General features: G+C 47.3%; 3 protein-coding genes across 11 annotated transcripts in view; 1 reads left to right on the top strand and 2 right to left on the bottom strand.

The window, feature by feature from the left end:
* The window catches only part of MYO18A (myosin XVIIIA), a 212,522-nt gene extending 191,759 nt beyond the window's left edge, over positions 1-20,763 (bottom strand). For 5 of the 8 annotated variants that reach the window (XM_087890399.1, XM_087890454.1, XM_087890464.1 and 2 more), the window contains exons 1-2: positions 20,627-20,744; positions 1,330-2,416 (exon numbers count right to left, since the gene is read on the bottom strand). In XM_087890399.1, coding sequence (XP_087746525.1) covers positions 1,330-2,334 — 1,005 coding nt within the window. In that variant the 5' untranslated portion in view covers positions 2,335-2,416; positions 20,627-20,744. Of the gene's footprint in view, positions 1-1,329; positions 2,417-13,885; positions 14,052-20,626 lie in introns of those variants that run through there. The other 3 variants (XM_087890417.1, XM_087890475.1, XM_087890426.1) reach the window with 2 other exon arrangements.
* Positions 20,764-34,468: 13,705 nt separating this feature from the next.
* NUFIP2 (nuclear FMR1 interacting protein 2) lies at positions 34,469-52,995 on the bottom strand. 2 transcript variants are annotated; one of them, XM_034404316.3, is made up of 4 exons: positions 52,799-52,995; positions 42,723-44,456; positions 40,759-40,791; positions 34,469-39,822 (listed from the first exon to the last, which is right to left on the bottom strand). In XM_034404316.3, exons 1-4 carry the CDS (start codon positions 52,908-52,910, stop codon positions 39,770-39,772), a joined length of 1,932 nt encoding a protein of 643 aa, XP_034260207.3. In that variant the 5' UTR covers positions 52,911-52,995; the 3' UTR covers positions 34,469-39,769. The 2 variants fall into 2 exon arrangements, with proteins under 2 accessions (XP_034260207.3, XP_034260209.3); XM_034404318.3 differs by lacking the exon at positions 52,799-52,995 and adding an exon at positions 49,500-51,088.
* Positions 52,996-60,696: 7,701 nt separating this feature from the next.
* Positions 60,697-139,319, top strand: TAOK1 (TAO kinase 1). Its single transcript, XM_060692323.2, has 20 exons — positions 60,697-61,033; positions 102,804-103,042; positions 108,765-108,836; positions 111,486-111,587; positions 112,438-112,483; positions 113,538-113,634; positions 114,893-115,006; positions 116,291-116,382; positions 117,964-118,057; positions 119,414-119,495; positions 121,170-121,337; positions 122,651-122,854; positions 125,281-125,415; positions 126,620-126,856; positions 128,257-128,385; positions 129,033-129,236; positions 130,308-130,547; positions 131,440-131,652; positions 132,898-133,080; positions 136,532-139,319. The coding sequence occupies exons 2-20, from the start codon at positions 102,911-102,913 to the stop codon at positions 136,991-136,993; spliced, it is 3,006 nt and encodes a 1,001-aa protein (XP_060548306.2). The 5' UTR covers positions 60,697-61,033; positions 102,804-102,910; the 3' UTR covers positions 136,994-139,319.
* Positions 139,320-142,688: the final 3,369 nt, after the last annotated feature.

Here is a 142,688-nt window from a genome sequence, read left to right as displayed (position 1 = left end):
AGGTAAGCCATGAAAAACTGGATGGATTTGGAAAATTGTGGTTTCTCAGAAGGACTTGCCTATCAAATTTAAATTCCCGTCCAAGCACACAGCATGGAGAAATGTTCCTTATTTCTTAGCCCTGCAGATCTCTCAGTTAACCAGAAAAACTAGCCAAAATTCCACTTTTTGTTCTCGGCTACTCTTGGTCTATACCAGGGGTGTGTCCAACCTTGGCAACTTTCAGACCCGTGGACTTCAATTCCCAGAATTCCCCAGCCATCCGTGCGACTCTCAGACCCGTGGACTTCAATTCCCAGAATTCCCCAGCCATCCATGCAACTCTCAGACCTGTGGACTTCCATTCCCAGAATTCCCCAGCCATCCGTGCGACTCTCAGACCCGTGGACTTCAACTCCCAGAATTCCCCAGCCATCCATGCGACTCTCAGACCTGTGGACTTCCATTCCCAGAATTCCCCAGCCATCCGTGCGACTCTCAGACCCGTGGACTTCAACTCCCAGAATTCCCCAGCCATCCATGCGACTCTCAGACCTGTGGACTTCCATTCCCAGAATTCCCCAGCCATCCGTGCGACTTTCAGACCCGTGGACTTCAACTCCCAGAATTCCCCAGCCATCCGTGCGACTTTCAGACCCGTGGACTTCAACTCCCAGAATTCCCTAGCCATCCATGCGACTCTCAGACCCGTGGACTTAAATTCCCAGAATTCCCCAGCCAGCCATGCGACTCTCAGGCCCGTGGACTTCCCCAGAATTCCCCAGCCATCCATGCGACTCTCAGACCCGTGGACTTCAATTCCCAGAATTCCCCAGCCATCCATGCGACTCTCAGACCCGTGGACTTCCATTCCCAGAATTCCCCAGTCAATATAGCCGAAGCCCACAAGTCTTAAAGTTACCAAGGTTGGACACCCCTGGTTTATACAGAGGAATCTTTGGGGGGAAATGCGCCCCTCAGAATCCCCAATTTGAAAACTCATTCCACCAAAAAAATAAAATAAAAACCCCTGGCATCATGAACCCCGCTGAAATGCAGAATTAAATTTTCCCGAGCTTTCTTGCAAACATTTGGACAACAACCAGACTTTTTTAAGTGTCCCGCATCATTTGCAAAAGAAGAAAAAAAACGGTTCTGTGCGGCAAATTTCTCGTAACACAACCGTAGGCGCAGAGGGCCGATTGCGATGGCCACACAACGCCAGAGAATGGGCATTATGAAGTCCCACCAAGGCAGCCCAGGAGCCAAGACTCAGCCAAAATTCACCACTCGGACACAAGGGAGACCCCCATCAGCCCCCAACCTGCCCCGCGCGAGCCAGCTACTCACATCAAAGGCTGCTCCTTGGGCTCTCTCGCCGTTCTTCAACCAGCAGCGGCTCAGCTCGCTCAGTTCCAAAATCGGCTGCACCTTCAGCCGCACCGTCTCGCCCGACTGCCGGATCATCTCCACGATCTCGTCCCGGGATATATTTTCCACGTTGCGCCCATTGATCTCTACCAGCCGGTCACCCGGCACCAAGCCCAAAGCCAGATCCTTGGTTCCGGCACCCGGCTCGGCAAAATGCACCACTCGCCGATACACCTGCCCGTCGGCCGCCTTGTCCAACATGGTGGTACGACGCAACGAGAAGCCGAAGTCTCCCGTGTTGCGCCGTTGCAGCTCCAGCTGCCGGGGCACAGGGGGCTGCGGAGGGACCACCACGGGGAGCTTCAGCTCCGCGGGGAACCTCTTGCTCACCAATTCGGGCAGCCGGGTGCGCGAGGCGGACGCCAACGGGGCGCCGGGAGGAGTCCCAGCGCCGTGTTTCGACAGCTGCATCTCCAGGGTTCGCGTCTCCACCTGAGGGGAAGGCGCTGCCGAATGCTCGGAGGGCGTGGAGGTCTCCGAGGCGCTGTCGTCGCGGCTCTTCTGGGAGAAGGAGAACCTCTTGACGATCATCTGCGAGTTCTGCTTGGCCAACGAGCCGAACTTGGCAGCTCGCTGGAGGACCGAGCCTTTGAAGGTGCCGTCGTCCACTTTGAGGTCATCGCTGGAGCTGGCCGTGCTGAGGTGCCCCGAGTCCAAGATCACGCTCCCCCGGTTGCTGTCTGAGTCGATGTCGGTGAGGTGGAGGTCCGAGCCGCTGGCCACTTTGATGGGGATGGGGTTGGAGATCTCCAGGCGGTTCTTGGAGTCCTTCTTGGAAGCCCGGTTGAGGTTGAAGAACCCTCGGCGCAGGCTCATCTCCTCCAGGCTCTTCAGCTCGGCGGCCGACATGCGTTCCTTCTTCTCCTTCTCCTTCTTCTTCTCCCTCCTGGACCCGTCTCGGTCCTTCTTGATTAAGTGGAACATGGTGGAAAGCCGAAAGGTCCAGGATCAAAGTAGCTGGATGTTCTCAGTGAAGGACTCCGAAGTCTTCATCCAGCCGGTGCGCCTGCGATGGAGAAAAACACCCTCATTAGTAAGTGTTCCTAAGCCATCTACCTCTGTCCTGAAGGAGGGAAGGGAAATGGGAAGAGGGAGGGAGGGAGGGAAGGAAAGAGGGAAGGGAGGGAGAGGTGGAAAGCAGGAGGGAAAGAGGGAGGGAAGAAGGAAGGATGGGAAGAATGAAGAGGGGGGAGGAAAGAGAAGGGAAGAGCGAGGGAAGGAGGAAGGAGAGATGGTATGGGAAAGAAGAGTGAGGAAGGGACGGGGAGGAAGGAGATGGGAGGGAAGGAGGGGATGGAAAGAAAGAGGGGAGGGAGGAAAGGAAGGAAAGGGATGGGAAGAGGGAGGGAGGGAGGGAAGGAAAGAGGGGAGGGAGGGAGGGAAGGAAGGAAAGGGATGGGAAGAGGAAGGGAAGGAGGAAGGAGAGATGCTATGGGAAAGAAGAGTGAGGAAGGGACGGGGAGGAAGGAGATGGGAGGGAGGGAGGGGATGGAAAGAAAAAGGAGAGAGGAAGGGAAGGAAAGGGATGGGAAGAGGGAGGGAGGGAGAGGTGGAAAGCAGGAGGGAAAGAGGGAGGGAAGAAGGGAGGATGGGAAGAATGCAGAGGGGGGAGGAAAGAGAAGGGAAGAGTGAGGGAAGGAGGGAAGGAGGAAGGGAGGGGATGGAAAAGAGGGAGGAAGGAAGGATGGGAAGGAGGGAGGGAGAGGAAAGAGATTGGAAAAGGGAAGGAAGAGATGGGAAGAGGGAGGGAAGGAGGAAGGAGAGATGGTATGGGAAAGAGGAGCGAGGAAGGGACGGGGAGGAAGGAGATGGGAGGAAGGGAGGGGATGGAAAGAAAGAGGGGAGGGAGGAAGGGAAGGAAAGGGATGGGAAGAGGGAGGGAGGGAGGGAAGGAAAGAGGGAAGGGAGGGAGAGGTGGAAAGCAGGAGGGAAAGAGGGAGGGAAGAAGGAAGGATGGGAAGAATGCAGAGGGGGAGGAAAGAGAAGGGAAGAGCGAGGGAAGGAGGAAGGAGAGATGGTATGGGAAAGAGGAGCGAGGAAGGGACGGGGAGGAAGGAGATGGGAGGGAGGGGATGGAAAGAAAGAGGGGAGGGAGGAAGGGAAGGAAAGGGATGGGAAGAGGGAGGGAGGAAGGAAGGATGGATAGTGGATGGATGGTTGTCTGGCAGTAGGTACCATATACGAGACTGCTTGCTTTACCCTTAGTCCTTGGCTTACGACCAATCAACGCCATCGGACACCCCAAAAGTTACTTACAATTACGATTTTGAAGTTCTGATGCTACAAACCCCCCCCAACCAACACACACACACACACACCCGGGTCCTGTGGCTGCATTTTGGGCACTCTGTCTGTGGCACAGTCGACGCGGCCAATTTCCCACGTGACACTCGATTCGGTTGTTTTGCTTAAAGCATTTTTCCCCTGCCCTCCCCATCAGAAAGGCTCCCTAGGGAAGCATCCAGAAATCAATAATAATAATAATAATAATAATAATTAGACCATCCCTGCCCTCAGGCTTGCAGGAAGGGACTGGGAGAAAAGGGGTGGGGGGGGAGGAATAGGTTTTGGGTGGAAGCAGTTCCCCGGTCACCTGCTCTTCCGTCACGCTTGCACATGTGAAGATTAACTGGCCAGCACACATGTGCGTGCCGGAATTCGGAAGAGCAACAGGCGATGGCTGGCGTGCCCAGAGAGATGGCTCTGTGTGCCATTTCCGGCACGCGTGCCATAGGTTCCCCATCACCGTGATAGCGGGTATTCGAGTATCTGAGGGGCTGCCCCAAATTAGAGGGAGTCCCCCTCTTCTCCAGAGCACCTGAAGGCTGGAGGAGAAGCGACGGATGGAAACTAATCAAGGGGAGAAGCAACCTGGAATTAAGGAGGAATTTCCTTGACTGTGAGGACGATTAACCAGTGGAACTGCTGGCCACCAGAAGTTGTGGGTGCTTCACCATTGGAGGTCTATGGAGATTCCCTGCCATCCAGGTCATGGTTGTCCCAAAGGAGATTTTTTTCAAGAGGAAAAAAAACCTTCCTTCCTTCCTTTCCTTCCTTTTTTCCCTCCATCCTCCTTCCTTCCTTCCTCCTTGCTTCCTTTCTTTCTCTTTCTTTTTCTTTCTTTCTTTCCTTCCTTCCTTCTTTCCCTCCATCCCCCTTCCTTCCTTCCTCCTTGCTTCCTTTCTTTCTCTTTCTTTTTCTTTCTTTCTTTCCTTCCTTCCTTCTTTCCCTCCATCCCCCTTCCTTCCTTCCCCCTTTCTTTCTTTCTTTCTTTCTCTTTCTTTCCTTCCTTCCTTCCTTCTTTCCCTACATCCCCCTTCCTTCCTTCTCCCTTTCTTTCTTTCTTTCTTTCTTTTTTCTTTCCTTCCTTCCTTCCTTCTTTCCCTCCATCCCCCTTCCTTCCTTTCCCCTTTCTTTCTTTCTTTCTTTCGTTCTTTCGTTCTTTCTTTCTTTCTTTCCTGAAGGCACCTGAAGGCTGGAGGAGAAGCGACGGATGGAAACTAATCAAGGAGAGAAGCAACCTGGAATTAAGGAGAAACTTCCTGACAGTGAGGACAATTAACCAGTGGAACTGCTGGCCACCAGAAGTTGTGGGAGCTCCATCACCGGAGGATTTTAAGAAGAGACTGGGCAGCCACTTGTCTGAAATGGTATAGGGCAGGGGTAAAATCCAGCAGGATTTCTGGAGAACCAGTAGTGGAAATTTTGAGTAGTTCAGAGAACTGGCGTGAAACCCCCCCCCCTTTTTTTTTATAGTTTTTTAGCTTTTTAGCTTTTAATCTGTCAATGGGTTTTAATTCGAATTGTTTTAAATTTGGGCCAAAGTATGTAATTTTTTTAATAATTTTAAATTTTGTATTGGTATGTGTTTTAGTTCTGGCTCTGCACCGCCCTGAGTCCACTAGGAGAAGGGCGGTATACAAATTGAATAAAATAAAATAAAATAAATAAACTGGCAAATACCACCTCTGGCTGGCCCCCGAGTGGGGAGAAAGTGGAGATTTTGCACTATCCTTCTCCTGGAGTGGGGTGGGAATGGAGATTTTGCAGGATCCTTCCCCTGCCACACCCACCAAAGCCACACCATGCCCACCAAGCCAGGCCCACAGAACCGGTAGTAAAAAAAATTTGGATTTCACCACTGGTATAGGGCTATGATGGCACGTGGAGCCATATCGGTGGGCACACGAGCTCAGCTCCGGCACGCATATGTGCGCTGGCCAGCTGGTTTTCGGGCCTTCTGGGCCCACCAGAAGTCAGGAAACAGGTTGTTTCTGGCCTCCGGAGGGCCTCCGGAGGGGGGGAGGCCCATTTTTCATTCTCCCCAGGCTCCAGAGGCTTTTTAGGAGCCTGGGGAGGGCGAAAACAGCCTTCCCCACTCCCACGGAGGCCCTCTGGAGGCCGGAAATGGCCCGTTTGCCGACTTCCAGTCTGGGGCCACCGTCCCATCGCGTGTCAAAAGGCAGGGGAGGGGGGGGTCGCGCGCACATGCACTGGGGGTCAGGACGCATAGAATGATGGTTGTGGGCACATGCGTGCGCAAACACACACACCCAACGCCCCCCAACGCTTTTGGCACGTGATGGCAAAAAGGTTAGACATCACTGGTATAGGGTCTCCATGCTTGAGAAAGGGGCTGGACTAGAAGACCTCTAAGGGGTCCCTTGCAGCTCTGTTTCTGATTCCGACTGTGGTTCGACAGGAGCAGCGTTTTTGCCTGCCTCCATTCCCTCCGACGTATCTCACAGACATCATCAAAATACACCAGGAGGACAAAGATAATAATGAGACGTTCGTTGCTCAGAAAATAAAGGAAAAACAAAAGCTTTGTGCAAAAGAGCCAGGCTGTCAGTGAATAAAAAGCCTAGGGAAATGTCCTTGACTTACAGCAGTTCGCTTAGTGACCAAAGTTACAACAGCCCTGAAAAAAAGTGAGTTAGGACCATTTTTCACACTTAACGACCGTTGCAGAGTCCAATTTTTTTATTATTATTATTATTTTTAATTTGATTTATATGCCGCCCTTCTCCGGAGACTCAGGGCGGCTTACAGTGCGTTAAGCAATAGCCTTCATACTTTTGTATATTTATACAAAGTCAGCTTATTGCCCCCACAATCTGGGTCCTCAATTTACCTACCTTAGAAAGGATGGAAGGCTGAGTCGACCTTGAGCCTTGGCGAGATTCGAACCTGCAGTAATTGCAGGCAGCTGGATGTTAAATGCTGCCTTAATAGGAGGCATTAGCCTCCTACACCACTCATGCTCCTAGGGTCATGCAATCTCCTTTTTCTGACCTACTGACAAGCAAAGTCAATGGAGCACAAAGACCAATTCACTTAACAACCATGCTATTAACTTAACAGCTGCAATGATTCACTTGTGACAAAGGAAGTCATAAAATGGGGCAAAACTCTCTTAACAAGTGTCTCACTTAGCATTTGGGGCTCAGTTGTCGTCATAAGTCGAGGACTACCTGCACGGTATTCAACAGGCACTAACAAACGATTTCAAAATAATGACAGGTAATTCTTGACTTAAGGCCACAACTGAGCCCAAAACCTCTGTGGCTAAGCCAGACGGTCGTTAAGTGAATTTCGTGCCATTTTACGACCTTTCTTGCCACAGCTGTTAAGTGAATCACTACAGCTGTTAAGCTTGTAAGACGGCTGTTAAGTGAGTCGGGATTCCCCATTGACTCTCCTTGTGGGAAAGCTGCAAAAGGAGATCACGCTGCGGCCGTCATAAATACGAGCCAGTTGCCAGGCGTTTGAATTTTGATCACATGATGCGGCACAGGTCGTTAAGTGTGAAAACCGATCATAAGTCAGTTTTTTTTCACTAAGTCACGGACTGCCTTTGTACCAAATGATGGAGAGATATTTTTAAGAGATTTTGAAAGTTGGAAAAACTTTTCTGTTGTCAGAGAGAGACTGGCCGAGACAGGGGCAAGAGTCAAGCAGGGAATTAGTCTGGAATCCTTCCGTAGGCAAAAAGGGCAAAGTCTGAAGAAAAAAAAAACCACTTGAATGCCTTTGAACCTTATCTAGTCTGGCCCAGGTGCAAACCGCCAGAAGATGGGAAGATTACCAGGAATAATAAAATAGCTAATTGAACTCTTCCTGTGTCATTTGCAACTGTTAAAATGAATGCATTACCTATATTACACGAATACAGAGTCATAAAAAATGTAAATTTCAAAGGGTAACATTTTCATTCCAAGAAAAGAAAAAAAAATCATCACGGTTAATAAAATTCTTTTGGAAAAGAGGGGGGAAAAAACAAAACCCGTTTTTTAGAACTAGGCTGGCTGGGGAATTGTGGGAATTGAAGTTAACACTTCAAGAGCCTGAGTGGCGTAGGAGGCTAATGCCTCCTACTAAGGCAGCATTTAACATCCAGCTGCCTGCAATTACTGCGAGTTCAAATCTCACCAGGCTCAAGGTCGACTCAGCCTTTCCATCCTTTCTAAGGTAGGTAAAATGAGGACCCGGTTTGTGGGGGCAATAAGCTGACTTTGTATAAATATACAAAAGAATGAAGGCTATTGCTTAACGCATTGTAAGCCGCCCTTAGTCTCCGGAGAAGGGCGGCATATAAATCAAATTAAAAAAAAAAAAAAAAACACGAGTTCAGGTTGTTTTATCCTACACACTGAGCACAAAATATGCCCCCCCTGAATTCTAACCCCCAAAACTCACACACACACCACACACAAACACACAATCCCCCAATCAGGAGTGAGTCCTAAAAATTTTTACTACCTGTTCTGTGGGCGTGGCTTATTTTGTGGGCGTGGCTTGGTGGGGAGGTAATGTGACTGGGTGGGCGTGGCCAACTTTTTTTTCTTTGTTTTTACTTTAAAAGCGTTTTGTCTACAACCTTAAGAGGTTGCAGAAAAAAATGCTTTTAAAAGCCTCTGACGATCCCAGCTGAGCCGCAGGATCATCAGAGGCTATTTTTTTTACTTTTAAAAGCATTTTTTTTGGCCGAAGAGGTTGTAGAAAAAATGCTTTTTAAAATTTTTAAAAAAAAGCCTCTGATAAGGTGGGCGGGGTAAGCGAGCGACGACCGGGCTGGGGACCGGTTTGGGGGCGTGGCCAGCCAATGTTATTACCGGTTCTCCGAACTACTACAAATTTTTACTACCGGTTCTCGCGAACCGGTGCGAACCGGGAGCAACTCACCACTGCCCCCAATGTACAGCATCGCTGTACCAAACCCACAACGACCCTTGTATAAACTGGTCCACAAATCACTCCCAGGACTTTGTGAAAAGTTGAAAAAACTTTTTCCACGGTTGCCCTGGAAGCAAAAATTTTATTTACCTGAGCCCATTAATGATGAGTGACTGCAAAGAAAAACAAACCTCCCTCCAGGTGAGCTCCGGATGACTTCACCCAGATTGTCCAGGTAATTTTCTTGGCAGCTGGACCAAAGTCCTGAACTTTTGGCAGCCGCCCCAGAGGCCTCCCGCCCAGGGGTACCCCGAAGCTGGCTCTGCTTCGCTTTTGATCCCCAGATAAGGGCAGCAGACGGCAGACAGAAAAGTCTGGCACACCTGATTTATGACCGAAAGAGCCCAAGGCTGTGATCCAATTAAATTAAAGACTCTGGAAAGGGTGCAGAAAAGAGCAACAAAGAGGATTTTGGGGGCTGGAGGCTAAAACATATGAAGAACGGTTGCGGGAACTGGGTCTGTCTTAGTTTCAATTCAATCCAAATCTTTATTGTCAATGCACAACATTGTGTACAACGAAATTGGCTGAGCTCCTTCAGTGCACGCACGCACACACCAACACAATACAACTCACAGTGAAGACAAAAAAAATCCCTAACCCGATAAATCACATTAACAAAACGCTCAGCCCTATTGCACTAGTGTGAACATGTTACACGTTGCACCGGCCCTGGAGTCCCATCATACTACGTAGTTATGATGTTATTTCTCATTCAGGAGTCCTGAGAGCCCACGGATAAAAACTGTTCTTCAGACTATTTGTGTGGCTGGCTATGCTTCTATGTCTCCTTCCCGATGGTAGGAGGGTAAAGAAGTGGCAACCAGGGTGAGAGTCGTCCCTTAAGTTTAATGAAAAGAAGGATGAGGGGAGACATGGTAGCATCTTCCAATATCTCAGGGGCTGCCCCAAAGAAGATTTGGGGGTCAAGCTATTCTCCAAAGCACCTGAAGGCAGGACAAGAAGCAACGGGTGGAAACTAATCAAGGAGAGAAGCAACCTGGAACTAAGGAGAAACTTTCTGACAGTGAGGACAATTAACCAGTGGAACAGCTTGCCACTAGAAGTTGTGAATGCTCCAACACTGGAAGTTTTTAACAAGAGACTGGACAGTCACTTGTCTGAAATGGTATGGGGTCTCCGGCTTGAGCAGGGGGTTGAATCAGAATACTCCAAGGTCCCTTCAAACTGTTATTCTGTAAAGGCTAAAACATATGAAGAACTCTTGGAGGAACTGGGTATGTCTAGTTTAATGCAAAGAAGGACTAGGTTAACCCTAGCACAAGTCTGGAAAACAGATCAATTGCCAACGGAGCAGCAAATAATTCAAAAAATTTACACATGTGCAGAAATGGATAGACTAACGTTGAAATTGAAAGATAAGGAAGACTCACAGTATTTTAAGATATGGGACAGTTGGTATGAGTGGATAAACCAATGGAAAAGAAGGTAAAGTCAAAATTTAGTAAGAAATTAAAAGTAATAATTATATACCGTCATTAAGGAAAAAAAGGGAAAGTAAGTTTTTGTATTTATGTGTACTTATATACATTATATCTACTTTGTTGATATTGTTGATTGTATTTTAAGGTTGTGAATGTTTTATACAATTTTATTTTTTTTTAAATCTAATAAAGTTTGTTTTTAAAATGGAAAAAAAAAGAAGAAGAACGGTTGCAGGAACTGGGTATGTCTAGTTTAATGAAAAGAAGGATGAGGGGAGACATGATAGCAGTCTTCCACTATCTCAGGGGCTGCCCCAAAGAAGAGGGAGTCAAGCTATTCTCCAAAGCACCCGAAGGCAGGACAAGAAGCAACGGATGGAAACCCATCAAGGAGAGAAGCAACCAAGAACTTAAGGAGAAATTTCCTGACAATGAGGACAATGAACCAGTGGAACTGCTTGCCACCAGAAGTTGTGGGTGCTTCATCACCGGAGGTTTTCAAGAAGAGATTGGACAGTCATTTCTCCAGAAGCATATCTCTTGCTCAAGCAGGAGGGGTTGGACTAGAAGACCTCTAAGGACCCTTCCAGCTCTGTTATTCTGTTAACTAAGATGATTAGGGGACTGGGATGGAGGCTAAAACATACGAAGAATGGTTGCAGGAAGTGGGGAATGTCTAACAAAGAGAAGGACTAGGGGTGACGGGACAGCAAGATTCCAATATTTGAGGGGCTGCCAAAGAAAGAGGGGGGCTCATAAACCCCTTACTTACTTACTTACTTGCAACTCTGTACGGTCAGGCCGTAACCCGAGGACTCTCCGTATTATTTAAAAACAACCTCACTGAATGACCCTGATGTCATTTCAGCCGATTACCATTGGCGAGTTGATCGATTTTTGCCTCAATAGGAATCCTTTGGGAGACATTTAAATCTTTTTTAGGACGCGGGGCAACCTTCACATCCATTTAAATGTCCTTGCTGTGATGGGAAATGGGGGTGTGTGTTGTTACCCACAGAAAAACCTTTCTTTTTTTCTTTTTTTGCCCCCCAATTTGGGAAATTGGAATTTACAAGGGTTTGGGAAGCCTCTGTCTGGGATAACTCAGAAGAACAACTCAGGAAATTTCTCCTTTGTTCCAGATTGGATCTTTTTCTGATGTTTCTAGCCATTGACCCTCCCTTCCTCCCTCCCTCTCTTCCTTCCTTCCTTCCTTCCTTCCTTATCACTGGAGGTTTTTAAGAAGAGACCGGACAACCGTTCGTCTGAAATTATATAGGGCAGAGGTCTTCAAACTTGGCAGCTTTAAGACTTGTGGACTTCAACTCCCAGAATTCTGGGAATAGACGTCCACAAGTCTTAAAGCTGCCAAGTTTGGGGACCCCTGGTATAGGGTCTCCTCCCTGAGCAAGGGGCTGGACTAGAAGACCTCCAAGGTCCCTTCCAACTCTGTTTATTCTGTTATGTTGTTTTCCTCCCTCCCTCCCTCCCTTCCTTCCTTCCTTCCTCCCTCCTGGGTTTCTTCTTTCCTTCCTTCCTTCCTCTCCCTCTCTCCCTTCCATTCTCCCTTCCTTCTTCCTTCCTTCCTCCCTCCCTCCCTCTCCCTCCCTCCTTTTCCTTCTCTCTTCCTTTTTTCCTTCCTTCCTTCCTCTTTTTCCTTCTCTCTTCCTCTTTTTCTTTCCTTCCTTCCTTCCCTCCTTCTCCATCACTGGAGGTTTTAGAGAAGAGATTGGACAACCGCCTGTTCGAAATAGTACATAGGGCTGCCTGCCTGAGCAAGGGGCTGGACTAGAAGACCTCCAAGGTCCCTTCCAATTCTCTTATGTTGTTTTCCTTCCTTCCTTCCTTCCTTCCTTCCTTCCTTCCTTCCTTCCTTCCTTCCTTCCTTCCTTCCTTCCTTCCTCACTCACAGAATAACAGAGTCCAAACAAATGGCCATCCAGTCCTCTTCTTAAAAACCTCCTCCAGAGTTTACGCCTGTGTTAAACAGCCCTTAAGTCAGTGTTTCTCAACCTTGGAAGCTTGAAGATGGGTGGACTTCAACTCCCAGAAACCCCCAGCCAGCAGCGCTGGCTGGGGGATTCTGGGAGTTGAAGTCCACCCATCTTCAAGCTTCCAAGGTTGAGAAACACTGACTTAAGTGGAGAGGGCTTGTGTCCCTCTTGTAAGGAAGCCATTCTTGGGAGTGAACCAGCCTCTCAGCTCTTCACAAAGGCCCTCGTTGTGCAAACGGAGGCTTTTCTGAGGATGAGGGAACCCCCATAAATGAAACTCCTGGCTCTCTCGAGATAGCTGGAGTAAAGACGCCTCTTGTTTTTGCCCCCACGGAGTTCGGGAGCCCTCATCTAATTTCCACCTTGCAATAAAAGAATTGGGATCCTGCACTCCGCAGGACAGGTCCTCCCCATTTACACCGAGGAGGGTCTTAAAGCAAGGGAGGCTGGCAAGGAGGAGGAGAAGGAGAGAGAACCGTGTTGGTGCAAACTACATTTGGCGATATTTTCTTCCCTTTTGCTTTATTCGTTCTGTTAGTAACTTTGCACCAGCTGCTGATGTCCAAAAGAAGTCGGGATAGGATGATTCAATATAGGTAAATCTCGATTTACAACCATTCGTTTAGCAATTGTTAAAGTCCACCCCTCTTAAATCCTGCTGGCTGGGGAATTCTGGGAGTTAAAATCCACCCCTCTTAAAGCATGGTGGCTGGGGGATTCTGGGAGTTGGAGTCCACCTCTCTTAAAGCATGGTGGCTGGGGGATTCTGGGAGTTGAAGCCCACCCCTCTTAAAGCATGCAGGCTGGGGGATTCTGGGAGTTGGAGTCCACCTCTCTTAAAGCATGGCTGGCTGGGGGATTCTGGGAGTTGAAGCCCACCCCTCTTAAAGCATGGTGGCTGGGGGATTCTGGGAGTGGAAGTCCACCCCTCTTAAAGCATGGTGGCTGGGGGATTCTGGGAGTGGAAGTCCTCCCCTCTTAAAGTTACCAGGGTCAAGGAACACTGATCAATTCTGCAGTTTTACAGTACTTAATTGCTCTTCCTTCCTCACTCCCTCAACAACCTTTTGTTCACAAACTTAACAATTCAAGGCTTTCCCTCCTGGGATCTTCACGCAGGACACCAAGCTGCCCTCCTACACATATTTTGAACAGGCTGCTCATTCTCAGTCCAGATCGAAGATAAAAGTATAAAGCTTGGGGAAGATAAACACAATATCCCATGCAACCGAAGAGAGATTTGCCAAGCCTTCTTGGAGTTTGGTCCCCCACCAGACGAACTGCCCCCACAAGGCCCCCCCAACAATCAGGCCCTTTCACAAAAGGACAACAACCCCATTCGGGATTACAGGTAATCCTCGACTTACCCCATTTGAGTCCAAAACTTCTGTTCCTAAGAGAGACATCTGATCAGTGAGTTTTGCCCCATCTTACGACCTTTATCGCCACGTTGTTGTTAAGTGAATCACTGCCATTGTTAACTTAGTAGCACGGTTGTTAAGTGAATCCGGCTTCCCCATTGACTCTACTCGTAACACCCCGGGATGCTGCGACCGTCATAAATACAAGCCAGGCTTCCGAATTTTGATCCCATGACCATGGGGGATGTTGCAATGGTCGTAAGTGTGAATAATGGCCATAAACCATTTTTTTTTGAGCAGCGTAACTTTGAATGGCCAGTAAACACACGGTTGTACCTATACCAGGTACAAGCTGTCTCAGGAATTCTGGGAGTTGAAGTCCACAGGTTGTAAAAAAGCCACAACTGCCCACCCCTGACCTACACCAAAAGCAATTCACCTGAATTCTCCTCCATGCCGGCCAGGAACAGCTGCCCTAAAGGCAGGAGAGCAATTCCAGAGAATTTGCACAATATGTTTGCATAACCGGGCTTCACCTTTGCCAAGAAGGGCCGGACCGGAGCATACTTCCTACCGCTGGCCTCGATTTGCAAAGCCCACCTTGGCTGTAAAGAAAGACAGGTGAAAAACAAATGGCCACCGCCAGGTGGGAAGCCAGCAAAGGCACTTTTCCCCATCCCACATCCCCGGAACCTGCTTTCCCTGATCTGGGAATTCAGACACACCCATCGCCCGAGCGATGAACAAGCACGCCAGGTATGCTGTGACGTGAAGCCGAAAAAGGTAAGTTTATTCAGACAGGCGGAACAAGAGGCGGTTCCTCCACCATCATCCACCCTGAACTGGAATCACCTGGTTTAAAGGTCGAAGCTCGGAGACCGGAAACGACAAACTCAGGATGATTGGCAGACAGTCCAAAAGCCCCCGAGCGCACCTCACCCTTCACCTCCCACCCAAGTGCGCATTGCAGAGATGCAAGCCCTCTGCGATGGGATGATAAGGACTTGGCTTGCTCACCTGACGGTCTTCAGACAGAATTTCAACCTGAGCTAAGGCCCTGGAAAGGGTGCAGAGAAGAGCAACCAAGAGGATTAGGGGGCTAAAACATAGGAAGAACGGTTGCAGGAGCTGGGTATGTCTAATTTAATGAAAAGAAGGACTAGGGGAGACACAATAGCATGTCTCGGTGGTGCAGCGGACTAAAGTGCTGTTAAGTGCTAGCACTTAGCTGCCAGCTGCCTGCAATTACTGCGAGTTCGAATCTCACCAGGCTTAAGGTTAACTCAGCCTTCCATCCTTTTGAGGTAGGTAAATTGAGGACCCGGATTGTGGGGGCAATAAGACGACTTTGTATAAAAAAGAACATCGCTTAGGGGCGGGGGCAAAAGCCCTAATAAGCAGGTATATACAAAAAAGGATGCAGGCTATTGCTATAATGCATTGTAAGCCGCCCTGAGTCGACGGAGAAGGGCGGCATATAAATTGGACAAATAAATAAATAAATAAATAAATAAATAGCAGTGTTCTGATATCTCAGGGGCTGCCACAAGGAAGAGGGAGTCAAGCTATTCTCCAAAGCACCTGAAGGCAGGAAAAGAAGCAACGGATGGAAACTAATCAAGCAGAGAAGCAACTTAGAACTAAGGAGAGATTTCCTGACAGTTAAAACAATTAATCAGTGGAACAACTTGCCACCAGAAGTTGCGAATGCTCCAACACTGGGAGTTTTTAAGAAGATGCTGGATAACCCTTTGTCTGAAGTGGTGTAGGGTTTCCTGCCTAAGCAGGGGGTTGGACTAGAAGACCTCCCAGGTCCCTTCCAACTCTGTTATTTTCTGAAACTCTAGACTAGAAGGATGTGGAATTGGGATCGTAGAAACACCCAGGAGCATATTAGAGTTCAGAGGCAGATGCATAAATAAATGTCTTAAATGTATTTATTCGTATGATAAATCATATTAACTATGTACAACAGAGATCAAGTCTCATGAGGAACAAACATGAAAAGAGAGAGATGGAGAGAGAGCAAGGTGGAAAAGGTTGGAGGGGGTTTTATACTCAGGGCAAGCCCCTCCTTTCCACATAGCGTCTATATGGCACATGGCATCTATATGGCACATGTGCCAATGGCTTGCAAATACTTGACAAAGGATTTCAGAGAAAAGCAACAAAGATGATTTAACTGGAGGCTAAAACATACGAATGCAGGAATTGGGTATATCTAGTCTAGTGAAAAAAGGGACCAGGGGAGACATGATAGCAGTCTTCCAGTATTTGAGGGGCTGCCACAAAGAAGAAGGGAGTCAACCTCTTCTCCAAAGCGCCTGAAGGCAGGACAAGAAGCAACGGATGGAAACTTATCAAGGAGAGAAGAAACCTGGAACTAAGGAGGAATTTCCTGACAGTGACGACAATTAACCAGTGGAACAGCTGGTTCCGACTCGGTTAAATATCCGATCGTGGACAACAAAAGAGGCTTTAACAGAATAACAGACTTGGAAGGGGCCTCGGGAGGTCTTCTAGTCCAACCCCCTGCTCAAGCAGGAAAACCTATATGGGTAGTTCCGGACTTACGACCGTAGCTGAGCCCAAAATTTCTCTTGTTGAGTGAGATACTTGTTAAGTGAGTTTTGCCCGGTTTTACGACTTTTCTTGCCAGAGTTGTTAAGTGAATCACTGCAGTTGATAAGTTAGTAACCTGGTTGTTAAGCGAATCTGGTCAGGTGGTTGCAAAAGGGGATCAGGTGACCCCCGGGACACTGCAACGGTCATAAATAATGCCAAGCATGTGACCACGGGGGATGCTGCAACGGTCGTAAGTGTGAAAAACGGTCATAAGTCCCTTTTTTCAGTGCCATTGTAACTTTGAATGGTCACTAAATGAACCGTTGTAAGTCAAGGACTGCCTGTAACACTCCAGACCAATGGCTGTCAATTTTTTTCTTAAAAACCCTCCAGTGATGAAAAGCACTCACAACTTCTGGTGGCAAGCTGTTCCACTGGTCCTCACTGTCAGGAAGTTTCTCCTTAATTCCAGGTTGCTTCTCTCCTGGGTTAGTTTCCATCCATTGCTCCATCGTCTTGTTTTCTGGGTGCTTTGGAGAATAGTTTGGCCCCCCAACCCTTCTTTGGGGCAGCCCCCCCAAATATTGGAACGCTGCTGTCATGTCACCCCTGGTCCTCCTTTTCATTTAATAAACATTTTTTTAAAAAAAAAAAATTGGTTTATATGCCGCCCTTCTCCGGAGACTCAGGGCGGCTTACAATGCGTTAAGCAATAGCCTTCATCCTTTTGTATATTTATACAAAGTCAGCTTATTGCCCCCACAATCTGGGTCCTCATTTCACCTACCTTAGAAAGGATGGAAGGCTGAGTCAACCTTGAGCCTTGGAGAGATTCGAACCAGCAGTAATTGCAGGCAGCTGTGTTAATAACAGGGTGCGTAGACCACTGTACTATCAAGGCTCTATTAAATGAAAATATTAAATAAATATATTTATATATTAAATAAATATTTATTCACTTAATAAACATATTAAATAAATAGTTAAATAATTAACTATCTTTTTTTATTCCTGCAGAAAGCCTCCTTGGAACTTGCCTACGAACAGTTCATAAACAGGACGGGATTTTACGCCTGGCATTGGGGGGGGTTCTTCTTTTTCTGCACAACACAGAAAGCATTGTTACTTGGCCTGGTAAAAGGCAGAACTCAGCATTGCTAGAAAACCCTCATTGTTTAAAAAAAGGGTTGTGCACTGCCCTGAAGCTCACGCACGCATGCAGAAGGTGGGACGGAGCTCTGGCAAGTCCCGGAGAGAGCTGCCTTTTGTGACATCACAGCTGCTGGTTGTTTAAACCGGGGTTGTCTTCCCTGATTGATAATAGCCTTCATAGGCCTTTTGGGAAGAAAGGATCCCAGGCATTTAGTCTAATTAACCTGATAATTCCCTTTTAATGGAAGGCACAAGAGAACCCTCTTCCGTCTGCAATGATTGGGCCTTTTAAATGCTCCTTCTGCATCTTCCCGCTGCAAACCTTAAATGCAAGGTGAATGGATGCAACACGCTTATTTATATTTCCCACTGCCTCCCTCGGCTTTACAAAATTGTGTTTGTAAACACGCGCGTCTCGCCAATTTCATCCAATCCGGCTGACAAAAAGCCCATGAAAAAAGCATGTTGGTTTTAAGCCAGGTAAACAAGCATAGGTGGCTGAGCTACGAGGGTCCCTTCCAATTTGATAGGAGGGTATAAAAGACCGAGGGACACCCCCCACCTACACATATGCACTGGGCCTGTGCAAAAAAATCATGTTTGTCTTCTGATGAAAGGAAGTAAGGTGCTCTTAAGAACTGCAGCAGTAAATGAAAATTCACAGAGGAGAGGTATCGCGGGTGCTTGCAAAATCCCACCTCTGCCCTGTTTACATGTTGATTCATTTTTTTTACTTTTAAAGTGCTGGTTTTTAATACTTTGCATTTTTATTCTCCAAAGCACCCGAAGGCAGGAGAAGAAGCAACAACGGATGGAAACTAATCAAGGAGAGAAGCAACCTGTAAATTAAGGAGAATTTTTTTTGAGAACAATTTCACCAGTGGAACGATGAAATTGTGAATGCTCCAACGCTGGAAGTTTTTAAGAAGAGATTGGGCAATCGTTTTTATGAAATAATAGAGGGTTTCCTGCCTAAGCAGGGGGTTGGACTAGAAGACCTCCAAGGTCCCTTCCAACTATGCTATTCTATATTCTGTATGGTTGTGTTATAGTGACGTGAGCCACCTGACAGTGAGATATCATATAGATTTAAGTAACCGAACACGAGAACTGGGCTCCAGATGTGGAAAAAATGTGAAAAGAATTCAAAATTTGAAAAGAAGCCAGGAAAAATGTCCATCTCAATGGTGAAAGGACCCAGGGCAAAAATATGTGCGGCCAAAAAGGCTCCACACCCATTTGCGCTACTCAGGTGACCCTGAGGACACAGGTAAACCTCCAAGCGGCCTCAACGACTCTCGAAGAGGAGGAAAAAAATGACCAGATGTTTGCAAGGACAGCTTCCATTTCAAATCCTTCCATTCTCCAGGTCAGAGCGGAAGAAGCTTCTTGGATGAGAAGCGAAACGTCTTCAAAGGAAGAAAAAAAAAATAGAAAGTCCAGTTGCCTCTCGAAAAAGGAACTTTGGGATAACGGTGACCTGGAGGATGGAGAATCCTCATAGACCAGAGGTCTTCAAACTTGGCAGCTTTAAGACTTGGGGACTTCAACTCCCAGAATTCTCCAGCCAGCTATGGGACTTCAACTATGGGAGTTGAAGTCCCCAAGTCTTAAAGCTGCCAAGATTGGAGACCCCTGGATTAAATGACCTACAACATCCCTTCCAACTCTGTTAATCCCATTCTAACAACCACTTTTACTTATGGATGTTTTTTTTGTTTTTTTTTGGAGAGGTGATGAGCAAAGAGGAAGCAGAAAGGCCCAAAGAAACCCAGAAAAATGTAGGTGCGCCTATAGGGAGAACACGACCAGCCCCTGCGCTTCAATGTACAAAATGTACAAAATTTTTAATTTTCTTTAAAATTAACCCCCCTAGCCTAGGAGGAGGACAGGAACCTATTTATTTATATCTCACCTTTATTATTATTTTTTTTACGAAGAACTCAAGGTAGCCAATACAGCCAACATTCACTTACCTCCTCTCCTATTTTCCTCACAAAAACAAGAGATGGTGAGATGGGCCTAAGGTGGGACTAGAACTCACTGACTTCTGGGGTGATTGGCTAAAGTCGCTCAGCTGGCTTTCATGGCTAAGAGGGAACTAGAACTCACCGTCTCCTGGTGATTTAACTCAGGTTCACCCAGCAGCTTTCACGCCTAAAGTGAGACTAGAACTCACGGTCTCCCATTTTCTAGCCTGGCTTAGACCAAACATGGCTTATTCCTTGGATAAGAAGGGCACCCAGACTGTTTCCTTTCCAGCCCCCCTGTACACATACACACACACACTCACACTCACACCTCTCGATAAATTCAACTACACCCCACTCAGAGGTTGTGTGCAACAGACACAAAACCCCCTCAAAAGCTGTGCCAGACCCCACTTCCCCAATCAGCTGGCTGGCAATCACCAGATTCCCCCAACCCAGCTGGTGAGGAACGGGGCGTGCCAGCTTGCCACACATACATGGACACACTTTTTGCCCGTGTCCAAAGGACAGAACCCAGAGCAAGTGAACACCAGGTACGCAAACACACACCCAGCAAGGTGTCAAGGAAGAGGAACTCCCCGCTGCTGAATCAGGCCGGCCATTGCAAACACACCAGGGCTGTGCACACACACACCTCTCCAGAGATGTGTGCAAAACACACACACGCCCCTCATTTGCAGCCCAACATTTGGGTGACCTGGAGGTGCTCCCTTCCACCCACCCCAAGCAATGCTGCATCCGAGGGGCCAGGTAGGTTTAAGGATTGCACAGCCACACCCGCTCCTCCTCTCTGGGCAGCCTTTCTTTCCCCTCTCCCTCCTTCCAAGGAGGATGCATGTTGCGGCAACACACACAGACACACACACACACACCGCGGTGCCCAGCCCCCCCCCCACCCTTTCACCCAGGGGGCACCCCAGGCACCGCACACCTGGCCAGGTGCAGAGGAAAGGTGCATCTTTTGCAAAGGGGAGGGGGAAGGAAAGGGGGAGGCCAGAACATGCCCCTGAAACCCCCCTCCCCGCGCCTGTTTTTCCAAGCCCCCCACCCAGACCAGCCCCCCCACCCACGTCCCCCCACCCCCCCCGGTTGGAATTACCCCAAATTGCGTTGAACCGCAGAATCGCAGGCAAAACGGACGGGCTAATATAATCCGCGAAGCTTTTCCCGAACTACAACTCCCGGCATGCCTCGCCGCCGCCAGTCATCGCGGGGCCGCTGGGAGTTGTAGTTCGGATTCGGCCCCCGGCTCGTTCGTTCGTTCGTTGGCTCGCTTTGCGGGCTCTCTCTCTCTCTCTCTCTCTCCCCGCAGCCCGGCTTGGGGAGGCTCTTTCCAGGCACGCCGGCCCCAGGCAGACACGCGTGTACAAAGACACGCGTGCATTCAGACGTGCTTTCTCTCCTCTCTCTTCCCCCCCCACTCGCAGACTGGGCAAAAGGCCCGGGTTCGAGCCCAGCCGGCGCAGGCTCACCTCGGGCTGCTGCAGGTCCGTTCGAGCCTCGCCTCGCCTCGCCGCTCCGGCCGATGTGCCTCGCTCGGCCGCTCCCGGGCCGGCATCGGGCGACGATGGGGCGGGGCGAGGGGCGGGGCGGCTCCGCCCTACTGGGCGGGGCGTCGGCGGAGGGTGTAGGGAAGGAGGGTGGGCGCGAGGGGCGGGGCTTGTGCCGGTCGCCCAGGCAACGGCGGAGGGCGCCGCCTCCCTCTTGAGGCGGGAGTGGCTCGCTGAGGGGAAAAAAAGAGAGAAAGAGAGCCGCGCGGCGGCTGAGGGGAGAGGAGGGTTTTTGCTGGGCTCCCCGCTGAGGGAGGGGTCGTTTCTGTCAGAATTGGGGGTCCCCCGTGTGGGGCTCCCCTCAGAGAAAGCCGTCTTGGTCATATTAAGATCCTTTTTTTTTTTCAGGAGGCAACTGGACTTTCTTGTTTGTTTGTTTTTTCTTTGAAGACGTGTCGCTTCTCATCCAAGAAGCTTCTTCCGCTCTGACAGGATGGTGAGGAACGGAAGAAGCTCCTTGGATGAGAAGCGAAACGTCTTCACAGGAAAAAAACAAAAAAGTACAGTTGCCTCCTGAAAAAAAGCACCTTTGGGACAACCCGGATGACTGGAGAATCTCCACAGATCTTTAGGTTTTTTTTTTTATCCTAAGTTTGGAGTTGGGCAGCTGCTCTGAGGGAAAATGCCGCCTCAGGTTTTCATGCCGGCCCTTCAGAGTAGGCCAGCCTAAGAAACTAAAGAATGCTAATAATACTCTGTTCACTTTTATTGAAATAAAATCTTGCCAGCCTCAGTGTGCTTCTTCCCTCCAGAGAAGTAGGGAGGGTCACATCTGAGGCACTTTCCCAGACTGCATTTCTGCCTCAGGCGTCAAGGATCTCTTGGTGGTGGCTTTTCCTCCAGTCTCTCAAATAGCTTTTATAGCCCATTAGGCTCACAGGCAGGAAGCCTTTGACTTAAGACCACAACTAGGTCTTCTGTCGCTAAGCAATGTGGTCATTAACTGAATTGTGCCTGATTTTACAACCTTTTTGGAGTTGTGGTTGTTAAGTGAATCCCACGGTCATTAGGAGAATCTCATTAAGTTGTTCAGCGAGTCACATCCAATTTTACAATCTCTTTGCCACAGTTGTTCAGCGAATCATGCTGTTGTTAAATGAATCATGTGGTTGTTAAGTGAATCCAGCTTCCCCCATTGACTTTGCTTATCAGAAGGTCACAAATGGCGATCACATGACCCGCCCGGATGCTACAACTGTCATAAATACATGCCAGTTGCCAAGTGGCCAAATTTTGATCATGTGATCCTGGTTGTAAGTGTGAGGATCAGTCGAAAGTCCCTTTTTTCAGGACCATTATGTTCATTCTTTTATGATTCGATTTGATTTCTATAGCCGACCAGCTCAAGCAAATGACTGGGCGGCTTATAATATATTTTTTATATATAATTTCAAAACAGTTGCTAAATGAATGGCTATAAATCAAGGACTCCCTGTGGTCTTAATCCTAGTCCTAATCTTAGTTCTAGATTTAGCCTTAATGTTAATCTTATCCAAGCAGTTCAGGAAAAAACAAAAGGGAAAGAATAAGAGAAAAGAATAAGAGGAATTTAGTAACCCCTTTTTCAACCCACACATTTTATTCTGAGATTATTTTTAAAAATTAGTTTTTAAAGACTTGAGATCGGAATTTCTGGATTGCTTCACCTGCTAGTGGGGTGGGGGGTGGGATGGCTATTTAAGAAAATGAATATCTCATAAGAATAAGAAAATTTATTTATTTATTTATAAATTTATTTTCCCAATAATATCCCATTATGTCTAATTGCCTCCAAAACTGGAAATAAAATATTTCCCAGAATTTCAGAGTTGCCAGCATAATAACTCTAACTGTGCCCAAAATGGTACATAATCTCTATCATTTTAATACCAATAAAAACAGGAGCTAATAAATACGCTTAATGATATAATACGATAATAATTTGGAAGATTAAAGCCCCCGTGGGAACCACAATGCAGAAAGAGATCATCTCGGAGTCTTTACCATTCTTTACAAATTTAATCATTGCATTATCAAAAATATCTAAGGGGAATTAACGTAGGTTAAACTATATAACCATTGTGAAGTTATACATATTCATTGTTAGCACATTCAATTCTTCTCCATCGTCTCAGAGGGATTGTTAACCATCTATTGATATCACTATTAATTTGTGCAATAGCATTTGAGATATTCAGGTCTATCAACGAAGAGATTTCGCTTGAATAATTATCCCCAAATATTAAGAGAAAATCCATTTTTCTAGCAAACAGACAACTGAGCAGTTTCTCTGAGGCAATTGAGTCGTAGGTTCATACTCTTCAGACATCCTTCATTAATTCCCAAACCGAATAAGAAATAGTCAAATAACATCGAATACTATAATTTATCTATGAAAACTAAGATGCATCATGATGTGTCCCTTGGAAACAGGTTCCCTGGCCTTGCTGGACAATTATTGTATACAGGTAGTTCTCAACTTACGAACGGTTCGTTTAGTGACCATTCAAAGTTACAACAGCACTGAAAAAAGTGAGTTACGACCTTCCCCACGGTCACATGATCAAAATTCAGATGCTTGGCAACTGACTCATATTTATGACGGTTGCAGTCTCCCAGGGTCATGTGATCTCTTTTTGCGACTCTCTTGACAAGTAAAGTCAATGGGGAAGCCAGATTCACTTAACAACCAACTCCCTAATTTAACGACTGTAGTGATTCACTTAACAATTGTGGCAAGAAAGGTCGTAAAGTGAGGTAAAACTCATTTAACAAAATGTTTTGCTTAGCAACAAAATTCGGGGTTTTATTATGGTCGTAAGGCAAGGACTACCTGTACATTTCAACTTTGCCCATCATAAAAGATAGCCCTTGACTTACAATATTCATTTAGTGACTGAAATTACAAGGGCAGGAGAAAAGAGTCGGCTACCCTCCTGCTAGCCCCACTCCTGGGGGGCTGTTGGGGAGACTGGCCAAGTGCAGCCACTTCCCAGTCTTTGACCGGTGCAAAATGCCGGCGTAAAATCTGGACAAGAGGAGAGGAGACGGCTTCAGTGGTAATTCTACGTAAGGTTAAACATACTAAGCCACAAAGAATGTCGGTTTTTTCCTGAACTCCCACCCCCCTCCAAAAGAAAATCCCCTTCCTGATAGTTAATTTAAACACTGGTGCTACAGTACAGGTAGTCCTCGACTTACGGTCACAATTGTGCCCAAAATTTCTGTTTCTTAAGTGAGTTTTGCCCCATTTTACGACCTTTCTTGCCAACGTTCTTAAGTGAATCATTGCAGCTGACAAGTTAGCAACCTGGTTGTTAAGTGAATCCGGCTTCCCCATGGATTTTGCTTGTCAGAAGAAGGTCGCAAAAGGGGATCACATGACCCCGGGACACGGCAACGGTCATAAATACGAAGCAGTTGCCAAACGTCTGAATTTTAATCACATGATCAAGGGGATGCCACCAATGTCGTAAGTGTGAAAAATGGTGGCAAGTTATTTTTTTCGGCACCGCTGTAATTTTGAACGGTCACTAAATGAACCGATGTAAGTCCAGGACTATCCTATATTTACCTTTCTGGGCTTCTAATGCCCAAGGACGAAACTTGATTCCGTTTATTTTCCCAAACAAAATTTGCCCCGTAGTTTAAAATCCTAAAGGTGGAAGAAGCTGCTTAAGCCACCCGATTCCTTTCTCAGTGCAAGAATCCAAACCTTAGACTGTGAACCTATGGCACGTGTACCATAGGTGGCACATGGATAAGGTGACCAGATTTTAACATTGGTAAAGAGGGACACCATTGTGGGCGTGGCTTATTTTGTGGGTGTGGCTTGGAGGTCATATGACTGGGTGGGTGTGGCTAGCTGGTCATGTGACCGGGTGGCCGTGGCTATGTGTATAGGGACTATTCAGAGGGCTGAAAAAAGTCATTTCTGACTGGGCCTCGCACTTTTGACCGGTCCTCACACTTATGACCATCCTCACATTTATGCCCGTGCAGCTTTCTTAACAACCATGTCACTCATTTCACAACTGCTTCTCTTCACCATGGTGACAAGATAGGGCAAAAAACGTAAAATGTGAGGAGAGTCGTAAGTTTGAGGACTGGTCAAAAGTGCGAGGACCAGTCAGAAATAACTTTTTCAGCCCTCTGAGTAGTCCATATCCACAAAAGGACTACCCAGAGGGCTGAAAAAAGTCATTTCTGACTGGGTCTCGCACTTTTGACCGGTCCTCACACTTATGACCATCCTCACATTTATGCCCATTCAGCTTTCTTAACAACCATGTCCACTCATTTCACAACTGCTTCTCTTCACCATGGTGACAAGATAGGGCAAAAACGTAAAATGTGAGGACAGTCATAAGTTTGAGGACTGGTCAAAAGTGCGAGGACCAGTCAAAAATAACTTTTTCAGCCCTCTGAGTAGTCCATATGCATAAAAGGATACAGCAATAGAGAGGGATGAAGGAAGGGAAGGGAAATTAGAGTAGGAGTGACGGTTAAGAGAGGGAGGAAGAGAGGAGGAGAAGGAGAAAGGAAGAGGAAGTAGGGAGGAGAAAAAGAGGGTGGGGGGAAGAGAAAGTAAGAAGGAAGAAAAGAGAGAGGTGGTAGGTTTGAGGAGAAAGATTGCTGTACAATAAAAAAGATGAGAGGGAAGAAAGCCAACCCCAAGCAAATATAAAGATATTAAGATAAAGAATGAATTGTTAAACTTTAAAGAATAAAAGAGAACAAATATAAATAAATAGCAATAATTAGAAACACACATACAAACATACAATGTATTTTCTTTGAACAGAATATTTGGCTGGTTCACAAATTTAAACAGTGTTTAGTCATTTCAATTAAATTTACAATTTCTATATTTCCTTTTTGCCATATTTATTCCTCATCTATTTTTGGAAAAAACCAATATTACCCTTCATCCTCATCTCTAATCTTAATCAAATTCAATTTTTCCCTTCTCTTCTATATTATACCCCTTCCCATTGTCATCTATTTTTATATCCATCCTCACATTGGTTAATTATGTAATTATGTAATACAGTTGTTTAATACAAATTCAACATTTTAATATAAATCAATTAGTTATATAACTATCTTTTTTGTATATTAATCAATATGAACATGAATATTCCAATTATTTCCATGCAATCCAATTTCTTACAAATCCATTAATTATATTTACCAATAATAATAAACCAAATAATTTCCCCCATATATTCCTCCAAACCACAACTTAACCATTTCTGCTTTCAACACAATATACAATTATTAATAGTATCTCAATTATTACAATTCCCTAGTTAAATAGAGCTTTTTTTCTTTTGTGTTTTAAAATCTTGAACTCTCCTCTTTTGCCCTAAATTTCCCATTGTTTGCACTTTTGCACCTACCTTTTTTGGTGAGGAAAAAGAAAAAGAAATCTCTCTCTGCCTCATTTTGTCACGTTGCAGCTTTACTTTCGCTTTCGCTTTTTCAGCAAAGCTAGGGGAAAAAAATCTGCTCCAGGAACTCTTTGCAGCCAATTAACCTATGCGGAAGCTGTAAGTGGCTGTTTTTTTCTATTTTTGCAGGCATGGGTCTACTCATTTGTTTTCTTTTAACACTGATCAGCTGTAGGTCGGCCCTTTGAAGCCCCGCGGCAAGAGTTTAAACAGGTTTTTTCCCTCTAGCCAGCAGCGGGGATTCAGGAGGCAGAATGAAAAATCGGGACTTTTTTAAAACGCCGCGGGACGCGGGACAAATTGCTCAAAAGCGGGACTGTCCCACCAAAAGCGGGAGGTCTGGTCACCTTACAGTACGCTCCCATAGAGAGGGGCTCCTTAGGGTGCCGTCGGTGAAACAGTGTCAACTGGGGGCCCCCAGGGGGAGAGTCTTCTCTGTGGGGGCACCTGCCCTCTGGAATGAATTGCCCCCGGAGATACGGATGATCCCTGACCTACGCACCTTTCGCCATGCCCTCAAAACTTTTTTATTCCAACAGGCTGGGCTGGCCTAACTCTTTTTAATTGTTCAATTTTAATCTGCTTTTAAAAAAGGGGTGTTTTAATTAGTATGGGCCAAATTTGTTTAATATGTTTTAATTGTTTTTTAAATTTTATATTGTATGTGTTTTATCTTTGGCTGTTCACCGTCCTGAGTCCTTCGGGAGAAGGGTGGTATATAAATCCAAAATAAACTAAAAAAAAAAAGAAAACTAAACTAAACTAAAATGGATGTGGGCACGCGCGTGCGCGACCCCTCCATGCTCCCCCCACTTTTGGCACGCAACAGCAAAAAGGTTAAGCCATCACTGCCCTATTCGGTCATTTCAGATTGCCTTGGTCTTTTCGAATTCTTTTCCCTCTTCTCCAAATCATTCCCCACTTTCCCCGACTCTGCCGTCGTCTCTCTTTAGCTTCCTCATTTAAGCCTTCAATAATAGCAGTCGGGGGTAGCATCTGCCAATTCTTGAGGGGCTGCCACAGGGAAGAGGTGGGGGTGTCAATGGGTGGGCCCACTGACCCGCTCGGGCACAATCCCGTCCTATATTGCCGTGTTTTTTGACGCCGCACACATATGCGGATGGCGCACGCACGCATGCGGCGTCACAAAACACGGCAATTCGCTCCCGCGTGCAGTCCACACATACATGCAGTGTCAAAACACACGGCAATTCGCTCACGCGTGCATCCTGCACATATATGCGGCGTCAAAAACACAGCAATATAGGACGGGATTGCGCCCAGGCGGGTCAGCGGGCCCACCTGCAGGTTGCAACGATCGATTCGTCCGAACCGGTCCTAACCGACAGCAGCCCAACACCAATCGACACCTCCCCCTCTTCCCTTGACGGCGTATATATGTGGAGAAAGTGCGCGTGAACGAATTGCCGTGTGTTTTGACATCGCACGCATGTGCGGACGGCGCGAGAAAAGTGCCGTGTTTTGTGAGGCCACACACATGCACATTCACATTTCCGGTGCTGGGCGAACGAGTTGTTATAGTATGTGACGCCCCCCTCTGAGGTCGTCCTATTCTCCAAAGCTCCTGAGAGCAGGAGGACCAGAAGCAATGGGTGGAAGCTCATTAAAGAGAGACCCAACCTAGAATTAAGGAGAAATATTCTGACAATAACAACAATTAATCAGTGGAACAGAAGTTGGGGGGCTCCATCACTGGAGGTCTTCAAGAAGGGGTTGGACCAGGATGGTTATTCGGTCTCCTGCTTGAGCAAGGGGTTGGACTAGAAGGCCTCAAGGCCAGTCCATCACAATGAGCTAGTAGGGACCTTGGAGGTCTTTTAACCCAACCCCCTGGGATGTGGAATATGGAACATTGGTTCACTGTGACCCTTCAGACCAACAGATGCAAGTGACTCAATCAATGCAAAATATAAGCCGTATGTTCCAAAATGTGCAACCTTAACGCATCCACTATGTTTTAATTATTTAGGGACATATCAGTATACCAAAACAATTTTTTAAAAAAACCCCTATCAGTTGTACTACAGCAACCTAGAACTAAGGAAGAATTTCCTGACAGTGAGAACAATTAACCAATGGAACGACTTGCCACTAGAAGTTGTAGGTGCTCCATTACTGGAGGTTTTCAAGAACAGATTGGACAACCATTAGTCTGAAATGGTATTTGGCGTCCTGTTTGAGCAGGGGGTTGGACTAGAAGACCTCCGAGGTCCCTTCCAATTCTCTTATTCCATGTGGTGAAGCTAGCCATGTTCTGTTGGGAAAGACATTGGTCCTTCCTGGAGAAAGTGTGTGTGTGTGTGTGTGTGTGTCTTTGAATTCTCCAGATGGCAGCCTTTGACTCAGCTGGTGTAGCTGTTGTGCTGCCAGACCACAAGTAAGGCAATTTGACTGGCTCAATGAATAGGCTGTAAGACTCGTATTCATGCAACGGGCATGCCACAATTAACTAAATTAGGCAGCTGACTGGAATTGCACAACGGACCGAACAATAAACAAAGTGCACCAGCTGGATTCACACACAGTCACACACCCCGAGCCCCATCTTAGCCAAGTGGGATGTGCAAAACCAGCCTTTCCATTGGTCAGCCGAGCCTTTCGGGCCGGTGTCCGATGCTCCAGGCCATACCAGTGAGGTCTATAACAGAGCGGATAGAGTCCAATTTTGAACATTTCAACCACACGAAACAACCAGAGAAGCTCCTCTGCAGACGCCCAGCAAATCTTCGTAACAATTCCCGGCCAGGCACATTCACGCAACATCACATTAGAGCAGGGGTCTCCAACCCTGTGCAACTTTAAGCCTGGCGGACTATAACTCCCAGAATTCCCCAGCCAGCGAGGCTGGGAGTTGAAGTCCTCCAGGCTTAAAAGTTGCCAAGATTGGAGACCCCTGTGTCAATATTTTTTTTGCTCTTCTAGATGGTCCACCATTCTTACTGCAAAACACTTCTTCTTTTTTTATTTTTTTCTCCTCCAACTGACATTTTACCTTCCTTTTATCAAGCTGGCTGGGGAATTCTGGGTGCTGAAGTCCACAAGTTTTAAAATTTCCAAGGTTGGACACCTTTATCCTATCGTCCTGGATAAAGGGCAGTCTAGTCTCTTCTTAAAAGCCTCCAGTCATGGAGCACCCACAATTTCTGGTGGCAAGCTGTTCCACTGGTTAATTGTTCTCCCTATCAGGAAATTCCTCCTTGATCCGTTTCCATCCGTTGCTTCTTGTCCTGCCTTCGGGTGCCTTTCTCGATGGATTGCAACTCTCGTCTCTTCCCAGCAAACAGGACGATCCTTTCTTAGGAACTTGGAAAACGATTCTTGGGAGCAAACAAATCAGAATTTCGGCTTCCTGAACTGCCCTGGCAGCCCTCTTGCCATTCTTGCTGGGGAGAAACCACAGCTGCCCAATGCTGCCCTCTGCTGGGGATGCCAGTGTTTGCATGCAGAAGCAGCAATAAAAGGTTTAGGGGTGTGTGTGGGGGGGTGTATTATGGCCCCTTTGTGACTTCCAGGACTTCAACTCTTTTATTTTTCCCTTCTTGCAAAATATTTTGACCCTGGGATGGCCCACCCATCAGTGGTGAAATCCAATTTTTTTTTACTACCGGTTCTGTGGGCGTGGCTCGGTGGGTGTGGTGTGGATTGGTGGGCGTGGCAGGGGAAAGATACTGCAAAATCTCCATTCCCACCCCACTCTGGGGCCAGCCAGAGGTGGTATTTGCCGGTTCTCCAAACTACTCAAAATTTCCGCTACCGGTTCTCCAGAACCTGTTGGATTTCACCCCTGCCATCCATGAACTAACCTGTTCCTAACCTGTTTTGCTTCCCAAAATTAGTCAATGCCAGCTGCAACCAGGAGTTGACACACCTAGATTTTTTGGTAACCTGGGTTTATTTGGTTTTGATGATTGTCTGCAGAGCCTGGATAGCTCTGCAGACAAGGCACTGTAATTTAACACCAGCTGTCTGCAATTAAAGTAAGTTCGAATCTTGCCAGGCTCAAGGTTGACTCAGCCTTCCAACCTTTCTAAGGTAGGTAAAATGAGGACCCGGTTTGTGGGGGCAATAAGCTGACTTTGTATAAAATATACAAAAGTATGAAGGCTATTGCTTAACGCACTGTAAGCCGCCCTGAGTCTCCGGAGAAGGGCGGCATATAAATCAAATTAATATATATATATATATGGTCTGTTTTTAACTCAAGATTACAGAATCGAGGAATTGTATGCTGCTCAGAGTCGGTTTAACTTCATAAACCTTTAAAATCAAGTCAATACAGGTAGTCCTCGCCCTTATGACAACAACGGAGCCCAAAATTTCTGTTGTTAGATGAGACATTTGTTAAGTGAGTTTCGCCCCCATTTTACCAACTTTCTTGCCAGAGTCGTCAGGTGAATCACTGCAGTTGTTAAATTAGTAGCCTGGTTGTTAAGTGAATCTGACTTTGCTGGTCAGATCACGTGACCCTGGAACGCTGCGACTGTCATAAATACAAGTCAGTTGCCAAAGCATTCAAATTTTGATAACGTGCCTGCAGGGACGCTGCCACGGTCGTAAGTGTGAAAAACGGTCATAAGACACTTTTTTCAATGCCGTTGTAACTTCAAACGGTCACTAAATGAACTGTTGTAAGTCAAGGACTACCTATATATGTGTGCATTCATACTCAGGAGCAAAATGTCAACAAAAGGACATTTTGGAAACGGGAAAAACTCTCTCTCAAAAAAAAGAAGACTTAACAGGAGCTTTCTGTCATCTTCGTGAACTTTTGCCCAGGAAGAGGGGAAGGGAGACAGGATGTCCTGGCCGAGTTTTTCCCTTTCAAATCACCAGGAAAACATCCAAAGGAAATAGGATTCTCTATTTTCTCAGCGGGGCCTGCAGTGACAACTTGGGGTTGCTCTCGGAATCAACCACTGTCCGATTTTTTTTCCACAAAGTTGCTGTGGTTCGCTCATGCCAAGCTGGAAATCTTCATTTCCTCAAAATGCACCTTTCGAAGGCTCTTGGGTTAAGCCAGGGGTGTCCTTTCATTGTCAGAATACAGCTGGAAGGGACCTCGGAGGTCTTCTAGTCTAACCCCCCGCTCAAGCAAGGAGACGTATACATACCGTTTCCGACAACTGGCTGTCCAGTCTCTTCTTAAAGAGCCTCCAGTGATGAAGCACCCACAACTTCTGGTGGCCAGCTGTTCCACTGGTTAATTGTTCTCATTGTCAGGAAATTTCTCCTTAATTTCAGGTTGCTTCTCTCCTTGATGAGTTTCCATCCGTTGTTTCTTGTCCTGCCTGCAGGTGCTTTGGAGAATAATTTGACCCCCTCTTCTTTGGGGCAACCCCTGAGATATTGGAATGCTGCTATTATGTCCCCCCTAGTCCTTCTTTTCTCTAGACTGGCCATATCCAAATCCTGCAACCCTTCTTCCTATGTTTTAGCCTCCAGGCCTTTAATCATCTTAGTTGCTCTTCTCTGCACTTTTTCCAAAGTCTCAACATCTTTTTTTTTATAACGTGACCATAACTGGTTGCAGAATATTCCAGATGTGGCCTTACTAAAGTTTTATAAAGCGGTGCTAATACTTCACCTGATTTTGATTCTATGCCTGTTTATACAACCAAGGATTGCATTGGCCTTTTTGGCAGCTGCCGCACAGGGCTGGCTCGTGTTTAAGGGATCGTCCACTAGGACTCCAAGGTCCATCTCACCGTCACTGTGAGGTCTTCATAGGTCTTCAAATGTCCAAGGTTGGACACCCCTGGGCTAGGCGATGGGGAATTCTAGGTTGCCTTGTACCCCCAGAACTGCAGGAATCTCTCCAATCACCATTTTGGAAACGAGCCAGAAGAAGCTGCAGCTTTGGGAGAGCCCAACTGTCTTCAAAACGACCTTCCAGATGAGGCTGGTTGGCCAACAAATCCACCTTTGCAAACTTCTGGAGATCTTGAAACAGCTGCCGAATCTTATGGGCTGAATTCCGAGGGAGGAATCTATCAGTAGACCAACCTCACTTCCAGGCAGCATCCGTAAGTCCTCAACTTGGAGTGGTGCTATAGCCTAGAGGTGGAGCTCTGGCCTCACAATCAGGAGGCTGTGAGTTCGATCCTAGGTAGAGGCAGATATTTCTCTCTCTCTCTGGGCACAATGAGAATATATCTGCCGAACAAAACTCAGCATTGGCGACAGGAAAGGCATCCGGCCATTGAAACAGTCTGATAGCTCCATTCAGATGCCCAGACTCCACCCTGCAAAGGGTTTTTGGGTCATTAAGTCCTCAATTTACAACAGGTCCTTTAGTGACCAAAGTTACAACAGTACTGAAAAAAAGCCTCAACCGTTTCTCACACTTACAGCCATCGCAGCGTCCCCCATTGTCACGTGATCAAAATTCGGAGGCTTGGCAACTGACTCGCATTTATGACAGTTGCCGTGTCGTGGGGTAAGGTGACCCCCTTTTGTGACCTTTTGACCAGCGATGTCAATGGGGAAGGCATGTTCGTTCAGCATCTGTGTGATTCACTTAAGGAGGTCGTTAAATGGGGCAGAACTCACTTATCAACTTGCTTGGAAATTTTTGGGCTTGGATGTGGTCGTAAGTCGAGGACTACCTGCAACCATAAGCTTGCGAAGCTCTTTCCATCACCCACCCAGCACCAAATCTTGCAGAGACGTAAGGTGGAATTTTAGCCGGTCAGTTCCAAGCATGGGCAGGGTGGAGGGGGATGCATTTCCCATAATGCTGGGTAAGGAGTGACGGGCACATGGGATGGGTGGTGGGTAAGGCACCCTCAGTTGTCTCGTCCAGCATGCTGACCTCACTTCCTGTCTTGCAGATGGCTTTGTTCTCACCTCATGGACCACCAGAGACCATCTCTGGCATGGTTGGGTCTCCAAAGCAATCCTGGCCCAGTCTGATCCCGGATAGCAAAGATGGCTACCGTGTCTCCCTGAATATAAGACCAGGTCTTATATTAATTTTTGCTCCATAAGATGCATTAGGGCTTATTTTCTGGTTAGGTCTTATTGGGGGGTGGAAATATGGTTCTAAATGCACAGCTGAGTCCCAATTAGTTGCAAAAAGTCCTTCGGGATAATCATCCACCTTTATCTCCTTTGACACGCTGCCAAAGACCTACCTGGCAAAGACCCACGGAGTCCAGAATCAAACACAGATGCCGACCGGGAACAGAATTAACAACGTTGCTTTCCTGCAAAGGGCCCACATGCCTTTGCTCCTCTTTTAAGCCTTATGGGAGGGGCCAATCATCTCCAGGCCCTACTCCCAAGTCGTCCCTTTTGTCCCTTCTGGCAGCTCTGCGCATGGGCGCATTGGGAACAGGCTCCTCCTGTTCCTCTGCCTCTCCGATGTCCGACTCTGGAGTCTCCGGAGTCCGCGCATCACTCCCAGATAGCCCTGGCCCCATCTCTCCCTCCGACGCAGAGCCCTCATCTGAGCCTTCCCCAGACTCCAGGACTGGCCCATGTTCCTCCCCAGCCTCCTCACTGTCCGACTCCACTGCCAGCTCCGCAGGCTGCTGGTGGACCACAACAATCTTAACTGGGGCTTATTTTGGGGTAGGGCTTATATTACGAGCATGCTGAAAAATCATGCTAGGGCTTATGTTCCAATTGGGTCTTATTTTTGGGGAAACGGGATACTTATTAACTGCAAGGTGTGGGTAGACCCTCATATCTTAACCATGTCTGACATGGAAGCCGTGTCTGTTGAGGGCATCCAAGAAGACTCAGTTTTGCTGCTGGATTTAGCTGGAGCTCTTCAGCATCCATAATGGGTAAATGGACATTAATAGGTCCGGCTGGTAAATATCTTTATCCCAAAGGTGCTTTTTCCAAAAAGGCAACTGGATTTTTTTTTCCCCCTTGAAAACTTTTCCCTTCTCATCCTTCAGTTCTTCTGAAGTCCAGTTCTGAAAGTCCTCCCCGGCCCCCGAAAATGTTTCGCTTTTCATCCAAGAAGTGTCTTTAGTTGATGGCCAAAGGATGGCAAAGAATATAAATCTTTCCATTCCCCACTATTCAGTTAGAACTGAAGAAGCTTCCTAGATGAGAAGCGAAACGTTTTCAAGGGGGAAAAAAAACCCCAGTTGCCTTTTGGAAAAGCATCTTTTGAGACAACCAGGACCTGGATTTCGGAGAGCCTGCAAAGACATCTGTCCTCTTTTTTAGACCAGTTTCTCAACGTAAGAGGTAGGGAGGTAAATCTGGGGGAAAAAAATATGCTTGCTGGTTGAGAGACTCACCTTCGGAGGAAAGGAGAAAGAAACCGACGATGAAGAAAAACAACCAAACCATGGAAACTTAATTTTTTTTTTAATCAACAATTTTACATTATGTAGCATCTCTCTTTTAATTTATTTGTTCTACACACATCTCTGCCCACTGGGATTTATTTTATTTTTTCTTCATTAAAATAGATATTAAAAAAAAAACGGTTAAGCACTGAAGCGCTATCGTGGAGGAGAATTCAGAACGAAGGAGGAAGGGAAAAAAAGGGAAAAGGGGGCTTTGGCTCTCCCCGGTCCTGGGTTGGAGGAAACGCCCTGCAGGGCTGCAACTCCGGCAGGCTTGTCCCACACCTGGGGGTCCTGGTGGACAGAAGAGTCAATCAAGCTTTGGTGCGTGGGGAGGGACTAAAAACGCTGCGAATCCCAGCCCCACAGAGGCGAGGGCTCTGGGTCCTGCACTGAAAACCTGGCCTCCTGTCTTGCCCCTCCACAATCCATTTTTGCTACCTTGAGAAGCGCAATGTGTTTCTGCAGCTAGAAAAAAAAAAAATGCAGAACACATGCAAAGAAGCATTTTTCCCTGCATCTCTCCGTGCCAGGAAGAGTCCCTTCGTTTGCCGACCCCGATGCCCCCTTCGTCCCTCCCGAATTTGGTACCGAAGCAAGCACGTCTGTTTTCCGCCACAAACCCACCCACCCCAAAGGAAAGAGATGTTTGCCAGCAGCAGCCAAACCTCACACGCATTACTTGCAACGAAAGGCGGCTTGAGTCTGTGCAGCCGGTCACAGGGGGAAAAGAGGCTGCATGCTCTTTGAGAGTAGCTAGAAATAAATCCTGCGTCCTGCCACCCAGGCGAGGAAAATCGGGGCGCGCTTGAAAGCCCCAAAGAAGGGTGCAGATTCCACGCATCTCAAGGGGGGGGGAGTTGGGGGTGTCTGGCAGGAGGGATGGGAGCACCCCCAAAACAAACCGAAGCCGCAAGTGAGAGATCCAATCCCTGGATCTCAAAGCGTTGGACCCAAAGGGCAGATTGAGTGCTATTCCAGAGAGAGAAAAATAGGGAGGTGAAATTAAGCTTCTTAAAGCCCACCCCCCAAAAGCCACATCTGGAGAATTAGGTGTATTTTGAGTGAGGGGGGGGGAGGGTGGACCAAGAGAAAAAGGCCAGGAACTCAAGACAGGCCTTTGTGAGAAAGAAGTTTACTCCATGCATCAGTGTTAAGGGTGTCGTTTGCATGCACACAACCTTGCAAAAGGACGTTTTACTCGCTCCTTCACACAAGCCAGGGGTGTCCACAATCTCAGCCATTTTAAGCCCTGTGGACTCTAACTCCCAGAATTCCCCAGCCAGCCATTTTTTTTAATTTACATGATGGACCAGCTCTCTCTCTCTCTCTTTCGTGCCGTCTGGGGAATTCTTTGGAGTTGGAAGTGGCCGAAGGTTGCATTAAACTTGGCACAAACCAAGCCAAACTCGTCAGGATTTGAACTCGGCGCGCGGGAAAAAAAAATCTGACCCATTTATAACCAGCCTACCCTTTAAAAGAGGAGCGAAGGGGTGAAAGAAGCACAGAAAAAAAAGAGGGGGGAGAGCCCAGGCCTGGGGGTCTTTGAGGGAGCCGTGTTGGGTGTGCAAAATTGGCTTCAACAGCGTCCCCGAAACACACTCAGGAGAGAGACACAAAAAGCATCAGCAACCGTTCTCGGAAAGGGGGGGGGGAAGAGACACACAAAAAGGTGGCCTCCGTTTTTGACTTAATGTGGCACACAAAACACAACACAAGCCTTGATTGGGCAATGGGCTTCCTAGAAAGGCTGGCACTTTTCATAAACGGGCACACGGATTGACGGACAGTTCTGTTCACGGAAATCCAATGCTTTTATTGAATGTGTTTTAAGACCCCCGAGGGCTTCCCCCCACTCGCCCAAAGGAGCTTCTGGGAAACTCCAGGGTGCCAATCCGTTAAAAATGATGCCCGAAACCCCCACCACGTCCCAAGTGGCACCGGGAATCGGGAGATGCCAGCATGTTTTGAGCTCCTCCTTCGTATGCACGTGGAAAAGGAGGATTGCCGCGATCGTAAGATGGGCTGCTTCGATTCCCTGCGCTAAATCTTTAGTTTAAAATGCTAGATGGATTTCCTCTCCCTTAAAAAAACAGGCAGGGAAAAGCAAATTAATAAGCTATGTTAGGGAGGCATTGGTGCCAGTCAACAGCTAGAGCAGGAATGGGCAACGATGCCAACTTTACAACGGGCGGACTTCAATTCCCAGAATTCCTGAGCCAGCCAGCATGGCTGGCTCAGGAATTCTGGGAATTGAAGTCCGCCCGTTGTAAAGTTGGCATCGTTGCCAAGCCCTGAGTTAGGGACTAGAGGGTGGCAGTGCCAATACAGGCAGTCCTCAACTTATGACCGCAATTCAGGCCCAAATTTATGTCATTAAGCGAGACCTTTGTTAAGGGAGTCACACCCCGTTTGACGACCTTTCTGGCCACTGTTGTTAAGCGAGTCACTGACACCAGTTGTTAAACTGGTAACCTGCAGTTGTTCAGCGAAATCTGGCTCCCTTGACTTTGCTCGTCAGAAGGTCACAAAAGAGGATCACGTGACCCCAGGGGACACTGCAACCGTCATAAGTACGAGTCGGTTGCCAACGTCAAGGATTTTGATCACATGACTGCGGGGACGCCGCAAGTGGTCGTACCTGTGAAACATGGGTCATTATCCGGTGCCGTTGTAACTTTGAACGGTCACTAAATGAAGTCGAGGTCTAGCTGTATAAATGAAGGGGGCCAGGCTTCTATGCTGGCTGGGGAATTCTGGGAGTTGAAGTCCACAAGTCTTAAAAGTTTCTGAGGGTTGGAGACCCCTGCTTTACAGGACAAATAATAATAATAATATTGCACACATCCTCAAATTGTTTTCCGTTAAGAGTGGACCGAAGTCCCACCCTTAAAGAGCACCAGAAGCTGGTAACAGGTTTCGAATCGTGGCCTCGGGCGCCGGCAAGTTCCCAGCAAACCTGCAGGCGAGCCCCCCCACCCCCTCCCCAAAAGGTACAGACCCCCCCACCCCACTCCCTGTCATCCCCACGTCTGCCCCGGTTTGGTTTATGCTACAGTACTAATACTCTTGAGCAAAAAAAGAAAATATATATATATTTTTATATATATATATGTATACTTCTATACATTATTTTCATGTGCCACCGTCATTCACAGCTCCACTGAATTGCTCTTCCGTCCCCCCCGCCCCAATTATTTAAAACAAAATCCAACTGAGAAGAGGAAAAGGTTTAAAAGAAGAGTTTCTGTTTAATAAGCGGCCAAGGCTTTGGCTAAAGGATTTTCCAAAAGAAAAAAAAAAACCCCAATAATAGTAATAATAATAGAGGAAAGTTTAAAAACAAGGGACCTTTACGCATAAGGGAGGGGTAAAGAGTATTTCGTCCATAATCAAGAAGGAACAGATCAGAAAAAGCCCCCCCCTCCCTCCATCTTAATACGGGATAATAATTAAGATCTATTTGAGGAACGGGAAAAACAGGTATGATTTTTCAGGCAGGGGAAGGACCAGAGTTGGGTCCGCCATGATGCAAAAATGAAAGGACCACCTACTCAACTGAATCCTGGGGTGGGGTGGGGGGACAGCAGGGGAGTGGGGAGGGGGCAGGACGCAGGGCGAGAAGTAATAAGATCAGCAGTTAAATCCTAGCAAAATAAAAGCATTTTCCCATTTTCAGAGAGGCGTTAAAAGGCGCAAAGCCCGAAAGGATGAAAGTTTCAAACAGTGGCAGACCCTCCCCACACTTGAGAGATCAAGAAAACCCACCCACCCACCCAGGAGCTTCATGGGATCCAAATGTGTACCCCCCCCAGGCCTCCCCCCCCCAACTTCTGTAGTGTCCTGCCACATCTGGGGATTGTCTTGTGAAATCCTGACTGGGGGTTGGGGGGAGAACAGTTTCTAATTCAAGACCACCCCCCAAAGACCTGGCTGCAGCTGTGGATGCACCCAAGCCCACCCCTCACCCCCAAACCCTGCCTGCTCCATAACCCGAAGTATTTTTATTTATTTATTTATTTTTTAAAAAAAACTGATTTTGGTGCCAGCCACCCCAACTTCGCCCTTCTGCTTTCGCAAGGGAACAAGAACGGGTCAGAACAATAGAGGCCATAAAATGGAAATCCGGAGACCCTCCTCAGAAGACCCCTCCCCCCCACAAGAGGGGTAGGGCGGGAGCGGTCCAGAGTTACCACCATAGTGAGAAAGCAGGCTGGAGAGTGGGTGAGTGAGAGGGAGACACCCCCCCCCAGAAGGGAGGGAGGGAGGGAGATAAATTAACTTCCATACCAGTTGCCACATGCATCGGTGTGTGTGTGTCTCCTCACATTCAAGGCAATGCACACCGTTAGCAAAATAATAATAATAATAAAAATGCTTTGAACCCCCCGCTAAAGAATCGCCAGCCAAACTCATAATAGATCCAGGTATTTTTTTTTGGCCTGATCCCGGGGGAATCCCGGCGTTAAAAAGGATGGAAGGAGCCCCCACCGAGTGCATTCGTACTCTCGCTCTCGCCACACAGACAGACACTCATACCCCAACCCTGGATACCGTATTTTTTTAAAAAAAACAAAAGTCCCTTCCTCACCCCCACCCCACCCCACCCCCGCCAACCACGGTCGAGGGTTTCGAAGGGTGGACGTATCTTCGCGAAAACATCGCCCCCACCGCACCCCAAAAGGGAAACCCGCTAATTTGGCAAATGTCTGAATTTCCACTTTTTTCTTTTTCCTTCCTTTTTTTCGCCAGGGTGGTGGGAAGACACGAAGATCCAGGATGAATTCCTTCTCCCCCCCCAGTGAAAAAAAGCGGGGTGCGGAAGCGTTTCCTCCTGGTTAGTGTGTGACCAATGATTGCGAAGGCCCCCCGAAAACACGACGACAAAAAACCTGACACGCTTCTGCTCGCGATGCTCAAGAGCTACGGGACAAGCTAAGTCTCTACCCACATCTGGTTTCATTTTAACAGGAGGGAGGAAAAACAAAAAGGAAAATAAAATAAAAATGAAACAGGCGGTGGGGGGGGGGGGGAGGAAAAAAACCGAGAAATGGGGAAAGGTCCGGACATTCGGAAGTGGGGGTTTAAATAATCACAGGGGAGTCTCTGCCAGCTTGGTAGAGAGTTTCGTCAAGCCCAGAATAGGGATTGTGTTATGCGGGTGTGCATCGGTATACACACGGACACACACGTGAAGGGATGTTCCTGCGGTTCGGATTCAGATGACCAGAGAGGCCCAGCGACCCCTTCGGGTATGGGCCACGGGGCTGGCCACGGGCCCAGCGGAAACCGTCAGCTGCTGCTCAGGTGCTGGGGGTGTCCAGGGCTTCGGTGTAAGTGATTATCCGTTTTGGGTCTGGAAAAGAAAGAACAGAGTCCGAGTGAACCGGACGTCCAGCATGTCACTCCTGCGGCCACCCTGAGCCCAGCATTAGTGAAGATCAGTGATGCCCCCAAACCCAACCGCAGTGATCAAGAGTCCCCCTGAAATTCTGCTTATATATAGCACCATAGATCAAACGAAGAGTACAATCACCATGTGCTTTACTGCTTAACTGTTTTAATTGTCATAGGAAATTCTACTTAAAACGAAAGGGCATAGAATACATACCAGTGGTGTCAAACTCAAGGCCTGGCAGGCTGGATCCAGTCTGCGGGGTGCTCAGATCTGGCCTGTGAGGCCGTCCTGGAAACAGCAAATGAGCGGCCCATGGTGCCTCTGCCAGTGAAAATGGAGCTTGGGAGGTTCACGGGCGGCCCTCCCGAGCTCAGTTTTCGCTGGCAGAGGGTTGCAGGAAGCAGTCACAGCCAAAAACAGAGCTCGGGAGCCCGTTTTCGCTGGCAGAGCGCTTGGGACACCACAAGCACCCCCGTCACAAGTGATGTCGAGCTGGCCACGTCCACCCTGGCGCCCCCCAGGTCAAACACAACCCTGATGCGGCCCTCAATGAAATCGAGTTTGACACCCCAGTATATACCATAGATCCAAGCTTGTAAACACTGCCATCTACTGGCCGAATATTACTACTCTAGTTGTTGCACACAAATACATTCCAACAATGAATTCCAACACCATGCCATTTAAGACAGGGGTCTCCCAAACCTTGCCACTTTTGAGACCTGTGGACTTCAACTCCCAGACAGCCGGCTGGGGACTTCTGGGAGTTGAAGTCCACAGGTCTCAAGTTTGGAGAGCCCCTGCCCTAAACCTCCTGCTGTCCTCCACTACAATAACAATGTGCCTCCTCCCTTTTAAGAGGACTGAAGTAGGGAAACCCCTGTAAACTCTTACCTCGCTTTTGCAAATTACAAATAGATTCCATTTCTGCAAGAAAAAAAATGGGGGAAGGGGGAGAAACTGGTTAGTATTGCAAAGACACATAAGCAGACTCTTATTAATTAGAATGTACAGGCAGTCCTTGCTTAACCACGGTAATTGGGACCGGAATTTCCATCACTAAGCGAGGCAGTCATAAAATATGACGTAGTGAATGTCTGGAAATATATATGTCAATGTATACTGAACCTGTGAGTGTGATATAGGTTTACTGGATATGGATATAGTTGTTTAGGAGGAATTATGTAGTATGCTTGACATATAATGAAGATAGATATATGTAAATTTGTGTATAGATTAAGGAATATATTATTTATTAATTTGAATTAGACGGAAATGTTAGAAACCGGAGATGTCAAACCATGTCCACTGTTTGAATTATTAATAAATTATTAATTGAATTATTAATAAAAAACTTAAAAATAAAATAAAATATGACATCATATGACCACATTATTTAGCAAAAGCAGTCCCCAAACTGCCATCAGGTAGTCCTCGACTTATGACCCCACTTGAGCCCATCGTTTCCATGGCTGAGCGAGATAGTCGTTAAGTGAGTTTGGCTCTGTTTTTACCTTTCTTGCCACAGTAAATCGCTGCCCTTGTTCAGTTAGCGACACGGTTCTTAAGTGAATCTGGCTTCCCTGTTGACTTTGCTGGTCGCAAAAGGGGATCACATCACCCTGGGATACGGCAACCCATCGTAAATACGAGTCAGTTGCCACAGGTGCTGAATTTTGATCACGTGACCACAGAGATGCTGCTGCGACGGTCGTTAAGTGTGAAAAGGTCATAAGTTGCTTTTCCCCCCAATTCCATTGTAACTTCGAATGGTCGCTAAATGAACGGTTGTTAAGTCGAGCACTAGCTGTATTGTTGTTGTTAAGTGAGGATCGGGAGTTTTTACACAAGTCCCAGGAGGCTCGCAAGCCAGCCAGGTAGGCAGGATCCGCCACGTGGGCGTGGCGGGGCCAGAGACGGGGCTGCTATCATGCGTGGGACACGTGCAAACTTTCCCCGTCGGTTTCCCCTTCCTGAGAAAGCGGCAAGAAAGGAGGTAATACGGGGCAAGGCTCACATTAACAACCGTCTCACTTATAGCAACAGAAATATCAGGGCTCCATTGTGGTTGCGTAACAGTTGCCCCCCTCCCAGCTCCCGGTCTCCGAGGAGACCCAACGCCAGCCCTGGAGGGTAGAGCCTGTTAGGAAATGGCTATTGTCTAACTAGTTGGTCAGGCAATATATAAACTATCAATGCATGTTTGTCAAAAGGTATTATATTGCTTTAAGGCTGTATTGCATCATCCTGTATCCTGATTGGCTGAGCTCTCTAGCCAATGTACTTAAGGGGAAGCCTGAATCATGGCTTGTAAAACACTGCACCATTTTATCTGCTTATTTGCTGTTACTCTCTACTTGGTCTCTCTGCATGATCACTTGTTTGATCATTGCTACTTGTTGCTTTCTACTATTTATTGACTGTTTTAATACTGAACTCGTTCCTGTTTGAAACTCAAGAAGAACTGTTTTTATTGTATAATGACAACAATTGGTAAGAAGACTTTGTACTTGGAATATCCCTGAATTGATATTTTAACTATCGCCTTATCTGTGTATGACATGGATTGTTATTGGACTTTGCTTTACTTTTTTCTAAAAAGTAGAAGACTACCACAACTCAGTGTGTCAGTATATTAACTGTGGTTATTCACTCTCAGATGCTTTCATGTGCATACTCAAGGGGTACTCGGCTCAATAACCCATAACATCGGTTATGAGCCAAGAATATCCTTAACAGGGCCCAAACCTTCCCCCAACCCCAAACCAGACTGGAGTTCTCCAGAAAACGCCAAGGCTGATGGGCAATGGAGTCCCTCCCAGCGGGGAGGGGGGGGGAGGAAGCCCTGGAGACGTTACCTTGGATGTGATATAGAACAGCTGCCCGCAGGTCAAACTCCCCACAGCTGGCTTTCCGTTCTAGGCTGCCGGGGCGCTTCTGCTCTTTGGTGGAGACTAACAAAGTGTTCGTAGGTGAAGACAGGTGACTGTCTACGTGGTAGTCCTTGGCGAGGAACACAAAGGCTCCCGGGCCCCCCAACTCAGCCTGGGGCAGGACCCCAGGCAAATGAGGCTCTAACAGCAGGTCGCTCTCCTCCCCAGCGGCCCCCATCTTTAAGAGTCCGCCCAACAGCTGGGGACTAGTCCGTTTGGCCAGCTCATAGGCCTTGGGGAAGGCCGGCTGTTCAGGTCCAGCGGAAGACGTCTCAGCCCCCTGAGGAACCGACGTGGCGGGGCAAGGCCCCTGGAAAGTCACCTCGGCCACCTTGGTGTCCGTTGGCTTCCTGGGCGAAGTCTCCGGGCCCGCGTTGGGCTCGTTTATAAAGGATAACCCCCACTGGTTCTGGAAGATATCGCCTAGGTTTTGCTGCGTGGCCATGAACGGAGACTCGGCCTGGGCCGCCACGCTGAACAGGCCGTGCATGTTTGACGGGTAGATGAAAAGACTCGACTTCTGCGGGTCCATGGCGGCCGCAGAGGGACCGGCGTCCTGAGGTGCCAGTTTGGAAGAAGCCGAAAGGACAGTACTAGCAGCTGGCACCAGCAGGGCCTGGACCCCAGCTGGACACACCCCACGGTCAGCCCCGGCCAAGATGGGCCCGTTGGAAAAGCTGCCCGATGTAACAGACTTCATGGCGGACATGGGGACCTGGGAGAGGCGGTTGGAGGTCTGGACCTGGACCTCGCCCGCAGAAGACGAACACAAGGAGGAGGAGGAGGAAGAAGAGGAGGAGGAGGACAGAGAAGGAGCCGCCTTGTTGAGGTTCTCTTTCACTTTGCTTGCATAACTGATTTTGGGAACGATCTTCGCACTGCTGTTATCCACGGGGAAAACCGGGGGCGGCTTAAACAGGGTCCAAGAATCTTCCTTTGAGGACGACACCAAGACGTGCTTCCCCTTGGGACGCTCCTCAAACTTTTTGCCAGCCTGTCCGACTTTGGCCTCCGCTGCCTTCCGGAGCATGTCCCCAACTCCGCTTGGCTTCCCGCGGCCCACCCCCAGCCCGCCCGGCTGCTCACACTTCCAAGCGGGTTTCAGGCCGTCCGGCCGAGTGTCGGCCTTCAGGTCCCCTCCGTCAGCCCTGAAGGGGTCCGTCTCCACCTTCAAGGCCGGGACGGGGCTGCACGGCACAACCTTCTCTTGCCCCAGGCTCAGGTTCTCGCAGCCCTTGGCGCTGTTGCGGCGGCCTTTCCGCTTCTTGGGTGTGGTGTAGCCGCTCTCCGAGCCGCTGCCGTCGTTGTCCGCCCCTTTGCCGATACAGCCGTTGGCGAGGTACTCAGAGCCGTCGGCCACGATGCCGTTGGGGACGGGGTGCATCTCGGTTTTGTCCCAGGACTGACCGTCTCTGGCTCGGCTCTCGTGGCATCGCTCGTTCTTCCTGTCCAGGCTGTTTTTCAAGCTGAAGGTCTTCGTTTTCAGTCCAGCTTTGACAAACATGCCGCCTTTCCCCGTCTGCTTGAGAGCCAAGCCGAGCTCTCTGCCGGGCTGGCTGCCGTTGGGAACGACGGAAACGGGGCCAGACAAGTCACCGGCACCGGGAGACGTCAGGAAGGGGTCTCGGTCACCAACGGTTCCGTTGAGTTCGCCATAATCTGCAGAAAGGGAACAGGGGAAGATTAGAGGTCTCCAACACAATATCTTGCTTGAAGAAGGCATTCAAAAGACACCCCCCCCCCCAGACACACCCCAAATGCCAAACTTGGGCAGTTTGACACCCCAAACTGCCAACGGAGGCTTGCTGTGGAAGCATTTTCCCCTGGGTGCGAGCCTGCTCTACCACTTTTTTGATGGCATTGCTCAGATTTGGCCCAGGTTGCATCAAGGACAGGCCAAGGAGAAGGAAGACTTCTGACAAGACTGGAAGGCTTTTCATCCACCATGTGTTTCTCGTGCAAATGGGGGGAGGGGGGGGGCGGGCAATTCCGGAGGATGCAGATTATAAATTTCAAATAAAAATAACGATTCTGGGCAGGGTGGATTTGATTTAAATCAAGTCGATTTAAATCACGATTTAAATCATGATTTAAATCACTAGTAAAAAGGCTTGATTTAAATCAACTCGATTTAAATCATAATTTTTAAAGAGCAACTGCCATCTCTGTCCCTCAGCAGCTCCTCCTGTGACCTGCTGTTGACTCACCGAGAGTCCCAATATTGCAGAATATACAGCCTCATGCTACATACCTAAGCTCCATTTCACGCTGAATAAACTAAATTATAAATTATATCTAAAGAAACTATCTTTAGATAGATTTTTTACTCCAAAAGCATTTTATTAAAATGAATTTGATAAAAATAAAAAAAAATCCGATTTAAATAAAAAAAAATCCGATTTAAATAAAAAAAATCTGATTTTTTTGATTTTTTAAAAAAAATCATTGATTTTTATCCACCCTGATTCTGGGCCCCTAACAGCATTCGGGAACCCAGAATCCTCAGATTCGCAGACCTGAGAGGACGCCGGAGGAAACTGGGGGTGCAGAGACAAAATTGTACCCCGAAGGAGAAATATGATCCCGGTGAGGACAGCTACGGGACAATGAGAAAAGGCACGCCTGTTTCTAGGAACGGCAGACAAGTTGCAACACTTCATTTAGTGGCCGTTCGAAGTTATAACGGCCCTGGGAAAAGTGGCTCCTTTTCGCACTTACAACCGCCGCGGTTCTGTGATCGAAATTCAGGCGTTTGGCTGGCAACTGACTCATATATATGACGGTTGCACTGTCCCGGGGTGATGTGATTCCCTCTTTGCGAGCTTCTGACAAGTAACGTCGATGGCGAACCCAGATTCACTTAACAACGGTGTGACTAACTGAACGATTGCAATGATTCACTTAGCATCCGTGGCAAGACAGGTCAAATGGGGCAAAACTCGGTTAACAACAACTGTCTTGCTTAGCAACAGAAAAATTGGGTTCAAATTGGGGCCATAAATCGAGGATTAACTGTAATAGGCAGGCCAAAACCACCTTTGAACTCAAAAGCTTTGGAAACGTGCCTGGGCTAGGAGAGGTGTCTCCATTTAGCAAAGAGTCTGCACCCCCACATTGAACAGACCCCAAAATCTACCCCTGGTTCTTCAGCTCTAGGAAAATGGGACCCTGGACCATCTCAGCCCGCAGCCTGGATGAAGCTTCTCCAGCCAACATACAAGCCAACATAGGGTAGACCCAAAGAGCAACAGGCTGGAGTCCTTCCATTCACCACTGTCCAGTCAGAGCCGAAGAAGCTTCTTGGATGAGAAGTGAAATGTCTTCAAAAGAAAAAAACCAGAAAAGTCCAGTTGCCTTCTGAAAAAGCACCTTTGGGGCAACCATGGATGACGGAGAATTTCTACAGACTTTTAGCTATACAATTTGGGATGAAGACCCTTGGAATGGTGTGGGAGTAGGAATGGATTTCCAGAGGAAGAAATTGCACCACTCAGGTGACCCTGAGGACACAGAGAAACCTCCAAGCAGCCTCAATGACCCTCTAAAACAGTGTTTCTCAACCTTGGAAGCTTGAAGATGGGTGGACTTCAACTCCCAGAATCCCCCAGCCAGCAGCGCTGGCTGGGGGATTCTGGGAGTTGAAGTCCACCCATCTTCAAGCTTCCAAGGTTGAGAAACACTGCTCTAAAAAGGATGCAAATGACCAGCTGTCTGCAAGGCGTATCAATCCTTCCCTTTCCCACCATTCGGTCAGAGCTAAAGAAGCTTCTTGGATGAGAAGCGAAACATCCTCAGAGAAAAAAACCAGAAAAGTCCAGTTGCCTCCTGAAAAAAAGCACCTTTGGGACTGGAGAAGCTGAACTGCGGGAAGACAAACCAGCTGAGATCAAGAGAAGGAGAAAGAATAAACCACGATTTGGAAGGTGGCTTAAGGCCTTGGACTGATTCCCCAAATCGCCTGGGCTGAGTTTCTGCAACCTTATAAGGCAGGCAGGGGGAAAAAAAATTGTTCTCAGTTTAGGGAATTTAATTCAGGTCATCCTTGACTTACAACTGTAACCGGGACCTAAATTTCTGTTTCTAAGCAAGACAGGGGGTTGAATGAATCGCATTCGATTTTGCTTTTTTTTTTTTTTTTTTTGGCACGGCCGTTAAGTGGCTCATGCGGTTGTTAAGTGAATCTGGCTTTCTCCCCTGGGAAGGTCACAAATGGAGATCATGTGACATCACCCAACCCCCCCCCCCCAGGACAATGCAAAAATCCTAAATACTATCAGTTGCCAAGCGCCCGAATTTTGATCTTATGACCACAGGGAGGCTGAAAACGGTCATAAGTGCAAGAACTGGGTTTTTTCACCCAGTGCGGTTGCAACTTTGGTGGTCGCTAAACAAACGGTTGTAAATCAAGGACCACGGTACCTGTCTCTCTCTTGGGCGCTCTGGGCATTGCCCACAAGTATATAAGAAGAAAGCAGCAATCAAAATACTATACAGATAGTCCTTGAGTTATAACAATTTGCTTAGTGACCATTCAAAATTACAATGGCACTGGGAAAAAGGGTGCTTTTTCACACTTACGACCGTTGTGGCATCCCCCTGGTCACGTGATTTACATTCAGATGCTTGGCAACTGATTCACGTTCATGACGGTTGCGGGATCACGTGATTCCCCCTTTGCGACTTTCTGACAAGCAGGAAGCCGGATTCATTTAACAACCGGGTTACTAACCCGGCAAGAAAGGTCGCAAAATGGGGCAAAGCTCACTTAACAAATTTCTCACTTAGCCGCCTAAATTTTGGGCTCCATTGTGGACGTACATTGAGGACTACCTGTACTTAAAAACCAAACCTTTAAGAACGCGGTCAAAACCGTTGAATACAATAATAAAACAAGAGCCACAAAAAAGCTTACAGACTCTGCAACATCTCCAGCCCTGAAAACATCCAAGAATTTCAACACTGCTGCAGGAAAACAACATTTACCGTCATTTGCACAATTCACTGCTTATCTGTCAGATTTAAAAAAATAAAAATAAAAATGGGTCTCCTTCATTTTTTAACGTGAAACTTTTCTCAAGTCAGTAATCGGGATGCTGTGACGGTCGTAAGTAAGAGGACCGGTCCTAAAAAGTTGTGAAACGAATGGTCCTAAGCCGAGAATGACCTGCCATGTGGTGGCTTCTGTCCAGTTCAAATTCTCGCAAACAGAACCGTTTATCTCGTTTCAAGAGCCACCTGGATTTTTTTTTCCCTCCCCCTAGTAGTTTTGGGGAGGGGCATTTGAGGGAATGGTTTTTATGGTTCGGACGTGACTTGTAAGTCGTGAAGTCATGCGCAACTTTCATCACGAAGCTCCCAGGAGGAGTTTCTGGATTGCGAATTGTAAAAAAAAATTATTTTGGAGAAGGATGAAATCGGTTCTGCTGACTATAAGGTGAGCTCCGCCGGCTGGGGAATTCTGGGAATTGAAGTCTGCCTGTTTTAAAAAACTGCAAAGCCTGAGAAGCCCCCCCCAACCCTAACCCTAGCCCCCCCCAATTGTCTCGATGCTCAAAAACTCTTTCAGAGTTTAGAAGCCATACCATGTAAGCCTGGCAAATGAATGAATGAATGAATGAATGAATAAATAAATACACCATCGTTGTCTCCTCTTCTAGAGAGCCTGGGCTACAAAGTCCATCAGCCTCAACTGCCAGGCTGGCAAAGGATGATGAGAGCGGGAGTCTCAATGCTTCCCCAGGTCAAGAAACATCTCTTTGACTAAGGCCGTAAAACATCATTGTGGGTACCAATAGAAGAGAATCTATGCAACTCGGGGTTGAATTGAGGCGTCCTTTGGGTGGTTTTCTTGCAGATATTTCATGACCCAACTAGGGAACATCATCAGTGTTAGAATGTAGAATCGCAGAGTTGGAAGGGACCTTTGCAGGTCATCTAGTCCAACCCCCTGACCAAGCAGGAGACCCTACATCTGGCCTCTACCTAGGACCGAACTCACAACCTCCTGACTGGGAGGCAAGAGCTCCACCTCTAGGCCACAGCACCACCCAAAGGGAGGAGGAGGAGGAGGAGGGAAGGAAGGAGGAAGAGGAAAGGAAAAAGGAGGAACCAGAGGCGAAGAGGAGGGGAGGAGGAAGAGGAGGAAGAATAAGAGGAGAAGGAGGAGGAAGACTCTGGGGTCCCTGGTGCTCTCTGAGTTGAGTGGTTTTCTTGAAGACGTTTCCTGACCCAACTAGGTAACATCATCAGTGCTTTGCAGGGATTTGGAGGGGAGGAGGAGGAAAGAGACTGCCAGGTCCTTGGTGCTCTGTGAGCTGGGTGGTTTTCTTGCATTGATGATGTTACCTAGTTTGGTAATGAAATGTCTGCAATAACCCCCCCCCCACCAAGGACCGCACAGTTCTTTTCCTCCTCCTCCTTCTCTCTACAACAATCCCCCTCTTCTAGCACAGGTGATGTTACCTAGTTGGGTCATGAAATGTTCGCAAGAGACCCCACAGTCTCCTTCTTCCTCCTCCCTCTCCCCTTTCTCCTCCTCCTCTTTTCCACAAAACCCCACCCTCTTCTTCCCCTGGTGATGTTGCCTAGTTTGGTAATGAAACGTTCGCAAGAAGCACCAAGGACCCCACAGTTGCCCTCCTCCTCTTCATCTTCCTCCTCTCCCCTGCAAACCCCCCTCCCTTCTAGCACTGATTATGTTACCTGGTTTGGTACTAATGAAACCTCCAAACTCAAGAGAGCACCCCGACATCTCCCATAAAGAGAAGCAATGGATGAAGCTTCGTTTGGCCTCATTTCTCCAGGATCTTCTCAATCAATATTTTCATGAACTTCTTTCACAGTTTTAAGGATTAAATGCTACGATTATGCACTCCGGATCAACGATGACCTCACCTTAAAAATCAGCAGAATGCATTCGATCACACACACACCCCTCAAAAAATAATTTTTAGAGCTCGCCATCCAGCAGGCTCCCTGGCGTCCTTCGTGATTAGCTGCTGATTATTTCATGAGACGAAGTCACTTCCAGCCATAAAAATGTTCTCCCAAATGCAGGAGACGTCTTAGGCCAGTCCAAAACGTGGACGTTTGTGTCGTGAGAATTTGAAATGGATGCAGGCCAGAATGTTAGAAATAAACTCCCTAAACTTAAGACAGGCGGTTTAATTATTTTGTTAATGTGTTGTTGTTTTTTTTGTCCGAGACAAAAATCCATCAGCACAAAGAGTCTCTCCAAAGCATCCAAAAATTAAGACTTCCACTTAACCAAAATAATCCATGCAGCTGTGCAGCATCTCCTTTGCCAAGTTTTCAGGAAAAGGTCTTTTTTAGGGGGTTTTTTTGAGGCGGGGAAGGGGGGATGAACTAGTCCAAACTCAGGACTTGAGGGATATATTTTCATCCCACAAAATGCTATTACAAGCCAGAGATTTTTCAATTTATACAAGAAGTCCTCAACTTACAACCATTTGGAGTTAGAATGGCACCCAAAAATGTGACTTAGGACCGATTCTCATACTTATGACCATTGCAGCATCTCCATGGTCACCTGCTGCTTGGCAAGTGACTCATATTTATGACGGTTGCATAAAGGACCCCCTTTTGTAACCTTCTGATAAGCAATAGAGAAGCCAGATTCACTTAAAGACAGTGTGACTAACTTAACCATTGCAAAGATTCACTTAACCACTGTGAGAAAAAAAAAAGGTGGTAAAATGGAGCAAAACTCACTTAACAAATGTCTCACTTAGCAACAGAAATTTTAGACTCAATTGTGATTGTTAAGTCAAGGAAAACTTGCAGTGGGAAACTCTTAATAACTGAGCCCAAGCTGGCTGAAACGATAAGAAGCCACAAACCTGATCGACAAAACCACAGGTGGGCTGGTTCACACAAACACAAACGCAAAGAAAAATGAACAGGCCACATTACAACATTCAGTCCAGCGTAGGAACCAGGAGGCACCCAAATTTCTTCAGGTAATCTTTGCAGCAAGGCAAGCTCTTGCGACACAACACAAGTGCCTCGTTTGTGGCCTGAGATTTATGCGCTTGTGCTAACCACACAAATAGGGACCCGCCAATTCCTGACCAACAATGACAACACAGCACAAGAGGTAAAAGACCTCCAAGATATACCAGTCGGGTCTAAGCCAATGTTTTTCAAATTTCCAAGTATCCAGTCATTTTATCACACAACAATCTTGCAAGGCAGTTTAGTTGCGTCAAAGCTGGGTGCGTGCAACGTGCTGAGTTCACAAGCCCTTGCCGTGCATAAAACATGCTCTACCTGCCCCCCAAAAGGGTCACCTGGCTGCAATTTCCCCCACCCACCCTCAATCCTGATAGGTTCCCTTAATGTAGGGCTCTCTAAACTTGGCAACTTTTTAAAACTTATGGACTTCAACTCCCAGAATTCCCCAGCTAGCATGGCAACCAGGGAATTCTGAGACTTGAAATCCACAAGTTTTAAAGCTCCCAGGTTTGGAGGCCTCTACCTTAATGGACCACACTCCTGTTAACACAGCCTAATGCGCTGGGTTTGGGGCATAGCTAGCTGGCTGGGGGATTCTGGGAGTTGAAGTCCACCCCTCTTAAAGGAGCCAAATTTGAAAAAAAAAAAAAACCAAACTAGTTTAAGCCATGCACAGGAACTTGGTTGGTTGGATCAGTGGCAGGATTTTTTTGGGGAAAAAAATCTATTCCGCTCCATGAAAAAGGGGGTAGGAAACAGAGACCTCAACCCCCTTCCAGAAGGATGCAACTACAAGCCCCATGTTCAGCTGCTAGTGCGGACTACCCAGCCTGCTTAAGAGAAGTGGTGTGAAAGCATCTGGAAAGCCAGACCAAAATAAATAAATAAATAAATGAATGCCTGGTGTTGCGGTCACACACGCACTCTCCCCCCATCCCCACAGGCCCACTCCGTGGGCCTCCCCTTCCCCATTTCCACCTCCCAAGGAAAGCCGAGTCCCCAGATTGTCATCATGCTAGAAAGTTTGTGGCTCCGGTTGGGAGATTTGAAAGGCCGGGTAAGGGACTGGTCATCTTGGAGGAGGCCTTTCCAGCTTTTCACACCCTTGTTAGTTTTAAGATGGGTGGGTGGACTCCCAACTCCCACAATCCCCCACCTAGCATCCTTTAAGGATAGACTCCAACTCCCAGAATCCCCCATGCTTTAATATAAATGGACTCCAACTCCCAGAATCCCCCACCCAGCATGCTTTAAAAGAAAGGGACTCCAACTCCCAGAATCCCCCAGCCATCTTACTTTGAGGGATGGACTCCAACTCCCAGAATCCCCCACCCAGCATCCTTTAAGGATAGACTCCAACTCCCAGAATACCCCACCCAGCATGCTTTAAAAGGGACTCCAACTCCCAGAACCCCCATGCTTTAATATAAATGGACTCCAACTCCCAGAATCCCCCACTCAGCATGCTTTAAAAGGGACTCCAACTCCCAAAATCCCCCATTTTAAAAGGGACTCCAACTCCCAGAATCCCCTACCCAGCATGCTTTAATATAAATGGACTCCAACTCCCAGAATCCCCCACCCAGCATCCTTTAAGGGTGGAGTCCGACTCCCAGAACCCCCCAGCCGCCATCTTGCTGTGAGGGGCGGACTCCAACTCCCAGAATCCCTCAGCCTGCTGCGCGGGGCATCCTGGGCGTTGTAGTCCGGCCTTGTGGAAGCCGCCTGAGGGGCCTCCACGGCCTCCCTCCCTCCCCCTCCCCTCAGGAAGGATATGTGGGGGGGGGGGTTGTCTCCCAGGCTCCCTCCCTCCGCCCAGACCAGGCCCGCGTGGCCTCCGGGCCTTCCCCTCAGAGAGAGAGAGAAGGCCTCCCGCCCGCCCAACATGGCGCCGGTGTCGGCGGGGAGGCCTGGCCGGGCTGAGGCGAGGGGGAGAAGGAGCCCCCCCCACTCGCCCCCCCCGCCTCCTTCTCCCCCTCCCGCCTCCCCGCCGCCCCTCCCCCTTCCTCCCCCCCTCCCCCTCAGACCTGCTGCTGCTCCGTGTCCGTCTGCGGGCGGGGGGGCCGCGGGGGGGGCGCCTGGCTGGCCCGGGGGGCGGCCCTGGCCGTAGAAGCAGAGCGGCGGGGGGGGCGCCTCCATCGGGCACCGGCCGCCCTTCCGCCTGCTCGCCCGCCCGCCCCCGGCTGCCTGGCGCGGAAGGGAGGCCGCCGCCGCCGCCGCCGCCACTTCCGGCCCCGCCCAGCCAGGCAGGCAGGGGAGGGAGGGAGGGAGGGGGGCTGTTCCTCTTTCCTCCTCCTCCTCCCTCCGAGCGCAAGCCACGCCCACGGCCCCGCCCAGGCAGGGAGGCAGGCAGGCGATAGAAGAGGGGGTTGCTCCCTCTCTCCTCCTCTTCCCCCCCGCCGAGTGTAAGCCCCGCCCATGGCCCCGCCCAGGCAGGCAGGCGATAGAAGAGGGGGTTGCTCCCTCTCTCCTCCTCTTCCCCCCCCGAGCGCAAACCACGCCCACGGCCCCGCCCAGGCAGGCAGGCAGCCAGGCGAGGGGAGGGGCTGCTCCTCCTCCTGCCCGGCCCAAGGAAAGGGCGCTTCCCGAGCGCAAGCCACGCCCACGGCCCCGCCCCCTGGCACGCCCCCCGGCGGACGTGGACAGCGGGCAGCGTTGCAGCCAAGGAAAAGGGGCGGGGATTCCCGAGTCCATGGGCGTGGTCGTCCTTCCCCGTTTGCCAAGAGGGTGGGATGGGACTCCCCAGCCCATCGCTCCCCACTGGGGATGGATGGAGGCGGATGGGCCCCGGCGGTCAATGCTCCCTTTTAGGGGGCTCCAGCTCTAAGCCCCCCCCTTCCATCCCAGACAATGCAATGGGACTCCCAAGCCCATCGCTCTCCTCCAGGCTGATGGGCAGGGCAGTCCTTCTACGCCTGGGGTGCACGGTCCAAGACCCCTCCCCAAAGTCCAGGAGGATGGGACGGGACTCCATCAGGAAGGGGAGTGTGGCTGATGGACACGGCGGTCCTTCTACTTTGGGGTGAACTGACTCAAAGCCCCTTCTCCATGGTCCAAGAGGATGGGATGGGACTCCCATACCCATCGCTCTCTGCCGGAGAGGGATGGGAGGCTGATGGGCGCAGCAGGCCTTCTACTTCAGGGGCACCGGTTTCAAGCCCCCTCCCATCCCAGACAACACAATGGGACTCCTCAGACCATTGCTCCCCACGGAGAATGAAGGATGATGGGCATGGTAGTTGTTCCGTGGCACTGGCTCCAAGACCCCATCCAGGAGGAGGGGATGGAACTCCCATACCCATCGCTCTCTGCCGGAAAAAGGAGGGAGGCTGATGGGCATGGCAGTCCATCTCCTTAGGGGGTGTCAGTTCCAAGCCCCTTCCCCATTTTCCAGGATTGCATGGGACCCCTGAGCCCACAGCCCCCCACGGTGAAGGAGAGACTGATGGGCATGACAGTCCTTCTCCTTTAGGGACGCCGGATCTAAACCCCCTCCCCGTTTTCCAGGGGGCAGTGTGGACTCTCACACCCATTGCTCCCCACCGTGAACCATGGAGGCTGATGGGCATGGCGGTCCATAAATTATAACGTTCTTTATATAAAAAAGCTCCTCCGTTGCTTTTAAAAGCAGTCTTGACTCACTTCCGCACTGTGAAGTCCTCGACTTACAACCCCAATGAGGCCAAAATTTATGTTGCTAAGCGAAACATTTGCTAGTAAGTAAATTTTGTTCCTAGTTTACGACCTTCCTTGCCACAGTTGTTAAGTTAGTAACACATTTAAGTGGGCTTCCCCATTGACTTCGCCTGTCCGAAGGTCGCAAAAGGGGATCACATGACCAGGGGACACTGCGAGCGTCATAAATACGAGTCAATTGTCAAATGTCTGAATTTTGATCACGTGACCATGGGGGATGGCTGCGATGTCTGTGAAGTGTGAAAAATAAGTCACTTTTTTTCAGTGATGTAACTTTGAACAGACACTAAATGTTGTTAAGTCGAGGACTACCTGTACAGGTAGCCCTCGACTTATGACAATAGGAACCCGCATTTCCGTTGCTAAGGACAGCGGTTATTAAGTGAGCCGTAACCCGATTTTACAACCTTTGACTGGCAGGGGGGTTCTGGGAGTTGGAGTCCATCCATCCTAAAGTCCCTGGTCTTGAAAGGCACAGAGCCAAGAAAGGCCCACGGTTGAAAGGCAAACTCAACGATGCCATGATGGTGACCGAGAAACTCTTGTTGTTTTTTGGGAAAAAAAAGTTTTTTTTATTTTTTAAAACATAAACATAAAACACATCTTTTCCAAATTGAAGCATTGATCCGGTCACAAATTAATTTTTTTTATTTATTTTTTATTTTATTTGATTTATATGCCGCCCTTCTCCGGAGACTCAGGGCGGCTTACAATGCGCTAAGCAATAGCCTTCATCCTTTTGTATATTTATACAAAGTCAGCTTATTGACCCCCACAATCCGGGTCCTCATTTCACCTACCTTAGAAAGGATGGAAGGCTGAGTCAACCTTGAGCCTGGCGAGATTCGAACCTGCAGTAATTGCAGGCAGCTGTGTTAATAACAGGGTGCATTAAACCACTGTACTACCAAGGCTCCTTAATACAAATTAATACAAATCATTAACAAATCTTATTTTTCAATTAACATAACTTAATATTTTACTCAGTTATTTCCCAAAATTCCATCAATTTAACTATGCCATTGTCCCAAAAAACCCGTTACTTAAATCTTAAATCCTAACCAAATATCATTCCATTTTTTCTCTTTCTTTTGGCTTAGATGGATATATTTTAACAATATAAATCATTACAGTTATTGTTAGCATTTAAAGAATATTTCAACTATTGCTCCCAATATAATCATCGTCATTACTTTGCTATTAATCCTAACACAATCATTTCATTTTTACTATTCCCAACATAAACATAATTTCCAGCATAATCATTTTATTTTTACGGTTGAACCCAACATTATCATCTTAATTACCGAGAAACTGTTTAGGGTCCACGATGGATGGTGGACAGGCCACATCTTGCAGGTAAGTCCTCAACTTAGAACAGCTCGTTTAGTGATGGAAGTTATAACGGCACTCATTACTAATATTCACACTTACGACCATTGCAACAGCCCCATGTTCACACAATCAAAATCCAGACGCTTGGCAACTGCCTCGTATTTACAACAGTCACAGTGTCCCAATTCATGTGAGAAGCCAGATTCACTTAACAACCATCTCACTCACTCAACAAGTGCAGCGATTCGCTTAACGACAGTGGCAAGAAAAGTCATAAAATTGGGCAAAACTGACTTTAACAACTGTCTTGCTTAGCAATAGAGATTTTGAGTTCGGTTGCGATCGTAAATTGAGGGCTGCCTGTACAGGCAGGCCCACCTGGCGATGACCCTATTGAAGGCTGCAACTTTGAGGTTAAAAATAGCAGAATTTAAGCAGTGAAATAGATTCATTCTGCATTTGTCAAATCAGGAGAAATGGGAAGAATGGAAGAGATTTTGTGTGGCATGGAGTTAGCAAATAAACACAGGGAAATTTACACGGATGTGTTTCAAACTTGGCATTTTAAGATATGTTTAATTGAACTCCCAGAATTCCCTAACCAGCCATGCTAGCTGGGGAATTCTGGGAATTGAAGTCCACCCAGCTCTTAATTGCAATTAAGAGCCTGAGTGGCATAGGAGGCTAATGCCTCCTACTAAGGCAGCATTTAACATCCAGCTGCCTGCAATTACTGCGAGTTCAATTCTCACCAGGCTCAAGGTCGACTCAGCCTTCCATCCTTTCTAAGGTGGGTAAAATGAGGACCCGGTTTGTGGGGGCAATAAGCTGACTTTGTCTAAAATATACAAAAGTATGAAGGCTATTGCTTAAGGCATTGTAAGCCGCCCTGAGTCTCCGGAGAAGGGCGGCATATAAAAATAAATAAAAAATAATAAAAAATAAAAAAAATAAGATTGCAAAGTTTGAAAAACACTGCTCTAAATTGTCCTACCTTGCCATGAACATGGCAACGAATTAACATAAATCTAATATAAACCTATAGCATGATCAATTTTATCACTGAATGTAAAAAGCGTGATCAGCCTAGTCCCGAAATCTGTAAGCACAATCGATTGATCTTCATCCATTTTGAAGGCAGATTTAAGAGACCTCTAGGAGAGAGATGAAAAGGTTGCAAATGTAGGACAGATCATTATAAAAAGGCGCCAGGAGTGGATTGTGGATCAAAATAGATCTTAAAGAAGTGGAGGAAATGAGAGCGAAAGTGGAATGATTGCAGGAAGAGAAAGTGAGAAGTTTTGTGTTGCCACATTGCAAAAAAAAAAAAAAAAAGATGTTGAGACTTTGGGAAAAAGGGCAGAGAAGAACAACTAACATTATCCAAGGCCTGGAGACTAAAACATAGGAAGAACGGTGGCATTAATTGGGTATGGCTTGTCGGACTTGGGGGGATATGATAAAAGTCTTCCAGTATTTGAGGGGCTGCCCCAAAGAAGAGTTGGGGGTCAATTTATTCTCCAAAGCACCAGAAAGCAGGACAAGAAGCAACGGATGGAAACTAATCAAGGAGAGAAGCAACCTGGAATTAAGGAGAAATGTCCCAACAGTGAGAACAATTAACCAGTGGAACTGCTTGCCACCAGAAGCTGTGGGTGCTCCATCACTGGAGGCTTTTAAGAAGAGACTGGACAGCCCCTTGTCTGAAATAGTATGGGGTCTCCTGCTTGTTTGGGGGTTGGACCAGGGGTGAAATGCTACCAGTTCGGACCGGTTCAGCTGGCGGCGGGTGGTTCGGAGAACCGGTAGCGACGGTAGCGCGAGGCTCCGCCCGCCTGCCCGGTCATCGGAAGTACCCTGTTTTTTACCCTTTGCGCATGCATGTCACTTCCGAACCAGTAAGAAAGGTAAGTAGATTTCACCCATGGGTTGGACTAAATGACTTCCAAGCAGTGTTGGGTTTCACTTACTTTTGCTACCGGTTCGCTCACGCGCAGTGGTGGGATTCAGCCGGTTCGCACCACTTCGGGAGAACCGGTTGTTAACTTTCTGAGCAGTCTGGCAAATTGGTTTTTGGAAGAAATCATTAAGTCAAGAGAACCGGTTGTTAAATTACTTGAATCCCACCACTTCTGAGCATGTGTAGAGTGTATTTAATGACATCCGGACAGGTGGGCGGAGCCTCCCGCCACCACTGTTACTGGTTTGTCCGAACCGGGGCGAACCGGTACCAACCCACTACTGTTTCCAAGGTCTCTTCCAACTCTCTTATTCTGTTAAAACTGTTAATTTCTCAAACTTCCTTGGGCAAGAGACGTGGTTCTCCTCTGTGACCAGTAGAGGGCAGCACCAGACAGCCGGAAATCTGCACAGCCATTGGTGGTGCTCAGACCGGACTATGTCCAGTTTTCTTCCTGGGATACTGAACATGGAATGGCAAAGGAGAGAAAAGGCAGTATGTTTTTTATCTGGCTTTACACTGCCCTGAGTCCCTCGGGAGAAGGTGTAGTATATAAATTCGAAATAAAATAAAAATAAATAAAATAAACTGGGAATCAAAGGATGGGAGGAATGGAAATTATGTCTTCTTTGCCTACGGTGGTCCTTGATTTACGACAATTCATTTAATGACCGCTCAAAGTTACAGCGCCACTGATTTTTTAAATGTTATCTAATTCTGGGTTTTATTTAATTGACCAAACTAAGTAATAATTTTAATTAGCAATTTTATGATGTTTGTGTGTCTATATTTTTCTTGGCTGTACACCGCCTTGAGTCCTACGGGAGAAAGGCGGTATAGAAATATAATAAATAAATAAATAAATAAATAAATAAATAAATAAATAAATAAAAGTGCTTTCCACACTTTATAACCGTTGCCGCATTCCCATAGTCACGTGATCAAAATTCAGACACCCTGGCCGCTGACTCTTACTTACGACAATTGCAGTGTCGTGGGGTCCCTTGTGTGACTTTCTGGTAAGCAAAAGTCCACGGGGGACGCCAGACTCACTTAACGACCGTGTGACTAACTTAAGAACTGCAGCAAGGAAGGTCCTTAAAAATGGGACAAATCTCACTTAGCAACCGTCTCACTGAGCAACAGAAACGTTGGGCTCAATTGTGGTCGTTAAGTCGAGGGCTACCTGTAGAATTTTTTTAAAAAAACTTCTTTCTATTTACAGCTTCTGTTTACAGGTAGACTGCTCCTGAAGGTAGCAGCTCAACAGGTTGCTTCTCATGTGGGTGGCCGTCTCCCGTCTCACCCCCGGGGTCTGTGGAGAAGGTGTGCTTCCTGGGACTTTGCACCAAATCATCAAGGCAGAGTTAAAGAAGTCTGTTGGAAAGATGTGGATACCAAGAGGTCATCCAAATAATCCTAGCCGATAAGGAGGGAAAAAATGAGCAGCAGGCCTGTGATTTACAGGTGAAAAGAGACAATATACATGACGTTACGCAGCACAACTCAGTATAAAATTGATAATATTAAGAGGAAGAGAATAAAGGCAGGAATTAAAGCCAAAATCTCTCAGGGGTTTTGAGATTCCCTCCATTTAGAAAAGCCTCCATTGACAGCCAGGGTCTACCTGAGAGCTTGCCATCCTAATTTGCTTTCCTTAAAAACTCGGCTTGCATGAATGACCATTCTCCATCGTCGCACGCCTACAACAACCCAGACCTGTACTAGGGATTCGAACCGCCGAACTGCCGACCTTTCTGATCGACAAGCTCAGCGTCTTAGCCACTGAGCCACCTAGTCAGGCCACCGGTTGTAAGTCGAGTACTTACCTGCATTGTCATGTTATATATATATCTATGAACAGAACCTTGCAAATCTGAAAATACGTTGAACAAGAATAACGGAATAGAAAAGAGCAGAGTTTGGAAGGGGCCTTAGAGGTCTTCTAGTCCAGCCCCCAGTTCAAGCAGGAGACTCTAAAGCAGGGGTCTCCAAACTTGGCCGCTTTAAGACTTGTGGACTTCAACTCCCAGAATTCCTCAGCCAGCAAAGCTGGCTGAGGAATTCTGGGAGTTGAAGTCCACAAGTCTTAAAGCGGCCAAGTTGCACCCTTTAAGGCCTCCCATCCCCCTTATTATGCCCCCACCCTTTGCAAACCCTTTTTTCCACCCCCCTCCTTCCGCCACAGGCAGGTGACTTCATCACAGGCATCACAAGACCCATGCGGCGCCGCCCCAGCGCTGCACTACACTTCCCGTCATCCTCATGCCGGGTATGCAGCAGGAAAAAGACTGGGGAAAAAAGGATTTCCTTCCCCCCCTCGTTCTGCTGCTTGGTACGCTCCCCGCTTGCTTTCCCCCCCCGCCAACTCTCCGTGTTTGGTACGTTCCGTCCTTCTTTCTCACCCCCAGCGATGTGGTATGACCCGCTTTCCCTTTTTGTTTTATTTATTTATTTATTTGTTTATTTGTTTTAATTTGTATACCGCCCTTCTCCAGCAGGACTCAGGGCGGTGAACAGCCAGCATAAAACAGAACATACAAAATTTAAAAACAGTTTAAAAATGATTAAATATTTTTGGCCGCAATTTAAAACAATTTATTTTATTTTATTCGGCTTATATGCCGCCCTATCTCCCAATGGACTCAGGGCGGCTCACAATAATAAAAACACAAGCCACAAAACAACAAAATAAAATCTAAAAATTTTCCCCCTCCCTTTCACTTGGTACGCTCCACTTATCCTCCTCCCCATTTCTCCAGTCGCGAACTCGTTCCGAGGGAAGGGACTGCGCCTGCGCATTGCCGGGAGGGGAAGAAAAAAAAAGAGAAAGGGGAGGCGGGGTCAAGCGTGCGCGCGTGCGCGCGGCCAAAGGCGGGGCGCCATCGCCGGCAGGGCTCCGCCTACCCCTTCCTTCCCCGCCCACGACGTTTTACGCACGCCGCGTCGTCCCGCCCCCTGTCAGTCACTTCCTCAGTCAGCTCGTCCCGTTCCCATAGCCTCCGCCGAGGGAGGCGACGAGCGCGAGCGCGCCCCAAATCTCGCGAGAGGACGCGCTGAGGCAGAGGAGGAAGGGCGGGCGGCGGCGGCTGAGGAGATTCGGGAGGCGGAGGGCGGCGGCGGCGGCGGCGGAGAGGAACGGGCAGCGCGACCCCGCCCGTCCAGCGTTGTCCTGCGGTCGGCCTCCTTCAACCCCGCCCGGGCCGGATTTCCACGGGCGAGCGCAGGCCAGGCCGGGCCTCGGGGCCTGAGGCGGCGGCAACAACACCGGGTGAGTAGGCCCGGGGGGGGGAAGGAGGAGGAGGGTTGCGTGACGGGGCGTGGTCTGGCGTGGTCGGCCACGCCCCTGCTCCCCCCCACCCCACAGCCGCGCGAAGTGGGGGCCCACCCGCCCCTCCCATAACACCCGGGGGCGTGGCCTCTCGGACGACCCCCCCCCTCTTGGGAGTGTGGGGGGGGAAGCCCCCATTTATACTCACGGTGGGGGGAAGAGCTCAGGAAGTGGGGGGGGCTTCTGCCTTCCCCTGGTACTTTGACCCCCCTCCCAGGGCTTCAAAAACACTGTGGGGGAGGGGGAGGGCAGCCTCCTTCTTGTAGAGGGGGGGAGGAGAAGAGATGCTGGCTTTTGGGGTGGGGGGCGCATATTTTCCCTTAAACAAAATAAAGGGATTGAAATTGTTTTTTGGGGGGGGAGAAAGAGGGAAGGAGGAAGTGGTATTGGGGGGGTCTCTCTTTGCTCCTCCTCCTCTTCCATCCACCCCCCCTCCCCGAGGGGTGGTTTGGGGGCCTGGTCTTCTGCCTGCCTGCTTGTTGGAGGGAGCCCAGAAAAAAAAAAATCTTGGAGGGAGGGGGGTGGGAAAGATTACAAATATCCTGGATTGCTTGTCACCCTTTTGCAAGGTCTGTGCTGCTGTTTTTTGGGGGGTGGGGTGGGGGGGTGGAGGAGGGAGTGCTGCTTCCTGGGGTCTGGAGGGGGGGTGTCATAGGTGGGTTATCAGAGGGACTAATAATGAGTGACGGGGGTGGGGGAGTCTTGCAGCAATCCTTACTGCAGGTAGTCCTCGACTTACAAGGGTTCGTTTAGTGACCGTTTGAACTTAACAACAGCACTGGGAAGAAGTGACCCGGGATCATTTTACGCACTTGTGACCGGTGCAGCATCCCCACCCCCACCCCGTGGTCACATGATTGAAATTCAGACCCTTGGCAACTGACTCGTGTTTATGATGGTCGCATTGTCCTGAGGGTCACGTGATCCCCTTTTGAGACCTTCGGACAGGTCCATGGGGAAATGAGATTCAACTTAAGCAACCATGTTGCTAACTTAAATGGGGAAATGAGATTCTCTTAATTGTGGCAAGAAAGGTCGTAACACGGGGCAAAACTCACTTAACAAATGCTTCACTTAGCAACAGGAACTTGGGATTCAGTTGGGATCGTAAGTCGAGGACTGCCTGTACTCATCTGAGCCTGGGTTCAAATGCTGCCTCGGATTTATTCAAAACAAAACAAAACAGGAAATTTGGGCGATGGTGGCTTAAATGCCCTTGGTTCGTTTTGGGCCTCTTTCCATTCTTGGGAAAGCAGCCAGGAAAGGAATGGGGGAGGGGGGAAGAGTGCGGGGGAGGGGGGCATCTGCAACTTGGAGGGTTGCAAAAATGCTTAGCCATGATATGAGACTTTCGCCGGGGTGGGGTTGTGGGGGGTTCATCCTTTGCGACACTTGGAAACCTTGGTAAGACTTTCCTTGGCCCAGTGGTGTCCAAGGGTGTCAAACTGTCCCCCCCATTTCTCAAAAGTGGGGAGCAAAGCACCATAGGGGGAGAGGCAAGGCTTCCCTTGGTGCGGGCGGTCAGTTGGGGGATTATTTCGGAGTTGCACAGAGGAAAAAAATAAAGCCAAACTACTCAGTAAGCAGCAGGACCATCGAGGCCTGCTAGCATTGTTGTAGGGAAAAAAAAGTACCCTCGGGGTGGGGGGGGGCAGGAGGAGACCTTCTGTTCTCTCCCCCCCCCCTCCGTATTCTCTGCAGTGCTGAATGAGTCTCTCTGCACATAACAGCTGTGGGAATTATGTGGTACCCTTGCGAGGAAGAGGAGGGACCGGCTAATACTCACTTCCCTCTACGTTTAATCCATAGCGTGGTCAATCTGACATCTTTCTCGCTGCGACCTGTGATGGGGCTGGGGGTGGGGTGGGGGGGAGCGTGGGAAGCTTTCCTCAGGCCTCTCTCAGTCTGATTATATCCCTCTGCAAAATTGCAAAAACGCAGATGTAATTTCAGTGGCTTTCGTGACCTAAGGAGGAAAAAAAAAAGGATGCTACCTTAGTTTCACAGAGCATACATTTTGGCTGCCAGAGTTCTGCTTTTTTTTCTCTCTCTCCCCGTTGCAACAGAGAACGATGTTGGGCCCAAAATATTTTGCTCAAAAGTGCTGCTTCGTTGCAGGGATTTTGTGTTGAAAAGATACGGCTTCCCTTTGGTTGAATGCAGTTTCAGGATAGCCATGACGAGTATCTTTTGAAATCTGGCTGCCCGTGTTTGTTATGACAAGGGAAAATAGGCAGAAAATATTGTCGGTGATTACACACCATATTTATTGACCTCTCAGGCGAGGGTGTGGCACAAGGAACTGGGTAAAATTTAAAATGGCATTCTTGGGCGCATTCTTATTTGAGCATATTGTGGTTTGGGTTAAGGTCTGGAGAACATGCGAGCCCTCCAGATGTCCTTGACCAGTTTTGAGTGTTTCTCACTCAAGTATTGTGGTTTGCTGGGAATTGTAGTGTGACAATACCAGGGCCCCAAATTCCTTGCTTTTTAGTGATGTCTAGAGCAGGGCTTCCCAACCTTGGCCATTTTAAGATGTGTGGACTTCAACTCCCAGAATTCCCCAGCCAGCCCCCCCAGCATGAGGAACAAGTAAGCATTTATCTTCCCTTTATCAAAACAGATCATCTCTAACTAATTGGCCTTTTCAAAGCCTCAACTGATTTTAAATTATGCAGACTATGACTTTGGTGTTGGCTAAATTCAACAACGTTTTCCACATTAGAGGTTTTATTTATTGTATTTATGCTACTGATAGGATGTATGTCATCTTCCTTTGAGCCGTAGAGACTTTCACCTTGGAAAGATTTAGAGAAGACGTTTCCTAAACCCCAGATTTATTAGACAGGTGCATCTTTCATTCTCTGCTTATCTTTGGGTCTGCCAACAGGCAGGAAGGCCTTGCGGTCAGGTAGGCACAGAAATTCCTGCAATGTTGCTATGTTCTCTTCTTTTAAGCCCATCCTGGTGGGCTTAAGACCTCCAAACAGGATAGGCTGGATGTGCAAATATTCTATTGAGCTACCTGTGAAGTTTGGACAACATAGAAATTATTTTGTTAGGGCAGTGTTTCTCAACCTTGGAAGCTTGAAGATGGGTGGACTTCAACTCCCAGAATCCCCCAGCCAGCGCTGCTGGCTGGGGGATTCTGGGAGTTGAAGTCCACCCATCTTCAAGCTTCCAAGGTTGAGAAACACTGTGTTAGGGGTTCCCCCTGGCATTCAACCTCTGCGAAGCTGTTTGGCAAGGTTCCATTCAGTTCAGGGCTCGATACTATCAATATAGGCCTTACAGTATTGATTTGCAACCATTTAGTGACTATTCAAGTCACACCAGTGCTGAGAAAAGTGACTTACGACCATTGGTCACACTTTAGGACCGCTGTAGCATCCCTGTAATCATGTGATCAAAACTTGGATGCTTGGCAACTGACTCATATTTACGGCGGTTACCGTATCCCAGAGTCACGTGATCCCCTTTTGCACCCTTCTGACAAGCAAAAAAAAACAACATTGTGGGAGCCAAATTCACTTTAACAATCATGTGACTAACTGAGCAACCGCAATGATTCAATTAACCACTGTGGCAAGGAAGGTGGTAAAAAGAGGCAAAATTTAACAACTGTCTCGCTTAGCCACAGAAATTTTAGGTTCAAATTGTGGTTGTAAGTCAAGGACTATCTGTATGCTAAGATACCCAATTATACATTGGACTAGAACAGGGGTGGGCAAATGTGGCCCTTTTACAACCTGTGGACTTCAACTCCCAGAATTCCTGAGACAGCTGTCTCAGGAATTCTGGGAGTTGAAGTCCACAAGTTGTAAAAGGGCCACATTTGCCCACCCCTGGACTAGAAGACCTCCAACCTCCTTCCAGGTCTATTCTGATTCTGGTTGCTACCCCAGGCCGGGCTGGGCATCGGTGAAGGTCCCGATCCCACTTATCTGGAGACTTTGGGGGGTTTGTCTTGGAAGAAGCAAGCTAGGAATAAAATACCCTAACCTAGAAACTACCAACACAGACAAACAAGGCAACAGTAAACAACAGCCTAATCGAGGAACTAACAAGACCACTCCTGCCAACACTGAACTGACAGGGCAACACCCCCTAGCAACATTTGAAAAGCCACACACAACAGGCACCATCAATACCACATACAGAACAACACACACACTGCTAGAGAGAAGTTCCCTGAGGATGGGTTCCAGCATGTGTCTGAAAGCTCGGAAGACAAAACCTTCGCTCCCGATGACTGACCCAGATTGGATCCTGCAACAGAGGGGGGCAAGTCCCTAGTATATAAAAATAAGAGCATCCTCCCCCCTACCCTGTAGCACTGATGATGTTACCCAGTTGGGTCATGAAACGTCTGCAAGGAAACAACCCAGCTCAGAGAGCACCATGAACCCCAAGGCAGAAGTCCTGTCTGCCCAGGACGTTTTAGGAATTGGGAAGCCTTAAACCTCTTGTTGGATTGACAGATAACAGAGGTCATGTCTGAAAGGGTCTTTGACAATCTCTGACTAGCGTACCATGCTTTCATAGCTTCAAGTATACATTGCAATATATTTTATATTGGAGTAATCTGTAGAAGCTCCAGTGGATGCCTAAGGCAGTACAGGTACTCCTCAATGTACGACGACAATTGAGCCCAACATTTCTCCTGCCAAGTGAGACATTTGTTAAGTGAGCTTTGCTTGTTTTACAACCTTTCTTGCCACAGTTGTTAAGTGAATCACCACAGTTGTTAAGCGAATGTGGCTTCCCCATTGACTTTGCTCGTCAGAAGGTCGCCAGAGGAGATCACGTGATCCCGGGACACTGCGACCGTCATAAACACGAGTCAGTTGCCAAGCCTCTGAACTTTGATCACGTGACCACGGGGATGCTGCAAAGGTCGTAAGTGTGAAAACCAGTCATAAGTCCCTTTTTTCAGTGCCGTTGTAATTTTGGCCACGGTCATAAGTCAAGAACTACCCATGTCTCCCTAGCTGGCCAATGAGATGTGAGGCATTGCACTGGCTTTCAGTAGCTTTGAATAAGGCTAGAGAGAATTTCCATGATGATGGGCTCCAGCAATAAAACTCCAGAACAAAACTCCGCATTGGCGACAGGAAGGGCATCTGGCCAGTAAACACTCAGCTCCATTCATTTGCCCAGACTCCACCCCGCAAGGGGTTATGGGGTCATTAAAAGGAGATGATGATGATGATGATGATGATGATGATGATGATGATGGACTCCAGCACGAGTCCGAAAGCTAGGAAGACAAAACCTCTGGTCTCGCTGACCGACGCAGATTGGTTCCTGCATCATAATGTCCTAAGGTGTTTTACAGTTGAATACCTGAATGATCCTACTCCAGGTAGAATAGCCACCTATCTCCAGGGTTTCATCTTCAGAAGCTTCTTGGTGGCCAAAATCCAGACTTGAGAGGGCAACACTGGAATTGTCCAGAGTGGGACAGATCTATTGTGTGTTATTTTGTAAACTGTTGGGAGTCTTTGGAACTCAGTACTGCCTGAATGAATAAACAAACAAACAAAAAAAAAACACAACAAAGCAACCTATAACACACTTTTACATAAATCTTACTAAGGGTAGTCCTCAATTTACTCACCCTTGGGACCGGGACGTTCATTGCTAAACAAGGCGGCTACTAAGTGAGTCACACCCGATTTTACATCCTTTGATTGCCGCAGTTGCTAAGCGAATCACTGCACTTGTTAAGTGGCCATTAAGCGAATCCCACTTCCTCCATTGGTTTTGCTTATCGGAAGCCCTCTGGGAAGGTTGCAGGTGGTGTGATCCAGGGGTGGGCAATTGTGGCTCTTTTACAACCTGTGGACTTCAGCTCCCAGTATTCCTGAGACAGCCAAGCTGTCCTGAGACAGCCAAGCCAAGCTGTCTCAGGAATTCTGGGAGTTGAAGTCCACAGGTTGTAAAAGAGCCACAATTGCCCACCCCTGGATCAAATGACCTTGGGACTGTGCGATCCTCATGGTAAATACATACCAGTTGCCATTTGTCTGAATTTTGACCCCCTGACCATCAAGGTTGTATGTGCAAGGACCGATAATGAATACTTACCTGTATTTGTTCAGGGCAGGAAATCGGGTGCAATTAATTTTGTAACTGAGGGTCTACGGGTTCTAACTGTGGCCCCCTCTTTCTCACAATAGCCCGGGCTTCTGACTTCAGAATGATTTCTTTGCGCCTCCTGAAACTTCCAAGTTTCTTTGCAGCTGCCTGGAAGAGCTCGGAATCCAGTCCTTCCTTCCAAGTTAAATCCTTTCCAATTTCATCTTCCTGCTGTCATTTTTCCTTGCTGAAAATAAAGTGCCTTTTCCAACGTGAACGCCGTTCAAAACTAAATATTTGGTCATTTTCAGGCACACCAGGTGTTCTTCATACGTAACTGTCCATCCGTGAAGTAATTAACACCGGATCTTGAGTTTTTCCACCACTTTATTAAAATGAACTGGATATGTGTACAAGGCTTAAGCCGATACAGTCAAAATTCCAAAATTAATGTACGTTAAAGTACATTATATCATTTTTGCAATTCATAGTGAGATAAGAAACATGAAGGGAGGGGTTAGAATTACTTCAAAATTGCCTGAAGTAGGATTTTGGAAAGAATTTTTGCGGTAAAAATAAAACTGGACCTCACTCTACCTCTTCATATATTCTACTCTTGCAGATTATCTTTCGCTTCTACCAGTACAGGTGGTCCTTGACTTACGACAATTGAGCCCAAAAGTTCTTTTGTTAAGTGAGACATTTATTAAGTGAGTTTTGCTCCATTTTACGACCTTTCCTGCCACAGTTAAGTGAATCACTCCAGTTGATAAGCGCAGAGGATGCTGCAAAGGTCATAACGGTGAAAACCTGTCATAATTCACATTTTCTCAGTGCCGTTGTAACTTTGAATGGTCACTAAACGAACTGTTGTAAGTTGAGGACTACCTGTATAGACCGAAGGGGTTTACACATTCCATAAATATGCAGGCTTTGTGGCTTAGGCCTGGATAGCTACGAGACATCTTCAATCAGAATAGAATCAATCAGATTAGAGCCGGAAGGGTCCTTCGAGGTCTTCTAGTCCAGCCCCGTACTCAAGCAACAGGCCTAGACCATTTCAGACATGTGGCTGTCCAGTCTGTTCTTAAAAACCTCCACTGATGTAGCACCCACAACTTCTGGTGGCAAGCTGTTCCACTGGTTAATTGTCCCCACTATTAGGAAGTTTCCCCTTAATTCCTGGTTGCTTTTCTCCTTGATGAGTTTCCATCCATTATTTCTTCTCCTGCCTTCGGGTGCTTTGGAGAATAATTTGACCCCCTCTTCTTTGGGGCAGCCCCTCAAATACTGTAATCCTGCTATCATGCCCCCCCCCCCAGTCCTTCTTTTCTCTAGACTGGCCAAACCCAAATCCTGCAATTCTGTTCTTTGTGTGTTTTAGTGTCCAGTCCTCTAATCATCCTAGTTGCTCTTTTCTGCCCTTTTTCCAAAGTCTCAACATCTTTTTTGCTATGTGGTGATCAAAACTGGATGGAATATTCCAGATGTGACCTTGCTAAGGCTTTATAAAGCGGTGCTAATACTTCACCTGATTTTGATTCTGTGCCTCTTGTTTATACAACCAAGGATTGTATGAGCTTTTTTATTTTCCTTCTGTCCTGTTGGTCCTGTCTGGCTGGAAAGTTGGCCCTCCGGGGTCCCATCCACACAGCAGTGTCATCTTGTGGGCCTGTGGGCTTTCTCTGTGGCTGCACCTGCTGTGGGCAATCACATCTGCCCTGGAGTTGTTGCAACCACACCTGTATTGTACTTTGACAATTTTTTTTTGAAGACCTGTTTCTTCTTGTTGCCTACAGAGCAGGGCAGCTGGGTTCTAATCCACTCTCCATCCATGGAGGTATAGCTAGGTCTCAATTTACAACTCTTCATTTAGCGACCTTTCCAAGTTACAAAAGCGACTTGTGATCAGGCCTCGCACTTATGACAGTTGAGAGCTATGTGATCAAAATTGGAGTGCTAGAGAACTGGCATGTATTTGCAACAGTCACTGCATCCTGGGATCAAGTCATCACCAGTTGCAACCTTCCCAGCTAGCTTCCAGCAAGCAAATTCAATGGGGGGAACCTATTTCACTTAACGACCACAGGATTGGCTTTACAACTATAGTGTTTGGCTTAACTGTGGCAACAAAGGTCATAAAATCAGGCGCGGCTCACTTAACAACCAAGTTATTTAGCAACTGAAATTCTGGTAATTGTGGCCATAAATTGAGGTTAGGGTTTGGGGACCTAACAATCTGAAATTTACATTGTGATATTGTTCTTAGATTTCATTTGGTTTTCCCCCTGTGCACAGGTAGTCCTCGACTTATGACCACAATTGAGCCCAACATTTCTGTTGCTAAGCAAGTTAAGTGAGTTTTGCCCCATTTTCCGACCTCTCCTGCTACAGCTGTTAAGCGAATCACTGCAGTTGTGAAGGGATCATATGACGCCTGCAACCATCATAAATACGAGTCAGTTGCCAAGCACCCCGAATTTTGACCACGTGACCACAAGGATGTGGCAACAGTTGAAAGTGTGAAAAACATAAATCACTTTTTTCAGTTCCATGGGTGACGTTGAAGGGTCACTAAATGAATGGTTGTAAGTCAAGGACTACCTGTACTATGTTTTTATTATTTGGCGGTGGGCGGTGCTTTTAGCCCTATAGGTAGTCCTCAAGTTACAACAGTTCGTTTAGTGACCATTCAAAGTTACAATGGCACTGAAAAATGTGACTTAGGACCGTTTTTCACAGTTACGACCTTTGCAGCATCCCCGTGGTCACATGATCAACATTCAGATGCAACTGGCTCATATTTATGATCTTTGCTGTGTCACGTGATCCCCTTCCGACAAGCACAGTCAATGAGGAAGCCAGGTTCACTTAACAACCAGGTTACTAACTTACCAATGGCAGTGATTCACTTAACAACTCTGGCAAGAAAAGTCTTAAAATGGGGCAAAACTCGCTTAACAAATGTCTCACTTAACAACAGAAATTTTGGGCTCCATTGTGGTCGAGGTCTACCTGTATATAAGTTGTCTAGCTTTGCTTTTGTGATTGAGGTAAAGTACTCTGGTGTGTAATTGTGTGTAGTAGTGTGTATTTGCATCCACATTTTGTACGGTTACAGGTAGTCCTCGACTTAACAACAGTTCATTTTTTGGAAGTTGCAAAGGCACTGAAAGGCATGTTTTTCATGCTTAACCCCCCAAAATACTTAACATTTTGGCGAGACTCTTGGTATACCATCTTGAATCCAGTAACATATTTTAAAGGAAGTGAATCTTTGAATTTAGCTTTAATTTTCTTTTCTAGTGGTTAGAATATCTACAATTCTGTATCATTGTGATACACTCAAAATCCAGTATATAGAATAGGAATATTATTTTATTCAGGTCTTGCTTCTTCCTTTAGAAAAGGGGTCTGAAACTTCGGCAACTTTAAGTCCTGCAGACTACAATTCCCAGAATTTCCCAATTCTGGGAGTTAAAAGTCCACACAAATCTTAAAATTGCCAAGGTTGCACACTTCTAACTTAGACCCTGCAAACATTTGCTGCAGTCCTGTTTCTTGCTTGCTTTACCCAAGAAGTAGCTACACACTACTCCTTAGAATTATTTATTTGTTCACTTATTTATTTATCTAATTTTTATGCCACCCATCTCACTGTGATGCAGTAACTGGGCCACTTACAATGTGATAAAAAAATCCTACAAGACAATTAAAAGCAGAGGAGTGAAATAGAAAAGCTATTTTTATGTATTACTTCCCCTTGTTTATTGTATTAAATAACAGCTAATTTATTCTACTGTCTTCAGGCCTTTTTCCCCCCCACTTTCTATACATTGAATACAAAGCACCTTAGTATTCCATTTCTTGCATGTACTGAAGTGGATTCTAATCCCCTGCTAATTTGTGATCAATCTTGGCACTCTGAAGATTATTTTCAGTTTCTTCAAAACCTTGAATGTAGTTGTTTGGCTAACACAACATTTTATCCTTCCAATGACCCTGAGCAGTTCCCTTCACAACAAAGAATGTGTGTAGGGGAAGGGAAAACTAGAAGCAGAACTATCCAAAATATCCTTGTGTTTATTATGAATGCTTGCACCGCATCTTGTGACTTACTCAACTGTGTATTGTCATAGTACTTTTCTAGACGAGAAAATGTTTACAAACACTGCAAATGTAAACAGCAGTCTCATTTTTGGTGTCTCAAGTAGAGAGGTGGTTTTCACCGAAGTTTGGTGATCCATTTACTCTGATAATAATTTTTATGGAAACTTCCCCATAAATCCTATGAATTTCAGGTAGTCCTCAACTTATAACAGTTCGCTTAGTGACCGTTCAAAGTTACAACGGCAATAAAAAAAGATGGCTTATGTCTGCTTTTCACACTTAGGACCGTTGCCACCTCTCCCTGATCACGTGATCAAAATGGCAGCTGGTTCGTATTTATGACGGTTGCAGTGTCCCTAGATCACATGATCCTCTTTTGCGACCTTCTGACAAGCAGCATCAATGGGGAAGCCAGATTCACTTAACAACCGTTTTACTAACTTAATAACCGTTTTACTAACTTATTAAGGCTCTTAATAAGAGCCTTGATAGTACAGGGGTTTAGTGCACCCTGTTATTAACACCAGCTGCCTGCAATTTCTGCTGGTTCGAATCTCTCCAAGGCTCAAGGTTGACTCAGCCTTCCATCCTTTCTAAGGTAGGTAAAATGAGGACCCAGTTTGTGGGGGCAATAAGCTGACTTTGTATAAATATACAAAAAAGGATGAAGGCTATTGCTTAACGCATTGTAAGCCACCCTGAGTCTCCGGAGAAGGGCGGCATATAAATCAAATTTAAAAAAAAAAAAAAAACCACGGCAAGAAAGATCGTAAATTAGGGCAAAACTCACTTAACAACCATCTGGCTTAGCAACGGAGATTTTAGGCTCCATTGTGGTCGTACATTGAGGACTACCTGTACTGTATCTGGCTATTAACAGATAACGCCCACTGAACTCTCTGGTTTGTCGTACAAAGCTGCAATTTTCAGTTTGCAATTTTTGATTACAATCTGACATTAAGATGCCTGCTTCCTTCGGAGTCCTGGGAATGCTAGAAAGGAAAGAGCTGGTAGTTTTAATTTACAGGTCCTTATTTAGAGGCGTAGCATCTCAGTGACCAGAAGCTGGGTCTGGTTGATGAGATGGGTTGGTTTGTATTGGACATATTTGGGCAGACATTCTCCAGCAGAAAAGATGAGACCACACCTGGAATGCTGCATCCAGTTTTGGTCACTACACTATAAAAAAGATGTTGAGACTGTGGAAAGAGTGCAAAGAAGAGCAACAAAGAGGATTAGGGAGCTGGAGGCTAAAACAGACGATGAACGGTTGCAGGAACTGGGCCTGGCTAGTCTGGTGAAGAGAAGGACCAGGGGAGACAGGAGAGCATCTTCCAATATTGGAGGGGCTGCCCCAGAGAGGAGGAAGGGGGCCAAGCTATTTTTCCAAGGCCAGACAAGGAGTAAAGGATGGAAACTGAACAAGGAGAGATTCAACCTGGAAATAAGGAGGAATTTCCTGACAGTGAGAAACAATCAACCCATGGAACAGAAGTTGCCTTCAGAAGTTGTGGGAGCTTCATCCCTGGAGGATTTCAAGAAGAGACTGGACTGCCATCTGTCAGAAATGGTGTAGGGCCGTGATGGTGAACTTATGCCACACGTGCCAGAGGTGGTACGCAGAACCCCCTCTGTGGGCATGTGTGCCGTTGCTAGCTGCTCTTCCGGGCTCCGATGCGCGCTGGGCACCTATGCGCGCAACGGAGCCCAGAAGAAAGCAGCTGGCCGGTGCGATGGAACCCGGAAGAAAGCAGCTGGCTGCCATTTGCACTCCAGTTTCGGCACTCGGTGCTGAAAAGGTTAACCATCACTGGTGTAGGGTCTCCTGCTTGGGCTGGTGTTGGACTAGATGACCTCCAAGGTCCCTTCCAATTCTGTTCTACTTTAGATGTCTTGAACCCAACTGATCTAGAACAATTGGGAATCGATAAGAACAAGAGCTCAAACCGATTGTGTGATAACAGCAAAGAGGCTAATTTTTCTCTAATAAACATCCTCTTTTTGCAAGTGATTTTATGGCCTGTTTAAAAGCTGGCCCTGATAGTGGTTTTGTGGAATCCCGTTAATTTTGCTCAGCAGAATCCCCTGTACAGGTAGTCCTCGAGTTACGACCACCATTGAGCCCAAAATTTATGTTGCTAAGTGAAACATTTTTAAGTGAGTTTTGCTTTTCTTGCCACAGTTGTTAAGTGAACCATTGCATCTGTTTAGTTAATAACGTGGTTGTTAAGCGGATCTGGATTCCCCATTGACTTTGTTGGTCAGACGGTCGTAAAAGGGAATCACATGACCCCCCAGGATACTGCAGTGGTCATAAGTATGAGTCAGTCACCAAGCATCTGAATTTTGATCATGTGACCATGGGGATGCCACAGTGGTCATAAGTTTGAAAAACAGTCCCTTTTTCCCCCCTGTTGTACCGTTGTAAAATTGAAGGGTTACTAAGTGAACCGTTGTAAGTCAAGGACTATCTATATTTATCCCAGTTTGTTCATCCCAACTTAAAGACTGCAGATCGTATAGCCAAGACCTGCAGGCGTTCAGGACATTTAGTAGAGCAGCATTTTTTAAAAACGAATTTCAGTTTTGTGGCCCAAAAATGGGACGAGGGCATTTATTAAGGTTTGTCAAATTTAATATCTGCACAGTTTTGCCCCCTACAACTGGCCCAGCGAGCGGGAGAGTGAAGGTCCCGTTTGGGTTTAAAGGACAAGAGCTCCCAGAAGGAATTTCCATCTCGACCCATAGCGAATGATCCCACAGTTGGAAACCCAAGCTTGACCAAGAGATCACAATAACCTTGGCCTAGTCTGGGCTGGTTAAAAGAAGTGGACCATGATGCCAGTGGAAGGGAATATCTGTAGCTGAGGGTTGAACTATGCGCTTCTTAGGGTGGATTTGATTTAAATCGAGTTGATTTAAATCACAATTTAAATCATGATTTAAATCCCTAGTAAAAAGGCTTGATTTAAATCAACTCGATTTAAATCGTAATTTTTAAAGAGCAACTGTCATCTCTGCTCCTCCTTTGACCCACCGTTGACTGACCGATCGTCCCAGTGTTGCAGAATATACAGCCTCCTGCTACGTAACTAAGCTCCGTTTCATGCTGAATAAACTAAATTATTTATGTATCTTAAATAGAAAACTATCTTACGATAGATTTTTACCCCAAAAGTTTTTTATTAAAATAAATTCGATAAAAATCAAAAAAATCCAATTTAAATTAAAAAAAATCCGATTTTTATTTTTTTATTTTTTTAAAAATCATTGATTTTTATCCACCCTGGGCCGCTTCTCCATTGTCTCTGGGCTTGGTGGTTTTCTTGCAGAGGTTTTCATGACCAAGCCAGGTAACACCATCCATGCTAGAAGGGAGGGAGGGAGGATTGTGGGGGTCCTTGGTATTCTCTGAGCTGTGCTCTTTTTTTTTTTGCTGACATTTCATTACCCTACTATGTAACATCATCAGTGCTAAAGGGGGGGGAGAGGAGGAGGAAGTGTGGGGTCCTTGTGCTCTCTGACCTTGATGGTTGTTTTGCAGATGTTTCATTACCCAATGCAGGGGGTGGGAGGGCAGAAGGACTGTGGGTTCCTTGGTGCATTCTTGGCTTGGTTGTTTTCTGGCAGACATTTAGTGATCCAACTAGGTAACACCATCAGTGCTAAGAGAGGGATGGTGTTCGCAGAGTGGAGGAAGAGGAGGACTGTGGGGTCCTTCTAAGCTTAGTCGTTTTCTTGCAGTCATCTCAAAACCCAACTAAGTAACCCAACACCTATTACCCAACCCTGATGACGTTCCCTAGTTGGGCCATGAAAATGTCTGCAAGAAAAGAACCAAGACCCTACCACGTTCTGCCTGTTCAGCCAGCCCTAAACCATGCCTAAACCATTGTTACTGGAGTATAGCGAGAGTATAGCAGCTGTTGGGTTGCCGTGGTTTTTAATTTGCGGGAGAAATGGGCTCTTTGTTAGATGGCATTCTGTCGTTTTCCTAAGCATCTGGAGGGGATGTTGTTGTCTGGTACTGACGGGGGTCTTTCATTGTAAGAAAGGAGCTTCCGGTTTCCCTGGCTAAGAATTTCCCCCAATTGCAAATCCTACCCTTACTATTTGCCTCAAAACCAGCCCTGCTTAAATTTGCCTGGTGCCTTTTCTATTAAAAACCTCACTGCAGCTCGTTCCCCGGTTTACGGCCATTTGTTTAGTAACCATTCAAACAGAACGGTGCTGAAAGAAGTGATTTAGGACCGTTTTTCACACGTACGACCGTTGCAGCCATCCCTTTGGACACGTGATTAACACTCAGTCCCTTGGCAACCGGCTCATATTTACAACAGTCATACTGTCCCGGGATCACACGATTCCCCTTGGGCGACCTTCTGATCAGCAACGTCAACGGGGAAGCCGGAGTCACTTGAGAAGCATGTCACTAATTTGACACACCTGCAGTGATCTGCTTAAGAATGGTGGCAAGGAAGGTCGTAGAACGGGGTGAAACTCACTTAACGGACATCTCACTTAGCAACGGAAATCTTGGGCTCGATTGTGGTCATAAGTCGAGGACTAATCACCCATACATGCAGTAAGATCCCCTTTTGTGACCTCGTGTCAAGCAAAGTCAGTGGGGAAGCCGGATTCACTTAATGACTGTATTACTACTGTATTACTAACTTAATAACTGCAGCGACCCACTTAACAAACATGGTAAGAAAAGTCGTAAAATGGGGCAAAACCCATTGAACTGTCTTGCTTAACAATGGAAATTTGTGGTCGTAAGTTAAGGCGTGCCTGTATACTGTGGGGGTGAGCAACGATGGCACATTTAGGACCGGCGGACTTCAATTCCCAGAATTCTGGGAGTTGAAATCTCGGCTGGCTCAGGAATTCTGGGAGTTGTAGTCCCGGCTGGCTCAGGAATTCTGGGAGTTGAAGTCCCGGCTGGCTCAGGAATTCTGGGAGTTGAATTCCCGGCTGGCTCAGGAATTCTGGGAGTTGAAGTCCCGGCTGGCTCAGGAATTTTGGGAGTTGAAATCTCGGCTGGCTCAGGAATTCTGGGAGTTGAAGTCCCGGCTGGCTCAGGAATTCTGGGAGTTGAAGTCCCGGCTGGCTCAGGAATTCTGGGAGTTGAAGTTCCGGCTGGCTCAGGAATTCTGGGAGTTGAAGTCCCGGCTGGCTCGGGAATTCTGGGAGTTGAAGTCCCGGCTGGCTCAGGAATTCTGGGAGTTGAAGTCCGCCGGTCCTAAATGTGCCATCGTTGCTCACCCCCATGGTATACGGTAAGGTTGATTTCTCTGTTGAAGAACCTTGGCATTCGCTTCTTGTTCAGCGACGGGACATGAGCTTCCATTCCTCCTCTGAGTCGACCCGCAAGAGAGTGTTGTGTTAATTGGCTGGCACTTGCGAACTTCAGAAATTGCGGGTTCCACCCTGATTGTTGAGGTGGTGTGATTCAGACACTTAGTCCTTCCCTGGCACAGGAGGCCTCTGTGTAAGTCCTAAGTAGCTGCGGGCTGGCAGATGGCTTCCTTCTGAACGTTGCCAAGCTCCCCACCCTGGTCCTCCTCCCCAAATGGTCCAGATGCCCGCTGTGAGCCCTGCCTGTTTACCCACGCCTTTTTTTCTTTTTCTTTCTTCTTTCTTTTTTTTTTTTTTTTGATAAGCTCTGAGTTGACTTAGCTGCATTTAATTTTCAGGTCAGTTAATTTCCTGCTCTCTGGAAGAAAAGAATCTCTTCATAGCACCGGAGAGCTGGGAGCGACCACACCTATTTTAAAGGGCATTAGTCTGCTGGATATAGAAGATTTTATTTAACTTTTGGGACATATTACGTAGCTGCAGGACAGCCTTGCCCTGGATAAATTGCTGAGCACGTCCTGACTTCCTGCAAGATAAGACTGAGGCCTGGTACCACTGACAAATCCAGACAGTTCTAGACTAGTGTTTCTCAACCTTGGGAGCTTGAAGATGGGTGGACTTCAATCCCAGAATCCCCCAGCCAGCACTGCTGGCTGGGGGATTCTGGGAGTTGAAGTCCACCCATCTTCAAGCTACCAAGGTTGAGAAACACTGTTCTAGACTTACAACCCTTCGTTGACTGTTTTAAATTTACAGCAGCACTGAAAAAAGGGGACTTATGACCGTTTTTCACACTTACGACCGTTGTAGCATCCTCACGGTCACATGATCACAATTCGGGCACATGCTCTGTCCTGAGGGGTCACATGTTCACAATTTGCGACCTCCTGACAAGGAAAGTCAATCTGGGGAAAAGCCAGATTTGCTTAACAGTCAAAGGACTCATTTAACAACTGCTGCAAGAAAGGTCGTAAAACGAAGCAGAACCCGCTTAAGAGCTGTCTTGTTTAGCAGTGGAAATTTTAGGCTCAATTGTGGTTGTAAATCGAGGACTACCTATAATCTGGGCAAATGCTCCCAGAAGGCCTGGGACTTTCCAACAAGATATTCCTGATTGTCCAAGGGCAGGAAACTGCACCGGAGCAGGATCCTGCCCTAAATACCACTCACTAAGGTGAGCTCAGCCTCCAGCCGTACCTGCCAGGTGCCCAGTCAGGTGTGATATAAAGCCAGGGCTAGCAAAAAGGCTCCACCAGTTGGGTTATGGCCTGATTTAGCAACAGCCCTATGCCCAAGGCTTGTAGATACCCACTTCCTGCCCTTGCAGTCTGTAAAATGTAGCAGAGCTTGCCAGTTCTTTCCATCCTAACCTAAGTGGGCATAATAGGCACACAAACTGAGTACGATTTATTCAGTCTTTTCCTATCTGGCCATTTAGAAGCAATTAGAACTCAGGTGATCATGGTTGATAGTCCCGATTCCTCTTAGGATCCTGATAGCAGCGAAGTGTTTAAACCAGGAATGCCTGATCTTGGCAACTTTTAAGACCTGTGGACAGGGTGGATTTGATTTAAATCGAGTTGATTTAAATCCCTAGTAAAAAGGCTTGATTTAAATCCACTCGATTTAAATCATAATTTTTAAAGAGCGACTGTCATCTCTGCTCCTCCTTTGACCCACCGTTGACTCACCGATAGTCCCAGTGTTGCAGAATATACAGCCTCCTGCTACATAACTGAGCTCCGTTTCATGCTGAATAAACTAAATTATTTATGTATCTTACATAGAAAACTATCTTACGATAGATTTTTACCCCAAAAGTTTTTTATTAAAATAAATTCGATAAAAATCAAAAAAATCCGATTTAAATCAAAAAAATCCGATTTAAATCAAAAAAATCTGATTTTTTTGATTTTTTAAAAAAAATCATTGACTTTTATCCACCCTGCCTGTGGACTTCAACTCCCAGAATTAAAGCTGGCCATGGGACTTAAGTCTACAGGTCTGAAAGTTGCCAAGGTTGGACACCCCGTGATTTAAACTGATGTTTCCTCCCCCGCACTTTCTCCCAAGTAGAATGAGTTTACACATCATGCTTACTGATCCATGTTTGTTAGCCGTGGCTTATTGATTATGCCAAGTGGCTCCACTTTATAGATAACGCCCTGCTGTGAATTATCGTTTGCAAGCCATAATAGCCGGGTGATTCACAAACCCATACCCATTAAGCTGGAACCCAACAGGCCATGTTATGGCTTTGTGTAATCTGCGGCCCTCATTGAGGCATTAAAAATTAAACTATCAGCATCAATAAAAGAGAATATTTGTAGCTCAGGGTTGAACTGTGGGGTCCTTGGTTCTCATTGAGCTTGGTGGTTTTCTCGCAGACGTTTCATGACCCAACTAGGTAACTTCATCAGTGCTAGAATGGAGAGTTGAGGAGGAGGAGGAGGAAGATGACTGTGGGGTCCTTGGTGCTCTCTGAGCTTGGTGGTTTTCTCGCAGATATTTCATGACCCAACTAGGTAACATCGTTGGATTTATTCTCTGAGTTGGTGATTCCTTGATTGGGATATTGTTTACTGCTGGATAGTTCTGATTTCTGACTGTTGTAATTAATTTTCTCAACATGGATTTGTATCAGCTATGCTCCCTTGGCTGCAGGAACTTCAGGTCCAAGGTTGTGGCTCTGGTCAGAGGTAGGATTCTCAACCTTCGGGCCACCACGGATGAGTAGCGAAGATAAGGTGAAGCCCACGAAGATCTACACTGGAATGATTATTTTGGGGAAGGGCATCAGGGCATCAGGAGAAGAAACGGCAAACCTTGATTGTAGACGGAATTGTTATCTGCTCCTTTTCGTTTGCATGACACTCTGTCTCTCGGGTTCAAATGAGATGCAGATCTCCTGGTGGCAATGAGTAATCGACTTGCATAACGTTTGGCTCGAACAAATACAGATATAAATTCTGCAACAAAACATACTTTTGTTATGAGGGTGAGTCATTTGTAATCTCTGCATCCCTTAACCTGTTTCACAGAAGAGCGATACCAGTTCAGACCTAATGCGACCTAAACCAGGATCCATTTCAGCTTTGGCTGGCCAGATGTCCCTAGAATAAGGGTCTCTAACCTCGGCAACTTCAAGACTCAATTCTCAGAATTCTGGGAGGTGAAGTCCACAAGTCTTGAAGCTGCCAAGGCTGGACACCATTGCTGGCTGAGGAATTCTGGGAGTTAAAGTCTTCAGGTTGCCAAGATTGGATACCTCTGCTGGCTGAGGAATTCTGGGAGTTGAAGTCCACAAGTCTTGAAGTTGCCAAGGTCGGACATCCCTGCTAGCTCTGAGAAATTCTGGGAATTGAAGATCTTTTTTTCATCCTTGCTGTCTGAGGAGTTCTGGGAGTTGAAGTCAATAAGTCATGAAGCTGCCAAGGTTGGATATCCTTGATGGTTGGGAAATTCTGGGAGTTGAAGTTCACAGATCTTGAAGCTGCCAAGGTTGGACACCCCTGCTCTTATCTAAGAGGACCTGAGAGAATCAGCACCATTCTGCTTGTGGTCCTTACCCTCTCAGACACCAAGTGGCTACCACCTCTAGTTCTGGTACCATACAGCTACCGTTCATGGTCGCTATCGACTTCTCAGTTTTCTCCCCCCATGGATTTGGTCTCTCTTCTTTTAAAACCATCTCCACGATGGGCATCACCATCTGGGAAAGACAAATGATAAGATTTCACAGCTGACCTGTATGCCACATACAGGAATCCCCATTCACATCTGTCCTTGAACACCTAGCTTCATAGGGCGAGGTGAACTACCTGGGTGAACTCACTGGGTTTGAATATTATAATATTTGAATATAAGGGGTGTGAGAAAATCCACCAGGTCTTTAGTTTACACAAAACTCTGTGACTCTTTTTTTATTATTATTTTTAAAAATATTATCCGATAGGGTAGAATTCATCCGATTGTTCAGGTTGCCTGTTTGTGCATCTTTCCAGTTCTTCAGTATTCTTTCCGACTAGCCTGTGCGGGCTATTCCAAGCGGTATTTGAATAAGAGCATTACAATATTAGCAGATTTACTTTTGTTTTATCCTTCTGTAGCTCCATTCTTCAAAATGCACTCTCGTTACGTTCCACAACGAAAGGAAGATAATCTGGTCCTGGGAAAAAATACGTTGCCTAAAAAAAGCCTACGGATCTATCGGTGTTTCCTTCCCATTTATGGGGCGGGCCTTTTTTTCTTGGTTCAAAAGAAAATTACATTGCGAGGGATGGCCTGGGATTGAGAAGTGGGTTGCAGAGTTGGCTGTACTGCTAACAGGTGAGATTCCTGCCTCAACAAAAGGGAAGAACACGGTGGAATTATTGCCAGTATAGTTTTAAAGTGATTTTACCTGCCTTTTGGTCTTTGATTGAGGGGCCACCCAGAGTTGTTTGAAAAATAGCAATGGCATTTATTTATTTGATTTATGTGCCACCCTTCTCCAGAGACTCAGGGTGGCTTACAATGCGTTAAGCAATAGCCTTCATACTTTTGTATATACCTGCTTATTAGGGCTTTCGCCCCCCCCCCAAGTGGTGTTCTTTTGTATACAAAGTCAGCTTATTGCCCCCACAATCCGGGTCCTCATTTTACCTACCTCAAAAGGATGGAAGGCTGAGTCAACCTTGAGCCTGGTGAGATTTGAACTCGCAGTAATTGCAGGCAGCTGGCAGCTAAGTGCTACTTTAACAGCACTTAGTCCACTGCGCCACCAGGCATTGAGACTTATATATTGCCCCAGTCTTACAGCACTCTCTGGACGGTTTACAGAGTCAGCCTCTTTCCCCCAACAATCCGGGTCCTCATTTTACCTACCTCGAAAGGATGGAAGGCTGAGTCAACCTTGAGCCAGTCAGGATTGAACTCCTCACAGTCAGCAGAATTAGCCTGCAATATGGCACTCTGGTCACTGCGCCACCACAGCTTCCTTCCTTCCTTCCTTCCTTCCTTCCTTCCTTCCTTCCTTCCTTCCTTCCTTCCTTCCCAAGTAATAGCACTGAGACTTATATATCGCTTCACAGTACAGCCCTCTCTAAGCAGTTTACAGAGTCGGCCTCTTGCCCCCAACAATCTGGCTCCTCATTTTGCTGATCTCAGAAAAGATGGGACGTCTGAGTCCACCTTGAGCCAATCAGGATCGAACTCCTGGCAGTGGGCAAAGTTAGCTTACAATACTGTATTCTAGCCACTGAACCACCACTGTGTCACCATGAGAAATGAGCAAGTGGAAGGAAGGGGGGAAGGGACTATGGCATGAACTTGCAGTTGCTATCCTTCTGTACCAGCAAACCATTGCTTATTGCAAACCATGAAGGCAGAGGTGCCCTTGTACTCCTGTTTCTGCAATGCCAGATTATTGTGTGTTGTTTATTTATACATTTGCCTTATGAGTATACCAACCTTTCCTCGAAGGCTCTGGGTTCTCTCACATTGTGCTAAGAAATGGCTTGTTTAAACCTAGTTTCCTGACTAAAGAGTGATATGTATGGGTTTAACCATTTATGAAGCCAATGAAGCCTTAATAAGGTTTAAGGAGATACAACACACATGTTCCTTGTCAGAAGTCTGTGTATGATTGAGCTCCCTGCTCTTCCCTTGTATATATTTTTATTTTTATTAAATTTCTATGCCGCCCATCCTGTGCAAGATGACACTGGGCGCTGTATTAGGAAATATCTTGCACTAGCAGGCACGATGACGCTCTTTGGGTGTTTCTTTAGTCCTCTCACTATCGCAAAGCCAGTTTCCCAAAAGTTTTTTTTTTTTTTAAACCTCAGCCCTTTTTTTCCTTGCTTTCTACGTTAAGAAGTAATCTGGCAGATCGAAATGTTCTCTTTCTCCCGTCTTCTGTCAAAGAGGATTCTGTAGGTGGGAAGACGCTGTCTTGTGGGGCTTCCGTGAGCTGGTGGCGGCTGCGTCAGTTGCGGCTGTGATTTGGTCCAGCGTGGAGATGTGGGGAGACGGTCGCTCTGCCGAACAGACACGGCAGAGGGGAAGTCTGCAGGCACGCCGTCGGTTCTTATACACACTCCTCTGTTAAGTCATGCATGTATGAATCAGTCCTGAATCTCACCGAGGGATGCTCGAGCTCTGAGATCCTGTAAAGAAAAGGAAAGATTGTGTGTGCCCACGTGTGCGCCAAGGAAATTGAGATGCCGTGGGCAGCCTGGCTTGCTCCGAGCGAACGTGGGTAACACTCCCGTTTTGCACGGCTGATTTTGGTCCGGCTCGTCAGCCCTGTCCTTCCAGCATGAACGGTGTTATCGAGCCCCCTTCAATCGGGGAGCGTTCTTGGAAGAATGGGGTTGCCCTTCGGAGCTGAGCTGAGCACAGGAGCCTTGCTAAATGCTGCACTGGCGTCCTCTGTTCCTCACAAGATCCCAGCCTGCCGCTGGCTGAATTTTTCAGCTCTTTTAAACAGGCTCTCCAAATTGTGCATGCTTTCACTGGTGCGGGTCAAGGCGACCACATTTCTCGCGACATTTCCTTTGCTGCCTGTAGAAGCGTCCGGAGCAGACGAGACCCTGGGTTTCTGGCCATTTGACTCAAGGAGGGCATCGCCCGGAGGGCATGCGGCCATTGGTCAGCTGCCATTTTGCTACCTGGGCTTCCCCCCTCCCTCCCTCCCTCCCTCCCAGCCAGCTGTCCATCTGTCCCACCGGTATTATTTTTACAAATAACTCAAGGTGACAGACATAATACTCTGGAGACTTTAAAGAAGAGGTTGGTTTGTCTGAAATGGCATAGACCCATGATGGCGGACCTATGGCACGCGTGCCATATCGGGCACGTGAGCTCAGCTCCGGCGTGCACCAGCTGATTTTCGGGCCTTCTGGGCCCACCAGAAATAGGGAAACAGGCTGTTTCCTGCCTCCGGAGTGCCTGGGGGGGAGGGGAAGGCCCGTTTTCGCCCTCCCCAGACTCCTAGAGAGGCTCTGGAGCCTGGGGAGAGCAAAAAACAAGCCTTCTGGTCCCACCAGAAGTCGGCAAATGGGCCGTTTCTGGCCTTCAGAGGGCCTCGGGGGTGGGAAGGCCCGTTTTTGCCCTCCCCAGGCTCCTAGAAAGGCTCTGGAGCCTGGAGAGAGCAAAAAATGGGCCTTCCAGTCCCACCAGAAGTCAGCAAACGGGCCGTTTCTGGCCTTCAGAGGGCCTCCGGAGGGGGGGGAGCCGTTTTTGCCCTCCCCAGGCTCCTAGAAAGGCTCTGGACCCTGGGGAGAGCAAAAAATGGGCTTACCAGGCCCACCGTGCCATTGCGTGCCAAAAGCGGGGGGAGCGCAGGGTAGTTGCATATGCATGCGCGGGGGATGGGGCGCATAGAATTGGTGTGGGCATGTGCGCGACTCCCCCCCTATGCTCCCCCCACTTTTGGCACGCAATGGCAAAAAGGTTAGCCATCCCTGGTATAGACTCTCCTGCTCGAGCAGGGGGTTGGACTAGAAGACCTCATTTTCCTATTTTCCCTCTACAACGGGGGTGCCAAACTCACGGCGCCACATTGTCGTCATGTGACGTCTCACAACTTTCCCACCCCCTTCGCTGGGCGTGGGGTGGGCGTGGCCAGCACATGACGCATCCGTCCCCCGGGCTGTTCAGTTTGACACCCCTGCTGTTACAACAACCCTGTGAGGTGAATTGGGCTGAGAGAGAGAGAAGGACTGGCCCAAAGTCATCCAGCTGGCTTTCATTCTAAGGCGAGATTAGAACTCACCATCTCCTGCTTTCTAACGTGGTGCCTTCACCACTGGCTCTAAACTGGCTGTTGCTACTCCAAGTAAAAATATGGTCTTTTTTTTTTTGACCGACACTTCTGGTTGTCTTTTCTCTTATTTTTCAGGAATATAAAGCACACGCTACTTCCTCGCTCTTTCCTGGTTACATGCATGTCTTGTAAGGTAGATATTTGCAGGGATGAGGTAGTTTTCTGGGACAGAGCCAACTTTTGGTCTCGGAAACAAGGCAGAATCTAAGCCTTTATACCTCCAAGGAGATGAGAATACAATACTGACTTTCCAATCGACCTTGTCTTCCCTAAATCAGTCACCCTCCTGGAATAATTCCACTCTTTTTGCTTCTATACTGATATTCAACTGAGTATTTATAACCTCCTTGGCAGGGGTGGTCCACCCTTGGCAACTTTAAAACCTATGGACCAACTCACAGATTTGGCTCCCTGGGCAGTTCTGGGAGTTAAAGTCCTCAGGTCTTAAAAGTTGCCAAGATTGGACCACCCCTGTTTTAATTTCTAATCCTTTGTTCTCCCAGGAACATGGGGAATATCTTGTGGTGAAATGGGCAGCAAATAAAATGAATCGATAAATAAATACATCTTCCATTGTTCCAGCTGAAGTTGTTCAGAAGGAAAGGACAATGGAAGATGTACAGTATGTATAGTATTTACAGTTGTGGCCAAAATTGGGAAAAGAATTTTTTAAAATTAGCTAATAACACCACTTTGTTTTGGAGTAGTACCATAAAATTATATATCAATGGAAAGATAATTTAATCAAGAATGTAATGCAATAACTTTTGTGAAGGATTTGCTATTAGAATAGCAGTTACAGGATAAAGAAGAAAAGTGAAACACGTAGGAAAAAAAAGATATGCAAAAATTATCACCCTGTCAGTTAATACTTAGTTGGGTAACCTTTAGCATGAATGACGGCCTTACAATGTCTTCCCATGGAGCGAACCAAGTCTTTTAGTTCTGCAGCTGATATCATGTGAAACCAAGATTGAATGATGGCTTCTATTAACTGGGTTTTATTGCTGGGTCGCTTCTGACTAACAAGTTTCTTTAGTCGGCTTCATAGATTTTCAATTGGGTGAAGGTCTGGGCTCTTCCCAGGCCATTCCAGCAGTGGAATAGGATTATCTTGAAACTCCTCCAAAAAAGTGGTGTTATTAGCCATCAAACCTCAAAAATACACTTTTCCCAAAAGGTTTCCACCATTTTGGGCACTACTGCATGTATGAAATTTATTTGCTGCCCATCTCACCACAAGGTGTTCCATGTGGATAAGCCTCTGGTTTGAAAAGCAAACCTTTAACCTTTCCTTCTCCACTTTCAAATTATAAATCCTGAGCTCTGCAATTACCTTGTTCTAACTTTGCACCTGGCAGGTGTTCATTCCCCTGAGAAGGGAAGGCCAAACACCACAAGTGCGTGTCTAGCCTTGACCTGAATGGCAAAAAGAGATTATTCCCCCCCCCCCCCCCCACCAACCAAATTTTAACAGGTCCCTCCTGTTTGCTACCTTGCAGTCTGTGTTTGCTGGGTGATAATGAGAGAAAGTAAAGTTAACAACAGAATAGAAATTTGTGGCTCTTTGCAGTTGGTTGTGTGCGATGCCCGTCCAGGGACTTTGCTTGTTTTTACAACCAGAAGGTCACTTAGAGAAACCCAGGTGGTATTTTGGCTGTCTTATCTTGGGAATTTGGGGGGGGAAATGGGAGATAACCCGAGAAAGTTGATTCTTGTTTCTTCCATTTGGCCAGCTTAATAAAAAACGGATTTGTGTTTTGACTCTGACCTCGCCTCCCTACGTGTGTTAACAAGCTGTTCCATTCAGACACGTGAAGATAAGGAAGGATGAATCCTTGAATTTAACAGGCCTAATAAATTTGGGCCAATTCGTTTTTTCTCCTGGGAGATAGAGGGGTACGATAAGACTATAATCCTTTGGCTTATTTCACTTATAGGCTTTGCTATGGTGTTAAATCGAGAATAATAATAATGTCAAGGCAAATTCCGGAGGTCTGGAATTGTGTGTGTTTTAACAGCAAAGCCCCTTTAATTGGCTCAGCATGTGGGGCAGAATTCATCAGGATGTGACTTTTTAAATAAATTCAAAATGGAGAGGAAAAAATATCAAGGTAACTTTCCTTTCTTTGGCTGCTGCTTCTCTTTTCAGGTAGCTGGATCAGTATTTATCAACCTGAGTCGCTTTAAGATGGGTGGACTTCAACTCCCATAATTCTGCAGGCTGGGAAATTCTGGGAGTTGAATTCCACACATCTTAAAGCGGTCCAGGTAGATTGAATAATCCTGTTTAATTTTTAAAATTTAGATGCACTTTATCATTCAGAGTTGTAGCTGCTTTTCTTTTCGAGTTCCTTTTGACAGGTTGGTCTGTTTTCCAAAGCACATCAGTGGCCTTTTGAGTGGTGCTTAAAAGAAAAGCCCAAAAGGGTATCCACCCCCCCACCCCCATTTATATGTTAAACAGACACCTCAGGGTTACCTTTCCACCATGATACCAACAGTTTGCCAAATAGTTTTCCTTTGATCATTCCAAAAATAATGGCTTTAATTATACAGCAGATTCTATTAGTTTGCTGCTTAAATAGTGTTCTCCCTTGGTTCTAAGTCACACTTGCTCTGGGTGAAAGTTAATTTGCTTTCTGGGATATCCTACTTTTAGATGTTCTCTCGTGTTGTCAGATTTTTGTACGGGGCCGTTTTATGACTTCCTTGTAGTCATATAAGTGGTATAATAGAGAGCCAGTTTGGTCTAGCAATTAAGGTACCAGGCTAGAAAGCAGGAGACACTGAGTTCCAGTCCCAACTTAAACATGAAGGCCAGCTGGATAACTTTGGGCCGATCACCAGGAGCCTGTGAGTTCTAGTACTGCTTTAAGCATGAAAGGCAGCTGGATGACTTTGGGCCAATCACCAGGCGATTGGAGGTTGTAGTCTGGCCTCAGGCACAAAAGCTGGCTAGGTGACTTTCAGCCAACCACCAGGAGACTGGGAGTTCTAGTCCTGCCTTAGGTATGTAAGCCAGGTGGATGTCTTTGGGCCAATCACCAGGCGATTGGGAGTTCTAGTCCCGTCTTAGGCACAAAAGCTGGCTGGATGACTTAGGGCCAACCACCAGGAGACGGTGAGTTCTAGTCCCGCCTTAGCCATGAAGGGAAAGTGGATGACTTTTGGCCAGTCTTTCTTAGCCCAAACAGCTTTACAAGGTGGTGGTTGTGGGGCAAATAGGAGGAAGAAGGTGTGCTGGATAGGTTCACCACCTTATTTGTAAAAACAATAAAGGCGGGGTATGTATTAAATCAACAAATAATCCAGAGACCGGGTCAAGGGCCAAAGGAAGACCAGGGAGCATGCATGGGGAAGCCAGCCATCGGTGTGTAGACAAACACAGGAGCGCAGCCTGAACAGGTTGCTCAGGTATGGCCAGAAAGACACTCCAACCGGGATCAAAAGGCTTTTCACATCACCCCGAAGGAGGCGGAAAGAATGAGAAAATCAGCCAGGCTGCCGTGTACTTGAAACGCAGCTTCTGAGCTCCTTGGGGCAGACCTGGGAGTTCGGAGGCCTCCATGCCCAGCTCCCTTGCCATCCCCGATGCTTAGTTAAGCTTTTACCACCACCAAAAACAACATGGAAAAATGTTACTGTCCTTTTTTCAGTTGGAAGAGAAGAGCCTGGAACTGGGGTCTCCGAGCCTTGGCAACCTTTAAGACCTGTGGACTTCAACTCCCAGAATTCCCCATAGCCTGCCCTGTCTGTGTTGATATGAGTGTTGTTTTCTTCTTGGCATTTCCTTGATTAGGCTGTTGTTTTCTGTAACCACTGTATATCAATAGGGAGCAAAACCCACTCCTTTTTACTACTGATGATGTTACCTAGTTTGGTCATGAAACGTCTGCAAGAAAACAACCAAGCTCACTAAGGACCCCACAGTCCTCCTCCTCCTCCCACACCCCTCACCATTCCAGCACTGATGATGTTGCCTAGTTGGGTCATGAAAAGTCAGCAAGAATACCCCCAAGCTCAGAGAGCACCACGGACCCCACATTCCTCCTCCTTTTCCTCCTGCTCTGCCGCTGGCCTGCAAACCCTTTGATGTTACCTACATGGGTGATGAAAGGTCTGCAAGAAAACAGCCAATCTCAGAGACCATCAAGGACCCCACAGTCCTCCTCCTCTTCCTCGCAACCCCCCCTCCCTTCCAGCCCTGATGATGTTACCTAGTTAGGTCATGAAATGTCTGCAAGAAAGCAGCCCAGCTCAGAGAGCACTAAGGACCCCATAGTCCTCCCTCCCTCACTTCTAGCACTGATAATGTTACCTAGTTGGATAATGATTCGTCTGCAAGAAAACCACCAAGTTCGGAGAGCACACCCCTCTTCTCCCAGCCGTCAGGAATTTTCCAAAACTCCTCCCTTCCATCTTTTCATTTCTGCTGGCTTTAATTTTTAATTGGATTTTAATTGCAGCATTTCCATTTTGCCTCATTTTTAGTATTGCAAGTTGCTTTTGATTATCATATATGTATGTGCGTATATATGTATATGTATGCATAGATGTATATGTATATGTACGTATATACATACGTCTGTAGAAAATCAGGGCGTGCAATAATAAATACTTTAATTTTCTTTATTTCTGCCTTTCTCCACTCCTCTTAGCTTATCACTTCGACTAACTCTGGAAAAAGGGCCCGTCTGGGTGCAAAAACCATTGCAGGAGCCCCTGTCACTTTTGCAGAAGTCCCTCTCAAACAGAATTGCATTTGGCCGCTCTGTAGGATAAGCGCCAGGTTTCACCTCGATACGTTTCCCTGATTAAACCGGGCAATGTGAGTGTCCCCTTTGGCACTCTTCGCGCAGTAGGGCGCCCGCACGAAGGAACTTTCCCTTCCTCCCTTATCCGTCCTTTGTTTCGATTTAAAATGACATTCCTTCTAATGTTTCCGCGCTTGCTCCAGTGAATCTGGCATTTTGCTGTGCCCGTCGAAGTCCTTAAGTGGCACGGCTCTGGGCAAAGATGCTGGGTCACTCATCTGTTCACCAATGTCCGAAAACTCCTGCGGAAGTAGGAAAAAAAGTTACTTTAGAAAAACTTCCAACAGGAAGGGTTTGTGATACTGTCAATCAGGGTGGATTTGATTTAAATCGAGTTGATTTAAATCACAATTTAAATCATGATTTAAATCACTAGTAAAAAGGCTTGATTTAAATCAACTCGATTTAAATCATAATCTTTAAAGAGCAACTGTCATCTCTGCTCCTCCTTTGACCCACTGTTGACTCACTGATAGTCCCAATGTTGCAAAATCTACAGCCTCCTGCTACATAACTAAGCTCCATTTCATGCTGAATAAACTAAATTATTTATGTATCTTAAATAGAAAACTATCTTACGATAGATTTTTACCCCAAAAGTTTTTTATTAAAATAAGTTCGATAAAAATCAAAAAAATCCGATTTAAATCAAAAAAATCTGATTTTTTTGATTTAAAAAAAAAAACATTGATTTTTATCCACCCTGCTGCCAATGAGGAAAATGTGGGTCATCCAAAAGGTCCCTCTTGTAGCGTCTGACTTCCTCCATGGCTCTCCAACCATCTGACCAACCTTGGCAATTTCAACTCCCAGAATTCCCCAGCCAGCAGGGGCATTCTGGGAATTGAAGTCCACAGGTCTTAAAGTTGCCAAAGTTGGACACCCCTGATCTAAAGCGAAGGTGAGAAATTGAACACAACTTTGTGGACTTCAATTCCCAGAATGCTGGCTGGGGAATTCTGCATCTTGAAGACTTCAACTCCCAGAATTCCCCAGCCAGTAGGGGGATTATGGGGGTTGAAGTCCACATAATGAGGTCTTAAAAGTTGCCAGGGTTGGACACCCGTGATCTAAAAATAAAGGTGAGAAGTTTTAACGCAAGTTTTAAGACCGTCGTGGCATTCCCCTGGTCACATGATCAAAATTCAGACCCTTGTCAACTGACTCATATTTATGACGGTTGCAGCGACCTGGGATCACGTGATCCCCTTTTGTGACCCCTTCTGACAAGCAAAATCAACAGGGAAACCAGATTCATTTAACAACCGTGTGGCCATCTTAAAAAAACTTCAGTGATTCACTTAAACAACTGGCAAGAAAAGTCTTAAAATGGGGCAAAACTAACTTAAGGAATGTTTCACTTAGCAACAGAAATTTGGGGCTCCATTGTGGTTGAGGGATATTTGAGCATGGATCTCTCTGACATTTGTATTTTATCGGGTTCTGCTAATCTATCTGAAATGTTAATACATATTGGGACTAGAAGACCTCCCAAAGTCCCTTCCAACTCTGTCATTCTATATTCCCTATTGCTAGTTACGATATGCCACACGCTAAATAAATAAATAACGGTTGCTAAACAACTGATTGTAAATTGAGGCCTAGTTGTACAGAATCAGAATCAGAATCAGAATAGAGCAGGAAGGGACCTTGGAGGTCTTCTAGTCCAGCCCCCTGCTCAAAGCAGGAGATCCTAACTACACTCTGTCCAGTCTCTTGTACAGTACGTCCAAACGACAAAGCGATATCGGTCGTTACAAAATAAGGATTAGGTTGGAACTTGCTGGTCTTAAGAGCCGAGTTTCTGCTTTAAAGAACGAGGAAATCGTAATTTTGAAGCGGAGATGAGTCAAATCCTCGCGTCAGATCTTTTCCTTCACCTGCCAGCCGGCCTCCACCTCCTGCCCTGTCAGTTCAATGGCACACCTTTATTTATTTTCCTTATCTGCACCACTTTCCATACCAGCAAACCTCAAAAGGAGTTTGCAGTCAAGGAATTAAAGGCCAACGAGAAAAAAAAATGCTAAATTAAAACAATAGGAGAGCAGCAACAAAAACATGATGATGAACCCTGAAAGCTTAAGGGAAGGGTGGGTACCTAAAGGAAGTCACTGAAAACATTTTTGAGCATGGGCAGAGTGCAGACACCCTCCTCACAAACCACAAACTCTGACTAACCACAAGTTGTCCTCGATGTACGACCACAACTGAGCCCCCGATTCCTGTTGCTAAGCGAGACATTTTTAAAGTGAACTTTGTCCCATTTTAGGACCCCCCACCACCACCACAATTTTTAAGTGAATCCCTGCAGTTGTTAAGTTAGTCACACGGTCGTTAAATGAATCCGGCTTCCCCATTTTCTTTGCTCGTGAGAAGGTCTCAAAAGGGGATCATGTGACCCCGGGACACTGCAACCGTCATAAATACGAGTCAGTTGCCAAGCGTCTGAATTTCGATCACATGGGGAGCCAGCATGCTTTAAATGGATGGACTTCAACTCCCAGAATCCCCCAGCCAGCTACTGGAGGGGAATTCTGGAAGTTGAAGTCCACCATCATCCAGTCCTCAGGGTTGAGACTGACAGGCTCCGAGAGTAGTGAGCAATTTAAATATTTTGGCTTTTCTGCTGAAGTCGTTTCTGTGTTTACGACGGCTTCATTTTGTAAACCTGCCCAGGTGACTTGCAAATTCAACAGATAAGTAAGTCCGGCTTATATGGATCCCAACCCTCCTGAATTGGCTCAGAAGATCTATAGAGAACTATAAAAACACCGTGTTTCCCCGAAAATAAGACCCTGTCTTATATTTTTTTTGAACCCTGAAATAAGCGCTTGGCCTTATTATCGGGGAGGTCTTATTTTGGGGCGCGTGGAGGAAACCAGAGGAAATGGCGGGGACCAGCTGCACATGGTTTAAATATTTTTCAGGGGGGGGGCTTATTTTAGTGCATGTGCTGAAAAGCCCAATTGGACTTATTATCAGGGGAGGTCTTATTTTAGGGGAAACAGGAAGATTTTTTTTTAAAGGCCAGACAGGGAATAATGGGTGGAAACTGATCAAGGAGAGATTCAACCTAGAAAATAAGGATAAATTTTCTGACAGTGAGAAGAACCAACCAGTGGAACAGAAGCTGCCTTCAGAAGTTGCGGGAGCTTCATCCCTGGAAGCTTCAAGAAGAGACTGGACTGCCATCGGTCAGGAATGGTGTAGGGTCTCCTGCTTGGATGGGGGGTTGGACTAGATGACCCACAAGGTCCCCTCCAACTCTGTTAAATCTGTTAAAAAGAACAAATCTCGAAAATCCTTTCCATAGAGCCATGGATAGGGTGTGTCGAAGAAAATCCCAGCTGAAAATCCCAGGTTTCTGGCTTTCGATCTCGCTTCCTCCCTTTTCAAGGACTTTCCCAGTGTTTGGGCCCCTGAAGGGAAGGCTGAACGTCCCAACAGATGCTAATTCAAGGCCCGATTACTACATATTTGGAATTTAGTTTGATTAAGAGAGATTAGTAATAATGATGATGATGATGATGATGATACATGTCATGGAAGGAATAGGTACAGGGAGTCCTTGACTTACGACCACAATTGAGCTCAACGTTTCTGTTCTTAAGTGAGACATCTGTTAAGTGAGTTTTGCTCCATTTTACGACCTTTCTTGCCACAGTTGTTCAGGGAATCTGGCTCCCCCATGGACTTTGCAGGGAAAGGGGATCACATGACCTGGGGGGGGGACACTGAACAGAACAGATAACAAAGCTGGAAGGGACCTTGGAGGTCTTCTAGTCCAACCTGCTGCTCAGGCAGGAAACCCTAGACAGGGATGGCTAACCTTTTTGCCATTGCCCACGTGCATGTGCGCGCAACACACACACACACACCGTTCCTGGCACATGATGGCCTGGTAGGCCCGTTTTTCTTTCTTACCTGGTTCCAGATCCTCTCTTTATCTGGGAAGGGCGAAAACAGCCTTTCTCACTCTCTCAGAGGCCCTCCAAAGGCCTGAAACAGCCCATTTCCCAACTCCCAGTGGGACAGGAAGTGACATTTTTTGCTGTCCCCAGCCTCCAGAGCCCATCTAGGAGTCTCTAGGAGCCTCTCTAGGAGTCTCTAGGAGCTTCTCTAAGAGTCGATGGAGGCTGGGGACAGCAAAAAACGTCACTTCCTGTCCCACCGGGAGTCGGGAAATGGGCCCTTTCAGCCTCCGTAGGGCCTCCAAGGGAGTGGGGAAGGCTGTTTTCGCCCTTCCCAGATAAATAGAGAGGATCCGGAGCCAGGTAAGAAAGAAAAACGGGCCTTCCCCACCCCACCCCAGGCCCTCTAGAGGCAGGAAACAGCCTGTTTCCCTACTTCTGGTGGGCCCAGAAGGCCTGAAAATCAGCTGGCTGGCACGTGCATACGCCCCAGAGCTGAACTGGCGTGCCCACTAATATGGCTCCGCGTGCCACCTGTGGCATGCGTGCCATAGGTTCGCCATCACGGCCCTATACCATTCCAGACAAGTAGCTGTTTTCTACTGTCCAAAACCTCCAGTGATGGAACACCTACAACTTCTGGTGGCCAGCTGTTCCACTGGTTAATTGTCCTCACTATTAAGAAATTCCTCCTTAGTTCCAAGGTTGCTTCTCTCCTTGATCAGTTTCCACCCATTGCTTCTTGTCCTGCCCTCGGGTGCTTTGGAGAATAGCTTGACTCCCTCTTCTTTGGGGCAGCCCCTCAGATATCGGAAGACTGCTATCATGTCTCCCCTGGTCCTTCTTTTCATTAAACTAGACATCCCCAGTTCCTGCAACCGTTCTTCATATGTTTCATCCTCCAGTCCCCTAATCCTCTTGGTTGCTCTTCTCTGCACTCTTTCCAGAGTCTCAACATTCCCCAGTCGATGGGGAAGACGGATTCACTTAACAACCAGGTTACTAATTTAACAACTGTGGTGATTCACTTAACAATTGTGGCAAGAAAAGTCATAAAATGGGCCAAAACTCACTTAACACATGGTTCCCGTAAGAACAGCAACATCGTAAGTCGAGGACTACCTGTATTTTCAGGCTGTGGCCCCAGGCAAGATGGGGTGCTGCCATCATTTCTTGTGTGTGTAGAACCTATAAATCCCTTGCAAGGAATTGGATAAAAGATGGACATTTAACAACTGACTTTTATTAATTATTTTTCTAGCAAGGGTTTGGTTCACAGCTGTTGGCTGTGTCCTGGTCTCTTGTTGGCTCACCAAGCTTGGCTGGCTGCTTGCTTATTTAGAACAGAATAGAATGAGCTGGAAGGGACCCTGGAGGCCTTCTAGTCCAGCCCCCTGCTCAGGCAGGAGATCCTATACCATTTCAGACAAATGGTTATCCAATCTCTTCTTAAAAACCTCCAGTGATGAAACACCCACAACCTCTGGTGGCAAGCTGTTCCACTGGTTAATTGTTCTTACTGTCAGGAAGTTTCTCCTTAATTTCAAGTTGCTTCTCTCCTTGATTAATTTCCACCCATTGTTTTTTGTCCTGCCCTCCTGTGCTTTGGAGAATAAGTTGACCCCCATCCTCTTTGTGGCAGCCCCTTAAATATTTAGGCTGTCCCTCTTATGTGTCACAGCTCTGGGCGCCTTACAAAACAATAATATAAACCAAAGTCTTAGTTTATTGCCAACAGATCTGGGCAGAGCCCCACAGAATGGCAATAGTCACAATTTCCATTTAAATCGGGGCTGTCCAATCTTGGCAAACTTTAAGACCTCTGGACTTCAACTCCCAGAATTCCCCAGCCAGACAAGTTTTAAAGTTGCCAAGATTGAGAAACACAGCTTTAAAAACAACAACAACAACAACTCCTGCTTGATTAACTGGGATTTAGGGTTAAGGTGACCTGGAGAATTCTGGGAGTTGAAGTCCCACAAGTCTTAAACTACCCTCCAATTTAAATCTTTCAACTTCATTTTAGAAGTTCCCAAGGCGAAACTCTTGGTATATCAGAAGATGTTTTGGTATTCATTCTTAAAAGAGAGATAACTGTCCCTACGGCCAGCCCAAGGCATTTAACCGTGTATTCTGGAGATAATTTTAATCTCTGCTGTCTGTCCTCTCTGGATTTGTAAGCAACCTCGTGGAACATAACTGAACATTCAGATCTTGTGGGTGGAGGCCACAGAAGCAGACCTCATACATTACTCTAAGTTTCCCCTTGGAGATAGATGTAGCTCCCAGCCAGCTTCCGCAGGTCCTGCGCTTAACATTGTGCAGGCATTTTTCCTGAGTGTTTGCAAACTTCCTCTCTCTGGTCTTCTCAATAAGAGGGTTCTGCAAACAATGTGGCTGAAAGAGGCCAAAGCAAGCCATCTAGAAATTTACTTGCCCCACCTAGATTGACCGCTGTCAGCCCCCAAAAGAAAGCAAAAGCCCGGAGAAGCAAGTTTGAAAGCAGTACTACAGGTAGTGCTTGACTTACAACAGTTTGTTTACAGCCATGTGCAGATCTGTACATTGGGGAAACAAAACAACCACTTCAAAACCACTTGGCACAACCTAGGATAATGTTGGCGAACCTTTTCAGCACTGAGTGCTGAAACGGGAACGTGTGTGCACGCATGTTGGAAACTGGAAGAGCATGCGCATGTCGGGAAGATGATCTTCTGGTTTCCAGCGCACGAATGTGCACCGGCCAGTTGGTCTTCATGCGCGCATATGAGCCAGAAACCAAAAGACCAGGTGGCCAGTGCATATGTACACCCCTGAAACCAGAAGATTATCTTCCTGGTGCATGCATGCACACCAGGCCACTGCTCTTCTGGTTTACAGCGCTCCTGCGAGTGTAAAGACCAGCTGTCCAGCGCACCCAAACCCGGAAAAGCAACAGGCAAACGGCTCGTGTGCCCGGAGAGATGGCTCTGCGTGCCACTTCTGGCAAGCATGCCATCACGGATCCAGGAGAACAAACCCATCACGACAAGATTCAGCCCTTCCATTTGCATTTAAAAAAAGACACAGGCCCCTCTTTTGAAGGCAGCAAAGTCCACATTTTGGACAGAGAGGAGGGCTGCTTTGAAAGAGGGGTCCAAGAGGCCATCTATGTCCAAATTGAACAGCCCTCCCTCCACAGAAGGGGAGGGATAGGACCTCATCTATCTCCAGTCTACAACACAGATCCTTTCAGCAGTTCCCAAAAGGCTCCACACCCATTTGCACCACTCAGGTAACCCTGAGGACACAGGTAAACCTCCAAGGGGCCTCAAGGACCCTCTAAAAGGATGCCAATGACCAGCTGTCTGCAAGGAGTATAAATCCTTCCATTCCCCACCATTCAGTCAGAGCTGAAGAAGCTTCTTGGATGAGAAGCGAAACTTCTTCAAAGAAAAACCAGAAAGTCCAGTTGCCTCCTGAAAAAAAACACCTTTGGGACGACAGTTCATTTAGTGACTGTTCAGTTACAACAGCCCTGAAAAAAGTGGCTTATCACCGTTTTTCACACTTGTGACAGTTACAGCATCCCCATGGTCACATGATCAAAATTCAGACTCTTGGCAACTGGTTCGTATTTATGACGGCCGCAGTATCCCGAGATCATGTCGTCCCCTTTTGCGACCTTCTGACAAGTAAAGTCTCCAGGAAAGCCTGATTCACTTAACAACCGTGTTCCTAACTTGCCACCTGCAGGGATTCACCTACAAGGAAGATCGTAAAATGGGGCAAAACCCACTTAACAGATTTCTCACTTAGCAGCCTGAATTTGGGGCTCAATTGTGGTCGTAAATTGAGGACTACCTGCAATATTGCAAGGTCCAATCTGGGTCGGTCATCCAGACCAGAGGTTTTGTTTTGTCTTCCGAGCTTTCAGACTCATGGTGGAGCCCATCCTCCGAGAACGTCTCTCCAGCAGAGCGTGTGCTGTTCCGTGTGTGGCTTTTTAGATGCTGATCGGGGTGTTGATGGCTGGCTTTTAAGCCATTGGCTGTTTGCTTTTTCAGGGCCAAGCCCTAGTCTCCTAAGTACTTGATAAACTAAGCCGGGGGTAAATCAGCACTCCTCTTGACTGACTGGGCCCATTTCCCAGGCTCCCATCACTTCCCTGGCTGTTTTTGGGCCTGCTCGTCCAGCAATCTTAGTTAGATACAAAATTACTTTGTGACCCAGATTGGATTCTGTAACATTATCCCGTGACACATATATCCGCCTTCATTTGTAATAATAATATTGGTTGGGGGGGGGGGTCTTCCTTAAAAAGTTATATCTGAACAGATATCCCAAAGGTGCTTTTTCAAGCAGCAACTGGATGTTCCTGTTTTTTTCCATTCCATTCCATCCTATCCCACTCCCACTCTATTCTCTATTCTCTATTCTATTCCTATTCTGTTGTGTTCTATTCTATTCTATTCCTATTCTGTTCTGTTCTATTCTATTCTATTCTATTCTATTCTATTCTATTCTATTCTATTCTATTCTACTCTACTCTACTCTACTCTACTCTACTCTACTCTACTCTACTCCACTCCACTCCACTCCACTCCACTCCACTCCACTCCACTCCACTCCATTCCATTCCATTCCATTCCATTCCATTCCATTCCATTCTCTATTCCATGTTCTGTTCTGTTCTGTTCTGTTCCGCTCTACTCTATTTTATTCTGTTCTAACATGTTTCCCCAAAAATAAGTCCAGGTCTTATATAAATTTTTGCTCCAAAAGACACATTAGCACTTATTTTCTGGTTACCTCTTATTTTTGGGAAAATACGGTACTAAATGCACCCTATCTTAATTGGCTGACTATCTTAACTGGGGCTTATTTTGGGAGGTAGGGCTTATATTACGAGCATCCTGAAAAATCACGCTAGGACTTATTTTCTGGTTGGGTCTTATTTTCAGGAAAACAGGGTATTATTCTGTTCTCCTGTGTTTCCCTGAAAATAAAGCTGGGTCTTATATTAATTTTTGCTCCAAAAGATGCATTAGGTCTTATTTTCCACTTCGGAGAAATACGGCACTAAATATGTCCGTCTGGTTGATGATCTTAACTAGGGCTTATTTTGGGGGTAAGGCTTATAATACGAGCATCCTGAAAAGTCATGTTAGGGCCTTATTTTTGGGGAAACAGCGTAGTTTGTTCAGTTCTGTTCCATTCCCTAAGGAGGCATCAGCCATTGCCTCCTTCTCCACCCTTAGCCAGTTCAGATCAGAACAGATCACCCGGTTGGGAAGGTCCTCCTGAAAAAACAGATGTGACGCTTCCAGGTCGATCCTCAAGCAGCTCTGGAATTTCCTTGGGAAATAAGATTCGAAGAAGGAGGACCTTGATTTTTCACAGTGCAGCACCTCTAGCAGCCTTGAAGAAGTGCCAAGGACATTGGGATGTTGGGAATGTGGTTTTCATTCTCCAGCCTGCAGTCAGGAGACGAATGATTTCTGAAATGGCTTCTGGCATTTTCTTGGTTTTGGTCCAGGGGAAGGCATAGAGAGAGCCGAAGGCTTTGATGTTGAGTGAGATGGGGCTGCCTTATTTCTACAGTTCTCACTCCGTTTGCTGTAAAAACTGGAATTTTTTTGGAATTTTCTAATGGAAAATTCAGGGCAACGGTGGTGGTGGTGGTGATTGATTGCATAATATTACAGTATGAAGGTACAAGGAGTCCTGGATTTACAACCCATTCACTTAGTGGCCGTTCCAATTTACAGTGTTCGAAGTTACAATGGCACTGGGGGAAAAAGTGACTTATGACCGTTTTTCACACTTACGACCATTGCAGCCTCCCTATGGTCACATCGTCAAAATTCAGATGCTTGGCAACTTAACTCGTACTTACGACCATTGCTGTGTCCCGGGGCTCATGTTTATTTATTTATTTATTTATTTATTTATCTAATTTTTATACCGCCCTTCTCCCGAAGGACTTAGGGTGGTGAACAGCCAAAGATAAAACAAACACATATATAAAATTTAAAAGCAATTTAAAAACATTTTAAATAATTTGGCCCCAACATCATTAAAAAACAAAAGCAACCCATTAAAATTAATGTTTAGGCCAGCCCATCTTGTTGGAACAATAACGTCTTGAGGGCACGGCTAAAGGTGTGTAGGTCATGGATCATCCGTATCTCCGGGGGCAATTCATTCCTGAGGGTCGGTGCCCCCACAGAGAAGGCTCTCCCCCTGGGGGTCGCCAGTCGACATTGTTTGACCAGACGGTACCCTGAAGAGCCCCTCTCTGTGGGAGCGTACTGGCCGGTGAGAGGCTGTCAGAAGCAGAAGGCGATCTCATAAGTACTCAGGTCCTAAGCCATGGAGCGCTCTAAAGATGGTAACCAACACCTTGAATCGCACCCGGAAGACCACTGGGAGCCAGTGCAGCTCGCGCAGGAGGGGTGTTACATGGGAGTGCTGTGTCGCTCCCATAATCACCCGCGTGGCCGCATTCTGGACCAGTTGGAGCCTCCGGGTGCTCTTCAAGGGGAGCCCCATGTAGAGAGCATTACAGTAGTCCAGACGGGAAGTGACGAGGGCATGAGTGACCGTGCGCAAGGAGTCCCGATCCAGAAAGGGACGCAACTGGCGAATCACGCAAACCTGATAGAAAGCCCCCCTGGCCACAGCCGTCACATGATCTTCTAGCGACAGCCACGCATCCAGGAGGACGCCCAAGTTGCGAGCCCTCTCTGAGGGGGCCAAGATCTCACCCCCAACAGTCAGCGATGGAACCAGCTGGCTATAACGGGATGCCGGAAGCCACAGCCACTCGGTCTTGGAGGGGTTTAGCCGGAGCCTGTTTCTCCCCATCCAGATCCGCACGGCCTCCAGGCACCGGGACATCACGTCAAGGGCATCATTGGGGTGGTCTCCTTTTGCCACCTTCAGTCAATGGTCCACTTAACAACCAAGTGACTAACTTGCCAACTGCAGTGATTCACTTAACAACTGCAGCAAGGAGTAAAGTTGTAAAATGGGCAAGTCTCACTTAACAAATTTCTCAGCGACATAAATGTTGGGCTTGATTGTTGGTTGTAAGTTGAGAACTCCCTGTAACATCGGTTTAGTCTTGTGTTGTTTTTCCAGCTCTCTGCTGTCCTCAGAATATTTCCCCACATTTTTTATGTACGGGCGACTCAGAGAAAGGCGCTGTTTAGTTTTCTGTTGTTTTGCGATAACAAACCCCTCCTGGCTGACTGCAGGAATCAAGTCCACTGCTTCTAATTGCATCCATTTAGAGACTTTAGGAAAAAAACATCACAAAGGAATTAATTGAAATTAAGGGGAAAATTGAAATGTAAAATTGAATAAAATGGAAATGTTAATAAATGATGCAAGTAAGAATAAAACAATACATGTAAGAAATAAAATAGAAGAAAGATATTGTTAAGGGTTATACTATTAAAGGATTTAAGATAAAAATGGAATAAGTTGAAATACATTGTTAATAATTAAAAAATAAGGGGAATTTTGAGAAAATAAACGAAAGAAAAGTCGGGGTTGCCTGGACACCATTGTGGAAAATAGAAAATAGATACAGCAATAGAGAGAGATGAAAGAGGAGGAGAGGGATGGAAGGGAGGAAGAAGGAGAGAGAAGAATGGGAAGAAAGGAAAGAGGTAAGGAAGGAAGGGAGGGGAAATAAGAGCAGGAGAGAGGGTTAGAAAGGGAGAAAGAGAGGAGGAGAGGGAGAAAGGAAGGGGAAGTACAGAAGGAGTAGGAGAAGAGAGAAGAAGAAAGTAGAAAGGAAAGAAGGGAGGGAGAGATTGAGAAGAAAGATTGCTGTACAATAAAAAAGATAAAATGGAAGAAAGGCAACTCCGAACATGCATGAATGTACTAGGATAAAGAATGAATTATTAAAAAATAAAAGAGAATAAATATGAGTTAAAACAGAAAAATTAGAATTTGAGGGCGAATTAAGATTTATTGGTTTATTTATTTATTGGTTCGATATATATGCCGCCCTTCTCCGGAGACTCAGGGTGGCTTACAATGCGTTAAGCAATAGCCTACATACATTTGTATATACCTGCTTAGTAGGGCTTTTTGGGGCCCCCCAAGCGGTGTTCTTTTTTATACAAAGTCATCTTATTGCCCCCACAATCCGGGTCCTCATTTTACCCACCTCGGAAGGATGGAAGGCTGAGTCAACCTTGAAGATGTTGTTTATATAAATAAGCATAGAAATTTTAAGATATGATTAAAAAATGGAAAAAGGAAATTTTGACAAAAATTGTAACTGAGTAAAATGTACTTGAATATGTTAAATTGTATAAGCTGTGATATGGCCAATACTCTATTCATAAAATATGCGGGTGAAAAATGGGGTGGGGGGGAGAGAAATAAAACTTGATTCAAAAAAAAGGAAAAAACATCACCCTGAACAAGCCACAGCTTAGCTGTGTTTACCTAGCTTGGGGACTTGCCGAAGGATGCTCCAAGTAAGTGGTTTAGAGATTAACAGAGTTGGAAGGGACCTTGCAGGTCATCTAGTCTAACCCACCCACCCACCCAAGCAGGAGACCCTACACCATTTCTGACAGATGGCAGTCCGGTCTCTTCTTGGAAGCTTCCAGGGATGAAGCTCCCATAACTTCCAAAGGCAACTTCTGTTCCATGGGTTGATGGTTCTCCCTGTCAGGAAATTCCTCCTTATTTCCAGGTTGAATCTCTCCTTGGTCAGTTTCCATCCATTGTTCCTTGTTTGGCCTTCAGGTGCTTTGGAAAACAGTTTGACCCCCTTCCTCCTCTCTGGGGCAGCCCCTCAAATATTGATATCCTGTCTCCCCTGGTCCTTCTCTTCACTAGACTAGCCATGATTCCCAGTTCCTGCAACCGTTCATTGTATGTTTGAGCCTCCAGTCCCCTCATCATCCTGGTTGCTCTTCTCTGCACTCTTTCCAGAGTCTCAACATCCTTTTTTTATAGTGTGGTGACCAAAACTGGATGCAGGACTCCAGGTGTGGCCTTACTAAGGCTTTGTAGAGTGGTATTAGTACTTCCCTTGATCTATATTGTATCCTTCTGTTAGTGCAGTTTAGGATTGCGTTGGCTTTTTTGGCTGCCGCCACACACTGCTGGCTCATATTTAACTGGTTGTCCACTAAGACTCCAAGTTCCCTTATTACAGGTTATTACAGGTAGTCCTCGACTTATAACCACAATCGAGCTCAACATTTCCGTTGCTAAGGGGGACATTTGTTAAGCGAGTTTGGTCCCGTTTTACGACTTTTCTTGCCCCCATCGTTAAGTGAATCTCTGCAGTTATTACATTAGTAAAATGGTAGTTACGTTGGTTTTCCCCATTGACACTGCTTCTCAGAAGGTCGCAAAAGCGGATCTCACGACCGACAACATCCCCCCCCCCCCCCGGGGAAACTACAACCATCATAAATGCCAGTTCTTCTCTTTCTCAGCCTAGCCCACCTCACAAGGTTGTTGTTGGGAAAATAGGAGGACGAGGAAGGAGGAGTATTATGTATGTTCACCCCCTTGCTCTAATGAATAAGAGAAATCGTATAATTGGAAGCTGTGGGAATCTCTTTTGCTTCCCTAACCTCCTGCTTTCTCTCCCCTTGCAGGGATCCATGTGCACGACGCTTCCTGCCCCCAGATGAGCCCCCCAGGGCTGACGGGGCTTTTTCGGCCCAGATAGCCGGTGGGCACCCACCCACCCCCATCCAGCAGAATGCCGTCCACCAGCCGAGCGGGCAGCCTGAAAGACCCTGAAATCGCCGAGCTCTTTTACAAAGAAGATCCGGAGAAGCTCTTCACCGACCTCCGGGAGATCGGCCATGGAAGCTTCGGAGCTGTTTATTTTGTAAGTAGTCTTTTTTTGGGGGGTGGGAGGGAAAGATTCCTTCAAGGGCACATGGGAAAAGGAGGAGGGGGCACCTCCAGGTTGCCCTCAACTTACGACCACCGCTCAGCCCAACATTCCCGTTGCTAAGCAGGGCGCTTGTCGAGTGAGCGTCATCCATTTTTGCAACCTTATTTGGCCATGGTTGTTAAGTGGATCACAGCAGTTGTTAAACGAATCACATGGTCGTTAAGCTTTTAACTTGCTCTGGTCTCTGGTCTTTGACTGTAATAAACATTCTATCTACATTCCTACTATCCATTTATCTATCTATATCTTTCTATCTATCTATCTATCTATCTATCTATCTATCTATCTATCTATCTTTCTATCTTTGTCTGTCTGTCTGTCTGTCTATCTAATAGGTAACCATCTAAACCAGTGGTGTCCAACCTTGGCAGCTTTAAGACATCTGTGGTCTTCAACTCCCAGATTTCCCCAGCCAACATTGTGGGAGTTGACGTCCATCAGTCTTCCAAGTTGTGTTAAATCTTTTGCCTTCTCCTTAGATGAGACGTAGCCAACCTTGGCCTTTTAAAGTCCTGTGGTTCATGCTGGCTGGGGCATTCTGGGAGTTGAAGTCCACAGGTCTTAAAAGCTGCCAAGGTTGGACATCCTTGGCATAGATGAAGGCAGCCAGCTCCTGCCACAGAGAGTTAACAGCAAGAGGCATCAGAGAGGGGATTCCTTGTGATCCATTTCCCACCGATGCACCTCTCCAACCCAGCTTTCCTTTGCCGCTGAGGTGCTTCGAATGGCAAGCTGATCATTCAGGCTCTCGGTACTTGGCTCCCGAGGGTCCTCTCCTCCAAGGGGGGAAAACGTTCTCCTCGAACAATAGCCAAAGCGAACAAAAGCACGTTATTGTGTGCTTGCAAACCCACATACTGGCTTCCATTGTCAGCGTGGCGTTGTGGAAGGCAGCTGGAAGTCGTGCGATTTCCTGCCGACGTCACGCAGCTGCCACCCCGTCGACGCAGGATGAGGGTCTGGGGAAGGCAGCGCCAGCTCCTGGTGGCACCACCTGGATTGTGGACAGGGTAGCAGGTTGAGAAGACCGGAGGCCTCATCTGGATCTTGGGATCGAGCTGGCGGTCCACCGCGAGGCGAGCTACCGCCTATCCCAGCCTCTGCCTCTCATCGCTCCCCCGATGCTCTTAACTGAATGTCCTGGCGGTCTGAAGCATTTATTTTGGATTGTGGATAGAGTGTCAAGTTAACAGAATAACAGAGTTGGAAGAGACCTTGGAGGATTTGGGAGGCGCCCCCCCCTTTTTTTTTTGAAAAAAAAAATTAATTAATTTTTTTAAAAACAAAACATAAAACAAATCCATCATCCATTACAAATACAAACAGTGTGTCAGTCGGTTACAAATCTTTTGTGCTTCATCCCCCTATTCAAAATTTACTAATTATCTAGTTTCTCCTATTGCCAAACAAATCAACATCCTCATTTATCATTTATTTGACTATTGCATTGTTGCTTCAAAAATTTTATTTTCAACTATTATATTTATAACATTCATTTCAGGGAGCCCCCCCCTTGAACTGTAAGCTTCTGTAGAGCAGAAAGTACTGAAAATTTTCCTTGGGTTTGGTTCCAAGCAAGAACCTGTTCAGAATGCATCCTTCAGTCCTTACATTCATGACCTCCAGGTGCACATCTAGCATCCAGGGTCAGTAGAGTTGCAGCCCACCCCAATTAGAGAGCCCAGTTTGGACCTCATAATTGCTCCAAAGGCAGAAGGCGCTAACGGTAAAGATGGCCAATAGAAGAGAATATTTGTAGCCCAGGGTTGAATTGTGGGGTCCTTGATGCTCTCTGAGCTGGATGGTTTTCTTGCAGACGTCTCATGACCCAACTAGGGGACATCATCAATGCTAGAAGGGAGTGGGTTTGCTAGGAGGGAAAGGACTGTGGGATCCTTGGTGCTATCTGAGCTTAATGGTTTTCTTGCAGACGTTTCATGACCCAACTAGGTAACACCTTCAGTGCTAGAAGGGGAAAGGGTTTGTAGAGAAGAGGAGGACAGTGGGGTCCTTGATGCTCTCTGAGCTGGATGGTTTTCTTACAGACGTTTCATGACCCAACTAGGGGACATCATCAGTGTTAGAAGGGAGGGGGGCTATGGAAAGGAGGAGGAGGAGGACTGTGGGATCCTTAGTGCTCTCCAAGCTTAGTGGCTTTCTTGCAGACCTTTCACCACCCAACTAGGGAACACCATCAGTGCAGTGTAAGGACTGCATCGGGTAAGATGGCTAACAGCCCTCCCAGCGCCTGAAAGAACCATGATATTAGCTTAGTTTTAGAGTCTTTGAGATCATCCATCAGCCCAGCAGCTGTTAACATGGAAAAGTGAAAAGGAGAAGCCAGCCGTTTAAACTTGGGTTTAAAGCCTGATTATGTTTTCAGGAGGGGGGCATTCGAGGGGGCTTCTGCCAATTGCCAGGGAGAGGGGGGGAGGCTTAAGCATGTGAAGATCTTCCTGGTGTGGCTCTTGCCCACAACTTCGGACTGCCCAACCTCCGCCTCGCCCTTGCCAGCTCCTGGGGCTCTGCAGCTCAGAGGAATGATGAGGCAGATCGGATGAAAGGGCTGCATTGAGGGCTTAAAAAACAAGCAGCTCTCCACCCCACCCCACCCCCCACCCCCCCACCCCATGCGTGATCTTCCCTAGCTATTACATCATGTTGATGCTGCAAGTCAGCCTGGCTGGACTCTGCCAATGCTGCGGTTCCTGGTGCCCAGCCTGCATTAAGAATATCTTGCTTTTTTTTTTTTTTGCTCCTGGCCTAAGCCAAGCCCTTTCCATCAGCCCTCAAGAGCTGCCAGCTTCTTTGTTAGGAATCTCGGCTCAGAGGTCCTTGCTTTTAACGGGTTTTAGCATCATTTTTTAAAAAAAGCCCTCCACTCCCCACTTTTTTTTTTTATTTATTTATATGCCGCCCTTCGGAGACTCAGGGCGGCTTACAGTGCGTTAAGCAATAGCCTTCATACTTTTGTATATTTTATACAAAGTCAGCTTATTGCCCCCACAAACTGGGTCCTCAATTTACCTACCTTAGAAAGGATGGAAGGCTGAGTCAACCTTGAGCCTGGTAAGATTCGAACTTGCAGTAATTGCAGGCAGCTGGATGTTAATAACAGGGTGTTTTAGACCACTGTACTACCAAGGCACTTGGCCTCTGGCAAAAGATTGTGTAGCACAGATTTAATTGCCACAATATTTGTTGCTCCTCTTAGACACTGGGATACATGAGGATTCAGTTTAGTTTCCTTTATTGTCATTGCACCTCGTACAACGATCCGTAGCAACCCAGGGGGCCGGCTGTAAAAGAAGGAGTAACAGAAACCTGGGGATGGCATCAAAAGAGCAATCCGCCTAGAATCCCTACATGGCCACAAGCAAGCTAAGTCCAACCGCCTTTAAATTCTGTTAGAGTCTCCAAGCAGGTGCTGACCATGAATCCAGAAGATTCCTGCGCATAGGGCATTTAGCAAAAAATAAATAAATAAAAATCAACTTAAGGAGCCTGGATAGCTCAACAGACAGAAGCACTGTAATTTAACTCCAGCTGTCTGCAATTAAGTAAGTTCGAATCTCGCCAGGCTCAAGGTTGACTCAGCCTTCCATCCTTTCTAAGGTAGGTGAAATGAGGACCCAGTTTGTGGGGGCAATAAGCTGACTTTGTATAAATATACAAAAGGATGAAGGCTATTGCTTAGCGCACTGTAAGCCGCCCTGAGTCTCCGGAGAAGGGCGGCATATAAATCAAATTTAAAAAAATAAAAAAAATAAATAAAAATCAACTTAATTGAACTTTCACGTAAGGACCTGGTCTTTCACACCTGACAAGAAGGAAGGAGAATGGGAAAGGGAAAAAGAGGAGGAAAATGAGAAGGGGAAAAAAGGAGGCAGAGCTGATGCTATCACGCCCCTCCTAGTCCTTCTCTTCATTAAACTAGACGTACCCAATTCCTGCAACCGTTCTTCGTATGTTTCAGCCTCCAGACCCCTCATCATCTTCGTCTCTGCGCTCTTTCCAGAGTCTCAACATCTTTTTTATAATATGGTGATCACAACTGGATCAGTGGTGGATTCCTCCCGGTTCGGTCCGGTTTGGCCGAGCCGGTAGCGGTGACGATATGACGTCATTGAACCAGTTCTCTCCCCCGCCGCCCTCCCACCCCCCCACTCACGTTATTCTTAGCTTTTATTTGGTCCCACCCCCCAATCTATTGCTGCCTCCTGAGTCCCAGCTGATGAGTAGAGGGAAAAAAAACTGTTTGAACTCTTGCCGGGGGGCTTCAAAGGGCCACCCTACAGCTGATCAGTGTTAAAAGCAAACAAATGAGTTGGGTCGTAAGTGCGAGGACTGGTCGTAAGTGCGAGGACCTTCCAGAAATGACCCTGACCAGCTAGCCACGCCCACCTAGTCACATGACCTCCAAGCCACGCCCACAAAGTAAGCCACGCCCACTGAACCGGTAGTAAAAAAAATTAGAACCCACCCCTGAACTGGATGCTCTCCTCCAAGCACGGTCTTACTAAGGCTTTATAAAGCGGTACTAATTTCACATGATCTTGAGATGAGAAGGAAAGAAAGACGTGTAGGAAAAGAAGGGGTGGCAGAACCCGGGGATGGAGTGAAAAGAGGGATCAGCCTAGAATCCCTTCATAGTCACAAGTGGACTAAGCCCAACCTCCCTTAAGTGTCATTGACCCGTATCTCACTCCAAGCAGGTGCTGATGAGTTGAGAAGATTCCTGCACAGAGGCTTTTAGTTACAAATCAGTTTAATTGGACCTTCACGTGTTGACCTGATGTTTTGCGCTTCACAGGAGCTGAAGTCTTCCCCAGAAGACTCTTCAGGGGGTAGGAAGGACTTTAGGTTCGCAGCTGGGCTTCCATCAAGCCCCTTCCTTCCTGATAACCCAGTTAAACACAATTGAGGCCAAAATTCCCGTTGCAAAGTTGAGTCCCCCCCCCCAATTTTTACAATATTTCCTTCCATCGTCGTTAAGTGAATCACTGCAATTGATGAGTTAGTCACCCGGTTGTTAAGTGAATCTGGCTTCCTCATTGACTTTGCCTGTCAGAAGGTCGCAAAAGGAGGAGCCTTGGTGGCGCAGCAAACTAAAGCACTGTTAAGTAATACCAGGTGCCTGCAATTACTGCAAGTTCAAATCTCACCAGGCTCAAGGTTGACTCAGCCTTCCATCCTTCCGAGGTAGGTAAAATGAGGACCCGGATTGTGGGGGCAATAAGCTGACTTTATATAAATATACAAAAGTATGAAGGTTATTGCTTAATGCATTGTAAGCCGCCCTGAGTCTCCGGAGAAGGGCGGCATATAAATCGAACCAAATAAATAAATAAACAAACAAATAAATCACGTGAAACCCAACACACACACACCCCGGGACACTGCAACCGTCATAAATACAAGTCAGTTGCGGAGCGTCTGAATTTTGATCACGTGACCCTGAGGAGGCTGCAACGGTCGTAAGTGTGAAAGACGGTCCGAAGTCACATTTTTCAGTGCCGTTGTAACTTCGAACAGTCACTAAACGAACCGTTGTATATTGGGGTCCATTCTCCTCCTATGGATAACATCCACTTCATCCCGTGAGTTTTGGGGGAGAAAAAAACCCAATTTTTTTGTGTTTTTGGTTTTGCAGGCACGGGATGTGCGCACCAACGAAGTGGTGGCCATCAAGAAAATGTCTTACAGTGGGAAGCAATCAAACGAGGTAAGCGAAGGCTTTGGTGCCCAGAATCCTCCGAGCCGCTGGCGGGTTCGAATCCTGCCTGCCTTGAGGAAGGAAACCAGCACGCCAGAAGAATTTAGCGAACGGGAAATGTGAGCGGCACATGAGCGAAAAAAATAAACCGAATCCAGAAGATGGCAAGGAGGACATTGTGATACCGACAGTTACGAGGCCTTTAGGGTGTCCAGGAGAATTCTGGGAAAGAATGAGATATGGCGGGAAACGTCATTTCTTTGAGCAGTAGCCCACGGTTTCCACCCATCCAAACCTTTTAAGAAAACCTGTTTCTTCAACTGTATGCCGGTGGTCTTTAAAATTACTTTTAAACATACATCTTCAACCATGAGGACAAGATAGAGGGATGGAGGATGGATGGATGGGTAGATATGGAAGGAATAAAGGAAGGAAAGAAGGAAGATAGATACAATGATTGGATGGATATTGGCTATGGAAGGAAGGAAGGATACAATGATTTATGAGATGGATGGGTGGATGAGAGATGAATGATATGGATGGGTAGATTAGGTAGGTAGGTAGGTAGGTAGGTAGGTAGGTAGGTAGGTAGGTAGATGATAGATAGTTTATCTAGATAGATAGAGATAGATTAGAGAGATAAGAGAGATAGATAGACAGACAGACAGATGATTGATAGGTAGGTAGATAGATGGTAGATAGAAACATACAGACAGAAAGATATAGACATAGATGATAGGTAGGTAGGTGGGTAAGTAGGTAGATAGATAGATTATCTAGATAGAGATTAGATAGCTAGCTAGATAGATAGATAGAGAGAGAGATAGACAGATAGATGGATAGATAGATACATACATACATACATACATACATACATACACACACACACACATACACATACACATAGATACCGGTAGGTAGGTAGATAGGATGGACAGATAGATGGACAACAATGGGAGGGAGGGAGGGAGGAGAGAAATGGGATTGATGGATGGAAATTAGATGGATATAGACAGACAGACAAACAGACGTCTGTGAGTTGGAACAGGCCTCACAAGACTTTTGATTTCCATCTGCTGGTGAAGGGCCTCCTTGCCTGTGCTTTGTGTCCCCAAAGAATGCTGGTGTGGATCTCTCCAGTGCCCGGAAACTCAGCCATGGGGCCTGGCTCTGCCGTCCTCTTCCCCCCCCCGCCCCCTCCCTCCCCAGTGCTGATGAGAGTCTAATTGGTAGCTGCTCCTCCACCAGCTCTCAATCCGCCTTTCCTACAAACCCAGAATAGAGGCCCCTGTTCCTTCCCCACATGGAAAACCTTCCCCAGGGCAGGGGAGGGAGGGAGAGCTGGAGGCCCCTTTCCAGGTCTATGTGGCCTTGTGTGGGTGAGCGGGAGAGGCTGGGGGGTCATCCTCTGGACCCCCTTCCCTAATCCACCCCGTATGGCTTGTGTTGGAGGCTTTCTCTAAGGGAGGGGTCTTCTGTGCTGGCTGGGGAATTATGGGAGTTGAAGTCCACCCGTCTTAAAGTTCTTACGTTTGGAGAGCCTTGCTGTAAAGCATGGCAAGGAGATTTTTTATTTCCAGATACCCCTTCTTTCTCCCCTCACCCGCCTGCGAGAGAGGAACTATTTTACAAAAATCTGAATAAATGACCCCTTTCCCACCCTCAGTGGTGTCTTCACACACACGGGGGCTCTTAGCAACCAAGTATCTGGCCCAGGGATGGCTAACTATGACGTGCGTCAAAAAAAACATGTTACACCATGACATGCCACTGTCCACCAACAACCACTATTCTCAAAAGCACACCTTGTTCTCACGTGGTTTTCGGAGGCCGCACAGAAATGGGATGTGCGGTTGCACAACCTCTGAGAGCGCCGTGCTCCTGCGCAACCTCCAGACCCTCAGAAAATAAGGTGGTTTTACTCGTATTTCGCTTTTATAATTATTTTGTAATTATTGTAATTATTTCAGGCTTGTTTATGCAATACATAGTGCCAGATGCGATTGGACTGTTATTTTTGGTCAAATTAATAATAGTAAGCCACCTAGAGTTGCCCTGTGGTAAGATGGGTGATGAAAAAGAAAGAGAGGGGGGAAGGGGGAGGGAAGAGGGAGGGAGGGAGGAGAGATAGAAAGGAAAGAAGGAGAGAGATAGAAAGGGAAGGAAGGAAGAAGGAAAGAAAGGAAGGAAGGAAGAAGAGAAGAAGAAAGAAAAAGAAAGAAAGAAAGAAAGAGAAAGAAAGAAAGAAAGAAAGATAGATGTTTCTCTTTTGTTCAGACTTGCCAGCAGAATGAAATTAGGCATTTTCTGAATTTTTGACACGCCCAACCCCAAAAATTTGCCGTTACTGATCTAACACTTGGATTGCAAAGTTAGAAGAAGTTTTGTCAGAAATAAATATACGTTTATAATATATATTATAATGAAACATTTAATATATATGTAACAAAATTGAGAGATTATAGTTTTGGCCAAACCAAGCGATACAGAAAGCAAGTTTAAATTTGGAAATCAGCAATTCTATATAGATATATGGCTGAAGAAAAGTCATTCCTTTCTGCGCACCCATTTATTATTTTTATTTCTGGTAACAGAATGAATTTGTCCTTGGTTGTTTTACTGCCCCCTTACGAAGCGGCTCCTTTTTCTCTTCTCCAGAAATGGCAGGATATCATTAAGGAAGTGAAATTCCTCCAACGGATTAAGCACCCGAACAGTATAGAGTACAAAGGCTGCTACCTGCGGGACCATACAGCATGGGTAAGCCGATATTTGTTTTATGCATTTGATTTTATTATTTGTTTAAAAAAAGAATTATTAATCATATTTCTATGCCGCCCACTCTCCGAGGACTCTGGGCGGCTTCCACCAAAGACAGTATACTAAATAGCATATTGCCCCCCAACAATCTGGGTCCTCATTTTACCCACCTCGGAAGGATGGAAGGCTGAGTCAACCTTGAGCCCGTGAGATTTGATCCGCTGATCTGCTGAACTAGCAGTCAGCTGAAGTAGCTGCAGTACTGCACCCTAACCACTGTGCCACCTCGGCTCATTTTAGTAGTATTCTACCTTGATTATTTCTTTAAAGAATTCAATGCAGCGAACATATCTGATGCTCCTTTTCTCCTCCCCACAACAACAACCTTGTGAGGTTGGGTTGGACTGAGAGAGAGGAACTGGCCCCAAAGTCATCCAGCTGACTTTCACACCTAGGACGGGACTAGAACTCACCGTCTCCTGGTGATTGGCCCAAAGGCACCCAGTCGGAGTTCTAGTCCCACGTGAGGCATGAGAGCCATCTGGGTGACTTTGGATCACTCTCCCTCACCCCTACCCACCTCACAGGATTGTTGTTGTAGATAAACTAAGACGAGGAGGGAGTATTAGGCATGTTGACCACCTTGAAATATTTATTTTAAAAAGTTGGGATGTCAATAAACCTTAAAACGAATAAAAAATAAATTTGAGAATATTGGATGTAGAGAAACTGCATTTGTATCTAGAACAACCTGGTGAAAATGAAAGACAAGAAACTTTATCAAAATCTTCCTTCCTTCACCGCCTGTACTGCCCTCTTAACAATTCCTTTTCCTTTCCCTCTGCTGCAGCTTGTTATGGAATATTGTTTAGGATCAGCTTCAGATTTACTAGAAGGTAAGTCCTTTTCATTTTTTTTTATGAACCCTAATTAATTACAGGAAAAAAATTAAGACTTGGACAATGTATTTGTCTCCAATACATTGTTTCTCAGAGTTTAATAGGAGTTAGATGTGTCGTGCTGTCACGTTCACTTAACAGCGGCTTGTTGAATACACTGAATTTCTATATCTATAAACTGTGGTCTGTAAGCCACAGTGACTTAAGATGTCACAATACATCAAGCAACAAAACATAAAGAAATATAGAAAACTTGACGGCAGGAAAAGACCTGGAATTATGTCATAATGATTGGTGAATTCAGCTGGTTTTGTTGTTTTTTTAAAAAAAACTTTTTTGCTCTCCTGCCAGGAATATTTCTAATCATTTTCTTTCCTTAACCATTATTGAAATAAACTTTTTCCTTTATTTGATATTCCTCTTTCAGCAAAAAAGGCCATATATCCACCCATGGGCTTCATAAGAGATGGAAGGTTAAGCTATCATTGGTGGTTTGAATTTAGGTTGTGTGTGGCTGAAGAGGAAATCTTGAAATGAGGGTTCCCAAACTTGGCAACTTTAAGACGAGTGGACTTCAACTCCCAGAATTCCTCAGCCAGCTTTGCTGGGAGTTGAAGTCCACCCATCTTAAAGTTGCCAAGTTTGGAGACCCCTGCTCTAGAGTCTCCTGCTTAAGCAGGAGGGCTGGACTAGAAGACCTCCAAGGTCCCTTCCAAACTCTGCTCTTTTCTATTATTGTTCTACGTATTTTCAGATTTACAAGGTTCTGTTCATATATAACATGACAATGCAGGTAGTACTCGACTTACAACCGGTTTGCTGACTAGTGGCTCAGTGGCTAAGACGCTGAGCTTGTCGATCAGAAAGGTCAGCAGTTCGGCGGTTTGAATCCCTAGTACAGGTCTCCTCCCTGAGCAGGGGGGTTGGACTAGATGACCTCCCAGGTCCCTTCCAACTCCGTTACTGTTACATCAGGGTGCAAGTTGCCAAGATTCGACACCCTGGTTTAATGCCATCACTGCCCTGCTAACAATGCCTCTCTTTCCTCCAGTTCATAAAAAGCCGTTGCAAGAAGTGGAAATTGCCGCAATCACCCATGGTGCTCTCCAAGGATTGGCCTACTTGCATTCCCACAACCTGATCCATCGGTGAGTCCTTCCCTGCATATCTCTCCTTGCCTTGATTCCTGCTCTGAAGTCACAAAATGAACATTCAACGTAGATAAAAAGAAAGGTTTTACACTTAGGCAAGAGAAAAAAAACCACTGTACAGAGTAGGTGAAACCTGAATGAATTGCCAGGAACTGTGAGAGGGAACTTGGAACTTGATCACGTGAACTGTTGGTACCACTTTATAAGGCCTTGGTAAGGCCGCACTTGGAATCATGGATCCAGTTTTGGTCACCATGATATAAAAAAGATGTTTAGACTCTGGATAAAATGCAGAGAAGAGCAACAAAGATGATTAGGGGGCTGGAGGCTAAAACATATGAAGAACGGTTGCAGGAACTGGGTATCTCCTAGTACAGTGATGTCTAACCTTTTTGCCATCGCGTGCCAGGAGGGGGCGGGGTGGGGTGGGGAGTCTCACGTGGGTGTGCCCTCACCCATAATTCTATACACCTTGCCCCCATGCATGCACGCGCGACCCCCCCCCCCATGTTCCCCCCCGCTCCTGGCACACGATGGCCCAGTAGGCCCGTTTAGTGGCTGCCTGCCAAGAGATTATTACGAAGAGATAACTTCTCCCCGCTTCTGGTACATCAAAGTAAAATGTTCAGTAATTACAGAGTAAATCAAGTCCAGAGATAATCCAGCAAAGTCTATAGCAAAAAGTCCGGCAATGCAGAATGGCGTGGAAGCTTTCAGCTTTGTTCGTCACAAGGTTTGACTGGCCACCACGCTCCCTTTTATATCCTGTGGGGTGTGGTCCAGTGACTCAGCCTAATCTCTGCCACACCTTTTCTTCTGTTGCGCGCGCTTATCTCTGCGACGCTGGCATGGATTCAGCCAAGACTCATTACCCTCATCACTGTCCACCTGTGGCTGTGTGGACGTGCTTGGCCCCGGCCCTATCTCTTGCCCTTCGGCGGACACCGAAGGCATTGCCAGAGAGGAGGGTCCTGGAGAGGGAGGCCTTGCCAACTCCTCTCCTTCACTCTTGGAGTCCTCTCCTGCCGATGACACAGGCTCAGGTAACAGAGCCACAACACTACCTGCAATTTCCGCTACTGGTTCGGGCAAACCGGCTGAATATCACCTCTGGTCATAAGTCACTTTTTTCAGTGATGTTGTAACTTCGAACTCTCGCTAAGTGAATGGTGGTAACTCAAGGACTTATCCGTATTCTCTTCACACACACACCCCCAATGGATAAACCTGTGGCTTGCCTTCCTTTCATTCCCAGGGACATCAAAGCAGGGAACATTCTACTGACGGAACCCGGGCAGGTGAAGCTGGCTGATTTTGGATCGGCTTCCATCGCGTCCCCTGCCAATTCATTTGTGGGGACTCCCTACTGGTAAGCAAGGCCGTTCCCCTGGAGTTAAGAGCTCCAGGATCGGCTGAACGATTTACTTATTAATGTCATTGATCCAATTATTAATTTATTAATTAAAACTTATTTACATACTAAATTTCTCAGTTTCAAATCCCGGCCTTCCTCTCTCTCGACTTTGGGCAGGTTACGGTGTCATAAAATAAATATATAAGAATTTTGAGCATCAAATTCACAACCTAGAGGCGGAGCTCTGGCCTCACATTCAGGCCTGGTTGTGAGTTCGATCCTAGGTAGAGGCAGATGTAGGGTCTCCTGCTTGGGCAGGGGGTTGGACTAGATGACCTGCAAGGTCCCTTCTAACTCTGTTAACCTGAAAAGGATTTAAACGTTATGGTACTTAGCCCTACACATTATCACAGCGGCGAGATTGATATACACGCAATTTTGGAAAAACAAAAATACCCCATCGGAGGAAGCAATTATAAAAAAGATTCTGGACTGTGGGGAAGCAGATAAATTGACTAAAAAATTAAAAGATAAAGATCAAACTCAAACATGTTTATCTGGGAAAAATTATATATTTGGCTAGCGAAGAGAAAACCACAACCCAATTGAAAAGAGGAAAGGTATCTACTGAGAAATCTATATTATACTAACAAAGTGTGGTCGGATAGAGATATAAGTTGTTCTGTCTCCCTCGGAACATAATGTACTTGCAGATATGTTTGTTATTTGTCATGCTGTCTTGTATGTTATTTATATGGTGTGTTGTTATTTTTTGTTTTTTTTTAATGGAAAATGTAAATAAAGATTATTTAAAAAAAAAAAAAGAACAATCCATTATGCCATTCTACTTTTAACTGTTTTTAAAAATAACGAACGTTTATCGTTTTATGGCTTTTAACGTAAGCTGCCCAAGACCCTCTTTGAAGTGAGATGAGCAGCAAACAAATTTAATAGCAGCAACTAGACAAAAAGGACCAGTTCATAGTGGAAATGGGATCTTCTGATGTACTAACCACCTCCAAAATGGGACCCTCCCTCCCCACCCACCCCATTGGAACATCAAGCCAGTTAGCTGAGCCCTCCTGGAAAGCCAGGAAGGTGGAGACAGATCTTACTTTGAGGGGCCTGTGAGGTGCCAAGCCGAACCAGGCAGAGCTAAGTCACATCCAGGTGCCAACTGCCAATCTGGGAAGACTCCTGCGTAAACGGCAAGAGCAGTTTAAAATAGCTAGCTGAACTCTTCCCTTGTGGATCTGGCTGTTCGCTGGCCTAACGTCGTGTCTTTCGTTTGCTTTTCAGGATGGCCCCAGAAGTGATCCTGGCCATGGACGAAGGGCAGTACGATGGTAAAGTTGACGTGTGGTCTCTTGGGATCACCTGCATTGAATTAGGTGAGCCCCCCCGTGGGTCTTCGTGGGACCCTGGCTTCTGTTCTCCCTGCTCCTTTACAAATCATCCCATCAGCAGGCACACAGGGATCCACAAGAGCTGCACACCATTTAGAAGAGACAGCCCATAACCCAGAAAGGGAACAAAAAGACCCAAACACCCAGAGAAGCAGAGAACCACACTAAGATTTACACTAGACCCAAGTATCAAGCTGTAAACAACGCCCCAGAGCCAAGGAACCTTGAAAGAGCCTTGGTAGTACAGTGGTTTAAAGCACCCTGTTATTAACACAGCTGCCTGCAATTACTGCAGGTTCGAATCTTACCAGGCTCAAGCCTTCCATCCTTTCTAAGGTAGGTGAAATGAGGACCCAGATTGTGGGGGCAATAAGCTGACTTTGTATAAATATACAAAAGTATGAAGGCTATTGCTTAACGCATTGTAAGCCGCCCTGAGTCTCCGGAGAAGGACGGCATATAAATCAAATTAAAAAAAAAAAAAAAAGGAACCACTAATTTAGACAATCAAACGGTAAACAACAGCCTAATAAAGAACCATCAAGAACTCTCCCACTGACACTGATAGGGCAAGCCACCAGTATATAAAATCAGAGCAAACCCCACTCCTTACTAGCACTGATGCTGTTACCTAGTTGGACAATGAAATGTCCGCAAGAAAACAAATATGCTCAGAGAGGCTAGAGGATCCCACAGTCCTCCTCCTCCTCGTCCCTCCTTCCTTCCTCCCTCCCTCCTTCCCCCCCCTTTTTTTTTTGTTAAATTGGTATGCAGCCCATCTCTCTACCAAGCGAATGTCCAGTTTAGAAACCCATAAATAACAGAATCAAACAATGAAGGGATTAAAACATCAGACCTTAAAACAGGGGTGACAAACTCAAGGCCCGCAGGCCAGAGATCCGACCCATGGGATGCTTAGATCTGGCCCATGGGGGCCACCCTGGAAACAGCAAAGGACCAGCCCACAGTGCCTCTGCCAGCGAGCAGAGGGTTGCAGGAGGCCGTCCCAGCCGAAAACAGAACTCGGGAGGCGATTTTGGCTGGCAGAGCGTTTGGGCCATCACAGGGGCCCCCCCAACACGAGTGATGTTGAGCTGGCAACATGGCCATCCTGGCAACGTCCCCCATCCCTCCGAGGTCTGGGTCAGAGGTCCTTAACCCCCCTGGCTGTGAACCGGTACCAATCTGCCGCACAACCACAGGCGAGCACGCAAATCTTTTTATTTCCGCACACGCGGGATTAGGTCGTGTGCGCGAAACCATCCCCCTCTCCCCTGCCCCCACCACTGCCAGTCCATGGAGCCAAAAAATGGTTGGGGACCACTACTTTAAATCACCACGTCCCACAGATCTGTTTGGCACGACAGCCTCTTTTAAGACGGGGCGGTTTTCTCGGCTGGGGGCAAAGAACAAAATGGGAGGTTTGGCAGCGGGGGTGGTTGCGTTTGTGGGCCTTTCTTATCCCCCCCCTCCCCGGGGTCTCAGGGACAGGAGGGGGGGTAATGGGGGCGAGAGAGGAGGCATCCCCAGCAGGGTCTAAAGCCCGCCCTTTTCTCTTTCACACAGCGGAACGGAAGCCCCCGTTGTTTAACATGAACGCCATGAGTGCCTTATATCACATAGCGCAGAATGAATCCCCCCTCCTCCAGTCCAGCGAGTGGTGAGTCGGGGCAGGTCTCGGGGGGGGGGGAGTGGAAGAGGTTGGGGACTGAGCTGAGCCCTTTGGGGGAACAGCCCCCTCAGATTGGCTGGCTTATCTGTCCGTCTATCATCTTCCTACCTACCTACCTATACCTACCTATCCTCTCTCTCTCTCTCTCTAACATACATCTGTCTATATATGTCGTATGTCTGTCTGTCTCTGTATCATCTATCTGTCCATATACATCATCTACCATTATCTATATCTGTCGATCAATTTATCATCTATCTATATCTGTATATACATTACCTATCTATCTACCTACCTATCCATCCATCTATCCACCTACCTGCCTACCTACCTCTGTCTGTCCATCCACCTACCTAACTACCTACCTACCTGTGTCTGTCTGTCTATCCATCCACCTACCTACCTACCTACCTACCTATGTCTGTGTCTGTCTGTCTATCTATCTATCTATCTATCTATCTTTCTATCTCTATCTCTATCTATCTATCTATCTATCTATCTATTATCTATCTATATCTGTCTGTCTGTCTGTCTATCTATATCTATTATCTATCTATATCTGTCTGTCTATATATTATCTATCTATCTATCTATCTATATATATATATATTACTATCTGTCTATCTATCTATCTATATCTATATCTATCTATTATCTATCTATATCTGTCTGTCTGTCTGCCTGTCTGTCTATCTATCTATCTATATCTATATCTATCTATCTATCTATCTATTATCTATCTATTATCTATCTATCTATATCTATCTGTCTGTCTGTCTATCTATCTATCTATCTATCTATCTATCTATCTATCTATCATCATTATCACTCTCTGTCATCTGTCTATGAATCAATCTGCCTGTCAATAGATCCTGGGTTCTAGTCCCGCCTTAGCCCTGAAAGCCACTTGGGGGACTTTGAGCCAGTCTGTCTCTCAGCCCAGCCCACCTCACAGGGTGGTGGTTGTGGGGAAAAGAGGAAGATCTATTGTACATCTTCGCCGCCTTGAGTTATTTCTAAAAATAATAAAGGTGGAATAAGAATCAATAACTCCTATCATCTATCCCCTATATCTCTATATCATCTATCATCTACCTATGTATCCATCCATCTACTGAATGTCTGTCTGTCTATCACGGCCCTCCTGGCTTCTGAGCCCAGCCTTTCCTTCTCTGGCTTTCCCCCACACTTCTGAATGGGGCAGAAAGCCCCCATCACCCCCTCCTCTATTATCTTCGCACCTTCGGGGATTAAAAAAAGGCTGTAGAGAAAAATGAAGTTGGGGGCCGAAGCCTGACTTAAATCCATGTTTCCCCTCCCCTCCTCCATCCCTTCCCTCTGCAGGTCTGATTATTTCCGAAACTTTGTAGATTCCTGTCTCCAGAAAATCCCCCAAGACAGACCAACGTCCGAGGAGCTCCTGAAGGTGGGTCCGGCATTGGCCCCTCCCCTTCCAGACAGATAGTTGTGGGGGGGAGTCTCTCTTTCATTCTGGCTACTTTGCCTCTCCCCCCTCGGAGCCCGGAGTCCGCATGAAAGTTTTCCCGGTTTTCTATGGGTCTCTTGACCTTGAAGGCATCCTTGGTGTGCCTCGGTTTCCCAGAGTTCCCCTCCCTGACAGATCTGGGGTGATGAGAGGCCCTTTCCATCCCGCGAGGCTGGAGAGAAAGGATAACAGGTACTCCTCCATTTACGATCACAATTGAGTCCCAAATGTCCGTTGCTAAGCAAGACTGCCGTTCAGTGACTTTTGCCCGATTTGAAGACCAGCTTTCAGATTTGTGACCGTCGCAGCATCCATCCTGGTCACGTGGTCAAAATCCGGCCGCTTGGCAACCGACCTGTATTTACGACGGTTGCAGTCACACGATCCCCCTTTTGCGACCTTCTGACAAGCAAGATCAATAGAGAATCTTGCCTCCTGTTTTGGTCAGCCACGATGTAAAAAATGTTGTGTTGTCGAGGGGCTTTTGACACTCGACAGATATTAAGACTCTAGAAAGAAGTGTGGAGAAGAGCAACAAAGATGATTAGGGCACTTGAGGATAAAACATACGAAGAACGGTTGCAGGAACTGGCTAGTCTAGTGAAGAGAAGGACTAAGGGAGACATGATAGCAGTCTTCCAGTATCTCAGGGGCTGCCCCAAAGAAGATTTGGGGGTCAAACTATTCTCCAAAGCACCTGAAGGCAGGACAAGAAATAGTGGATGGAAACTAATCAAGAATAGAAGCAATCTGGAACTAAGGAGAAATTTCCTAAAAGTGAAGACAATTAACCAGTGGAACAGCTCGCCACCAGAAGTTGTGGGTTCTCCATCATTGGAAGTTTTTATGAAGAAACTGGACAGCCATTTATCTGAAATGGTGTGGGGTCTCCTGCCTAAGCAGGGGGTTGGACTAGAAGACCTCCAAGGTCCCTTCCAACTCTGTTATTCTATTCTGTTCTGTTCTGTTCTGTTCTGTTCTGTTCTATTCTATTCTATTCTATTCTATTCTATTCCATATTTTCTATTCTATTCTATTCTATTCTTATTCTTATTCTATTCTATTCTATTCCATATTTTCTATTCTATTCTATTCTTATTCTATTCTATTCTATTCTATTCTATTCTATTCTATTCTATATTTTCTATTCTATTCTGTAAATCTATTCTATTCTCTATTTTATTCTCTTCTCTTCTTATTTCTATATTTTTCATTCTATTCTAGTCTGTCCTATTTTCATATTCTTTTCCATTCTATTCTTTGGAAGCCAGTTTCGCTTAAGAACCGTGTTGCTAACTTAACAGCTGCAGTGATTCGCTTAACAACCGTGGGAAGAAAGGTCGTAAAACGAGGCACAGCTCACTCAACAACTGTCTTGTCTTAGCAACGGAAACTTTGGGCTCCATTTTGATTGCAAGTCAAGGACTGCCTATATTTTCCTTCTTGGAGAAATCCTTTTCGTGCGCCTGCCCCGTCCCGACAGCGCCCCCCGAGAAAGAGACCACACTGTTTCAGGATTCCGGATCTAGGATCTCCCTGGGGCTTATTCCACTGTGGTGGTGGTCTTGGGGAGAGGGTTAACCCTGACAGCTTTCCTTGTGCCCTCCACCACAGCATGTCTTTGTTGTCCGAGACCGCCCGGAAACCGTGTTAATAGACCTAATCCAGAGAACCAAGGACGCCGTGAGAGAGCTGGACAACCTCCAGTATCGCAAAATGAAGAAACTCCTCTTCCAGGAGGCCCACAACGGACCAGCAGTGGAAGCCCAGGAGGAGGAAGAGGTAGGAGGGGAGGGTGGGCTCTCTCTGGGCTCCTGGGTGCTTTCCTGGCAGGTGTTTCGTTACCTAGTTTGTGGAGTGGAGGAAGAGGAGGTGAAGGACAGTTGGGTCCTTGGTGCTCTCTGAGCTGGGTGGTTTTCTGGCAGGTGTTTCATTAGCCAACCAGGTGACATCATCAGTACTTGAAGGGAAGGGGGTTTAGCAGGAGGAGGGGACAACAATGATTCGGGGGTCCTTATTCTCTGAGGTTTTACTGCAGACTTTTCATTACCTGACTAGTTAACAACATCAGTGCTAGAAGGGGGGGGGTTGCAGAGTGGAGGATAATGAGAAAGGGAGGGGGAACGATGAGGAATGTGGGGTCCTTGGGGCTCTCTGAGCTGGGTTGTTTTCTTGCAGACGTTTCATGACCCAACTAGGGAACATCATCAGTGCTAGAAGGAAACAGGGTTTGTGGAGAAGAGGAGGAAAAGGAGGAGAACTGAGGGGTCCTTGGGGCTCTCTGAGCTGGGTTGTTTTCTTGCAGACATTTCATGACCCAACTAAGTAACATCATCAGTGCTGGAAAGAAATGGGTTTTGCTGTCTCTGAGACTTTCTAGCACTGATGATGTTCCCTAGTTGGGTCATGAAACGTCTGCAAGAAGACCACCAAGCCTAGAGGGCACCAAGGACTCCATCTCTGAGCCTATAAATATTCTCTTTTATCAGAGGGTGGGCTAGAAGTTTCTGAGGTAGAGAGAGGGGCTGGCAACGTCTGGCACCCCCTCCCAGCCCACCCAGATGGGAAGGCCGAGCAGGTTACGGGTCCCATCGATCCCAGCCAACGGATGTTCCTATTTACTGATTTATTACTTGTGTATTCAGGTAGTCCTCAGCTTGCATCCACAATTGAGCCCAAACATTTCTGAAACGTTGGTTAAGCGAGTTTTGCCTCATTTTACGACCTTTCCTGCCACAATGGTTAAGTGACTCACTGCAGTTAATTTAGCAATCCGGTTGTTAAGTGAATCCGGCCCCTTGAGTTTGCTCATCAGAAGGTCGCCGAAGGGGATCACATTAACCCAGGACACTGCAACCGTCATAAATAAGAGTCAGCAGCCAAGCGCCTGAATTTTGATCACGTGACCATAGGAACGCTGCATTGGCCATTAAGTGTTTAGAATGGTTCGTAAGTCACCTTTTTCAGTGCCGTGGTAACTCCGGTCACTAAATGAGCCGTTGTAAGTCGAGGACTCCCTGTATTACGGCACTTCCCCTTGCCTGGGACTCCCCTGCTCTCAACCCTTCTCTCTCTCTCTCTCTCTCTCTCCCCAGGAGCAAGACCCCAGCATGGGCCGGACGGGAACGGTGAACAGTGTGGGGAGCAACCAGTCGATCCCCAGCATGTCCATCAGCGCCAGTAGCCAAAGCAGCAGCGTTAACAGTCTTCCAGATGCTTCCGACGACAAGAGCGAGCTGGATATCATGGAAGGAGACCACACGGTCATGTCCAACAGCTCCGTCATCCACCTGAAGCCGGTAATTGGGGCGGGGGGGCCCTTGACTTTCAGAGCCGTTTGCGAGGAGGCGGCAGGAAGTGACCTTGCCCACGTCGAGACGGATGACCTCATGATGGGGGGGGGTCCTTGGTTCTCTCCAGCTGGCTTGGTTTCTTGCAGGCGTTTCATGACCCAAACTAGGCAACGTCATCAGGGGGAGGAGGAGGGAGGAGGAAGTGGGGGGACTGAGGGCTCCTGGGTGCTCTCTGAGCTTGGTAGTTTTCTTGCAGACGTTTCATGACCCAAATTTAGATAACGTCATCAATGCTAGCGCTTCCAGCACTGATGGTCTTCCCTAGTTGGGTCATGAAATGTCTACAAGGAAACCAACAAGTTCATGGAGATCCAGGAACCCTTCAGTCCTCCTCCTCTTCCTCCATTCCACATCCCCCCTTCCCTTCTAGCACTGATGATGTTCCCTAGTTGGCTAATGAAACATCTACAAGAAAACCACCCAGCTCATGGAGGAACAAGGACCCCACAGTCGTCCTCCTCCTCCTCCTTTTCTTCCTCCTCCTCCTCCACTCCTCTCCACAAATCCCCCTCCCTCCTTCCTTCCAGCACTGATGACATTACCTAGTTGGGTAATGAAACAACTACCAATCTCATGGAGAAGCAAGGACACATCAGTCCTCCTCCTTCTCCTCCTCTTCTTCCCTCCTTCCCTCCCTCCCTCCTTCCTTCCTTCCTTCCTTCCTTCCTTCCTGCACTGATGACATTACCTAGTTGGGTAATGAAACAACTACCAATCTCATGGAGAAGCAAGGACACATCAGACCTCCTCCTTCTCTTCCTCTTCTTCCCTCCTTCCCTCCCTCGCTCCCTCCCTCCCTCCTTCCTTCCTTCCTTCCTTCCTTCCTTCCTTCCTTCCTTCCTTCCTTCCTTCCTTCCTTCCTTCCTTCCTTCCTTCCTTCCTTCCTTCCTTCCAGCACTGATGACATTACCTAGTTGGGTAATGAAACAACTACCAATCTCATGGAGAAGCAAGGACACATCAGTTCTCCTCCTCTTCTTCCCTCCTTCCCTCCCTCCCTCCCTCCCTCCCTCCCTCCTTCCTTCCTTCCTTCCTTCCTTCCTTCCTTCCTTCCTGCACTGATGAGATTACCTAGTTGGGTAATGAAACAACTACCAATCTCATGGAGAAGCAAGGACACATCAGTCCTCCTCCTTCTCCTCCTCTTCTTCCCTCCTTCCCTCCCTCCCTCCTTCCTTCCTTCCTTCCTTCCTTCCTTCCTGCACTGATGACATTACCTAGTTGGGTAATGAAACAACTACCAATCTCATGGAGAAGCAAGGACACATCAGACCTCCTCCTTCTCTTCCTCTTCTTCCCTCCTTCCCTCCCTCGCTCCCTCCCTCCCTCCTTCCTTCCTTCCTTCCTTCCTTCCTTCCTTCCTTCCTTCCTTCCTTCCTTCCTTCCTTCCTTCCAGCACTGATGACATTACCTAGTTGGGTAATGAAACAACTACCAATCTCATGGAGAAGCAAGGACACATCAGTTCTCCTCCTCTTCTTCCCTCCTTCCCTCCCTCCCTCCCTCCCTCCCTCCCTCCTTCCTTCCTTCCTTCCTTCCTTCCTTCCTTCCTTCCTTCCTGCACTGATGAGATTACCTAGTTGGGTAATGAAACAACTACCAATCTCATGGAGAAGCAAGGACACATCAGTCCTCCTCCTTCTCCTCCTCTCCTTCTCTCCCTCCCTCCCTCCCTCCCTCCCTCCCTCCTTCCTTCCTTCCTTCCTTCCTTCCTTCCTTCCTTCCTTCCTTCCAGCACTGATGACATTACCTAGTTGGGTAATGAAACAACTACCAATCTCATGGAGAAGCAAGGACACATCAGTCCTCCTCCTTCTCTTCCTCTTCCCTCCCTCCCTCCCTCCCTCCCTCCCTCCTTCCTTCCTTCCTTCCTTCCTTCCTTCCTTCCTTCCTTCCTTCCTTCCTTCCTTCCTTCCTTCTAGTACTGATGGCGTTACCTAGTTGGGTAATGAAACATCTCCAAGAAAACCAACAATCTCAGAGAGCACTAAGGACCCCTCGTTTCACCTCTGAGCTACAAACATCCTCCTTTAATAATCTCGTGACACCGTTGTGGCTTCAGCCAGAAAGTTAACGTTTCAGGGAGGTCAACTAAAACAGGGTCCCCAGGCCATGGAGCAGTACCGGTCCATGGCCTGTCAAGAACCAAGCCGCAAAGATGAAAGTGAGCGGCAGGCAAGGGAAACTCCTGGCCCTCCTGCCAGTCCCTGGAAAAATGGTCTTCCACACAAACCGGTCGCTGGTGCCGAAAAGTTGGGGGCCGCTGAACTGAAAGCTTGGCAGGTACAGGCCTCAAATCTCTGGTGTTGGCACCTGCCTTTGATCTCGTCCCAATGGCCTTCACCTTCTCCGCTCTTTTCTCCCGTCCCCAGGAGGAAGAAATCTACCGGGAGGATTCAGACGCTCGGCTGAGAGGATCGGAGCCCCAGTCTCCACCCCAAGGGACGCGCCACCGATCCCACTACCGCAACCGAGAGCACTTTGCTACCATACGCACAGCTTCGCTGGTGAGTGGGTGGGCTTGGCCTCTCCCTAGGGTTGCCAGGTGTCCACTATTTGAGCGGACAGTCTGCTTTTTTCACATTATGTTCACTATTTTTTTTTGTCACGAAATAGTGGACGTTTTTTTTATTCAAAAGCTTTATGATGAAATGGTACGTAATCTAAAGCTGTACGGTCTAAGAGAATAAGGATAGGAGAATCGCGTTTTGTCTTTTTTTTTCATGAGTTAGAATATCCATTGAACTCGATTCTCCGAAAAAATTAATGACGAGATTAAAATAAAAATATATTATAAAATTATGTACAGTTCACATTTTTAAAATGTATTGTAGCTTGTGTCGACTGACCTAAAATGGCATGTTAAAATGTTTGTAAGAAAATGTATAATTTAATTGTAATTTTTTTTTTATTTTTTTACTACTTAACACACACACACAAACACACACACACACACACACGTTTGTCCGCTATTTTTTGGAAGCAGACCTGGCAACCCTACCTCTCCCCTAGACGACTGTGACCATGCAATGGAGAAGACCCGGGGGGGTGGGGGGGGGTGCCAGGGGTCTGGTCTGCAGTAGCTGGGACACGGTTAGCCTCCTTGTCAGGGCCAAGACTTTTCAGAATTTGGGAGAGCCAGGAGTACAGGTAGTCCTCAACTTACAGCAGTTCGTTTAGTGATCCTTCAAAGTTGCAACGGCACTGAAAAAGTGACGGATGACCGTTATCACACTTCTGACGCTCGCAGCATCCCCGTGGTCACGTGATCAAAACTCAAAAGACATTGGCAACTTTATTTATTTATTTATTTATATTGGATTTCTATACTGACTCGTATTTATGACGGCTGCAGTGTCCCTGAGTCACGTGGTCCCTTTTTGCGACCTTCTGGCAAGCAAGAGTCGAGGGGGAAGCCAGATTTGCTTTTTAACGGCCGCACAATTCACTGAAGAACTGCCATGATTCGCTTAACGGCCGCGGCATAAAAAAATTCGTAAAATGGGGCGCAACTCACCTAACAATTGTCTTGCTTAGCAATTGAAACTGTCGTAAGTTGAGGACTTATTTTTCCCTTGCCCTGGCAGTGCCCGATTTCCTCATCCGGCCTGGGTTTTGTGCTGAGGCTTTGGGGGAGGGGGGGAGAGGAAGCGGTGGGGGGGGGTCTTCCCAGCCTAAAAATGGCCCCCGGGGCTTCTCGGTCCTCCTCAGGTGACCAGACAGATGCAGGAACATGAACAGGACTCGGAGCTGCGGGAACAGATGTCCGGCTACAAGCGCATGAGGCGGCAGCACCAGAAGCAGCTGATGGCCCTGGAGAACAAGCTGAAAACGGAGATGGACGACCATCGCCTGCGGCTCGACAAGGACCTGGAAACGCAGCGCAACAACTTTGCGGCGGAGATGGAGAAACTCGTCAAGAAGCACCAGGCAGCCATGGAGAAAGAGGTGAGGGCCACTGGGTTGCTGTGAAGACTTCTCTTCCTGGGCTCTTCCCGGTTCCTAATTCCGGTCCCCGCAATACAGAAAAGATTTTGAGGCCCTAGAAAGAGTGCGGAGGAGAGCAACGGAACAGGATTAGGTGACCGGAGGTTAAAAGTCTGAGGAAGCTAGGTTATCAATAAAGGAGAATATTGGTAGCTCAGGGTTGAAATGAAGCGTTCTTAAGGCTAAGCTTGGGGGTTTTCTTGCAGATGTTTCACGACCCAACTAGGGAACATCATCAGTGCTAGAAGGGAGGGGGGTTTGTGGAGAGGAGGAGGAGGAGGACTGTGGGTCCTTGTTCTCTGAACTTGGTGGTTTTCTTGCAGACTTTTCATAACCCAGCTACATAACATCATCCTCATGAGTAGCACCTACTTTCAAACATCTGCAAAGAAACAGCCAAGCTTAGAGAACACCAAGAAGCTACCTTTGTCTAGCCCATTAAAGACGACCGAGGTGGGGGTGGGGGGAACGGGACACAAAACCATCCCTCTTTCCCCTGCTGCCGGTCTGCCAAACTGGAAAGACTGGGGACCACTATTTTAGGAGCGATGGGTCATATAGGAATGTGGGAGGGAAGGAAGGAAGGAAGGAAGGAAGATGAGAAGGAAGGAAGGAAGATAGGAAGGAAGGAAGGAAGATGAGAAGGAAGGAGGGAAGGAAGATGAGAAGGAAGGAAGGAAGATGAGAAGGAAGGAAGGAAAGAAGGAAGATGAGAAGGAAGGAAAGAAAGAAAGGAAAGGAGGAAGGAAGGAAGATGAGAAGGAAGGAAGGAAGATGAGAAGGAAGGAAGGAAGGAAGATGAGGAAGGAAGGAAGATAGGAAGGAAGGAAAGGAAAGGAAGGAAGGAAGGAAGATGAGAAGGAAGGAAGGAAAGAAAGGAAAGGAAGGAAGGAAGATGAGAAGGAAGGAAGGAAGATGAGAAGGAAGGAAGGAAGGAAGATGAGGAAGGAAGGAAGGAAGATGAGAAGGAAGGGAAGGAAGGAAGGAAGACGGATGGAAACTAATCAAGGAGAGAAGCAACCTAGAACGAAGGAAAAATGTCCTAACATTTAGTTAGAGCAGTCAACCAATGGAAAGGCTTCCCTCCAGAAGCTGTGGGTGCTCCATCACGGGAGGCTTTCAGAAAGAGACTGGGCAACCATTGGTCTGAAATGGCATGGAATCTCCTGCTTGAGGGAGGGGTTGGTCTAGAAGACCTCTGAGGTCCTTTCCAGCCCTAGGATTCTATGAGAACCGCGTGCAAGGAAGGCAGCTGGGGGTAGAGGTGAGGTCGGGGTGCTGGCCTGCCTAAACCAGGTGAGGTCCGGGCTCCCCAAGGCCTCCCCCAAAAAGACTCAGCCTCTTGCTCTCCTCTTGCGCAGGCCAAAGTGATGGCCAACGAGGAGAAGAAGTTTCAGCAACACATCCAGACGCAGCAGAAGAAAGAGCTCAACAGCTTTTTGGAATCCCAGAAGAGGGAATACAAACTCCGCAAAGAGCAGCTCAAAGAGGTAACGGAGGAAGGGGGGAGTTTATTCATTCATTCATTGTCGGGGCCCCAAACCGTGTAATTCTCCCCAGCTGGGCTCTTCATGGCTTCACACCTACAGGCAGAATCTTGCCAGAGTGAAGTCGACCGTCTGCCTTTGCAAAAACACCCTGGGAACTATTAGGGAGGCGGCGTCTTCGCCCTCTTTCTCTCACACATGATATCCAGGCTGAGTTGCCTCTTCCTCCCCCTCTGTAAAAGCAGATAGTAGACTTCACTCTGGCAAGATTTTGTCTATAGGCGTGAAGCAATAAAGATGCACCCTTTCCTTCCCTCCCTGGGAGTCCAGCTCCTCCCTCAATTCCATCACATCACGCGTGGACTTCAGTTCCCAGTATCCCTCAGCCTGCCCCCCCCCCAAAAGTATGTTTGTTTTTGTTTTTATTAAATTTATATACCCTCCTACTCCTGAAGGACTCAGGGCGGTGAACAGGCACAAAGTAAAATACATAGATACAAAAGTTAAAAACATAATTAAAACCAGATTAAATAATTTAGACAGAGACAATTAAAAAAATCCCAATAATTTAAAACAGATTAAAATTTCGATTTAAAAGAATTAAACTTCCAACTCGCAGAGCTCCTCATTCCCGGGTCTCTTGTTTCCAGGAACTGAACGAGAACCAGAGCACCCCCAAGAAGGAGAAGCAGGAGTGGCTGTCCAAGCAGAAGGAGAACATCCAGCACTTCCAGGCGGAGGAAGAGGCCAACCTGCTGCGGCGTCAGAGGCAATACCTGGAGCTGGAGTGCCGGCGGTTCAAGAGGAGGATGCTGCTGGCGCGCCATAATCTGGAGCAGGACCTTGTCCGGGAGGTATGTGGCCCCTGGGAAGGGAGGAGACGAGGCCCCTAGGAAGCATTTGATCCATAAGGAGCGGTTCTTGGCTCTCTTGACTTCCCTGGATGGGCCAGGGTTGGCCTCGGGTTTCAACAACAGAGGATACGTCCTTGACTTAACGGCTGGTCGCTTAGCACCCATTCAAAGTTATGACGAAGCTCCCCAAAATTACCTAGTGTCTGTTTGAAGGTAGGATGGACCAAGCTCCTCAGTTCCTCCCTCTCTCTCTCTCTCCCTCCCTCTTTCTTTCTTTCTTTCCTTCTTTCTTTCTTCCTTCCTTCCTTCCTTCCTTCCTTCCTTCCTTCCTTCCTTCCTTCCTTTTTCTTTTCTTTCTTTCTTTCTTTCTTTCTTAGTCTGTTTTTCTTTTTCCTTTCTTTCTTTCTTTCTTTCTTTCTTTCTTTCTTTCTTTCTTTCTTTCTTTCTTTCTCTCTCTTTCCTCCTTCCTTCCCTTCCCTCTTCCCTCCCTTCTTTTCTTTCGCTTCTTCATTCTAATTTTCTCATCTTCCTTCCTTCCCACATTCCTATATGACCCATCGCTCCTAAAATAGTGGTCCCCAATCTTTCCAGTTTGGCAGACCGGCAGCGGGGGGAAGAGGGATGGTTTTGTGCCTGCGCAAAACACTCCTGCGCACGGGCATTCGCCCACCACGTCCACGGCCCAGTTCCAAACGGGCTGCGTGGCCCTACATCAGGCCACAGAACTGAGGGCCGGGGTTTTACAGAGTCGGCATATTGCCCCCAACAATCGGGCTCCTCATTTTACCGACCTCGGAAGGACGGAAGGCCGAGTCAACCTTGAGCCTGGTGAGATTCGATCTGCCAAATTGCAGGAAGGCGGCAGTGAGCCAAAGTAGCCTGCAGTCCTCTCTAGCAAGCAAAGGCCGACCTGTAGCGGAGGTGGGTGCGCAGATGTCAGCCCCTTCTGGTCTTCATTGGCCTTTGGGTGGTGGCTGCGTTGACCCACTCTCGTCCAATCCGTGGCTCAGCCAGCCAGCTCTTCCCGGTGCCAAGCAGCCCTTCCTCAGCCGCCCCCTTCCTCCAACCCAGGAGCTGAACAAGAGGCAAACCCAGAAGGACCTGGAACACGCCATGTTGCTGCGCCAGCACGAGTCCATGCAGGAGCTGGAATTCCGGCACCTCAGCACCATCCAGAAGATGCGCTGCGAACTCATTCGGCTGCAGCACCAGACCGAGCTGACCAACCAGCTGGAGTACAACAAACGCCGAGAGAGGGAACTGAGGCGGAAGCACGTCATGGAGGTTCGGCAGCAGCCCAAGAGTCTGAAGGTACCTTTCTCCGGCGGGGTGAGGGGTGGGGGGGTGTCGCGGGCTTCCTCGGGAGCAAGCGAGTTTAACAGATTAACAGAGTTGGAAGGGACCTTGGAGGTAGTCCAACCCCCTCCCCAAACAGGAAGCCCTACACCATTTCTGAAATATAGCAGTCCAGTTTCTTCTTGAAAGCTTCCAGTGATGAAGCTCCCACAACCTCTGAAGGCAACTCCTGTCCCATTGGTGGATTGCTCCCACTGTCAGAACATTCCTCCTTATTTCTAGATTAAATCTCTCCTTGTTCAGTTTCTATCCATTATTCCTTGTCTGGCCCTTGAGTGCTTTGGAGAATAGCTTGACCCCCTTCCTCCTCTCTGTAGCAGCCCCTCAAATATTGGAAGATGCTCTCCTGTCTCCCCTGGTCCTTCTCTGCACTGGACTAGCCAGGCCCAGTTCCTGCAACCGTTCTTCGTATCTTTTATCCTCCAGTCCCCTCATCATCCTGGTTGTTCTTCTCTGCACTCTTTCTAGAGTCCCAACATCTTTTTTTATAGTGTGGTGACCAAAACTGGATGCAGGATTCTAGGTGTGGCCTTACTAAGGCTTTATAGAGTGGTATTAGTACCTCCCTTGATCTAGATTGTGTCCCTCTGTTCATGCAGTTTAGGATTGCATTGGCTTTTTTGGCTGCCACCACACACTGCTGGCTCGTATTTAATTGGTTTTCCACTAAGGCCTCATGAGGCAAGGGGATGCAAGGCTGAAACTTCTGTTATTAAGTAAGACTGTTGTTCAGCGCATTTTGCTCCATCTTGCTCCGTGGAACCTCTACCCTCGGTGGGCAGGGATGCCACCCTGTGACCGCTGCCTGCCTGACCCGCCTGTCTCTTTTCTCCGCCTCCCCTCCCAGTCCAAGGAGCTTCAGATCAAGAAGCAGTTCCAGGACACCTGCAAGATCCAGACCCGGCAGTACAAGGCCCTGCGCAACCACCTGCTGGAGACCACGCCCAAGAGCGAGCACAAGGCCGTGCTGAAGCGGCTGAAGGAGGAGCAGACCCGCAAGCTGGCTATCCTGGCCGAGCAGTACGACCACAGCATCAACGAGATGCTCTCCACGCAAGCGGTGAGGATTTTACCAGGGGCACTTCTAGTGGGGTCTCTGGGGCAAGCTTTCTCAACCTTGGCCCATATAAGCCTTGTGGACTTCCACTCCCAGAATTTCCCATCTGTCAGACTTCGATGCTATCTCAAAATAAATGAATTTCCAACCTGCCAATCTTTAAGGAAATCTTTTCTTTAATTGAGCACAGCCACCGGATCATGACTCGATGCGGACAAGACTGACCTTTTGCCCCCCAATCCCTCCCTTTCCGATCCCCAAATCTCTGCTCTCATTGGCTATCTTCCAAGTCATTCTCCAGACTTCTTGTTTTGTCATTTCCCAGGAATGTCTCCCCCCTTCCTCATTTCCACGACAACCCGGCTTCAAAGGGATTTAGCAGGCAAAAGTTCAGAGCTTATCTCTCTCTCTCCTCTCCTCTCTATGCCAGCGCTGAGGCACTGACATCAGCCAGCAATTGGAGGATTCCACCCTTCTCATTGGTGGGATTCAAATAATTTAACAACCAGTTAAAGAGAGGCCGGCTGAGCTGGACCTAAACGCTTTCCGGCCCCCCTCATCCCAGAAGCACCAACCTCGCACTCTCCCCTCTCTGCTGCCCCCTTCACCCTCTCCTCCCCGCTGCCAGGAGATCCCGTGTTCCCTGTCGCAGCCAGGACCGGTTGCAGAAGCCGATGTGCGCCAGACGGCATTGCCGCTGGGCCCAGCAGAAGCCAAAAGGAGGGAGTTGGGGAGGGTCCTACCAGGAGCGCGAGCCCTGCCCAAACTTCCTGGGGTGGCTCCAGTGCAACTACTGGTGGTCCATGGCGGTCGTCGCGTGGCTCGGACGCCAAAAAGGAAAAGGAAAGGCCGAACGGCATAAGCGCAGAGAAAGGGAGGGAGGGAGCGAGCCTCCGTTCTCCCCCTTCTCTTGGGTGATGTCACAGCATGAAGCAGTTCTAATAAGCTCGGGCGAGCGGCCGGACAGAAAGACGAGACGTTGGGCGAGGAGAGCCCGGGCGAGGCGAGGAGTGGCTGAGAGGAGAGGGGCGAGTCTTCAGCCGGTTTGCCAAACTGAACAAACTGTTAGCTACCAGTTCTACCGAACTGGTGCGAACCGGCTAAATCCCATCACTGACCCTTCTTTTAAAGAGTGCTGATTGGGGAATTCTGGGAGTCGGAGTCCCCCTATCTTTTTAAAGAGCCGAGGCTGAGCAGGTCCCTCCGGAGCAAGCATGTCATGTCGACCCCTCCGGCCTTGTGTTCTAGCTGCGTCTGGACGAAGCCCAGGAAGCGGAGTGCCAGGTCTTGAAGATGCAACTACAGCAGGAACTGGAGCTGCTCAACGCCTACCAGAGCAAAATCAAGATGCAGGCCGAGGCCCAGCACGACCGGGAGCTGCGTGAACTGGAGCAGAGGGTCTCCCTGCGGAGGGCTCTCCTGGAACAGAAGGTACGGAGGGGAGGGGAGGGGAGCGGGGTCTTCCTTCTGCCCTCTTTGGCCAAATTCTCCTCCTCTGGGGAAGACCCATAGCGGTCCCGAGAGGTTGGGTCAGTCTAGGTGGTCATAATTTTCCCTGCAATTTCCTTCCCCTTCAATTCTCCTTCTGCCCTCCACCTTATACAGGTAGTCCTAAACTTACAACGGTTTGCTAAAGTGACTTACGACCATTTTTCACACTTATGACCGTTCCCGCATCCCCATGGTGATTGACATTCAGATGCTTTGACAGCTGACTCACGTTTATGACAATTGCAGCGTCCTCTTTTGCGACCTTCTTGACAAGCAAATTCAGCGGGGAAGACGGGATTCACTTAACAACCGTGTTACTAATTTAGCAACTGAAGTGGGTCACTTAACGAAGGTGGCAACAGAAGTAAAATGGGGCAAAACTCACTTCTTGCCTGGCAACCTAACTTTTAGGCTCAATTGTGGTCGTAAGTCGAGGACTACCTATAGCTAGTCCTCCACACACACAACCACAACTGAGAGCAGAGTTTCCGTTGCTAAGGAAGATGGCTGTTATTAAGGGAGTCTGCTTTTACGACCCCTTTTTTGCCATGGCCGTTAAGCAAAGTACTGATGTTGTTAAGTGAATCACACAGTCATTAAACGAATCCAGCTTCTCCGTTGACTTTGCTTTGAAGCCTGCTGGGAGTGGTGATCACAGAACCTGGGGGACCCTCAGCAACCGTCGTCAATATGGGGCAGTTGACAAGCAGGGTGGATAAAAATCAATGATTTTTTTTAAAAAAATCAAAAAAATCAGATTTTTTTGATTTAAATCGGATTTTTTCCATTTAAATCGGATTTTTTTGATTTTTATCAAATTTATTTTAATAAAAAACTTTTGGGGTAACTATCGTAAGATAGTTTTCTATTTAAGATACATAAATAATTTAGTTTATTCAGCATGAAATGGAGCTTAGTTACGTAGCAGGAGGCTGTGTATTCTGCAACACTGGGACTATCGGTGAGTCAACGGTGGGTCAAAGGAGGAGCAGAGAAAAATTATGATTTAAATCGAGTTGATTGAAATCAAGCCCTTTTACTAGGGATTTAAATCATGATTTAAATTGTGACTTAAATCAACTCGATTTAAATCAAATCCACCCTGTTGACAAGCATCCAAATTTTGATCATGTGGCCTTGGAGATGCTGCTACAGTCACAAGTGCGAGGACTGGTTGCAAGTCACTTTTTTCAGTTTCACAGTAAGGTCAAACGCTCTCTAACAAATGGTGGTAAGTTGTAAGTTACCTCTGAAACAGAAAGCATAAATCCTGTCCCACGTGTAACTACCAAGAAAGAGCCTCACAAAATGCATTGGTAGAATTTTGCTGCTAGCATGAGAGATCAGTAGTACTGGTAATCCTTGACTTACAACCGTTCATTTAGTGACCATTCAAAGTTTCAGTGGCAAGGTTAACAAGTGACCTGGTGGCTCAGCAGACTGATAGCACTGTAATTTAACACCAGCTGTCTGCAATTAAAGTAAGTTCGAATCTCTCCAAGGCTCAAGGTTGACTCAGCCTTCCATCCTTTCTAAGGTAGGTAAATTGAGGACCCAGTTTGTGGGGGCAATAAGCTGACTTTGTATAAATATACAAAAGGATGAAGGCTATTGCTTAACGCACTGTAAGCCTCCCTGAGTCTCCGGAGAAGTGCGGCATATAAATCAAATTTAAAAAAAAAAAAATAGCGTGACATTTGTTAAGCAAGGTTTGCCCTGTTTTACGACTCTCCTTGCCACCGTTAAGTCAATCACCACAGTGGTTAAGTTAGTAACATGGTTGTTAAGTGAGTCACTGCAGTTGTTAGCAACACAGTCATTAAGAGAATCTGGCTCTCTCCTCCCTTTGACTTGGCTGGTCACAAGGTCGCGAAAGGGGATCACGTGATCACCCCTGGGGATATTGCACCCGTCATAAATATGAGCCGGTGGCCAAGCGTCCGCATTTTAATCGCGTGACCACACGGGGATGCTGCAACGGTCGTAAGTGTGAAAAAAAGGGGATAAGTTACTTTTTTCAGCGCTGATGTCACTTTGAACAGTCAGTAATCAAAGTGTTGTAAGTCGAGGACTTGCTACTCCCCAAACTCTGAAAATCCTTCCCCTGCCAAGGATGTTAACGCTGCCCCATCCATTACAAACCCCTCCCCCCACCCCCCGGGGTGGAGAGTCTTTGCACAGCGGTCCAGGCAGCACGGAGGGTGTCAGGCTTCCAAGTAACAGACCATTCCGAGGCAGGTGAATTCCCCAAAGAATCACTTTCTTGGATATGTCATATTGGCACAGATCTGGTGAAAACCGACTCTGACTGTTCCCCGCGGTTTTCACCTAATTAAAAAATAAAAGTTCTTTCCCTTTCCCCAAACAAACAGTCACATGGTCCCATCGAGGCTCCATCCGGTTGCCGGGTGACATCACTCCTCCTCTCTCTGACCAGGTGTGAGAACGTCCTTGGTTCCCAAGAGAAAGTATTTTGTTTTGGCTACAAGCTATCTCTATTTATTTTATTTTATTTTATTTTATTTTATTATTTTATTTTATTTTATTTTATTTTATTTTATTTTATTTTATTTTATTTTATTTTATTTTATTTTATTTTATTATTTTATTTTATTTTATTTTATTTTATTTTATTTTATTTTTAATTTGATTTATATGCCGCCCTTCTCCGGAGACTCAGGGCGGCTTACAATGCGCTAAGCAATAGCCTTCCTACTTTTGTATATTTATACAAAGTCATCTTATTGCCCCCACAATCCGGGTCCTCATTTTACCTACCTTAGAAAGGATGGAAGGCTGAGTCAACCTTGAGCCTGGCGAGATTCAAACCTGCAGTAATTGCAGGCAGCTGTTCTTAATAACAGGGTGCTCTAAACCATTGTACTACCAAGGCTCTTTTTTATTTTATTTATTTTATTTTATTTTATTTTATTTTATTTTATTTTATTTTATTATTTTATTTTATTTTATTTTATTTTATTTTATTTTATTTTATTTATTAAATTTGTATACCGCCCTTCTCCTTTCGGACTCAGGGCGGTGAACAGCCAAAATAAAAACATTTGTACAAAAGTTAAAATAATTATTTAAAACTAATTTAAATAGAATTTGCCCCCCCCCCACTCCCCATCCCTCAGCTCCAGTAAGGCAGCACTGAAGCTGTCAAACTGGCTTCGGACGGGTCAGCTTCAGGGCTGGCAGAGAGTTCCCACGGCTGGGACTGCACGATGTGTTCAGCTTATTCTCAAAAGAGCCACAGCCAAAGGGACCCCCCCTCACCCTGGCCAAGGGGAAGATCAGCAGGGTCTCTGGGCTCCTTCAGAAACCGGGTTTGGCCTTTCGGGGTAACAGCCACCCCCCCTTTTTTTCCCCCGATTTCTTTCCTGTCCAGATCGAGGAAGAGATGCTGGCTCTGCAGAACGAGCGCACGGAACGGATCCGGGGCCTGCTAGAGCGCCAGGCGCGGGAAATCGAGGCCTTTGATTCGGAGAGCATGCGCCTGGGCTTCAGCAACATGCTGCTCTCCAACCTCTCCCCCGAGGCCTTCAGCCACAGCTACCCCGGAGCCTCCAGCTGGTCCCACCACCCTTCCGGGGGGCCGGGCCCTCCCTGGGGCCACCCCATGGCAGGCCAACCTCAGGCCTGGGGCCATCCCATGCAAGGGGGGCCCCAGCCGTGGGGACACCCCTCAGGGCCCCTGCAGGTGGTGCCTCGGGGCAGCTCGCTCGGGGTCCGTAACAGCCCCCAGGCCCTGAGGCGGACGCCTTCCGGGGGACGGACAGAGCCAGGCATGAGTCGCAGCGCCAGCGTCACCTCGCAAATATCCAATGGGTCACACATGTCTTACACATAATACCTTCCGTTCGGTGCCCCTTTACGGGCGGGCTGCCCCGCTGGCGCCGTCTGCCCGCCCACAGGAACTGCCGACAGGCCTCTTCCCCCCCAGGAACCGGTCCCGGGCAGCGCAGGCTCGGGGTACCGTTCGGTGGGCCCGTCTTCGCGCGGCAAGCATTGCGTTCCGCGTTCGCTATTTGGGATGTCATAGTATTTGGCTGTAGTGTGGCTCTCTCACCTGACACGCACCGGCTTTAAGGAAGCTCCGTGCGGGCACGAGGGGTGGAAATGCCTCCCCCCCTCCAGGGCTGTGGGGAGAGCGGGGTCCCCGCCTCCCCTGCAGCTCAAGGAGGAAGGTGAGAGGGTTCCCCCTTTACCTCCGACGGTAACTTTGTCCAGGGGGCCTGGAGTCCCAGCTCCCTTTCTCCCGTGTCGGTTCAGCTGCCCAGGGAGGGGCCCAGGGAAAGCAGCTCCCTAGAACTTTGCCCATCAAAAGAGGCTGGGGTCGCGCGCCCCCAGGCTCGCGGCCTTCTGCGTGTTTTCTGTTGCACTACGACGCGCAGCCTCGAGAATTTCCGGGCGCACGCGGCGGCTTGGACAGAACTGCACTAGTAAAATGCACCTGCTCGAACCCTTTTGTGCAGCTCGGCCCCAGGGGCTGGGTGGCGTGCGAGTGAGCGTGTGTGCGTGCACGCGTGAGGGGGAGGAGCCGGGGGGTGGGGAGAGCAGGAGAGCCTTCCCTTTTTTTTTAGGGCTTAATACTGTGACATCTCACCGAAGTTCAGCCTCAGAACTCCGTGCCGGATCCCCATTCGTAGCCGGCGCGCCTGCTCTCCTTCCGAACTGTTCCGGCCCGCAGCCGACCTCGCTCAGATGCCAGAGGTTCTTGTGAACGATGCCATAAGTCGCCCCCCTAATGCCGCCGTCAAGAGACCAGGAGTCTCTGCTCCTGACACTACGTTTGCCAGTTTTTATTGGGCTTGCCACATCCTCATTATTATTATTATTATTATATAATTATTATTATTTTTCTCGTTTACACGTCCAACCGCAACCGTTTGTAGGGGTTTGACTTGCCACGTGGAGTCCCCCGCCCGGCTGCTGCTGTCAGCCACTGGAGATGTTGGTTGCGGGCAGGGCGAGTGGGTGCCAGTCCTTGCCAAGCCCGCATCGAGTGGGCATCTCGGTTTCTGTGGGCGACTCGGCCTCCGAGGAGCCACGCGGGGCCCGTCGCGGCCCCAGAGGGAGCTGGCTCTTGGTACCTTCCGTGCCACGGCAGGGAAAGGGGTCCCGCTGTGAGCGCCCGTGGGGTCCCCGGGAGCAGTTGGCCTTCAGCTCGGTCAAATCACTACCAGCTGTCCCACCCGGTGTTCTGTTGTACATTATTTTTCTTGCACACTTAAAGCAAACACTAGCTACTAACTTTAGGATTTGCCTTTTAACACACACATAGGGCTCAGAAATGTAAAAGTTTTGTTTTTTTTTAAATGTCTCTCCGTGACATACCTGTATAGAAGAAATATACTCTCGTGTGTGTCACGTTTTCAATCTTTTTTTTTTTTTTTTAAATCGGTGTGACTTTTAATTTAGCTAAATTAAAACAACAAAAGACACACACACACCACTCCAGCTCCTTCGGTTTCGGCTACATCTTCCGCCTCCCACCCGTCCCCATCCCACTTCGGCTTCTGACTGAGGAGCAGAAGGGGGCCTGGAGCCTGGCCTGAAAAGGGGAGGGGGGGACAGAAGACACGAACACCCCACTCCCTGAATGGGGCACAGCTAAAGTTGCCAACATGGAGGGTGGGGCAGGAGCAACAGAGCCCCCTTCTGGGTTGACCCGTCTCCATCTTAAGTCCTGGGGTTGCTGTGAGCTCTTTTTTGGGGTGGGGTCTGGACTGTTCAGCCAATGAACCCGTTGCAAGGAGGGAGGGGAGGGCAGTGGCCCCACACCCATCGTCCTCGACCAAGGACCACCAAGCCCATACACCTTGCCCCGGTGGCATCTTTAAAAGCTTTCCTCAAGTCCTCAAGATGCCCCTGGCACAACCACCTCTTAGGTTATTTGAGGAAGGGGTCAGCAGCGCCCCCCCCCCCAACCCAGGGGTTGCACTCTGGACATGCCCAGCAGCCCGCTCGCCCTCCCTCCCTCCCCTCAAAAGCTTTGCTTGCCTCGACAGTGAAACGGACGCGACGTCGAATGCGATACTGGCGTTTTCGTTGCCAGGGAAGATCCGTGACGGAAGCTGTTTTTCTCTCTTCCCCCTCACCTGCCATTGTACATCCATCTGTGCCAGGCTCTCCATGAAATTAATCTTTTAAGTAAAAGAATTTGCCAAACCCCACCCGGCTGCCTTGGTCTTAAGTGCTTGGCGTGTGCGCTGCTGCTGCTGCTGGCGTGTGAAAAGGAGACGAGAAGCTGTGTGTGTGTGTGTGTGTTTGTGTGTCCAAAGCTTCCGTGGGCTTTGTGCTTTTTCTGAGAGTCGCAATGCAGATTTTCGGTAAGTGTTCTCTTAACGCCCGCTACGAAACGCATTTCTCCGGCGCGAGGAGGTTTCGTTAGCCACGTAGTAAGATTTTTCCGAGACAAAAAAAGTTGTGAGTTTTCAGAATCGGGGCGTCAAAACGGGTTTTGCAGGATTTTCAACCTCTGCTTGGTTCTAACCGGAAGCTCCCTTTTGCCTGCCTTGCAAAATTATCCTGTGGTCTCTGCGCTGGGCTGTTCCCCTGCAGACGTCTCGTGACCCAACGAGGCAACATCATCCGTTCTAGAAGGGAGGGTGGGTTCGCGCTCGGTTTATTTACGGCTGGTTTTCCCGCAGCTTAAAAATAAAGAGCAGCCTAATCAAGGATACACCAAGAAGAAGAAAACAACCTTCCCACCAATACTATAAACAAGCGGTATATAAACACATCAAACGTGGCTCCCTTGTAGCACTGATGATGTTGCCTAGTTGGGTCACGAAATGTCTGCAAGAAAACCGAGCTCAGGGAGCACAAAGGATCCCCCAGTGCTGCTGCTCCCTTTTCTTCCTTCCTTCCAACACTGATGGTGTTACCTAGTTTGGTCATGAAACGCCTGCAAGAAAACCACCAAGCTCAGCGAATACCAAGGACCCCACAACCCCCCCCCCCAAACTCCTGTCCCTTCTAGCCCTGATGAGGTTACCTATTTCGGTCATGAAAAACCACCAAGCTCAAGAGAGCACCAAGGACCCCACAGTCTTCCTCCTCCTCCCCATGATACCCCCTCCCTCTTCCTTCTGGCACTGATGATGTTCCCTAGTTGGGTCATGAAACGCCTGCAAGGGGGGAAAAAAAAACTCAGTTCAGAGAGCATCAAGGACCCCACAGTTCAAGCCGGAGTATAAATAAGTCTTTTCTATTGGTAACTTATTTTGTCTCTCCACTTTATCTCACAAAGGGGATTTTTGGGAGGAGAATTTCCCATTTATTCCCTTGCCAGTTTCCACTCTGAACACTCCAGACAGATGCCTGGTTCTGGACAGTCCATTTTCCCCCCATTTTTTCATCCCTGTGGCTGGGGAGCTTTGGGGGACCGTGATCTGTTGTAACAGCCCCCTCTCCTCTTGCCAAGGCATGCCATGGCTTTTGACCCCACCACCACCACCGCACAGAGCCTGTGGAAGAATCTCGCAGGCAAAGCGAGAGTGAGTGGCACGGGTTGAAACTTTCAGCTGGGTTTCAGTAGAAGCGAGACCCCCAATTCCCTCCCCACCATTTCTGTTTGAGAAAAAATTCCCTTAGCTGCATTGGCTCAGCAACATTGGGTGTGCTCCCTAGAGAGGCTGACCCACTGATGTTCCTACCAGCTTCCCCCAGGGCCAGAGCAAACCCACAGTCCAGGACAGGGGTCTCCAACCTTGGCAACTTTAAGCCTGGTGGACTTCAACTCCCAGAATTCCTCAGCCATTTCTCTTAACCTGCCAAAGTGGAGAGTGTCGGGTCGTCTCAAATAAATTGCATTTCAAACAAAGTCTTTGATGAAAAATTCCCATTTATTAAGCACGACATCCTAACTCCGACTCCATCGCAGCCAACACTGACTTCCAGACCCAAAACCCTCCCTTTCCTTTCCCCACTCCCCTGCACTCATTGGCCATCTTCCAAGTCACTCTACCCCTAATCTACTGCTCCAGCTCAAAGGAATTTCTCCCATCCCATCTCCTAGGGGATATTATCTCCAGGGAAAATAAGTAGGTGAAAAGTCAAACGTCCCTTTCCAGACGCCTCCGCTTCTCCTTATGTCAGCACTAGAGTAAATGCAGCTTGAAGTAATGACATCGAGATTGCAGAGGAAGGGATTACAAGAGAGTAAGCAAAGCTGGCTGGGAAATTCTGGGAGTTGGAAGTCGACAAGTCTTAAAAGTTGCCAAGGGTGGAGACCCCTGGTCCAGGAGCTTCTGAGATGATGGTTTGAGATTCCTTAGCGTGGGGGTGTGGTGTGGGGGGGGGGGCTGTCACTGACCTGAATCAGGTCGCCTGCTCCTCCAAATCCCCAGGCCCAGAGAAGGAGCATCCTCTCTGTGAACAGGGCTTCCGGGGGTGGGTGGGGGATCTTGAAGTACACCCCTCCAAAACAGGCTGCGAGTTGAGTCTGGGGAGGGGGAACTTTAAGGAAAGTGTGGCCGGATGAGGAGAAAAAGGGACCCTGCCTCTCCCACTCACATAAGTCTTTGCCGAGTGCCTGATGTGGCACTGAAGAGGCCGCACATGGAGTCCTGACAGCGAGTTCTGGCCACCGCCAAGATGTTGACACTCTAGAAAGGGTGCAGAGAAGAGCAACCGAGATGATTTTAGAAGACTGGAGAGCTAAAGCATACGAAGACCGGTCGCTCGAATTGGGTAGGTCTACTTTAATGAAAAGGAGTAAGGGGGAGGTCCTCCAGTATTTCAGGGGCTGCCCCAAAGAAGAGTTGGGGGTGTCTTTTCTCCAAAGCAGGGGTCTCCAACCTTGACAACTTTAAGACTTGTCGACTTCCAACTCCCAGAGTTCCTCAGCCAGCTTTGCTTGCTCTCTTGTAATCCCTTCCTCTGCAATCTCTCCACTTTGGCAGGTTAAGAGAAATGGCTGAGGAATTCTGGGAGTTGAAGTCCACCAGGCTTAAAAGTTGCCAAGGTTGGAGACCCCTGCTCCAAAGCACCAGAAGGCAGGACAAGGAGCAACGGATGGAAACTCCTCAAGGGGGAGAAGCAACCCGGAACTAAGGAGGAACTTCCTAACAGTGAGGACAATGAAGCCGTGGAACAACTTGCCACCAGAAGTTGTGGGTGCTCCAAGAATGGAGTTTTCAAGAAGAGATTGGACAACTCTCTGAAACGGTCTCCTGCTTGAGTAGGGGGTTGGACTAGAGGGTCTCCAAGATCCCTTCCAGCCCTAGGATTCTTCTATCAAATAAAGCAGCTCTACTGACCGAAACTATTGGAAAGTCACTGGAAGTTCTTTTTATTTTACTCCTGAAAACGTTTCGGGGATCCAAAAAGGTGAAGAGCTCTGGGCAGGGCGGATCATGAGCTGTAAGGGCCTCCTGAAGACTTAATAAGAAAAGAACTGTCCCAGCTGCAAGTTTTCATTTACAGGGACAGGAAGAGTCGGTGAGATGTGAACAGCCTACATTTGAGATTTAAAAAGTAACACAAAAATTCTTTTAAACTTCCTTGCGGAAATTATTTTAAAATTCATATTTCAATTT

This window comes from Pantherophis guttatus, chromosome 1 (assembly GCF_059756535.1).
Source record: "Pantherophis guttatus breed Tessera chromosome 1, ASM5975653v1, whole genome shotgun sequence".
NCBI classification, from domain to species: Eukaryota; Metazoa; Chordata; class Lepidosauria; order Squamata; family Colubridae; genus Pantherophis; species Pantherophis guttatus.
The sequence above is the reverse complement of the archived record's forward strand: the minus strand, read 5'-3'. Positions and strand labels throughout refer to the sequence as shown.

Excerpts from the sequence above, each read along its gene's own strand:
- NUFIP2 (XM_034404316.3), bottom strand. The coding sequence starts at position 52,910 with ATGGAGGCGCCCCCCCCGCCGCTCTGCTTCTACGGCCAGGGCCGCCCC. Across the intron at positions 40,792-42,722 it reads TGTTCTATATCACATCCAAG|AAATGGAATCTATTTGTAAT; the intron begins GTAACGTCTCCA and ends TTTTTCTTGCAG. Across the intron at positions 39,823-40,758 it reads TTGTAATTTGCAAAAGCGAG|ACCCAAAACGGATAATCACT; the intron begins GTAAGAGTTTAC and ends TTTCTTTTCCAG.
- TAOK1 (XM_060692323.2), top strand. The coding sequence starts at position 102,911 with ATGCCGTCCACCAGCCGAGCGGGCAGCCTGAAAGACCCTGAAATCGCC. Across the intron at positions 103,043-108,764 it reads GCTTCGGAGCTGTTTATTTT|GCACGGGATGTGCGCACCAA; the intron begins GTAAGTAGTCTT and ends TTGGTTTTGCAG. Across the intron at positions 116,383-117,963 it reads GATCACCTGCATTGAATTAG|CGGAACGGAAGCCCCCGTTG; the intron begins GTGAGCCCCCCC and ends TCTTTCACACAG.